Consider the following 142,147-nt stretch of genomic DNA (forward strand, 5'->3'; position numbering starts at 1 on the left):
TCTGGGGATTGGAACCCAGGGGCATTCAACCTTCGAGCTACACCCCCTGCCTTATTTTTTATTCTTTATTTTGAAACTGGGTCTCACTGAGTTGCAGAGGGCCTCACTAAGTAGCCGAGGCTGTCCGCAAACCGGGATCCTCAGCCTCCCGAATGCTGGCATTACAAGCGTGCACCACCACGCCCGGCTCAAATCTGCTTTTATTTGGGGGGGGGGGGTTGCTTCCTTTTGGCCAGCTCGCTAAGTCTTGCATAACAGAGCAAGGGAACCCAGAGTTTGGGAGTTAGAGAGGTCTGCTTCCCGGGGGACGGAGGTGGGGGAGCCGTTCCCTCCTGCCCCCCCCCCAGCCCCCACGCGCTTACCTGGATGAAGACCTGGAGCGTGGTGCGGCTCACCAGCGCGGTGCACACGCGCGAGGCGGGCTCCGGCTCCCCGCCCGCCGCGTCCAGCTCCTGCTTCTGCCCCATGATGACCGCCATGGGCAGGGCGAGGCCGAGCGAGGCGGCCCAGACCAGGGCGAGCAGGCGGCGGGTGCGGCGCGGCGTGAGCAGGCGGCGGGCGCGCAGGGGCTGGCACACGGCCAGGCAGCGCTCGGCGCTCAGGCTGGCCACGCTCAGCACGGCGGCGTAGGCGCCCAGCTCGCGCACCAGGTAGTAGCCGCGGCAGCCCAGGTCGCCGAAGACCCAGGGGCAGCGGGACCACACGGAGCTGTAGAGCTCCACCGGGACGCCCACCAGCAGCAGCAGCAGCGCCGAGAGCGCCAGGCTGAGCACGTGGTAGCGCAGGCGGCCCGGCCGGCCGGCCCGCGCCTTCAGCACCACGTGCACGGACAGCGCATTGCCCGCCGTGCCCAGCGCGAAGACCAGCGAGTAGAGCGCCGTGAACAGCACCTTGGCCCAGAGGCGCGTGTCCACGCCCGGCCGGGCGTCCAGGCTCAGCCCGGGGCCGGCGCCGGGCCTCGGGGGCCGCGGGCTGCCGGTCTCCATGCCGCGGCCTGCTCGCCCTCCCGCGCTGCCCCGAGCCCGGGCGAGCTGCCCGCGGCCGGCTCCTCCTCCCTGGGCACCTCCAGAACGGGGCGGACACGCCTCCCAAGGGTGTTCCCGAGAACATGCGGGTTCAGCCTGGGGGGGTGCGGGGAGTGCCGGCTGGTGAACCCGGGCTCCTTCTGGAGCCGCTGGTAGCATGCGCGGGGCTGGGCTGCAGCCCTTCCCAGCTGTGTATCCTTGGGCAAATGTTTTAACTTATTGGAACCTCTTCTTTGCAACTTTAAAACAGTCTTCAGACTGCAGGATTGCTGCAAAAGTTAACTGAGCAGATCTGAGTGCAAGTCCCCGAAAGGCTGCGCACTTATGTCACGGGGCTCGCGAGGGCCCTGGGCTACCTCCTGCTCCCCTGCGCGGCGGAGGTCGCCTGGGGCAGGCTTGCCGAGTTGTTCTCGCTGCTTCAGCGCGGCACTTGCAGCCCCCAGGAACTCTCCTGCGGATGAGATTTATCCTCCTGATTTTAGACTTTCCCAGTCCTTTGAGAGCGTCATGTGTGCAGAGTAATGGCAGGAAGTAAAAAAAAGAAGCTTTTATCCTGTTTTAAAACTTTTCGCAGCGCTGTTTTCTAAGCTCAGACGGAACATCCCGGCGCTGGAGCTGAAAAGGCCCTCTAGCGGCCATCTGTCCTCACTGCAAGGACCCCTGGAATTTACGGAATCACAGTCAGGTCTCCTGATTTTTTTTTTTTTTTTTGGTCTGTAGAAAAATTGTTAGGACGCGCTTCATCTGGATACAGAACCATAACCATAGTAAAGCTGAGATGATGTAACCTTAACTCTGTTTCTATACTGAATGTTTTCTGAGGCTGGGTAAATAAAACTCAGTAACTTTATAGACTAGTGTTTTAATCCGCTTTTCCAGCACCGCGATCAAAATACATTACATAAGTGTCTTAGCTACCCAACTTATGACATTTTTTTACTTGTCATAGAAGCCAAAACTGACTTAAATCCTGCGATTTATTTATATGCCCACATCTAGTTTGATCAAATTCAATGATAGTAAGTAAGCAGAAACTCGTGTGTGTGTGTGTGTGTGTGTGTGTGTGTGTGTGTGTGTGTGTTATTTCCAGACAAAAAGACCCACAAGCAAAAACCTGCTTGGGAACCAGGGCCAGGGCATCAAAACCTAATGAATCTGATAAGTGACGGGTTGTTGGCAGCTCAGTGTGGACACACAAGGTAACAAGACCTGGTCATGAGGGTGGACTTGACCAAGTCCTCACAGTGAATATCACAAACAAACAAACAAACAAACAAATTCCTCCCTCTACAGGCAGGGGAGGTGGAAAAGGGAAAGGAACCATCCTGAATTTTCCAGAACATTCTGTTCTTCTTCACAAGGTCTGCCTTCAAGAGAACCTCGTTTGCCTGAAGCTAACCTGCTGGGGTTTTATTAGAGCCTCAGTGGCCAAAGAGAATGAAATAAACGAGCCCAGCCCACGCCAGCCATCCTGTCCCATGTGACAGTGCGGCTGAGACGCAGGAGGCAGTTCACAGTCCAGGGAACTACTTGCAGGGCCTCCCCACCCCACCCCTCACCGCTGCATCACCCCTCTCTCCTACCTAGCACTAGATGTCCTCCTTCCAACCCCACATCACAAGGTGCTAGAACAACTGGGTATTCCCAGAAACGAGAAAAAACAAAACAAAACAAAAAACAAATGAAGACACGCTCCTTATGCCCTTCACAAAAGTGTACACTGAATGGACCAGACAACTAAATGTAAAATGCAAAGCTGCTGAGAAAGGAGAAAGGTGGCCTCCTGTGGGTTCTTGACAGCCGGGGCTACCAGGACCTGCAGCCTGGTCCCTGCCAGGACATCGAGGGAGCAGTAGAGTACTTGGGAGAGCTATTGTAGAAACATTGCAGACCCCACAGCCGATGGCCGCTCGTGACGAAACAGAGGTTCTGCATCTGTACCTGTGAAGTGGCGCCACCCGTGCCCGCCCCAAAGTGACTGTGAGACAGAGTCGCTGCCCTGTGCACAGGTTAACGTGTGCCGGGCGGCATCAGGGACTTGCCGTGGCGGTCTCAAGTCTCCCCACAGCCTCACGGAGGGCAGATTCTATTTCTATCCTTGTTTTTCCCAGATAAGGAAACCAAGGCTCTTAGAGGTGGAGAGAATTGTTCTGAGTCATAACAGTGTCTGAGGGGCAGAAGCAGTTGAGACCCTGGGCCTGTCTGACTCTGACTGGGAGAGTGAGCCCCCCCCCCCACTCTGGGCCTGAGGTGAGCCTAGAAACAGGTTAGGAGCCCTCCAGGGGTCATGTCTCCATTTCTTGGTGCAGCCCTCAAACCACGCAGCCTGATACCACTGCAGAACTGTGTCACCCCGACAGCCCCCTCTTCCAACACATCCTGCCAATGGGGTGTGAAATGACCCTGAGGGGCTTGGAGCTCCAAGGACCAGGGCCAAGGTGCCACCTGCTGCCACCGTCCCCCGTCCCCGAAGGTGCGGAGGCTCTGGGCTGCTGCCCACTGCAGCTGTTGCCTATAGGTTAGCAGATCTTGCGGCCAAATGCTGAGCTCCATCAGGTAGAATTCCTCACAGTCTTATCACCGATGGTCATACGGTTCTAAAAATATCTTGACAGGATGGATTAAAAATAGTGAGAGTGGCGGCGGTGACCTGGTCGTCAGAAGTGTCCCAAAGCGCTGGCATTTTCTCCCTTACCCTTAAGGGCCTTTCAGGACATTCAGATTGAGGCAGCCTTCAGACAGACTCAGATCCCAGTGAGGGTCAAGAGGAAGGAGGAGGTGCCCGGCTCGGAGGCTGTGCTTATTGGTCCTCCCTGGGCACCAGACAGGCGGGGGCACCAGCGCAGAGTCCTAGTGCCATGGCTGGGCGTGGTAGGGATGGTGGTGGGCTGGGGTGAGCACCGGGCTGTCCTCACGAGGTTTACCCCCTGGGGAAGCCACTGACCAGAAGCCAGTTCAGGGAGGGCAATTATGCCCCATGCGTTAGGCAGAAAGCAGCATCTTTTATTGATTTTCTTTCTTTCTCTCTTTCTCTCTCTCTTTCTTTCTTTCTTTCTTTCTTTCTTTCTTTCTTTCTTTCTTTCTTTTTCTTTTTGGTGGTACTGGGGTTCCTGGAAGTCCTTCTACCTCCGGCTACACTCCCAGACCCATTTTTACATTTTTATTTGGAAACAGGGTCTCCTAAACCAGCGCGCGGCTGGCTTCGAACCTGCGCGATCCTCCTGTCTCCGCCTCCCAAGCGCGGGGATTACAAGTGTGCGCCACCACGCCCGGCTTGATTTTCTATTTCATTCCCTCAACTATCCCAGATGAGTCTTGTCAGAGAAGAAGGAGGTGGAGCCTGATAAAGAAAATGCGGCCAGCTGGGAGGAGGAGGAGGAGGAAGAGGAGAGGAAGAGGAGGAGGAGGAGGAGGGAGAGGAGAGGAAGAGGAGGCCAAAAAGGGGGAGAAAGAGGAGGAGGAGGAGGAGGAGGAGGAGGAGGAGGAGGAGGAGGAGGAGGAGGAGGACAAGCTGGTTTTGTGCAGAGCCAGGGAGCAGACTGAAGCCCTGGGGAGGCGCCGTAGCCTGAGGGGCTGCAGGGACGAGGACCCGCACAGGGAGTCAAGTCAGGGAACCCAACTCTTCATTCTGCCGCCTCCTGCCCTCGCACTACGAGGCTCCTTCTGTGGCTCCTCTCCCCTCAACGTGCCCAGCGGCCTAGCCCAAAGTCCCTCTTCTCAACCCCGCCATGCGGGTACCCCCTTTTCTCGAGTCCCAGTTTGGTGCCTCCCAGCTAGGTGCCTCCCCCTCTCTACAACAGGCCACCTGTGCCCAGCAGAATCCGAGACTCGTGGGAGGGTTAGAATTAGCTCAATGGCACGGTCTCTGAAGCCACCTGGCTTGCTTGGCCACTTTGGGGTTTGGGACCCAAGGCCCGCTCCTTAGACTTCTGCTTTCCGTCTGTAACGTTATAGGGGTGCTGGGGAGATCGTACGCAGCCAGGCAGCTTCAGTTCTTAGCACAGTTGCGCATGTGTGAAGTACTGCAACCCCAGAGCTACCAGGATGGATGGATGGGCGCCGGCTTGGAGAAGCCCCTGAGCCGCGGCTGGGGAAGGGAGCGCCGGGCTCCGCTCGGTACTGCGCTCAGGGCCGCATGGGCATTGTGTGGTGAGCCCAGCTCTCCTGACTCCAGGCCAAGGCCATGGAGAAGGATGGAGAAAGGTCTTGCTGAGGCTCGTAAGCTGCAGCAGTGCACAAAGGGCCCGGGACTATCTAGAAAGTTCCACAACCTGCACTCAGCACTGGATGGTCTCTCCGTCAAATTCCCCTCTCGTCTTCTACCCTCTGGGCATACTGAGTGGAGCTGAGTCCCGATTCTGTGTAGAACTTGATGACTTTGGAAGTTACTCCATTTTCTAATCTTACTCCTTAGATCAGAGAGCAGGAGCAGGACTCTGTGAACATGAAGTGCCCACGCTGGCTCTCTTCTCATTGCCCTCCCCAAGTGGACAGAAACTGGATCTTCAGGATCTGCATCCCTGGCTGCTGTTTCTCGGCAGTCTCCAGGTGGGAGAGGATTTGCAATTCAACACTCTGCTCTTTTGCTGAGCCCTGTGACTTGGCCCGGTGTACCAGGAAGCACCGCCTGCCCTGGGCTCCGGTGTCACGGCCCAGCCTCCCAGCCCCTGAGCGGTGTCACGGGGGACAGTCCTCTCTCAGCGCTGGGTGAGAAGGTAGCCTGCATCTCGCGGCCCTGCCATGGCGGAGCCCCGGGACATCTGCAGCTCCAGCTGGGGGGCCCCGCAGGGCAAGAACCCTCTGGATTCGGCGTGGTCCTGGGTAAGAGCCAGTGTGTGGCCATCTGTGAACTGGCCTCTGCTGTCCCTTGTCCTCCGTCAGTTCCCGGGTGCTGATGGGACTTGGGGCTACGTGTCCAGAAGGTCACACTCTGGAGGTTCTGGCACTCACATTTTCCAGATCAGTAACACCCCTTTGCTTCTCGGGGCTCCTGTTGTGGAGGCTGTGTCGATGGAGGAGAGGGAGGTCGCATCTATTCAAGAGCTATTTTCTTTGCCTTGGATGGAAAATGAACAGCTGCTTGCCTTGACCCGGGGGGTTCCGGGAGCTTCTGCCTCCCGGGCAGGGGAAGGGGTGCGGGAGTGACTGGTCAGGCTGGTCCCTCACCCGTGCTGAGCGCCACAGTGCACATGCTCTGTGATGGGCTTGCTGTTCCACTCTGCCTTAGACCTTGTCTCAGACACCAGGGAAGGGGGTGGGGGCTGTTAAAAAGTAGTTATTTCCACTGAAAACCCCCAAACTGACTCCTGAGGGTGCTCAGGTTGCTCTTGGGGGCGTGAGGATGGAAGGCAGGACCCAGGGTGGAATTCAGGACCTGGTTGTTTCTCCTGAGACCAGAAAGTTTGGCTGCAGAGAGGTTGACTTGTCAAGCTCCTGCCTCCCATGGTGCATCTGGGACGCCGCTGTGCCCCTCCAGAGCCCTCCGCTCTGGTCTCGGCAACTAGAGGCTGGGCTGGCGGGGAGGGAGGGTTGGACATGGGTGCTGGGGAGCAGCGAGCACGAGCACCGGCGTCCTGCAGGAGAGGAGAGCGAGACCCATTGCTGCCGGGGCTCCAAAACACCTGTCGCCTGTCACTTTGCTCCGCCTTCCTGGGGCAGCACCTTTCCCTCAGGGGCAGGCAGCCTCACTGGGGGTTGCGCAGAGAGGGGGCGCAGCTGAAATACATGGAGTGCTGGGGGAAGGAGGGAGGACTGAGCTCTGCCCCGCCTCTGCCCTGCCGGGCCGCTTGGCCCCACGGGCAGGTATTTCTTGGATAGATTGGATGCTTGCAGAGCAGTTACCATGGGCTCATTGCTAGCCTCCCTCCGCATGCAGATGGTTGATGTCCACACTCTGGTTAAATTGGCATTCAATGGCTCCGTCTTCTTCCCATCCTGAAATGCCCCTTGAATGTGGAGCACTGCCATGCCTGGGTGCCTGGGGCCGCCCTGCACTCCTGCCTGCCTCTCCCCACAGGCTGGACCCGCGGAGCACACTTAGCCACTGTGTTGTTTCACCTCCCTGCAGGTTGCCCGAAAAGCAGGCCTCCTTGTCATGGCGCCTGTGTTATCCAACACAGGCAGGTGGGCAGCCAGCCCCTCACTGCTTCTCCAGCCCACAATGGGGGCTCGCCTACAGGGACTGGGTGGGGAAGATGTGTGAGGAGCCCAGGTCCCCCTGTTGCCCAGCTCAGTCTCTTCCTATCCTCCTATCCTTCCTATCCTCCTGGCCATCCCTACAGGAGCTCTGGCTGAATGTCTGTGTTCTACTTGTGTTTTGATTATTATTTCTCATGGTTATAAAAGGGCAACCAATACCAAGCATCGAGCCCACACATATAGGAAGGTGTAAATAACATGATAAAACATGTGTCGCTCCTGCCGGGCGTGGTGGCGCACGCTTGTAATCCCCGCGCTTGGGAGGCGGAGACAGGAGGATCGCGCAGGTTCGAAGCCAGCCGCGCTGGCGTAAGAGACCCTGTTTCAAAAAAAATATAAAATAGGTCTGGGAGTGGAGCCCGGAGGTAGAAGGGCTTTCAGGAACCCCAGTATCACCAAAAAAAAAAAAAAAAAAAAAAAAAACAACAAAAAACAAACAAACAAACAAAAAAAACATGTGTCGCTCCCCTGTGCGGAGCCAGGAGTTCTGTAAACAGGTGTGTTTCATGCCTTGAAGGCACCTTATAAATAAGCCCTAGGAAGGATCTGAAACCTGCCTCTTCCCCCGCCCCCAACTCCCCACCCTGAGTGTTTAATGAACGCTCATTGATGAGGGAACTCTGGGAGCCCGGGCACACCCTCAGCAGAATGCTCAGCTGTGCCACTGTGGTCTGGGTACCTCTGCGGACTGTGCCTGTGCAGAGGGCCCTGGGTAGGCGGCTTCAGCCACAGAGTCAGGCCTGCTTCTTCTGAAGCCATAGCACTAGCTCCCTGGTAAGGTGCCAGCCCCTGGGTGCAGGGTCTGAAGTGTCCTGGGACACTGGGCTTGGCTTAGGCTTCTGGCGGCATCTGGAAGATTCTGAGCTCTGTGCCAAAGGGGCCCGCTTTACTGAGAACAGTGCCTTCCCTCCACTGTGGACCCCTGAGTCGGGGACAGGCCCTTGCATGACAAGAGATGGACAGGCCCAGAGTCAGGGCCCCAGCAAATCAGGAAGTGAAGGCAGAGGCTGAGATGGAGGGCCCACAGAGCAAGCAGCTCTGGGGAGGACACAGGGGCTGGATCAGGGCTGGAAAGGCAGGAGCCTCCTTGGCCAGGGGCCCGGTGAGGCTGGCTGGCTTCTGGGAAGGGTAAAAGTAGCTCTGCCACCTTGGGGCTGAGAAAGGACAGCTGGCAGCAGCGCCAGCACTCAGAGGCACCTGCTAAGTTGGCACCGCCTGCCCCCAGCATTGGCCAGATCTGTTCTCAGAGACGCTGCGTGTGGTCTCTGGGCCACAGGCATTTCTGAGCCCTGTGGGCTGGGGAGACGGGTAGGTCTGGTGCCTCGGGAGGAGGTTGGGCAGGATGTGAGTGGGTGGCTGCAGCCAGACAGACACCAAGTTCCCTGGGCACAGCTCAGGAGTGATCCTGCCTGGCAGGGCCAGAGAAAGTGTCTCTGAGAATGTGGTGTGTGAGCCAGGCCACCGAGGGGTAGGGTTTCAACGAACGGAGCGAAGGGGGCTGGGGCCTTCTAGGCTGAAGGATGGGCTTGCGTGGAAGCTGGTAAGAAAGTACAGGGCGTTCCTCTGAAGCTATGTCTGTCCTCAGGCCTTTGGGGATTTTGTTTTTCCTTCGTTGGGGCCTGCACAGTGACATTTGTCTTGGGCAGGCACTGGGCTGTGAGAGACAGCAGGTAGCCATGGACCAAATATGAGATTCAGAGGAGCCAGAGGTGTGGGTGTGTTCGCACCTTGACTGTGCCAGTCACTGGGATCTTGGTTTTCTCATCTGTAAAACGAGGCTTATAACACCCGATAATGCAATACTCCCAGGTCTTCCTAAATAGAGCACATCATTAATACTAACACTCAACTGGGGCAGCGGTGGCCTATGGTTACAGGTTGGGGTGTAAATATGATGAGGGTAAGAAATCAAATCCATTACATTTAGACACTGTGACCTGGAATGAAGAGCGTGGAGTTGAGTCTTCATCCAGATGTTTCGCTTGGCATTCAAGGCCTCTCACGCACTGGTCCCACCACTCCTCTGGGCTCGGTTCTCTCCTACTATGTCTATACCCTGCCTCAGCAATGTGGCTTTCTTCAGAGACACCGCTGAGCCTCTCATGTTAGCTGGGTCTCCAGGGAGATGGCCGCTCAGGACCCCAGGTCCCTCCTACCAGTACGCTTCACTGGTAGAATTTGGCAGTGGTCAGAGTATATGTCTGCTACCTGGACTTCTTTGACTCCAGTCTCCAGAGGCCTAGCCGGATGCTGGGGGATGCCTGCTTGGGACCTCTGAGGTCCACGTCCCAGATGGTGGCTCTGGTTGGTGTCCAGATGTGGAAAGACATATGGAGGGAAAGAGTTCACCCCTGCCCAGAGCTGGAAGGCCCGAAGCACCTGTGTTGGTTGCCTACTGGTCCTGGGAGGGCCTTGGTGCAGCCAGTGAGTACCTGTTCCCCAGAAAGGTGGAGGAGGAGTTTTTTCTCCCAGCACCCTGGCCCACCTTAACCAGCATCCAGGGGAGGGGGAGACCTCGAGCTCCCTCTGGAGGTGGTACTGTGCCACTACACACGGGAGAACCAACTTCTGCTAGCACAATCAACAGCCCAAGTGTGATTCTTACTAGTGACAAGGAGCGAAGATGAACACGGTGACTCTGTGGTGTATGAGCCAAGTTGGGCATCCTTGGGTGAGCGGCCAGGACAGTCCTGCTTGACAGCTAAACCTTCTCTTTCCACATCTTGTGAGGACATAGATCTTGGGTCTCTTCTCTCTGGTCCACCCCACTGTAGCCCTACCAATCCTCCTTGGCCCAGTTCAGATGCTGCCATCTCCACAAACATTCAAAGAGTGCTTGAGGCTGGGGGCCCACCTTCTGGTCAAGTAACTTACCTAAATTTTCTTTTTGGAGTGCAGGCTACAAGTCCCTGGACACTGCCCATAACTGACTCTGCATCTCCCTCCATCTCAGCCTGGGATGTCCTAGGACTTCTTTGTTGCTCTCCCTCTTCCATCAATTGTGAGCTCTGAGGGCAGAGAGGGTGTCTCCATCTTGGTGGTCCTGCAGCACTTGGTGGTCCTGGTCACCCAGATGCCTGGGCCACAGGTGACCCTTGTTGGCACCTGTGTCCTGGTTTGCATCAGTCAAGTTTCTGTACATAATCCTTATATGATTAAGTACAGGAGAAAACATTTATTTACTTGGAGGACCTTTTCTTCTCCGGGGTGTCTGCAATGGGATCCCTCTCCTTGACACACATACCTGTCAGCCAAAGAGCCTCTTCCTCACCCACAGCTTGTTCCCAGAGGTCCTTTTTCAGCAGCTACTTGAAAGGGGGTGTCCTTGTAGATTCTCCTATCTTCTGCAAAGAGCTAGAGTGGGTAAGCCTCTAAGGCCTTCTGCAAGAGACTCGGTTTCCCTGCCTGTGACTGTGAGTCTCAAATTTGTCATTGAATCGATGTACTTTGCATCAGGCACTCTAAGGGTGCTGGTCTGAACTTTGAGGGAGAAGGGAGGCTGCAGGGGGGGCCTGGGTGAGCATCACTGGCTGGCAGGCCTTGGGGCTCAGCCCCCCGGGGCTCTGGGCTGGCAGGGCAGAGTGGGGACCTACAGCCAGGCTGCTCTAGACACCTAAGCAGAGCAAGGGTGGTTTGGATGGGGCAGCAGAGGAAGGGTGACATGTGTTGGTGTCTGGAGGTATCCTGTAGGTGTCTACCAGCACATGATGGGTCGGAGGAGAGGGATGAGAAGAGAGGAGACAGGGGTGCTGCGAGAGCTTGGCTGAGCAGCTGGAACTGTGCAATTATCCCCAGGAGTTCACCCAGGCATGGCGGGGCTGGGGGGTGAGGAGGGCAGCGGCTCAGGTTGGACAGGTAGCCACTGAGCGCGCGCTGAGATGTAGCAGTTAGGTATTTGAGGATGGGGTTGTTAGAACAAATTAACATCAAGTCCAGGCCTGAAAAACTCTGAGCAGACAAAGCCAGATGGGTTTCATAAGTGATTGTGTGTGTGTGCTCAGAGCAGTTCTGCTGGATGGTTCCCGTGTGGTATCTTAAGGGTGGGTTGCCTGGTTTAAAGACACCAGAATGAGTGGACAGCCGTGGCCCAGGCATCATGCCCAGTACCACAAATAATAATAATAATAATAATAATAATAATAATAATAATAATAATACAGGAGATTCCTGCAGATGTAGGGTCCTCTCTCTTTCTCTCTCTGGTCATCCCCGGGCTCCATGGAATATACTTTGAAACCCCTAGAGGAGGCAACTCCATGGGGGCCACACATCTTTACCACCCTGGAGTCAGAGGCTGTCATTCTTTTTTTTTTCTTTTATTTTGTCATACTGGGGTTGGAACCCAGGGGCATTTTACCTGTGACACCCCCAGCCCCATTTTCTAGTCTTTATTTTGAAATAGGGTCTCACTGAGTTGCAAAGGGTCTCACTAAGTAGCTGAGGCTGTCTGCGAACCATGATCCTCCTATCTCAGCCTCCCGAATGCTAGGATTACAAGCGTGCGCCACCAGGCCCAGCGAGACTATAATTCTTTTTGGAGCCACGTGGAGTGACAATCTTCAGGTTTCAGATTGGAGGACTGAGAATGCCTGGTGAGAGCTGCAGGGCTCTGTTGCCTGGTCTTGTTATATTCTCCAGGTCCTACCTGAAGGGTCCTTTGGTTACTTCTAAAAACCGTGGCCCTTCGTAGACATAATCCCAGAGTGCCGGTGTCCTGGCCCAGAGATACCTTCTAAAGGGTGCTGTTATACCACTGCTCAGGACGGGGCCCCACGTGGGTTACCGATCACATCCTGGTCCCCATGCGAGGGGTAGAGAGTTTTCACATGTGGAAAGTGAGTTAATACATAAAACATTTTCCAGCATCAATAAGAGGGTTTTGTTGAAATTCTTAAGTGAATTATTTTTATCTGAGGACAAGGCGATCTGAATATCAAAGCAGTTCAAAATAAAGGAGAAAGAAAGAAAGGCAAAGGGAACAGAGATACAATGAAGACAGAAATGCCGAGCCCTTATTCTTTTTTTTAGTTACCCCTTACGCATCAACAGAGGCTGTGCTTTTAGCAAAAGCAGCTTTTGTTTCTCTCTTAAATGACCACCCTACCTCACCTTCGGGAGGCCCCAAGGACCCTTTTCCTCTGTTTCTCTGACTCTCTAGCGCCACCTACTGTATACAAGTTGTCGGTCACCACAACCTGGAGGCTTCCTTCCAATCCAGAGAAAGCCTCTGGGGTAAATTTGACTTGTATGGGGAAGGCTGGTCCCTGCCCCCAAACAACCTCTCTCCCCACTTCAGCTGGTTGGTGTCTTCACCTGATTTGACCTAGGCAGAAATTGAGTTTATTAATAGCCACGAGATAGACACTTTGCAGTCAGCAGCAAAGCAAGATGGGATCGAGTTTCTAGTTTTTACCCAATTAGAAATGTCCAAGGGGTGAGAGGTCACCAGGTGGAAAGAGAACAGTCAGTCTCTTGTGCGGAACATTGGCTCCGAGGAGCCAATTGGTGAAATAGTGTTTTGCAAAAATTAGAGTCCCAATTTTTCAATAATTCAAAGGCTTTCAAATTGATAAGTGTCCAGGTTTATTATTGCTCTTTTTTTTTTTTTACTGAGTAATCTCTATAGATGCCAGGGACCCTGAATGTCCCTATGTGACGTTTTCTGTATCTTGCCTGTAAGTTCTCATAAGAACCATGCAGGTGGATTAACCTCTGTTGATACATGGAGGAGCTGGGAGAGGTTGGTTAACTTGCCAGACGTCTCACATCTGGCAGCAAAGCTCTAATCCAGCAAAAGCCTCCTGCTTCAAGGGACCCTGGTCTTGATGCTGAGAATTCTGCCTTTCTGTTTTTCTTTGGGCTGCACTTGTAGGATTGAACTTGAACTTTCGCGGAAGCTGGTTCTTCCAGCATTGATTAGAGATCTGATTCTCCAGCAGAGACCATCTCACTGAAATGATGGCCATTTTCCAAGGCGCCCTAGCATTCAATGTCTCTTCTTGGGGGTGATGGCTGTGGGGACGGCTGAGAGGAACAGCAGGAGAGATACTGTTTCTGCAAGAGTGACATATTTGGAAACCTTCTGGATGAAAGAAGACTTGATCCTCAGGTGTTGACACTGGAAGGGACCTAACTGACTGGTCATCTCATCCAACCTCATACTCAAAGGTCAGATGCTCTCTTCTCCAGCCATCTGGGAATCTCCTGTTCACTGTCTATCCTGGACATCAGAGTCACTTACAGAGCTTCCACACAATGCATGCCCTATAAAGTCTCCAGCTTGATTTCCTGCCCCCATATCTCTTCTTCTTCCCTCTAAGGTACGCCGAGCCCCAGCTTGGGACACAGAGATAATCCTTAGGGCAGAACTCATTTAAAGTGCTCTTCAGTGAATGGTTTCCCTTGATTGAAGTAGTCAGAAGAAAAGGGCGATGCTTAACTCAAAGTTTCCATTCAAATTCCACCTCATTTATTGTGCCTATAATGTATGCCCTTTTCCCCATTGATACGGCTATAAATAGGATCCTGGCCCTGCCCCCAAGATCACGGAAATATATTGAAGCCTGAGAACTGTCAGGCACGGAGACCAGCTGAAGTGGGGAGAGAGGTTGTTTGGGGGCAGGGACCAGCCTTCCCCATACAAGTCAAAGTTACCCCAGAGGCTTTCTCTGGATTGGAAGGAAGCCTCCAGCTTGTGGTGACCGACAACTTGTATACAGTAGGTGGCGCTAGAGAGTCAGAGAAACAGAGGAAAAGGGTCCTTGGGGCCTCCAGAAGGTGAGGTAGGGTGGTCATTTAACAGAGAAACAAAAGCTGCTTTTGCTAAAAGCACAGCCTCTGTTGATGCGTAAGGGGTAACTAAAAAAAAGAATAAGGGCTCGGCATTTCTGTCTTCATTGTATCTCTGTTCCCTTTGCCTTACACTTTGGGTCAGATTCTTGTTAACTCTACACACAAGCATGTCAATCATTTCAGGGGAATTCATCTAAAAACTGGCAGTACAAAGTGTTTTAGCCCTAAATTTACCCGATCTATCTTGTTTCCCTTTAAGACCGAGGACAGGAAGATAAAAAGGAATTGTGTTTTCAAGATTTGCAGGGACAGTTAACTGCCAGCTTTTATAATCTCCTGTTCCAGATCCCTGGGGGTGGCGCCTGGAATCTGCAGCTATTGCTGGACGCCTTTCAGGTCACTTGGGGTGAGATTGCTCTGCCCCTAAGCAGGAACAGTTTTTCTGGGGACCCAACCCCCTACCAGGATTACAGGTCTGAGACAAGCGTCCTGAATAGCAAGTGGAGATGGCCCCCGCAAGCTGGAAGGACCGTAACAGAACGGAGATACTGAGGAATCAGCGTGACCACGGCTGTTTAATTATGTATCCTGCTTACTCCCTGCCCCCGTTGTCTCCATTTAATCCTCAAGCTCACGTGGGTCTGAGATGCCAGCTCTCCCTTTGACTTCTCAAGTGGCCATGTTCATTAAAGTTCCTTAAGTTTCCCTTCCCAAGTGACCATGTCAGTTAAAGCTCCTCTTCTGATCTTCATCATTATTTTCTTTGCTAGGTTTTTTGGGGTGAGTGGCCAGACCTGATTTTCCGGGATCCCCAGGGTTGGGCCTCTGGCCTAGGACTCTGGTAGCAGTCATCGTTCAAAGGATCTGGTTATTGGAATCACTTGAGCAGCTCAGATTTTGTTTTGTCTTGGTTGATTTTGTTGTTCTTTTTAAAAAGACTCTGAATCCCAACTCCAGTTTCTATGGAATCAAAATTTCTGGCATTGGGCCTTGTGCATGTTTGAACTAATTTGCCCATGCAATTCTGATGTGTTAGCAGGCGTGGGAGCACTGATACAGAGATTCTAGAAGGATCGATGTGCTCACACCACTCTGCTGAATGGCCTGGCCAGCAGCCTCTGCTGGTCAGAGTCTAGAGCCCTGTGCTATTCAAAGTGTGGTCCTCAGGCCCACGACCACATAGCATCCTGGGGAGGTAACAAGAAATACAGACTCCAGACCCTGCCCCAGACCTACTGAATCAGAATACGCATCCTAACAAGAGACCCTGGTGGTTCCCAGGTTGATTAAAGCAGGAGAGGTCACTAGCACAGAGCGTCTGTCTACATCTGAATCACCCCAGAGTGGGAACTTCCTGACATGGGGATTGTGTTCCCCAAGCCTGGCTCCTTATTCATTAACCGTGGCCAAGGTCCAACACTGGCGATTTTGATTCCAGAGGGATTGGATCTGGGATTCGGTCTTGCTCTGCGGATAAGACCTTCTCCTTCCCTTGTCTTGTCAAAGCTTAGCGAAGCTCCCCCAGCCCCTCTGTCCACGGCCATCTCGGAGCCTCAGGGATGCACGGCTGCCCTCATCTGCTGTGCGTCCTCGGCCGGCCTCCTCTGTCTCCAGCCTCCTCGTTCTGGAGTTTGCAGTGACATCTTGCACAGCACATACCAAACTCCTAGAAGACAGGACCACGGCTCTGTGTGTCCTTAGCCCTTTCCAGCCAGACTAACTCCTTGCACAGGACTGAGCACAAAATAGGCAAGGATAACTTTTTAAATATCTTCTATTTTAAAAAGATAACAGGACAATTTTTTCACACACGCAAAGTATGGAGAACAGTAAGATGAACATGTGAGTCCTCTCTCCTACCTTAAGAAGTAAAGAATGTCATTATTTGTGTGTGTGTGTGTGGGGGGGTACTGGGGGTGGAATCCAGGGGCTTTTCTACCTTCGGGTTATACTCCCAGACCTATTTTATATTGTATTTGGAAACAGGGCCTCACTAAGTTTCTGAGAGCCTCACTCAGTAGCTGAGGCTGGCTTCGAACCCGCGGGATCCTCCTGTCTCAGCCTCCCAAGCGCGGGGATCACAAGCGTGCGCCACCACGGCCGGCCAAGAATGTCATGGTTATAGCAGTGCTTTGTGCGCCAGTCTCCAATCATGTTCTCATCACTTACTGGTCTTGATATTATCTATTATCATGGGACTTATTCATTTAGTATTTTCCCACATCAGATAAGGACCTTAAAACCAAGATCCACGGTGACCCTGAGGCTACAGTCTATGGGTGCCCCAGGAATGTTTCTCAAGAGCTAATATATGCCAACTCTTGCTGGAAACTTGAGATACGCTGGTGAACAGATCTGACCGAGACAAAACAAATAAAAACTAAAGTCCAGCGGAGAGTGGTGGCATTAATTTCTGGGCTATTGACAAAAACCAAAATTTGACATTATCTTTCATGGTTGGTTCATGATCTAGGCAGCACCCCTCATGAGCTGGATGGAGGCTGGGCTGGGCGTGGTAGAGCTGTGGGTTTTATAAGGTATCTCAGGCAGGAACCAGGAAATAGCACGGTGCGAGAACAGACTGGTTAACGTCAGACTGTGGTCGTAGTCCTCGTCGGGTTAAAGCACAGGGGACTTTTTATCTTGCTGGCTCAGGTTGACTTAGCCACTTTTGACTGGTTGCTATGAATCTTTTATTTTTTTAATCCTTCTTGGGGATTTGGCTATCATTTCTGTCCTGAGTTCTTGGAAAGTCAAGTCCAATAGGTAAACAGCTTTGGTTCTGGGATGGTGGCGTGGAAGCTTAGCATAAGTGATTCCAGTTTGGATTGGTCCATGGGCCTAACGTGAGAACTCAGTCCAAATCAGCGACTTTCATAGGTTGCAGCTATCACTATAAATGTGATCTGGGTTTTTAAGTTTCAACTCAAGCTTGTCCCCTGTCTCAGCGGGCAGGCCCGTCCCTTTGCTCTGGGGTCTGCAGAGGCCTCGGTCATCTATGCCCTGATACCTGCTGATTCTCCAAGGAGCTCCCAAGGGAAGATGGGGTGTAACTCAAATCTGAATTCCCAGCTTCCCGTGCAGGCTTGGGGTCATGGGTGCTCATGAAATTATAGCAAGCTGAATTTCATGTGAGATATATCTATACTGCTACACATCACTTTCTGGTGAAGATCTGTTCTAAGAAATGTTGTCTTTTGGTGATTTTGTTGTGCAAACATTCTATAGTGCAATTCTACAAACTAAAATGGCCATGCTGTCACCAGGCAATATAATCTTACTGGACCATGTTTGTAGATGCGGTCTGTCATTGACATGAAACATGGTTGTGGGGTGAGTGACACTATCTCCATCTATAGGTATATGGAGCCCATAGTACATTAAAAATACTCTGGGGCTCTACCTAATTAGATGCTTTGATCGTCAGACTTGAGACCCCATCAGAACTCACTGGGGTCCCCTGGGCAGCAAGGGGGACCAGGAAGCAGGCCTCACGCCACTGACTTTGGGGCTCTACCAGGAGAGACCATGGCTCCAGCTTCTGTCTGTGTTGGACTGACAGCTGGAAACCTGCCCCAGCTGCTATCAGGCTTGGGAAGTGGCCCCTGCCTCACAGCACAGGATGCTCAGTATCTGCTGGGCCTGGTGACCTACCCATCCCTTCCCTGCTGCTGTTGGTACTGAGCTGGCCCCAGGCCAGGGGAAGGTCGCCACTCATGGGCAAAGTGAGTGGAAATGGAGAAGCGAGTAGGTGGTAGGCTGTCTCCACAGCCACGGAGAAATAAGTCACACCGAATTAGCCTGATGGCCTCATCAGAGTGCGGGCTCCAGGCTCTCCCTTCCTGGTGACCCTTTTTTGTTTTTTCTTTTCTTTTTCTTTTTCTTTTTTTTTTTTTTTTTTTTTTTTGCGGGTCTGGGGATGAAACCCAGGGGCATTCGACCTTTCCGAGCTACCCACCCTATTTTTTTTCTTTATTTTTGAAACAGGGTCTCACTGAGTTGCAGCGGGCCTCACTAAGTAGCTGAGGCTGTCCTTAAACCACAAATCCTTCTGTCTACAAGCGTGTGCCACCACACCTGGCTATGACCCTTTTTTTTTATAATACCTTCCCCTTCCCCTTCTTCCCAGGCCCCATCTCACACTGCACAGAGACAGATGTGTTTAGAAGTGGGCTTTCCAGGGGGCAGCCCTCAGGGAGGAGAAGATGGGCCCAGCTTGCCACCACCCAGGCTTTGGGTGACTTCTCAGGCAGGGGCACCCAGACTCTGCTCCAAGAGGGTGGAGCCCGGGTGCCCTGGAGTCTACTCTGTGGCCCTGTGTGGCTATTTTTCCCATGTTACCATGGGAAACCTCCTTTCTGTCCAGAGCTCTCCCTTTGGGTCCTGATTCTGCTGGGACTTGGTGTCCAGGGCTCACTCAGCTCAGCTCTGTGACCTGTGACCTTCCTTCCATCCTGTCCCAGCCACGTGGCTCGTGCTTGCTGCGGGCCTCCCCTGGCCGGGGCCCAGCTCCCCACAGGCAGCCTCAGGCCCAACAGTGTCACCGCGGCTCTTGTAGGGGGGGCTGGATGTACCTCAAGACTAAGGCCTCTTTTGCAGTTCTTTATTCAAAAACCCTGGCCAGGGTTAGGCGGCCGTGATTGGCTCCCGCTCCACCTGCCTCTTCTGAGAAACGCAGAGACAAGGATGACATCCTACAGGTTCCTGCCAGAAACAGGATGAGCGATTTCCTCATGGGCAGGGCTGTTGCTTTTACAGAGAGAACTGGCCTCTCGCGCTGATGGATCGGGGCCAGGCTGTTGAAGGCCCGGCTCCCGGTGGCCTGATGTTGTGCTGCCACGCGGTGACCATCGACCCAGTACGTGGTGTTCTTCAGCACGAGGGCTCCGCTGGGCAAACAGAGTAAACCCATGTTCCAGGGTCTTTCTCAGCTGGGATTGGTGGTGTTTGGGATGAGGTCAGAGCTTTGCATGTTTTGGGAACATAAGGTTTGTGTTGAAACTGGAGTATAAATGACATATGTCCGCTGCCACGTGAGGTGGTTGGTGCGGTGCCAGGGGCTGTTACTCAGCTCTCGCTCCAGTTCACACTCTCCCAGTGTTCTTCCCACCTCTTTTAAAGTATTCTCCATGCCGGGCGTGGTGGCGCACGCTTGTAATCCCCGCGCTTGGGAGGCTGAGACAGGAGGATTGCACAGGTTCGAAGCCAGCCTCAGCTACTTAGTGAGGCTCTCGGCAACTTAGTGAGACCCTGTTTCCAAATAAAAAAATATAAAAATAGGTCTGGGAGTATAGCCTGGAGGTAGAAAGCCTCTGGGTTCCACTCCAAGTACCACCAAAAAAAAAAAAAAAAAAAAAAAATTAAAAAAAAAAGTATTCTCCACTGTGGGCCACATATATATCGGCTGCAAATCCATAACAGATGCTCAGGTACTTTTGAACCCTCACTTACATGCAAAAAAGTGTGTTATCTGTATCTCCTTATTAAAAGAAATCTACATAGCCAGGTACCGTGATGCATGCCTGTGATTCTAGTACTTGGGAGGCTGACACAGGAGAACTGGAGTTTGGAGGCCAGCCCAAGCACCTTCGGGAGACGCTCAACAACCCAGCGAGACCCTGTTTCAAAACAAAAAGGGGGCTGGGGTGTAGCTCAGAGAGAGAATGTCCCTGGGTTCAATCCCCAGTAACACACACACACACACACACACACACACACACACACACACACACACCTATTTAGAAAATCCTTTCTGTAGTTGAAAAGAATAGTTATAAGTTGACTTCAGCTCTGTGGGGTGCCCTGACTTCAGCTCTGTGGGGTGCCCAGGTTTGACTAGGTGATCAAGTGGTTTCTGAGCCTTCTGGGAAATCCTGCTGGTGGGCCCACACCTCAGGCTGGACCAGTGCTATGGCCCAACGGCTCTAGTGTCCAGGGGAGAGACAAGACCAGAATGAGGGCCAGATCTTCCCATGCTAACCAGCGTCCTGGCAAAGCCCCGAGAGCTTCTTTTCTTCTCTCGGAACTTTTTTTTTTTTTTTTTTTCTGGTAGTACTGGGGTTCTTGGAAGCCCGTCTATCTCCGGGCTACACTCCCAGACCTATTTTATTTTTGGAAACAGGGTCTCCTAAGCCAGCGTGCGTGGCTGGCTTCAAACCTGCGCGATCCTCCTGTCTCCACCTCCCAAGCGTGGGGATTACAAGCGTGCGCCACCACGCCCGGCTCTTCTCTTGGAACTTTGACACCTTCAAAAATGTAGCTCCTTGGGTGAACTCGACCTTAGACACTGAAAAACTATATTTAAAAAAAAGGCCTTGGATACCTGCTGACCACCTGCAGTCATGTCTCAGGCTCATTTTGTCTCTGGGTAAGTGCCCCATCCAATGCTCAGCACTCAACACGGGCCCGGGGTGACCGCGGTGTGCACGCCACTTTAAAGAATAAGACTGAGACCGGCGTGCGGGTGGGGAGCCTTTGATTAATGGGGCCAGATGGGCACTGTGGACAAGGGGCTGCGGGGATAATCGGGTCCACCCGCAGGAGTTGGGCTAGACGTCGTGGGCATGGGGGCCAAGTACTAGACCAGCTGGACACGGGGGGGAGGACAGCGTGTCCGCTGTGTGGCCTTGGGAAAACGACTCTATCTTTCTGAAACTCAGTTTCTCCAATAAAAAACATGATGGCGATACAATGCTTGTAGGACTCTATGAGTTGAATTGGAAAACGCCTGGCACTGGGACTGCCAGCGCCTGTCATTGTGATTCTAGGAGCCACGTGGTGGTCCCTCTGTCTGCCTAGCTGACAGCTGAAGTCCCCGTAGGTGCAGCCCGATGGCCTCCAGTGGCCACCCAGGTGACAGTTTTGACCTGGATGCTGGGAGCACTGAGTTCGTTATCTGCAGTCACCTGCAGTTTTCCATCCAGCCTTGGAAGAAGCAGAAATAGCTCTTCTTCTTCCTGGGGGGACTTTGAGGCTTGAACAATCTCAGGCCGGGGAACAGTGGCCATCGGGCAGCGCCCAGAACCCCAGCTTGCGTGGCAAGACAAGCTCTCTCATCCTGACCGCTGTATAAAACTGATAAACCATGCAAGTCTTTGAATGCAAATTATGCACCAGTTTCTGTGCTAAGCTCCAGAACTGCTTTCTCATAAGAAAAACATCCCGTCACCCTTGTGTTTTTGTTAAGTGACCATCGAGTTTCCAGGGTGAGCAGCGATGGGTCTAGACTTTGAGCTCAGGTGTTCAGATGCCGAGTCTGTTTTAGACTACAGCGAGCGGCTTGTGTCTGTTATTGGTACCTCCAGGACCAATGTGTTTCTTCCGCCTGACGGATGTCAGTGTGGTTTGCTCAGTGCACATGACAAAGCTCTTCTTGAGCTGTTTTGCACACGGTCCCGAGTTATCGACACGCGGATGCTATCCGGGTTGTCTCTGCTGCGTCCTGCCTGCTGGCCTTGGGGCTCCGGCCGCCTAGTTTTTTAGGGAGACTCAGGATTTGTTTTCGTCGGGTGTGGCAAGACTGGCAGACATAGAAATGATGGTCACGAAGCAGAAAGTTTGTGAAGCCCTAGAAAGAGGAGGCATGGCACGTCACCCGGGACACACAGGGAGGTAGCTACTTGGTCAGGAGGCAGAGAGAGTGGGGGGGAACACGTGGACATTGTGTGTGTGCGTGCGTGCGTGTGTGTGCATGTGTGTGTGTTACTGAGGCTTGAACTCAGGGGAGTTCCATCTTTGAGCTATGCCCCTAACCTTTATTATTATTATTATTATTATTATTATTATTATTATCATCATCATCATCATCATCATCATTATTGTTGCTGTTATTATTTTGATGAAAGGTCTTGTTAGGTTCTCACTCATTTTTAGAGGCTGGCCTTGGACCTGTGATCCTCTTGTCTCAGCCTCCCAAGTACTGGGATTACAGGCGTGTGCCACCATGCCCACCTGAACAACGGTTGTTTTTTTTTGTGGGAAAGCACAGACGGGGCAGGGTACCAAGCTTAGAAATGGCTAGCTAGAGTAATTTCAGCAGGCTCTGGAGCACAGGGACTCCCTAGGGCAAAGTCTGTCCAGGGTTAGCAAGGCCTGGACCAACACATCAAAGCACAGAAAATAAGGAGCCATGCGTAACATACCAAGTAACTTGGAAGCTTGGGAAACCTTCACTTACTTGGCAGGGTCTGGTGAAGAAAGAAAGCGTGTGTGCTCAGAGCAGTTCTGCAAGAAGGACTGCTCAAGAAGCTTGAGGAGCTGGGCGGGTCATGCACACCTGTAATCCCAGTACTTGGGAGGCTGAGACAGGAGGATTGCAGGTTCGAGGCCAGCCTCAGCAACTTAGCAGAACCCTCTGCAATTTAGTGAGACCCTGTTTCAAAATAAAAAAAAGTAAGGCCGGGCGTGGTGGCGCACGCTTGTAATCCCCACGCTTGGGAGGCTGAGACAGGAGGATCACACGGGTTTGAAGCCAGCCTCAGCTACTTAGGCTCTCAGCAACTTAGTGAGACCCTGTTTCAAAAAAAAAGAAAAAAAAAAAAAAAAGATCTGGGAATATAGCCCGGAGGTAGAAAGCCTCTGGGTTCCACCCCCAGTACCACCAAACAAAACAAAAAAAAAAAATAAAAATAAAAACCATGCATGGTGGTACACACTTGTAATCCCAGTGGGAGGCTGAGACGGGAAGATTGCAGTTTGAGGACAGCCTTTGCTACTACTTAGTGAGGCCCTTTGCAACTCAGTGAGACCTTGCTTTTAAATAATGAATAAAAAAATAGGGCTGGGGATGTAGCTTGGAGGCAGAATGCCCCTGGGTTCCATCCCCAGAACCACAAAAATAAATAAATACAAATAAAATAAATAAAGATAAAATAGGCCTGGTGGTATAGCTTAGAGGCAGAATGCCACTGAATTCAATCCCCAGTAAAACACACACACACACACACACACACACACACACACACACACACACACACACACAGTCTCTTTTTATCTCTGCCTCTGTTTCTCTCTCCTTCTCTGGCTGTCTGTCTGGCTGTCCCTCTCCCTCTCCCTATGTCTATCTTGCTTTTCCTCTGCCCTCTCCGTCTCCTATCACTGTTTACCCTGCTCTAGTTTACCCTGTGTTCGTCCTGGCCCTCTTCCCTCTTGGCCGTCATGTAGTCCTTCTGAGCCTCTTCCCACACAGACCTGAATTCCTTGAAACTTCCGTTCCTGGGGCCGGCTGGAGATGGGGTGCGGATGGCCAGCCTCTGGGTTCGGATGTGGCACCTGTGGTTTCTGCCCCTGTGTGAGTCGCCCGGCACCCAACGGCCACCACTTGCTTGGTGAGGAGAGCTTTCAAGACGGTGGTTTGAGGGATGCTGCGTCCTCTACTCCCTCTTGGAGACTGACAACACCGAGCGATGGAGTAAACTGAGACGCTACGCAGGGGGGAAGGAACCCTGTATCTTTATCTTGGCTAATGTTTCCGCATGTCCTTGGCCCAGGATGGGATAGTTCCCGCTATCCTATGAGGAGTCCTGTGGGAACGTTTCTGCGGGGGGAACTGGACCGAAGGTGGCCCTGAGCATGTCTCATGGGCTGCAGTGACCAGCCTTCAGGTGTGGAGGCCGGAGCTTCCAGAAGCCCAGGGAGCTGTGCAGCTGCCTCAAGAGCCCTGGGTCTACTGCTGGTCTCTCTTCCAATCAGAACTTATCCTCGGACAGACACACATGTGTGTGCTTACATGTAAGGTCTGCCGGGGTGTTTTCACACACAGGCGAAGGAGGTGCATAGACAGGGAATTCGATTTACCTAGGAGAGACTGTGTCACTTTACCATAAATACACAAACGTCAAATACAGGGTGGCACCAACAGTCCACACAGGCAAACACAGACATCCTAGCATCGATGGCCGTCACTCCCCATCACAGCAGGGCAGATAGCTCTGCACAGAAATCCCAATCCAGACCTGCCTCCCCGCCGCACCACACGTGCCCTGTTCAGGCCAGTCACCCCTCTGGAGGTAACTGCTTCAAAACTTGGTGCCGCAAGACACTTTGTGACCAGAGCTGGTGATTCCGTGGGTCAGGAGGTTGGGCGGGGCTGGGCTGCGGGCTCTTCTGCACCTCGTGGCATTGGCCGGGGTGACTGAGTGGGACCGGCCTGGTGGGCGAGCTGGTTGGGAGAGACAGATGGTTTTCCTCACGTGTGTTGCTAAGGACAGGTGACGGGAAGGCCCGGCTCAGCGGAGACTGTGAGAGGCATTTGCTTTGGAACTCTCAGGGCTGGAATCTCACGGGAGCCAGGCCCTTCACATGGGGGCCGGTGTCCCCCAGAAAGAGTGCCAGAGGAGGCGGAGGGGGTGCTGTGAGTTTTCACAAAATGGCCTCGGAGGATGTAGGTGCCACTGGTCCTGAATGTTATTTATTTGTTTAGGTACTTGGAATTGAACCCAGGGGCTTCTACCTCTGAGCTACATCCCTAGTCCTATTTTATTATGATTTTTAAAATTTCAAAACAGGGTCTCATTAAGTTACTGAGGATCTTACTACATTGCTGAGGCCGGCCTCGAACCTATAACCCTCCTGTCTCAGCCTCCCAAATACTGGGATTACAGGCACGTGCCACCACGCCCGGCTGTCCTGAATGTTATTGATAAAATGAGCAACTCAGACTTGGCTCAGGTTTCAGGGGAGGGTTGTCAGATCCTACCTCCCAGTGGAAGGAACCACAGAGAACTGGAGGCCATCTTTAACACACACACACACACACACACACACACACACACACACACACACACACACACACACCTTGAATGGCTCACGTGCAGCTTGAGCCTTCTCTGTCCAGCACACTTTTGGGGGTGTAACTAGGCCTGAAGCATCACCCGAGGTTGCTTGAAGGCCACACCAGGGAAGAGCCGGGGGCCCCCACTCCCTGAATGTGCCTTTCCAGTGGCTGCCTATGGAGTGTCCGGCTGGGTAGGACCCTGATCTCCTTTATAAACAGGATTTATATCCTGCAACTTCAACCCCAGGTCCCCCACTCACACTAAATTTAGTTAATGAAGGTCCCTGCTATCTAGGGCGTGCACAAAGTCTGGAGTCACGGGTCATGTTGTAGACCCCTTAGAGAGTCGAGAACGCCTGAGCAGAAAGCGCCAGTCTAGCTCTTTGTTGTACACTTGGGGGACTCTGAGGCCAAGTCCTTGGGGCCCCACACTGGGACTCACAGTCCAGGCCTCTGCTGCCCAGGCTGCCCCTGCAGGGCCTGGCCTGTGGGGTTTCCTTGGGGGTGAGCTCTCCCTGGCTGGGAGCCCTCCAGAGGCTGGGCACGCTCAGGTGGCTGAGGTCTGCGTGAGCACTGGGCACTGGGCACAGGGCGCGTTGCTGTTTAACACAGAGGCCTGAGAGCTCAGCCCCACCCACTGGCCATGAGGAAGCCGCCAGGCGTGGGCAACCTTCCCCTGTCTGGTGACTGGCCACTCAGTTGGTCAGACAAACTCCTGTGACAGGAGGCCACGAGAGAGATGCAGGGACCACTGTTTCCTTCCTCTTTCCCATTAGGAAAAGTTTAAAAATAATGCCCCTGAGCCGGGCGTGGTGGCTCACGCTTATAATCCCAGCATTTGGGACCCCGAGACAGGAGGACCGTGGTTCACAGCCAGCCTCAGCTACTTAGTGAGGCCCTTTGCAACTCAGTGAGACCCTGTTTCAAAATAAAGAAGAAAAAATAGGGCTGGGGTGTAGCTCAGGGGTAGAATGCCCATGGTTCCATCCCCAGACCTGCAGGGGGGAAAAAAATACTGACCACTGCGGGATGTAGTGATGAGGCCAGGCCCTGCGTCTATGGAGGAGACAAGCATTATCAGAGTAGCTGTGCTGATTGCACCATGAAGGAATCATAATGGTGTCGCGAAGGGGTCCAGTTTGGAGTGATGAAGCCATGCAGGCCAGAGCCAGCCCTCCTGAGCAACGACGCCGGGCCAGGGCCGGGATGAGTAGCGGCTAGCCCTCTGAAACATGTTCTGGCAGCAGTAGCAGCAATTGCAAAGGCCCTGTGGCGATGGAGTAAGTTGGATAGGAGGGGTGGGAGCCAGAGGGACCGAAGGGAGCAGGTGGGAGGAGATGAAGTGGGAAAAGTGCGTGGGGGCTTTGATCCCCAGGTAAGGAGGATTTAAAAAAATGGTATAAATTTTATATGTTTATTTCCAAAAGCAGTGGAAAATTAGTGAATAGTTTTAATCATGGGAGTGACCCAACCAGGATGATGGCTCTGGCTACTGGGCGGAAGTGTGGCCAGCGGGGAGTGCACTCCAAATGTATTCTTTTAATTCTTGGAATCTGAGTAGGCTACAGTGTACGGCAAAAAAAGAACCAGGGGTGTGGATGGAATTAAGGCTACTCATCACTGGCCTTAAAATAGCGAGCTTATCCTGGATTATCCACTGGGACCCGGGCATGGGCTCGGGGAGCGGGTCAGCGCAGGGGCGGTCAGAGCCCTCCAACTGCTCCCGCCAGCTTCGAAGGGAGTAGCGCCAACCTCGTGTTAGAACTAAAGAAATGGATATTCTAGGTCATGAAGCCACCTACACAGACCAAGCCTTATTAAGTAGGATGAAGATTCCAGGGCTGGGAGAGGGCATCAGATAAAGGAAGGCCCTGCATTTTAGAAGGAGAAACAAAAAACAAAACATTGATAAATCCACTTTATAAAATCTGCTAAAGCACTGAAAAGAAAAATATAGCAAGGAGAGGAGATAGGCCTTGAACAGACAGCCAAACAAGGCTCCTCATAGGAGGAGGCTTTTGAGCTGACGTGGAGCAGGGGTGTGAGTCCTGGGCAGCAAGAGCCGCACATGCAAAGGTCCTGAGGTGGGAGCCACGGTGGATGATGAGGAGGTGGCAGGAGATGTCTAGAATGGTAGACAAAGACTAAGCCCTCTGAGGTCATCGTGGGGCCTGGGAGTTTCCTGGGCTGGCTGAGGGGCTCTGCAGGCTTTGAGTAGAGGGGCGGCAGGACCTGATGCTCTGGAAGGTTTGCTCCAGCTGCTGGAGGAGAAGGTCAAATAGCAAAGTAGAGACTAGTTTTGAGCCTGTAGATGTGGCCTCGTAAGGAAACTGGGTAAGGACTTGGTGGCAGGGCCCAAACAGTGAGATGTGGCTGGGCTCCAGCGAAGGGAGAGAAGCAGGACGGGCTGCTTGTGATTGGACACGAGATGAAAAGTAGCGTTGCCCAGGACCCTTCGCAACAACCACGAATAATCTCCCCTCGGTATCCGTGGGAATTGGTTCCAGGATTCCTCTCAGATACCAACGTCTAAAGATGCGCGCATCCCCGTATCAATTAGCAGGGTATACTATATACGTGTAACCTACACACACCCTTCTGTATTTTTAAATCAACTCTGGATTACTTATAATTCAATGCAAATGCCATGTCAACCATTGTTACACCGTGTTATTCAGGGAATAGTAACAAGACAACGTCTGTTTATGTTGGGTACCGTGCCATACACGGGGCTGGGGCTGGGCCCCAGGGCCTTGTGCCGGCTATGCAAGCGCTCTGCCGCTGGGCTGCATCCCCAGCCCAGAGTGTGGATGTACTTGACCCGTGGCTGGTTGAATCTGTGAGTACAAACTGTACTGCTTGGCCCTGAAGGCATCTCCGAGGCAAGTCAGCCTGCAGGGGTCGTAGCCTTTGTCCAGGCACTTAGGCCTGAAAATCTATGTTTGTCTCTAGAATCTCAAAATGGGAGCTTTGGGGTTCCACACACCTGAATTTTATTTATTTATTTACTTATTTATTTATTTATTTTATGGTACTAGGGATTGAACCCAGGGGCATTTTACCTCTGAGCTATACCTCCAGCCCGATTTTATTTTTTATTTTGAAACAGGGTCTCACTAGGTTGATGAGTCTCAGTACTTGCTGAAGCTGTTCTTGAACCTGCAATTCTCCTGTCTTAGCCTCCTAAGTACTGAGATTACAGGCGTGAACCACCAGGTCTAACTCACTCCTGGATCTGAGTCTGGACTTAAGTCCTGTGCAACCTCTAGCAGATCTCAGCATGACGTGTAGCCGTGAGCAGAGCCCCACAAGAAGCAGAGAGACAGCAGCTGGGTGCCGGGCTTCTTGAGGCTGCAAATGAGACTTGAGCTCAGCTTCTTTGAGCCAGATAATCCCAGCCCTTGGGAGGCTGTTTCAGTCAGTATTCTCACTGCTGTGAGCCTGACCTCATGCCTTAGAGGAAGGAAGGTTTATATGCTCATAGTTCTGGAGATTTCAGGGGGCTCAGTTCATGTTAGGCCAGGTTATATCTATGGAGCTCAGAGTCATTACAGTGGGAGGCAGGCAGAGAGAGGGAGAGATGGGCTCTGCTCTCACATCAGGAAGGAGAGAGAGAGAGAGAGAGAGAGAGAGAGAGAGAGAGAGAGAGAGAGAGAGAGAGAGAGAGAGACACGAGAACACAAGGGATTCAAAGACAAGAGCACAGTTCCCAAGGCCACACCCCCGGTGTCCCACCTCTTCCAACCACATCCCACCTGCCTAGTAAACCCATTATAATAGATTTATGCACTCATGACATTATAACCTTAGTTATATAAACTCTTAACATTAATACATGAACTCTTCAGGGGACATTCTATATCCAGGCCATGACAGAAGCTGAGATAGGAGGATCAGAGATTCGAGGCCAGCCTTAGTGACTTAGGGAGACTCTGGTTCAACAGCAACAACAACAACGGGAGTGGAGGAGAGAACGGAGGTGTAGCTCAGCGGTAGAATGCCCTTGAGTGGTAGAGTCCAGAATGAGACAAAGAGAAGATCATATTTCTCAGAGTCCAACTCACAAAGAGGCCAGAAACGTGGCCCATACACCGATTCCTAAAGAAGGAATGACACAAGCAATGACGCAGCTCATGGTGTCGTCGGGGTAAGAGCTACCAGCTGCTCAGAGGTCACTGGCCTCTGCCTGACCTCGGGTCTCCCAGGTCAGGATCATGGTCCAGCAGGGGCGGCCCGCATCTGTACAGCGCGTTGATATATTGCTGTTTTACACAGCAGTGTCTCTTCATTTTTACCTCAACCCCGCGGGCTAGTTTACTGTGCTCCTCTCTTTACAAAGGAGAAAGTCAAGGCTCAGGAGGTTGAGTTTCTGCACAGCTCTTAATCAGGACTGGGGTTCCAACCCTGTATCCTTCCTGCCTCCCGCCATGACTGCTAACTGCTTGGTGCCCCAAGTCCAAAGACTGCACTTCCCATTTTGTGTGAGGACTTCCAATCACAACAGACAATAATTGTGGGATGGAATGACCTTGTTTTCTTCTTAGCTTTGAAAGAAATTCTTGTGGAAGTATAATGTTTTGGTGTATTTGGCGTTCTTGTGTTTAGACTTAATCTCTGAGATCGACCCAAGCCCATGGGGGTTCGGAGACATTACTCTACCTGGCTGTAAAATAATATAGTTGGTGTTTGACTTGAATGTTCATTCTGAGTCAGAGCCAGCTCCAAACACTGTGAGTTTGAATTGCTGGCGGTCTTCCTAGCCTAGCTCGTGAGTGCAGGCTCAATCCCGCTATTGTGCCCACAGAACGCTGCTGCGTGTGACCGTGTCTGTGGCCCCTGAAGAATTTGAGTTGGACGGTCCAGAACATCTGTGTCCAGTGGCACGCCTTCCTTCAGCAGGCTAGAATATTCCACAGGAGCTGAAAGGGATGTAGCAGCTGGATTCCAAGAAGTGTTTCCAACGCATTGTCTAGTAGAACTTAGTTGCCTGCCATGCTAAGTGATTTACGGATGAAGAAACCAGTTGCTTTTCTCTGCTCCCAGTGACAATCCAGATGAGGTGACAGCCCAGGACACATTTATCTTCTTCCTCAGGATCAGCCTTATTCAGGAAAAGCCATTCTTCTTATTTTCAGATGTGATTCCTGTAGTGGAGACTCTTCCTCCCCGAATGCACCGCTTCTGTTTTCCTAACTTAGTCAAGATACTGTCCTCTAGCTGGCCGCCCTGGTCATCTTGAAAACCGCCCTGTTCCTCACCGACCCAACCCAAGTCACTCCCAGGTGCAGAGGATTCCCCAGGTGTCTGTTCAGAGCTGCCCTCCCTCACCCCAGCCCACAGCCTGGCCATCTTTTGCTGCAATAACCTTTAAACTCCCTTCTTGACCTCCAAAGAGAGGTCTACACCATCCTTGGGAGATGCACATCTGGCCACCCCCTCCCCACTCCTCTGCACCCTACCGTGCTCAGCCATTGTTCTCAGACCCTGTTCTATAAGCCCCAGTGTTTCTAGAACTGGAATGGGGAACTCCAGGCCCCTTCCCAAAGCCACCACAGCAGCGCCCCTTTTGCCTGTTTATATAATGGACCCCTGCAAAAGGTTTTGTTTGGGGAGGGCATCCTTAAAAGAATGGAAATATGCCGGGCATGGTGGCGGACGCTTCTAATCCCTGCGCTTGGGAGGCTGAGATAGGAGGATTGTGCAGTTTCGAAGCCAGCCTCTGCTGGCTTAAGAGACCCTGTTTCCAAATAAAAAGTATCAAATAGGTCTGGGAGTGTAGCCTGGAGGTAGAAGGCCCCTGGGTTCCATCCCCAGTACCACACACACACACACAAAAACAAAAAACCAGAAATAGGTCTGAGCTCCTCTCAGAGCATGCAGGCCCTGCCCTCCCTGTTCCTCCTGTCCCCTGGCACATCCCCTTCATGCCCACCTACACATGCTGTAGCTTTTTCCAGACATGGGCCCCCCTCACTGTTCTGGGCTGCATGGGAGGTTCCGTTTCTTTGAGCAGCTCTCTTTCTCACAAAGTTGCTGAGGCTGGTTGTGAACCTGCGATCCTCCCGTCTCAGCCTCCCAAGTTCTGGGATTACAAGTGCATGCCATCACGCCTGGCTCCCTGGGCATATCTTGAGGGCAGCTCTGGCCATACAAGTTTTCTCTCTTGTCTTCCTGCCCTTGATTAGATTATGAGCGGCTCACAGAGGAGACTCCATCTCATTTATCTGCTTTCTCAGTGCTTAGTAAAGCACAAGGCCGATACATGATAATGTAAAACACCATTACTCAACCAATAAACAGAGGCTGGAGAAGCCAGATGGGTCAGGGGGCTGCAAGTTGGGCGGGTAAGGGGAAGTGGGGTTGTTTATCCTGAGCTGCTTTAGTTGAGCTCAAAGCCCAGGACAATTGGCACAACCAGTCCCTTAGAAAGGCTGCTGGCCAAGTCGTCTGGGCAGTGCTGAGTCCTTTGTAGGAGAGGGACACCACAGGTTTTCCTTGCTAGAAGATTGGCACACCATGTATCCTTAGAGCTGGCTCCTGAGCGAGGCCTTGCCCCTCTACCTGAGTGGACTCAGCTCCGGCTCACAATAATGCCCGTTGGCTTGGTGGGTGTTCTGCTCAGTATTCTTGTAGCTATAATCTAAAAAAGGTGGTCCTATGTCTTAGAGGAAAGACTGAAATTTACAGTTTCAGGTTCAGTTCATGGGAGGCCGGGGACTGGGGATCTTAAGATATGGCTGCAAGAAGCAGAGAAAAGCGTCGTGCATAGCTGGGCTTCTCACATCATGGAGGCCGGAAGCAAGGGGCCAGTGGGAGGGGAACAATCTGTATAATCCTAAGGCCACACCCTCAGGGGCCATCTTACCAAGCCACAGCCTACCGGCCTACTGTGTACTACCCAAGTAAGCCCATCACAATGGGTTTACCCACTGATGGGATGACAAGTCATGATTCCACTATGTCAACCCTGAATATTAATAAATGAGTTCCTTAGGGGACATTTTATATCTATGACAGTGGGGCAGGGTTACTATTGTCCCATTTTATAGATGAATAAACGGGCTGGGTGTAGTGACAGCACTGAGCAACAGGAGGGGCAGTACTAGGGTCCAGCCCAGCATTTTCTGACTGCCTGGCCTCCTGTGCCTCTGTGGGCCGGTTGTGTGTCGTCTGGGAAGGATGAGAAGGTAGAGAAAGAGGGAAAGGATGAGCCTTTACAACCTCACACCTGCCCCATGCTTCCAGGGCTTCAGGCTCTGAATGGTCCATATTATTGACTTCTTTGTAAAAACTGAGATATAAGTCACATACCATAAAACTCACTATATTAATGTGCACAGCTAAGTGGGTTTTTACATTTTTATTTATTTTTTTATTTGGTGGTATTGGGGGTGGGACCCAGGGGCTTTCTACCTCTGGGCTATACTCCCAGACCTATTTTATATTTTATTTGGAAACAGGGTCTCACTAAGTTGCCGAGAGCCCCACTAAGTAGCTGAGGCTGGCTTCGAACCCGTGCGATCTTCCTGTATCAGCCTCCCAAGCGCGGGGATTACAAGCATGCGCCACCATGCCTGGTACAGTGGCTTTTTACTATATCCACAAGATTGCAAAACCACTACCACTAATTCCAGAACATTCCCATTGATTAACTTTTTAAAAGTCTTTTTATTACTAAGGTTTTTATTTTTTTCTTTCTTTCTTTTTTTTTTTTTTTGGTACTGGGGATTGAACCTAGAGGCATTCTACCTCCAAGCGACGGCCTCAGCTCTTTTTACATTTTTATTAGGAAACAGGGTCTCATTAGGTTTCTGAGAGCCTCCCTACGTTGCTGAGGCTGTCTTTGAACCTGCAATCCTCCTGTCTCAGCCTCCCAAGTACTGGGTTTAAAAGCGTGTGCCACCATGCCCAGATTAAAGTCTTTCTTTTAAAAATCTGAAACCTAGTCAAGCGTGGTGGCACACGCTTGTAATCCCAGTACTCGGGAGGCTGAGACAGGAGAATTGCAGGTTCAAGTCCAACCTCGGTTACTTAGTGAGGCTCTCTGCAACTTAATGAGACCCGGTTTCAAAATAAAGAATAAAAAAAAATAGAGCTGGGGGTGTAGCTCGGAGGCAGAATGTCCCTGGGTTTCATCCCCGGTACCGAAACAAAACAAAACAAAACCTGAAACCTTAACACATAAACACCGTACACACGAGCAGGGTACCGCCTGAGGATTCGGTGCCTGTTCCTCACTGACTGACTTGCACTATTTTTGTTTTCCAGATTCCTATAATGAGAGACCCGGGGTGGATTCGGAACGTGTGGTCTTCCAACATAAACGTGAGTGCGCTGTCATGAAAGGTCCTCCTTGTACTTGGGCCTTTCTGGATCAGCCCTCTTTGACCCAGTGCACTTTCCTGAGTGAATCTGTGGAGTTCCAAAGCAGGGCTGGGCCCCTCAGCCAATGCTTTGGTGTTTCTGGCGAGCACATTCTCCACGTTTCACAAGCTCCCCTTGCAGCTAAAATCCTTTGTCTGGTTTCCTTTTTTTTTTTTTTTTTTTTTTTTTTGCGGTACTAGGGGTGGAACCCAGGGCCATTCTACCTCTAAGCTCTTCCCCCAGCCCTATTTTTTATCCTTTATTTTGATACAGGGTCTCACTGAGTTGCAGAGGGCCTCACTAAGTAGCTGAGGCTGTCCGCAAACCGTGATCCTCCTGTCTCAGCCTCCCAATGCTGGGATGACAAGCTTGCGCCACCACGCTGGTTTCTAATCCCTCTCTCTGTGATCCACCCCCTCTACACAGATGTCACCTCCCTGATTAAAATGCACTTGATGGCTCCCTAGGGCCAACAGGAGAAGGCACATCTCAGTACCTGGACCCTTGGTTGACCTTGACAAATATCCTTGGGCCTGGTTACATGTCTGCAGTAAGAGTCCTGGCAATGACAAGGAGCCCATCAAGGCCCTCCTTCAAGTCCTCCTCCTCCTTCCCCTTGAGCCTCTTGATTCCCCCATCCTTGGAGCTGGGTCTCTGCCTTAGGTCCAGCCCTGCAGGTGGCTTCTGAAGCTGCACTTGATGCTGTGCTTTCTGTCATTTTGGATCTTCATAGACCCACCCTGTCCAGCAGTCTGAGGCCCAGACCCTGCCCCATACCTCATGCCCACCTCAGGGTCTCATCGATCTGTTCTCCAGCCCCTGGGGCATGGAAGGTGGTTCTCTGGCCGCAGAGTTCTTTCTTCTGAGCTCCCTGTCCTGGAGCGTGACTGGGAGCTTCAGCAACGTCCCACAAGATGCTGCAGCCCATGGGTCTCATACCTCACATATCAGACCTGAGGGAGGCTGCCGGAATGGTCCAGACTGGAATCCATAAAACCCAAGAGCCTATTTATCGATTTGCAGGCCTGGTGGGGGGTGTTCTACAAGGAGCAGAGGTTCTATTTCCAGATGATTGGCAGGGACAGGGCCCAATGGGAGTCTAGAAGTCCTGGCCAACGGGGCGGTTAGTGGCAGTTGAGCCTGGAGCGGGGAGCCTCCTCTGGAAGGAGCAGGCGCAGGAAGTCCCGGTAAGTGACCTTCGTCCTGTGGTGGACAGGGAGGCCTGGCAGTAGTATGGTTCTGGGGATTGATACTGAGAAATGGTTTCAAAATATATTTGAAAATAGCTTTGGTATTAATGTGTCAATATTAGAAAATGGCTTCAAAATGTATTTGAAAATAGCTTTGGTATTAATGTGTCAATATTGGAAAATGGCTTCAAAATGTATTTGAAAATAGCTTTGGTATTAATGTGCCGGTATTGGAAAATGACTTTGGTATTAATGTATTGGAAAATGAATTTGGTATTAATGTATCGAAAATTGGTTTCAAAATGTAAAAAGCAGTCAGGGCCTGGTTACTGCCAGGCACTCAGGCAGCTGTTATAATGCAGAGTTCCCTCCTGAAAGTAGTTACCAAGTAGACAGAAGAGTTGAGACCTAGGACCTTCATATTCTAAAAACAGGTTTACATAATAAACCATATAGCAGGTAGGCTAGCATCCCCCAAGAATGTGGGAGGAGGGTGCAAGCCTCTATCAAGAGGGGGCAGGTACCACGTGACCCTGACTTTGGTAATCATTGTGGTCTTAACAGAGACCTAGGCTTATACCTGCATAGAAGCAGGAAGCCTTCTGGGCTGAGCAAGAAACCCCCATAATAATAATCCCCATAATCATTAAAAAAGGGCCTGCACGGAGCTAGTGGGTGGGCTCACACCTAGGTCAGATTATTGGTTAAGCAAGATGAAGGATAATGTATCTTTATAAAAACTGTTCTGTATCCCCAAACTTCAGTAACTTATTTTCAACTTACTCCCCTCCACTCTCCCCTTTGGGTGTAGGGCTATATTAATCTGTCCCCTCTTTCTGTCTTTGTAATAATAAAATTGTTTAAGCTTACAGCAAAAAAGAGTTTGGGCTATTCTTTTCTAAAATAGCTCAGAATAAGAATCCGCGGTTACATCTCATACAGGTACAGTTTTGGAGCCCAACAGGGGCACCATGACAGTTTTCACCGTAACACCCCAGGCCTATTTTATTTTGCTAGTTTGAAACAGGATCCCTATGTTATCCAGGCTGTTCTCGAACCTGTGATCCTCCTGTCTCAGCCTTCCAAGTACTGGGATTACAAGCATGTGCCACCACGCCCAGCTTAGATTTTACTTACCATTCTCTATGTAGTACTTACCATGTGACACACTTTCAAAGGAGTATTTAAGTATGAACTAACTCAATTCCTCACCACAGTCTTACAAGTTAGCCCTGTTATCACTTATGTTTGGGAGGCATGAGACTGAGCCCAGAGTGGCTTAGTCACTTGTATAACACCACACCATCGGTAAGAGACAGGGTTCAGATTCAAACCAATGCCTCGGGCTCCAGAGGCCTGCTTCTTGCTTCTGAGCACTTAATAGGTTGCATCTAGAAGGTTCTCTCTTTCAGTAGTTCCTGATTCTTTCTTTTCTTTTCTTTTTTCAATCTTGCCTTCAGTACAGTTCTCGTATTCTCTAGTTCTTCTGACTCTTAGCTCTCTGGGTAGCCCTCTGCCTTCAGTCCTCTCTCAGGAGCAGCCCCTGCCTGCTTCTTCACACACCCTCACATTCTCAGGTCCATCCCAAGAAAAGGGAGAGAGGAGATATATATGTTTCTGAATCTCTGCGAATCCGAGTCTCTAAAATGGCTTTACATTTGATATTTGGTTGGATTTTAAATATGAGGCTAGTTTTTGTTTCTACAGAATTCTATGCCACTAATGTTCCTTATAACCATTCTCTCTCTCCCTCTCTCTCTCTCTCTCTCTCTCTCTCTCTCTCTCTCTCTCTCTCTCTCTCTCTCTCCCCCTTTTTCTCTATCTGGAAGCCTGTAGACTCTTCTGTCGTTCCTTTGTGTCCTGACCCCTTCTGTGCCCAGCAGCAGTGGGTCATTCCATCTGCTCCTGGTTTGGCCTTCTAGAGGCCAATTCAGTTCTACTTTAAGAGATGCCAGCAGTTAGGTTACCTCAGCAGGTTATCTTAAGGAAAACACTGGAAAATGGAAGATACAGAAAAGCGTGTGGCTGACGGGGTGGAGTGCCCTCTGTCTCACTCACCTCCTGTTGTCTAGCTTTTGGAACCCTGATTTGGCAGATATCATTAATTTCAACTTCTATTTTTGGCACAGTAAGTTCTAACACCCTTTTATTTTATATTTTCTAATTATTTCTCTTTTGCAGTAATATTCTGTATTGTCCCTAAAAATGAAACATCTTTCCATATCTCTCTGAGATACTAATTTGGGAAATTTTTCTTATTATTTTCTTGTCTGTTCATATATATATATATATATATTTGTTCTCATATATTTGTTCTCATATATCATTCTATCTTCTAGCCTTTTTTATTTTGAAACAGTCAGTCTGTGAAGTTGCTGAGGGTGTCACTAAATGGTTTCTGGTTTTCTCAACACCTCTTGGCTGTATTTATTTAGATGGATGGGACAGGAAGGTTGCCTGGGGCTCTAGCTGGCAGAGGTCACTTGAGAATAAAAGGTCACGGGGTGGCTGATGTGCAGAGGACAGTTCAGTTCCGCAAGCACCACCTGCCCAAGGTCAGAGTGTCATGGGTCAGCGGGATAACCTCTGTGGGTTCTTGGCTTCCATGGAGAAAGGAATTTCAACACAAGCCAGTCAGAGATGAAGGCAGAGATTTTAATTCAGGTAAAGTAAAGACACACGTTCAGGGGAAACCCAGGCCATCTCAAGGAGGGGAGAGCTGCCGTGGGGAGAGAGACCAAGCGCTGCCAACGCTGCCCGGAGTGTCCATGAGCTGTCCAAAATGGCCAAGAGCTCCTCAGAGCTACGCTGAGAGTATAGCTAGAGAGGGCTGGCCAGGGGCGCACGGGATGGCAGGCTCCTTTTTGAAGATATATGGTGACAAAGGTTGGAATTCCTTTTAGATAAGAATCCCAGGGAGCAGAGACACATGAAGCTGGGGTGCAGGGCTCTTGAACAAAAGCCATGATTTTCTGGGGATCTCCTTGGAGGTGAGACTAGAACTTTGACGAAAAGTGAAGTTTTCTCAGGTTTAATCACCTCAGGAATTTAATGAGCCAGCCCATTATAGTTTAAAAGTACGGGTCAGGCTTTTTAAGAATAACCGAGCTCTGTTAAGGAAATCAAGGGTTGTAGATTTTAAAATCATGTTATCTTTTCTTTCCCACGGTGCCGCCTTTCTACCTAAAATGTATTTCTTCTATTCTGCTTCATCAAGGGGTCGCCACAGGGCAGGCCCCTCCCTCTGCCGCAGCCCCTCTCAGGAATTCCGGGTACCTCTGGCTTCGGGTTATTATTTTGCTCGCACCTTCTCTTGGCTTTTATCTTCTGAGTTTGATTAAGTATCTTTCCCAGAGAAGACACCCCTCCTGTCCACTCAGTTGTGCCTTTTAAAGTTCTAGTGCGTCCTTGAAATGTAATGAGCTATCTGAAGTCAGCGCCTCTCCATCCCTTCTGCTGTCTGCCGTCCTGCCCCGAGTTCCCTCCTTTCTCTTCCCTGCTGAACACTGTTAGCGGAGCTATAGCACCCAGGAGTCTGGTGACAGTCATGTGTCCTTTATGTAGAAATGGACTGTGAGGGCTCTTAGAGCCAACTGCTTTTAAGAAAAGAGAGAGAGGGGGGGGCAGCCATTAATCACTGTAGTGTGGATTAGCAACAGGCACCAGCCCTGTCAGATACAATAATGCATTTAATGGGACCCTTATATTGTACAGAATGATGACTTTCTGCTCGCTGACTTCTTGGGTTCTATGGAGATGCCCCAAGGCACTGACTCATTTGTGAATAGAAACGCTATGTTCAGGTCTCAGATTATCACAGAGAGAGAGAGAGGGGAGAGGAGGAGAAACTGTTGGTAGGCTGCTACTTATTCTAAACTTACAGTGAATTCACGTTTGTTCCCTCTTTTAACATGATTTCAATATCCTTTGAGATGATTTGAGATGCCCTGGCATGCCACTGACCTGAGATCAACAGTTGTTGGTGCTGCTGGTGTGTGTGTGCGTGTGTGTGTGTGTGTGTGTGTGTGCGTGTGTGTGTGCGTGTGTGTGTGTGTGTGTGTGTGTGCGCGTGCGCATGTGTGTGTAGGATGCAAGATGCTCTGAGCCCGGGAAGACCTGTAGATCATAGACCTACAGATCATAGGTCACAGCTAGGAGGTCACCCGGCGGTTCCTATACCCCAGTTTGTCACTCTGATGTGGGAACTCGCAGAAGCGTCATATACGTTGAAATCTGTGCCTCGCTGAAGCTTGAGTAATACCCCTCCGCTCTCAATAGACGATTGCGCACTTTTGAGGATAAGAATCACGATTTTAGAAGCAAGGGAATATTTTTTATCCCCCAGGTTTTGGTACAGCAGGGCTGACGTGATCTGGATACAGAAGGGGCCAGGGCTTAGAAGGAACGAGGTGTCAATGTTTTAGGGCCAGTCACATTCTGCTTCACGAGATCACGGAATGTGCTCGATTTGCACAGGACTTGCCAGAAAGCACGGCTGCACAGTGGCGGGTCAACAAAGCAATGACAAATGCCGCCGTTGCTAGAACCTGCTGCCTGGCCTGGGAACGCCGGACGGGCTTCGTAGGACTCTGCCATGACCACCCCGCCATACAAAGTACCAGGAACTAGACACAAAGGAAGGAACTCCTTCCTATGAGAACTCGTCTCCCAGATGTAATTGTTTCATTATGGTTCAAAAGTGCCACGCAGAGCCGGCCTGGGAAGAGGCAGGCGGGTTTTGTGCACGGGGAACGCCAAGACAGCTGGCTCCACCCAGACTTTCCCAGAGGATGGACAGGCCCAAGGCTCGCGGACTGACCTCTCATCTCCAAGTGTCCCCTCTGCTCTGATGTGGAGCATCTGATAGGCATTCTGATCACGCCCAGGAAAACTAACTGCTTGTGAGAAGCAAACTCCCTCCTATCCTGAGCATCTGCAGAAGGAAGAGGAAGAAGGGTCCAGAAGGGAGCCGCAGGAGTCAGCAAGATGTCTGGGATTCTAGTGCCAAACCTGAGCTCACTTCTTTGTGTGTGTGTGTGTGTGTGTGTGTGTGTGTGTGTGTGTGTGTATGTGTGTGCACGGTACTGAGGATAGCACCCAGAAGCATTTTACCTCTGAGCTACACCCCATCCCTATTTTCTCCTTTATTTTGAAACACGGTCTCACTAAGTTGCAGAGGGCCTTACAAGTTGCTGAGGCTGGCCGTGAACCTGCGATCCTCCTGTCTCCGCCTCCCAAGTACCGGGATGACAAGCGTGAGCACCACGTCCGGCTCTGAGCTCACTTCTAATGCTTGTTCAGCAGAACTGTCCCTTTCCAAAGGATGCCACTCGATTGAATACCTTTCTGTTTTTGCAGCTATTTAAAAACTTCTACCTGTTGTTGGTTGGACAATAACTCAATCCCTGTATCCTGTAACTCTGCGGCATTCCCCTGATTTAGGGATCTTAAAAGGCTGATATATAGCTTTGCTTTCTCGGGACTGATGCCTCTTCTACTCAACAACAGCAACTACATGAATCTCAATATGAAACTTAGTGGGTAGCACCAAGCGTCTGTGTTCTGTAAGAAGACAACAATGAACTGGTCACTCCCTCCCTCAACGCCTCCTCCGTTTGTTGCGGTGTGGTTTTCTGGGCGCGTCCTGCCTAGCCAGTGTGCGATCACTTCAGAACCCGCTGACAAGTCTGCTTTATGGAGAGGGCTTGGTCCCCTGCGCCCCCAGCTTCCCTCGGGTCCGGTGCCGGCCGGGCGCCACGTGAACCCAGCGCCGCGCCTTACAGGCTTGCGCCCTCGTCCCTCTCTCCGTTCTCTCTTCCTCTGGGTGCCAAAGGCTGACGTCATAATCCCAGCGAAGCATCACAATCCTGACACCCAACAATGAGCTTTTCCTGGAGCCTCTGCAGAGGGTCCCGGACAGAAGGAAGGTGGGGAAGTAAAGACAATGGGTGGGCAGAGGGTGGCCTGAGGGGCAAGAGCAGGAGAAGAAGATGGGGACCAAACCTGAGGGAGCCAGCCATGCACATCCTCACCAAGGCCATAGAGGGGTGGCCTAACCTGCCCAGGACCAGAAAACCAGGAGGACGAGGGACCTCCCAGGAGCAGAGACCTCCACACCAAGTCAACGTGAGCCCCGCAGGATCCTTACAACATGGACTCCAAGCGCAGGAGGCAAGGCTTGCTTCTGGCAACTAAGGTAGGGTGCAGCAGGAAGAGTGGTAGGTAAGATGCTTCAGTAGATCCCTGGCGACAGGTCACAACGTCCCTGCGCTGGCTTCTCAAGGGCAGAGTCCAAGGACGATCAGTGGCCGAAGTCTGGGGGACACCAGAGTCCTATGACAAGACTCTTGGGGGTGTTGCTGCTACCCTCTGCTCCTTGGTTGGCTCCAGACTCTCAAACAGGTATCTCCATCTTTTACATATAACTGGATGCCTTCTTAAGGAATTCTCTTAAGGATGATAAGCTGTGGTCTCTGCTTGGAAAATTCCAGTTTACACAGCATGTTTTTCTAATATGTTACTGTGTGAACACGGGAACACAGAGGAAATGTTCTTTTAGGGGGATGGATGAGCCTGTAATACTGAGTATATTTTCAGGGAGTTCTCCAAGTTGGAGCCTAACAAGACCCTCCAGAGTCTAATTCCAGTTAGGACGACCAGAGTTAGGGACCGGAGCATCGATTTCCAAGCCAGGACCCGTGGAGAGGCCACCGCAGCTCTGGGAAACAGGTGAAGTCTGTCTGGGCCTCCTCTCCTGCCTGGCTCCCTCCTCTTCCCCTTCCGTGTTCTATAGAGCCCAAGTCCCTGTAATGCTCAGAGCCATGGGTCACGCAACCATCACCAGCAGCTGAGTGTTTAGAACGATTTGGGAGGTTGAGACAGGAGGATCTCAAGTTTGAGGCCAGCCTGGCCAACTTAGAGAGAAACTGCCTCACAATAACTTAAGATTTAAAAAGGGCTAGAGATGTGGCACGGCAGTAGAATGATTGTGTAATCACGCATGGGACCCTGGGTACTGGGTCTTTTCCCCCATACTGGGGGAAAAGTATTTAGAGGAAGCACAGTTTCACTGAGATTTTAAGATAATGGCCTTTTGTTTCTCTTGTTTTTTTCCCCTGAGTTGAGAAGGGGTGGCTGTCTGAGGTCTCCCATGGGGCCGACAGCCACACTGTTCCTTCCGGGAAGCTCAGGTGCTTGGACTTTTTTTTTTTTTATGGATGACTATGGGAAGAAATGACATTTTCCTGAGTCTGGGAAGGGCGCTTAGGAGAAGAGCTGTAAGGGCTCAGTCTGCTTGTGGGCCAGGGCTCAGTGCTGGCCCGACCCCCTTGGCCTGTGTGGGGACAGGGGCGCTGCCCAGGCGCTGCCCTTTCTCATCCACTCGGACACTGACGTGTTTGCCAGTGTGCTGGCCCTTGTCAGTTCTCTATAGCAATAGTTCAGGATGGAAGCGTGACCCTACACCTGCACATCTGGACCCTGGAGGAGCTCTCGACCTCAGCCCCACCGGGGGCACTGATTTCCCGCCATCCTCCATAGCTCGCCCTTCATGGCCAGACTTATTTTCATAAAGCAGAGGCTGCTGCATATACTTTCACTTCTTGCGTGAACTCCATGGTTCCACAAGACCTTCAGGGTGAAAACATGGAATCCTAGGTCATCAGGTCATTGGACGCCATCAGGGTTGCTCTCCACTTGTGTTCCCATGGCAACCAACCAACAGACACAGGGGTGGTCCTGCACCTGCCCAGTGAACCCAGGACGCACCGAGAACATCCCCATTGCCCACAGCCTGGTGAACATGTGCTCGGCCTCTATGCAGGTCTACATGTTGTCAAACACTGTCCCTCAAGGTCTGGGTCCCCCCACCGGCTGCCCTGAGTCAGGAGCCCCTCCCGGCACCTCTCCCCAAGCCCGCCTGCCCTCAGCTCTGTCACTGAACCTTAGATGTGAAGCTGATGTGCCCATGCCTAGACAGCATCTCTTGTTTCCTTATAAATTAAGCAGTAGAACTTATTAACATTTTGTCAGTTCTCCTGCTAATGTACTTTTTTTTAGTTTCCTAGAACTAAGCCAGGACCCACCACGCATTTCTTGTCCTACAGCCTTGCGTGTCTTCTGTGACGGAGTCTTGCGCTCTCCTTGTCTCTTGATCTTCACATTTCCTTTTCTTTCTTCCTCCTCCTCTCCCTCTTCCTCCTCCTCTCCCTCTTCCTCCTCCTCTGCCTCTTCAGTATTGAGAATGGAACCCAGGGACTCACGTGATGCTCTGGCCCTGAGTTACACGTCCAGCTTCCTTTCTGATTTTATTTAAGACAGGCTCTCTTGTTCAGTTGCCCAGGCTGGGCTCGAGCCGTCCACCTCCAGCCGCCCGCCCTATTTCCTGTGTGATGTTGAGCAATTCTTCTTACTCTGAGCATGCGTCTCCTCGTTAGTAAACACAAGTCATGATAATGCTTATCTAATGAGCTCGCCCATGAGGAACAGAAAGCATGAGATCATGTCTGCAAAGCGTTTGGAAATACCAATTCCACAGCAGCGTCCAATGAATGAGTGCACGCTCTCTCTCACAGTCGATTTGAGGCCAGGGTCCACCTGATAAACAGCAGTGTTAAAATCTTCTGGTGTGAGCCGGGTGTGGTGGCACACGCTTGTAATCCCCATGCTTGGGAGGTGGAGACAGGAAGATCGCTCAGGTTCTAAGCCAGCTGCACTGGCTTAAGAGACCCTGTTTCCAAAAATAAAATAGGTCTGGGAGTGTAGCCTGGAGGTAGAAGGGCTTCCAGGAACCCCAGTACCACCAAAAAAAAAAAAAAAAAAATCTTCTGGTGTGGTTTCCCATGGCTTAGATATGGTGTGAGTGGGTTCCCCAAAGTTTGTGTACTGAAAACTTGGTTCCTGGTATCAAAGTGCTGGGAGGGTAGAGCCTTTTAAGAGGTGGGGCTAGTGGGAAGTGAGTAGATGATTGTGGGTATCACCCTTGGGGGAGATTAATGCTGGTATCTTGGAGAGAGCTAGTTCTTGCAAGAATGGGTGACTGTAAGCAAGACTGCCGTGTCTGCACAGGGCCATTTTCCTTCCTGGTTCTCTGCCATGATGTGGCACAGCCAAGGGGCCGAACAGATGGAGCTGCCTGGTCTTGGGCTTTTGGCCTCCAAAATTGGGAGCGAAACAAATCTATTTTCTTTATAAAGTTCCGAGCCCCGGGTATTTTGTTATAGCAACTGGAAATTGGTTAGCACGGGGTCTAGGATAAATGCGTCTGGTGCTAAATTACACCCTGTGGAGAAATGCCTTATAACCAATAAGTAAATAAGGACCTTTAGTTGACACTACAAAAGAGTAATTGCTTTCCTTATTCAGAACTTGGATTTTGAAATACTTTCCCAAAGATCATAACCAGAATTACAAATCTACATTTATACAACTCTGTGTGTGTGTGTGTGTGTGTGTGTGTGTGAACATGTGTTTGAAATGACGGCAGAGGGTCACATGGGGGACGTCAGGAAGGAGTGTGGCTGGTGGCGGTGCTCAGCGCTTCTTAGACCTTAGCCGTTTCCCTCCCCCGCCCCCATTCAGCACAACACACACCCACTTCCTCTGAGTTCCGCAAGACTGTTATCTGAGCATGCTCCCTGTGCATGCTCCTCCTCGCAGCTTCTCAAAGTAGTCCTTCTAACTCTACAGAGTATTAAGGCTGAGCAGGATTGTGGGAAATGGGCTTTCTCTATCTCTTTATGTTTCAAAGGACGTTGAAAACCTCATACAGATTGGAGCCTGGGTAGCTGCTCAGAGGATGTGGTTTTAATGTATGTGTATTTATGAGCACAGACACACACACACACACAGACACACACATTGGTCAGCCTACACAAACACACATCAGGATTCTTTGTACACATGCTGTGGTTGTGCTTTCTTTCTGAGGACTGGAGGTACACAGCCTGTTTGGCACTCCTTGGGGAGAAGTGTGAGCACCCCAAGGTCCATTTTATGAAGTGGCAGTGGGGAGACCCTAAGGGATCCTCTAAAGACATGATCAAACTGACGTTCGGAGTGGTTATGGGCTTGATGAGTCTAGCTGCTCTGTGGTAGGGCCGGGCATAAAGCCAGTTTGTGTGTGTGTGTGTGTGTGTGTGTTTGTGGTACTGGGGATGCAACTCAGGGGCTTTTCTACCTCCGGGCTATACTCCCAGACCTATTTTATACTTTATTTGGAAACAGGGTCTCACTGAGTTGCCGAGAGCCTCACTAAATAGATAAGGCTGGCTTTGAACCTGTGCGATTCTCCTGTCTCTGCCTCCCAAGCACTGGGATTATAAGCGTGCGTTACCACGCCCGGCTATAAAGCCAGTTTTTAAGATTTCAAATCCCTTGCTTTCTACTCTACCATACTTAATGATTCTAAACAGAAAAAATTTGATTGTGTATTTATCCATGAATCAAAAGAAACCAATTTGTATTATATTAGATACATAAAAATTATATGGTGTTTCATCATGACATTTCAAAGCTCTTAGTAGAGTCTGAGGGGGCCCAAACAATGCCCACCTTTCCCCCCATCCCAACAGCACCCTTTTGAGAGAGATCTCACAGGGGGAGGGCAGGAGAGAGTAGTACAGACCCCACAGGCGGAGGCCTCACCTTTTTATAGATGAGCAGAGGCAACCTATGTGTGCCTGTCCTCCAGGTGAACAAGACCTGAGCTCAGCTAAGAGGACCGGAGGGCGCCACCTCCTCCACTCAGCTGGTGATTGTGATTGGGGTGGCCACCGATGTCAGCTGTCTAGGAAAAAAGAAAAGAGAAAGAAAAAGAAAGAGGAAACTGGAATCTTCCTGGTGGGAAGAAGGCACCCGCCAAAGCCAGACTCTTACCCTCCCGTGGAGACTGGCTCTGGGCCTTGATGTTTACATTTCAAAGAGATGGCTTCCAGATCTTTCTGGAAACATTCCTGAGTTACACAGGTGGCCAGGGGCTTGTTCAGCTTTTTAATTGGCTTTACAAACATCTCAAAGGGGGCATGGGAGAATTTGCCAAGACACAAAAATTGCAGCAAATGCTCTAAGGAAGGGAAGAGAGCGTTCTGTCTGTCTGTCTGTCTGTCTGTGTCTGTCTGTCTCTCTGTCTCTCTCTGTCTGTCTGTCTCTGTCTGTCTCTCTGTCTGTCTGTCTGTCTCTGTCTCTCCTTCTCCTCCTCCTCCTCCTCTTCCTCTTCCTCCTTCTCCTTCTTCTCTCTCCTCTCTTCTCTCTTCTTCTTCTTCTTCTTCTTCTTCTTCTTCTTCTTCTTCTTCTTCTTCTTCTTCTCCTCCTCCTCCTCCTCCTCCTCCTCCCCCTCCTTCTCCTCCTCCTCCTCCTCCTCCCCCTCCTCCTCCTCCTCCTCCTTTCTCTCTCTCTCTCTCTCTCTCTCTCTCTCTCTCTCTCTCTCTCTCTCTCTCTCCTCTCCTCTCCTCTCCTCTCCTCTCCTCTCCCTCTCATTGCACCAGGGAAAAATCACAGTTTCCTTGGTGTGTATTTATGCTGTCACCCGGCGGAGCGCAACTGCACAGCTCCTTTCTCAGGGCAGAGAGAGGCCAGAGGCGGAGGATGGCGGGGGTGATGTTCCTCTAGCATCTACCGGGCTTCTTGCAGATGTTTGCTGTTTTGCTTATATATGATATTAGTGGTATGCTCTGGCTTAATCAAAAGTTTAATGTAGCTTTCCTAAGTGCAAAGGAGTGTGTGTTTGGGCCTGGGAAGTCACCTTTAACTCATGGAAGGGGCCAGCCCTTTCCCTTAGCTTCCTCAGCTTAGCCAATCAGCTCTTCAGTCTTTCAAACATCTCTGGAGCCCTGGCTTTGGGCCTGACACTCACCAGACCCCGCCAGATGGAGAGGGAATGCGAGAGACAGATGACGTGAAATCCATCCAGTGGAGTGACTTCCCCACCAACCCTAAGTTCTAGGTTGACAGGGAAAGAGGTCCAGGCAGCAAGTGGACGCCATGGGGATGGGTATAAACCAGCAGCATTTAAATTCTTCATGTTAAAAGAGGCTACGATTTTTAGGCAAACTCAGACCCTTTGTGCTTTCCTGTTTCTGTGGAGCTGATACATGACCACATCCTTTGGCATTCTAGATTTGATCTTACCTGGGGCAAAGATCATGGCTGAACAGTCATTCTGGGGCTGGCCCATGGCCTGATTGCCTCCTAACCGGCTATGTAGCGTCTCCTTTGCAGAGGCCTCATTTTATTTGGATGCCAGCCTCCCTCTCTCCCCTCAGGCTGACACCAGTGTTTTGTGGCTCGGGTTTTGCAGCTTGTTGGCAAGCCCGGGGGAAGAGCTGGGCGCCAGCCTGCCTTCAATGCAGGTGGATGCCGTTGACGTGGACCTGCCTGGACATCCTGGATGGCGCCAGCTTCTCTCCTCTCCAGGTCTGTTTAGGAAGCCGTCATAGATGGCCCAGGTGGCTAGTAGCGTAGGCCGGGTGGCTTAACAACAGAAACCAGCTCTCACACCTGGAGGCTGAAGCCCCAGGCCAGGGTGCCCGCATGGGAATTCTGGCGTGTCTCTCTTCCTGATGTGCTCTACAGCCTTTTTGCTGTACTTTTACATGGCAGAGAGTTCTGCTTTGATAAGATTGTTCATGCCTGGCCCATGGGTTCCTTTGCAACCTCATCAAATCAAATCAACAAAATCATACCCTGTAGGCCTCACCTCCCAATACTGTTATGGGCAGAACTGTCACCTCGAGGGGCAACAGGTTGGGCTCTATTGCTCTCCTGCTCCCAAAAAGCTTCGAGTCACAGCAGCAGGCAGAGAGGTTTTATTCAAAGCCAGCTTTGAAGGAAGATAGGGGAAACTTTCTTGTTTTTGTTTTTTGCGGTACTGGGGATGGAATCCAGGTGCATTCTACCTCTGAGCTACACCCACAGTCCTAATTTTTATACTTTATTTTGAAACAGGGTCTCACTAAGTTGCAGAGGGCCTCACTAAGTAGCTGAGGCTGAACACAAACCTGTGATCCCCCTGTCTCGGCCTCTCACGTACCAGGATTACAAGTGTGCGCCACCACTGCGTCTGGCTAACTTTCTTGTTTCAAGTCTCAATCTTTGAAGACTTGGGGGGGCAAGGGAAGCTTTTAAAAGAGGTGACAGATGGACAAAAAAAGACAATATGGTGATGCAGATTCATATAGCCAGAGAGGCTGGCTGTCTAGGGAGGTCTCAGTTTCAGGCACCTGAAACTGGGGGGACAGGGGAGCCCCTCGGCCTCTCCTCTCACCTTGAAGAAATAAAACCCAAGTTGTCGGGAAGCTGAGAATACTAGAGGGAACCTGTCAAGTGTAGGGTGAGTCTGTTTCACACCCATCGCACTGGGGACCAGGGCTTCAACATATGAATTTTGGGGCGACACAGGCATTCATTTAGTCCATAGCAGATACAGTGGAAGCTAAAAAGCAATTCTGAGTGTGTTTTCCTCAGAGGTGGATTCATCTGATACACAGACGTGGCCTTGCCAATGACTGAGCTTCAGGAATACCAGTGGTGGTCGCTATCCCAGGGCCCCTAAGGGGCCTCTTCCCTGCCATTTCCTCTCTTCTCTGGGATTTACCTCTTCTCTCTGCAAACGTTTCCATAATCCAGCTGGTCCCTGCTCTGCTGTGGCTACAGTGCATTCTGATTGGCGGATGCTTATGTCACTCAAGGAGTTTGAACCTGCTGCCTGGGGCGGGCAAAGGAGACGCTGCTCGTGATAAGGCTGAGGAGAAAGGAGGGTGAGGTCTGTAGAGCTACACGACATCCTCATCCAAAGCGAATTTGCAAGGACATACTTCCCAGGGCGACAATATGGGCGCTTCATAGTCACCAGTGTCCCGAGGGGCCTGAAAGCAGGCCAAGAAGAGGGAGGAAGTGAGAGTATGAGATTTCCCACCATTGCCACATTTCTAAGGGATTCCGTGTGCTTGCTGGGGACCCCTGCTTCTGGCTCTGATGGATTAAAGGTGACCAGATTGACCATTTTGCCTTAAGTAGCCAGAGAACTGGACAGATACCTGAAACAAGTAAGTGTGTGTGGATACTGGATGGTGTGGGCTAAGGAGCCCCTGGAGAAGGGAAGCATGGGAGAGGAGACCTCCGAGTTCAGCAGCTCCCTAGGGGAGAGGCACCCCCAAACAGTGCCCCCGGGGCTCTTGGAGTTCAGGAGTCAGTTTGGGGTTCGAGGAGGCAAAGGGAGCTTGGATCTGCAGAGCAGGGTGCTGACCAGGATTCTTGAGATCTGCAGAAGGCGGTGAAATTTGTAGTTGGGAGCTGGTCTGTACATGTTTAGGAGAAAACCCCCAGGGAGTGGGCCAGGAGGTGGGAAGGAGGTACTATTTGATCAAAGGCACGCGTAGGAGTCTCCCCTCCCGGGCACAGCCACTGTTTCCTCTCCTGAGCTCTGTGCAGCTTTCTGTAGGCAGAACAATCTCCAGAAGCCACAAAGGCCTGGGAATAGTGTGATTGTGGTGGTTTTAAAATAGGTCCACCGCTGGGCATGGTGGGGCACGCTTTGAATCCCAGCATTTGGGAAACAGACAGGAGGATTGCAGTTCATGAACAGCCTCAGCTACTTAGGGAAGCCCTCTGCAACTCAGTGAGAGTCTGTTTCGAATAAAGAATAAAAAAAAAAATTAGAGCTGGGGGTAGAGCTCAAATAAAATAAAATAGGTCCATGAATTCTTTGTTTTCAGTTTTTAAATAAATAGCCCAAGCCAAGTTCCCTGGAATGCGGCTGGACTTACTGAGTTGCTTCTAAAGAACAGGATGTGGTTTCAGGGTGGTGAGGGTGAGTGACCTCAGAGACTTAGCTGCAAAAGGGGCTATGGTCCCCACCTTGCCCTGTCTCAGCTCTTCCTCTTTCACCCTGGGGGAAACAGGAGCCATGATACTCGTCACTCAAGTGGTCCTATGGAGAGGTCCCCGTAGGATGGAGCCAAGGCCCCGTTGAGGAAGCTGTGTTGGAAGCGGGTCTTCTAGCCCTGGTCTCATGACTTATCTCTGGCCACCACCTTTTCTGCAACCTCAGAAGAGACCCTAAGTGGGAAGCAGCCAGCAGGGATGTCCCTGGATTCCTGACCTGAAACTGCAAAAGGCCACTAAAACTATGTTTCTACCAGCTAGCGTGGGAAGACCTCCCTTGAGTGCGGAGGTTGGAGCACAGGACTGGGGAGGGAACTGCCACGGGAGAAGTGACAAATCAGGCTTCATAAGGAGGCTGCTTTTGGCCTGCCAGAATCAGGCTCCAAGGCACAGAAGGATCAGAGAGATTTCCAGTAGCTTAACTGCATCTCAGGACAAATCCCAAGGATGCCTAAGGGAATAGCGAGGTGCAGCCTCCCCCGGCGCCAACCTGAGTGTGTCTGGTATTTGAGCCAAAATACCACACAAGCAAAGCAGCAGGAGGATGTTAACAATAATTGGAGAAGAATCAGTATGAAAAGACCCAGAGATGTCAGCTATGAGGGAATTAGCAAATAAGGATATTAAGATAGCGGTCATGTAAGCAGCCATGCCGCTAACGGCTGGAGAGGCGAGAGTCCTCCTGAGAAACAGGACTGATCGATCCTACATGGCTAAAGATGGCAAAAGATGCATTCTGGAAATTGGCTCATACGATTATGGGGGCTGAGAAGTCCCAGGACACACCGTTGACAAGCTGGAGCAGGCTGGAGCAGCAGGGGTGCCGGTGGCTGAGCTCAGAGAAGCGAGGGTTCCAAGCCCCAAGGCAGGAGCAGAAGGTGCCCCAGCCCCAGGGGAGAGAGAATTCAGTCAGGGAGCCCCCAGCCGATTGGAGGGTGCCTGTCCACATTGATGAGGGTGGATCTTTCTTACTCAGTTCTCTGATTCAATGCCAATCTCTCCCAGAAATACCGTCACGGGCACACCCAGAAATGATGCCCCTTACCACCCAGCTGGGTGACTCTTGACCCAGTCAAGTTGACTCCTGAAATCAATTGCCCGTCAGTTACCTTGAAAATGGAAACTCAGGAATTGTCAGAGTGGATAAACAAAAACATAACAACCCCCCCCCCCAGCCCCACACACTCTATGACACTCACTTTAAATATAGGTACAGGCTAGAAGTAAGCAGAATGGAAAGGGGCTTACTGTGCTAACGTTGATGGAAAGGAAGGTGGAGTCGCATCCTAACATCAGACAAAAGTTCCAGAGCAAGCGATGTTGGTGAGGATGCAGGGAAGTTCTCCGAGTGAATGGAAGGGTCCTAGATGTGCGTGGCTTTAATGACAGGGCCACAGAGTTTGAGGGGCAGAGCCATGTGGGAAGGGAGAGGGTTTCTGTCTAGGAGCAGCCTCCCCCCTCAGCAAAGATGACTGCCGGGTGCCAATTTATTTCATGTGGCTGTACAAACGTCCTTGTCAGTGGACACTGGGTTAAATTTGGAGCACAAACATTTTGAAGCCATCTTGCCAGAGATGCCAGCAATCCAAACTACCAAGTGGAAAAACCTCACCCAGCAGGATCCGTGGCTGTAATTGGGGAGCAGAGACAGGCAGATCACAGGTTCCAGGCCAGCCTCAGCAACTTAGCGAGACCCTCTTTCAAAATAAAAATAGCCTTCCCTCACTTTAAAACGAAGGTTTAAAACTTCTTCAGCCAGAAGTCAGGGGCACCCAGTTTGCTTATTCTCAATTTGAGGCCAAAATAGATGTTCCCCAAGGCAGGAAGGAGGCAGGCCTGAGCCCTGTGAAATCCTCTTGAACTGAGAGACACCGCCAGCCCCAGGCGTGACAGGTCAATCGGTGTGACTGACCAGGGACCCTGGAGTCCTTCCCTGGCTGTACCACCCATGGGCCCAGTGGACCACTGTAGACCATGAGGCGGGGTGCCTCCACTTTCAACTTGCATGGACATTGGAAAGAATGAGAAGATTCTAGGAACCGTGTCACATGTCCACAGGTAACTTGGTGGGGGAAGTGCGAGCTGCCAGAACTCAAGATCTCCTGCCTCACAGAAGACAACTGGTAACCTCCTGCATGGACGGGGCAGACATCATGGCGCCAGGGTTCTGCCACCTGCTAAGGTGCCGTGACCCTTGGCATATACAATATGGCTGGGCAAGACTGGCAAAAAGACCAGTGGAAACTGGTTCTCAAAACACTTCCGTCCCATTTGTCAGGGCCAAGTGTGTGCCGACACTGGGAGCTATGGAGGTTTTCTTTTCCCCTGTGGTATTAATGCACGCCATCCCCCCAGCCTGTGGAGATGGAAGCAGCTACCTCCATCTGACAGCGGAGGTCGCTGGGCCTCGGGGGCACAGCCTCTGGGCTGGACCTCAGGACTGGCATGTTGAGCCCTAGACTCCCCTCTCTGCTATTGTTTTTGAGAGGATGAGCTGGAACAGGGTCACGTGCGCACAGGAGACTCCTTGCAGCTTCAGGCAGAGGAGCCGATGCATTTCACCCCTGGTCCAGGTGGCCTTGTTGGGGTCAACCTCACAGGGCAAGGGGACATCAAGAAAGTGATTGTCAAGTGTCACCGCGCTGGCGTCGCCTCCTGTTTGAGGTCCACCACAGGCAAGCGGCCTGCACAGTCCCGTCTTGAAAAGTAACACAAAGTGCTGATCTCAACTTGCCATGTTAGAATTCAAGCTTGAGGGGACCTCTGGAGAAGCACGAGGTGTCATGACCCCCTCTTTTATAAAGCTCAGGGTGGCGGGGGAGTGGTGGACAAGGCGTGTGCCTCGTGTGCTGGTTTCTGCCATGTGACTTAAGTCACCTTTCTGTGCCTTACTTTCCTCCTCCTCCTCCTCTTCCTCCTCCTCTTCCTCCTCCTCTTCCTCCTCCTCCTCCTCCTCCTCCTCCTCCTCCTCCTCCTCCTCCTCCTCCTCCTCCTCCTCCTTCTTCTTCTTTTGGTGGTACTGGGGTTCCTGGAAGCCCTTCTACTTCTGGGCTACACTCCCAGACCTATTTTTACATTTTTATTTAGAAACAGGGTCTCCTAAGCCAGTGCGCGCGGCTGGCTCCGAACCTGCGCCATCCTCCTGTCTCCGCCTCCCAAGGGCGGGGATGACAAGCGTGCCCACCACGCCTGGCATCTGCCTTAGTTTCTTAATCAATAATATGGGAGTTAGAGCAGTAGGCATAGTTTGTGAAGAATACGGCACTTAGAATGGCGTCTGGCTTATAGTAAATAGTGTCTGAATGTTAGCGATTACTGTCATAACTCTATTACTACGGGTCCCCTCTCTGGGCCCCAGTGTCCTATCTCTAAACAGGAGGTCTCTCTAGGTCCCTCCACCTCCATGCTCTTGTTGGCCTCCCATCTGCGAAGCTGTCTTCCTAGCACAGGAGACCTGCTGCTCAGGGCTGGTGACCCTCACACCTGTTTAACAGGTCACGGTGACTTGGAGGACTGACTCAGGGGGATGGAGGCGGGCTTTGTTCCTCCTGGGCCTGGAGCCCAGAGGAAGAGTCTATATTTCCCAGCACAACAGCCACTATTCCTAAGTGACGACACTCTTCTCTGCCACCCCCCCACCCCCGTCATGTTGAGTTTCTCTTCTGCACCCCACGTCCCTTCTGCCGTGGTCCTTCTCCTTCCCAACTCCCCCTGGCTTGGCCTGGCTCACTGGGAACCTTTCTCAACTTATCAAAGGAGAAAGGGTGCACTGGCTTCTCTGGCCTGCTCACCGGGAGAGACAGCCTCGTGACTGGGTGACTTCCTCCGCCCAGAGGCCACCTGCAGCCCTTCCTTAAGTCCTTGCACGCCCAGACTGTCCCGTGTGGGCTGCTGGCTGGCCCTTGGTTCCTGCTGCCTTGGTACACCTGGCCTAAGTTAATACCTGCTCAGGCCACTAACTTTTGCTCTTTTGCTGAATCCTCTTGCTTGGGGACTGGGCAGGCCAAACCCCACAGCTGTGAGCATGCGCCCCTTGGGTTCTCAGCAGCTCTGAGCATGTGACGGGTTTTGTTGTATGGTTGCTACCCCATACCAGGGACCCACTGAGGACACTCACAGGGGCTATCTGTCCCACACAGCCCCCAGTGCTCAGCCTGTGGTGTTGGGTGAGCCAGGCAGGGGGCAGCGGCAGCTCCTCCAAGGGCGGTGCCACCTGGGGGCCACTGGGCACTGGTTATACTGGGGATGCCAGGGTGACCCCGCATGTGCCTCTACCCTGAGTGGCCCAGCATCCTGGTTCGCTGGGAGCGCTGCTTCAGGGGCCTGTGAATACCGACCCTGCCCAGCGAGTGAGACCAAGGCGGGCACAGCTACTTAATCCATACATACCTCTGCTGGGATTGATGCGGGGCGCTGGGAACCTGGCCCTGGTGACAATGGAAATGTAATCAGGTCGCATGAGTATGATCCGGCAACTTCTTTAGTGGGGTTTCCGCCTAGGAAGGGAGGTGCGGCTCCATCAAGAAAGTGCCAGGCTGGCAGGCGGGGCTGCTCTCAGGGTAGAGTTCAGGAACCCTGTTCTGAGGATTTTGGTGAGTGTCCCCACTCCAAGGACACACCTGGTACTGTCTGAGGGGGGTCAGAGGGGCTCCCGTGGTATCTGAGGTAAGGTAGGCCCTGCTAATGGCTGTTGGTTATGAGCGCAGGCCCAGGTGTGAGTTTCGCATTCACCCTTTGTCCAGGCTGGACAGGGCTGCCCTGGCTTTCTGGTGGGCTGCTGTCAGCCCCTCCCCTGTATCTTCCTGCAACTCCTTTGGTCATCCTGGATACCTGAGCCTTAATCTAGGAGCCCCGCCTAGTTAGAAGGTGGGCCTTTACACAGCCTTGGGGTGATTATCCAAAGCCTGACACCCTGTCCTTGGATCACCTCCTCCTCCTCTCCCTCTGGAACCCCAGGGCCTTCCATTCCTGCCTCCTTCCCAGGGATTTCGCCCTGGTCAGCCAGTCACTGCAGCAGAGGCCCCGTTCTGTGCTGGGTGGATTTCCAGGCTGCTCTGTTCCATTCCCTAACTCTGCTGTGGTGAAATGGCCCCTGGTACACACTGGCTCCCACCCTGTCCCTGAGGCCCCCCAGCAAGGGAGTGCCCGTGTTGAAGTCTCCTTACTGAGGGTCCGCAACCAGGGACGGGCCCATAAAGGGCAGTGCTCCTGCGGAACAAATTTAGACTCCTTTCTTTTGGAACCTTTCTGATACCCTGATGCTAGAGTCCTGGGGATATCAGCCAGCTGCTTGTCTACCCACAGTAACTTCTGGGGTCCCCGTGAGAAAGGATCCTCACCCTCCTGTCCAGGCATTTTGGGTCAGGGGGTGTGGAGTCCTTTGTTGTGCAGGGGTTGACTTAGAAAACTTCAAAATTCCCAGAATACTACAATGATTGCCATTGGTTAAAAGAGAAGAGGCCTGGATTTCCTGCTGCAGCCCAGGGAGCATGGCTCTCAGCAAGACGGAGCCTTTTGTCCCTGCAGGATGGATGCGGGCTGCTGGTACTCTCTGGGCGCCCCTCTTGGTAGAGGCAGCTGCCCCCTAGGTTAGATCTCTGTGTCACAGCTGGGCTAGGCAGCAACCAGATGTTTCTGGGAGCAGATACTTCACAATGTACTGGATTTTTAAAATTTATTTATTTATTTATTTATTTATTTATTTATTTATTTCTTATTTGCATACTGGGGATGGAACCCAGGGGCATTCTACCTCTGAGCTACACCCCCAGCTCTATTTTTTATTCTTTTTATTTATTTATTTATTTTGGTGGTACTGGGCTTCCTGGAAGTCCTTCTACCTCCGGACTACACTCCCAGACCTATTTTATATATTTTTTTAAATTTGGAAACAGGGTCTCTTAAGCCAGCGAGGCTGCCTTCGAACCTGCGTGACCTCCCATCTCTGCCTCCCAAGCGAGGGGATTACAAGTGTGTGCCACCACGCCCGGCTTATTATTCTTTGTTTTTGAAATAGGGTCTCACTGGGTTGCAAAGGGCCTAAGTAGCTGAGGCTGTCTGTCAACCGCGATCCTCCTGTCTCAGCCTCCCAAATGCGGAGATTACAAGCGTGCTGTGCCACCACCCTGGGTTTGGATTTTAGAATTTAAAAGTCAGAGCCAGGTGTGCTGACATGTGCTTGTAATCCCAGCACTTGGGAGGCTGAGACTGGAGGATCACACAGGTTTGAAGCTAGTTAGTGAGGTTCTCAGCAATTTAGTGAGACCCTGTTTCCAAATAAACTATAAAATAGGTCTGGGAGTGTAGCCCGGAGGTAGAAAAGCCCCTGGGTTCCACCCTCAGTACCACCAAAAAAAAAAAAAAAAAAAAAAAAAAAAAATTAAAAGTCAAGTGAGCACCTGCGGCAGGGGTTCTCACTATGGCCTTTGAGTCCTCAAAGTGGACCTGGGTTAAGAGCACCTGTGCCCCATTCCCCCAGCTGTGAAACCGAGCCTCTAGAACCCAGGATGTTAGTTGCAGTCTCCAAAGGGACACCAGGCATCCCCTGCTACTCCTCCTCCCTCCTCCCCCACTAGCTTATTGGCTGTAGTTCTTTCCCACTGTCTTCCGAGTTGGGCTGAAGACAGCAGGTCCTGGGATTGGCCCCAGGGATCACCTCAGCCCAGGGGCTGAGTCACAGCTCTGTCACCAGCCAGGTTGCTGACAACACAGCCAGGGCCCTCCCCGGGGGACTCCATACGGGGCGGGGTCAGAAGCACCCGTCCCATTCAGTTTCTGGTCTGGGTGTGAAATTCTAAATGCAACCTCCTGAGTGTTCTCTCCTTGCATGTTTGAGAACCCCGCCCCCTCCACTGTACCTGGCTCGCCCGGAAGCTGTAGGCAAAGCTGGGCAGCGCAGGACCTAACCTGCTCTGAATCCAGTGTGGGCAGCAAAGAAGTTGCCCCAAGCCCGGCTAGAGCAGGTGCTCACATGGCCAGACAGAAGCCTCCACACCTGGCAAAGCGCTGCACGCAGCTGCCCCCAAACTCCTCCCAGAGCTGGCCAGCCCTACACCCGCAAGTCCAAGCATTTTACTTGGAGCAGGCCACCCTGCATCTACAGTCTGAGGACCATCCTCTCTCTCCACCCCAGTGTTTTGCAGTAGCTGCCTCTCTTCTGACACCTGCTCCTGAGTCCACTTTTTTCTTTCCTTTCTTTCTTTCTTTCTTTCTTTCTTTCTTTCTTTCTTTCTTTCTTTCTTTTTTTTTTTTTACAAATCCCAGGCTTATAATCTGATGTTTAAATAATATCAGAACACCATGCCTTGTCCTACAAGACCCTCAAATATGCAGCCTCACCATCCCTTGGGGCCTCTGCACCTGCGATTTCTGGGTGTGCCTTGGAGTTTGTGGTCCTTCAGGATCTCAGTCTCAACCCGATATCCTCCAATGGTCTGACCTTAACTGCTTCACCATCAGACCTGGTGTTTCTCACTCATTATTTATGCACCCGTGGAGAATGTGCCCTGGCCACTGGCCGGAGCCAGGGTGGCTTCCCCGATTTTTAGGACATTGGTGGACCAAGCTGGTGAAACTAAAGGACAGGGAGCTATGGCCAACGGAGCTGACACTTGAAGGCTGAAGAAAGTCAATCAAGGGTCAGGGAGGTCAAAGGCGGTGTCAGGGGTTTGAGGAAGCCAGGGCCAGGCGCTGGGAGGTGTCCCTGTCATCAATTCCCAGTCTGCCCCTTACGGACAGTCCCCCCAATCGACCCCCTCCCCACCAATTTTCTTGCTATTAAGGTAGTCTAGGTTGTTGAAAGAGAACACTTTGGCTTTGGGAAGAAAAACAAGAGACCTGGCATAAATAAAGGTTGCCATCCACAGGAAGGCTAAGGCAGGCCTGCGCGCAGGATGGGCCTTTCTCCAACAGAGATTCCCAGCTCTGTCCAGGTGGGCCTTGAAAGCGGCAAAGTCGCTGGCCTCCCGAGGAACCCTCAGGCCACCCTTGGCCCCGCCCCACCCTACGATGGCCCCGCCCCTCACTGGCCCCGCCCCGCCCGCGCGGAGCTGACAGCGGGCTGCGAGCTGTGAGCTGGGTGTTTGCATACAAAGGCGGCGGCGCGCGCCTTGCGGACGGTGAGTAGCGGGAGCTCGGCCTGGATCTTGGGGACCCTGCACCCAGCTCGGTCCCCTAGGCCCTTTGCAGGGACGAGGTTGGGGGATGGGGGGAGGAACAGGCCTGTGAGGCCGGGCGGGCGCGCGTGCATCCCCGCGGCCTTCCCTTCCTTCCGAGCGCGCCCTTCCGCGCTGCGGGCCGGGCCTGATGGCCTCCGGCGCCGCGGACCCGGGGTGCACGCGGGGCCGGGGTCTGACACCCAGCCCCCTTCCCGGGATGCCGCCCTCAGCCTGGCCGGGCGCCAGCGGGTGGGTGCAGCTCTTCCCTAGGGAGAGTTAGGAAACTGAGGCCCAGAGAGATGAGCCCTGGGACCAAGGTCACGCAGCAGCTGGCAGCCCGGCGGGCGAGTCCCCGTTCTCCGATTACAGACTGGCTCTGGCAGGTCTCTGCACCTTCCCTGCAGCCCAGGACGCTGGGTTTGTTGTCCATCCGGTGCCCTGGGGTATTGGGGGGTGATGTTTTGGAAGTGCCACGGAGCGGGCATCCAAGTAACTGGCTGATAATCTGTGCGGTCAGTAGTTGCTGGAGCAAGCAGATGGCAGCCCTAGCGTTGACCACGAAGCAAGAAACTTGAACCCAAACAAGACAGGTAGTATAGATTTGGAGTCTTCAGAACCAGCAGTTTCCCACTGGGTGGTAGAAGTGTTTTGGGGGAAAACACAGTTTCTAACCATGCGATGTTTTTCAGTTGGGGCTCCTTTGGTGATGATAAGGCTTGTGAAGTTTACCATATCGTCTCTTGTTTCCTAATTTGGGTTTTACGGTTGGAAGTGGTTGAGGAGTGTAGTCATTGAGGAACGATCCTTCCGCACTCCAGCACCTTTTTTCGATTCCCCAGAAATGCTTGAAAGAGCTACGAGCTTGCTTTGCGGTTCTGTATTTTGAGACTTCTCCCTGTTGGCTCACATTATAGATTTATTATCATCCTCTTGTGTGTGGGTGTTTGTTTTGGCTGGGGCTCTGGAGCTGGGCCTGCTCAGTGGGTCCGGAGGCCTGCTCAGTGGGTCGGGCTTGGCTCCTGTAACCCCCCAGGCAAGTTTTATCATCTCTGGTGGAAGTCACCCACAGTCTTGCGGCTTGAGGAAGGAGCAAACCCGCCGGGTCTTGTTGCTTGGGAGAGAACTTGGGGGTTCAGGTGAGACCCGAGGAATTCCTGGTTGTGGGGGAGTCAGCCTTGGAAGGGTTGGGGATGGACTCTGGCCTGGCCAGAAAGAATCCCCAAGTCCTGCTCATTGCCAGCTGGGTGGCCCTCAGGGTCCTGGGCAGAGGGAAGCTGGGGGTCAGGAGATGGGGAGATGCTTGCAAAGGCCGCCCTGGCCTGAGAAATGTGGGGCCCCATTTGAGCCCTGGGGCTTTGTAGTTTCACTGACCAACTAGAGCTGCTTGACTCTGGCCAGAGACTCCCCTTCTCTGAGCTTCAGGATTCTCTTCTGTGACATTAAGAGCCCACTCCCAAGATGGTTGTCAAAGTTGGGATAGAGGTACAGGAGCAAACAGGACGTAGGATGGGGTTAGCCAATCAGTAGGATTGTTACTACTGTAAGGGAGGTTCTCAGGGTACCAGTGAGGAGGTAGGGTTGGGGCAGTCTTGCCTAGCGCTGGCCTCTGGTCTATAAGTCATCACTGTGGGACGGCCCCTCCCCTCCCTCCTGTCACCCCCTCCCCTTACTCTGTGAGTTGGGTTTTTCGGTGTCTTCCTTCTGGACTCAAGGTGTAAACGGTACCTAGGTGAGATTGCTTTGGGCAGGTGTGTGGTAGGATGGTTAGGGGTTCAGGCTCTTGTTGCAGGGAGGTCCTTGAGGGGCTTGTGCGCACCCATAGACTTTGGGAGCCTTTGGCGGCGCTGCAGCCCGAACCCTGGGGCTGGTGGTGTGACTTGGTGGCTCTTGGGCTTCCTTGGCCATCACCGGCTCGAGCTTGGAGCCGTTGACAGATACGGGCAAAGAAGACCCCATCACCGCCCGCTGTCAGCGCTCAAGTGAGTTCCTTAGAAAGGGAAAAGTTGGGCTTTTTCCACCCCAGGCAGTTTATTATAAAATAAACCCGCTCAGTTGAACTCAGGATGGGCTTCGTAGGGAGGAGTGGGGAGAAGTTCAGGCAAAGCCCAAACAAGCCTTTCAGTGATTTTATAAGTTCTTAATTTCTAGAAAGCCCAGGTACCATTGGCTGGCTGTTTCTGAAATGTTGGTGCTCTGTGCTTAGGGCCAGGGCTGGGGAGAGAGGCCTCCCACTGAGCTGAGTGGGGCTGGACCAGAGACCAGCTGGCCCTGGGGCGGAGGGCCAGCTCTGGCCCTCCTCCTGGTCCGGTGGGGCAGGCTGGAATAGTTTTTTTTTTTTTTTTTTTGCCTGTAGAGAGCACTGGCTTAGGTACAGGTCAAGGAGTGTGATCCACCAGTAGACACTCAGCTTAGTGGGTGGGCCTGTAGGCGTTGTTTTAGAAAATTGGAGAAGTATTGGGTTGGGACATCCTGACCTTTAGTTAGGTATGGATTTATTTATTTATTTATTTATTTATTTATTTATTTATTTATTTATTGTGGTACTGGGGTTGGAACCCCAGAGGCATTCTACCTCGGAGCTACACCCCCAGCCCATTTTTTATTCTGTATTTTGAAACAAGGCCTCACTAAGTTGTGGAGGACCTCACTAAGTGGCTGAGGCTGGCGGTGAACCTGCAATCCTCCTGTCTCAGCCTCCCAAGTACTGGAATTGCAGGGGTGTGTCACCACGCCTGGCGTTAGATATGGTTTTGTGCAGCTTGTTTTATTTGTGAGTGTGTGTGTGTGTGTGTGTGTGTGTGTGTGTGCCTGCTAGTGTGCACAGGACCCAGAGCCATGGTCTGAGCAGGCTGAGTTCCTGGGGGCTTGGCTGGGGAAAGGAAGGAAAGGTCTCTAGCTGTGCTGGCCACTTGTATCACCCCGTGCTGGGGGGCGTCTTTGTAAAAGCCCTCTTCTCCCTCTGCACAGTGGTGGGATTTATATATGGCTATTTTGTGTGTATGTGTGTGTGTGTGTGTGTGTGTGTGTGTGTGTGTGCGTGTGTGTGAGATGTGTATGGTGTGTGTGTGTGTGTGGTGCTGGGGATTGATCTCAGGGGCATTTTACCTCCAAACCATACCTCCAGCCCAGTTTTTTATTCTTTATTTTGAAACAGGGTCTAACTAAGTTACAGAGGGCCTCGCTAGGTAGCTGAGGCTGGCCACGAACCGTGATCCTCCTGTCTCAGCCTCCCAGGTACTGGGATTACAAGCTTGTGCCACCACGCCCGGCTCTACCTGTGGCTGTTTTTCTTGTTGTGGGCCCTAGGTACAAAATGTTTCGACATACTATTGATCGAGACAAACCAGCTAGCCATTTGTTCGTGTAGAGGAGGAGAGTAGAGCTGTCTTTTTTTGTTTGTTTGTTTTGGTGGTACTGGGGTTCCTGGAAACCCTTCTATCTCTGGGCTACACTCCCAGACCTATTTTCATATTTTATTTGGAAACAGGGTCTCTTAAGCCAGTGAGGCTGGCTTCGAACCTGCGCGATCCTCCTGTCTCTGCCTCCCAAGTGTGGGGATTACAAGCGTGCGTCACCACGCCCAGCTGTAGAGCTGTCTTTTTAATACGATGTTCTGTATTGTCCCATCTCTAAAGCTGGACTGCCTCATGCGATACCATACCCAAAAGTGGCATGTAAGCATGCCCTTCCTGCACTTCTGGATTTGTCTTGACCAGTCATGTTCTTCACCTTCACAATTTAAGCACCTTAAATCGAAATATTGCAGAACACCTCTCAGGCAAGACCCTGAGTCTGGTTTATAGCTGGGGCTATTTGTGACAGAGGGACCAGCCCTGGGCTTATATGGGCACGACTTTAAAAAATTCCCTACCTGGACATCGACTGCTCGGCAATCCCCCAGGGTGGGTACAGTTGCTGTCACCCACTTCATTCATGTGGACAGGTACAGGCAGGTTAGTAACCTGCCCAGGGCCCCAGGGTCCACGGGAGGAAGACCTGGGATTTGAACCTGAGCCCATGCTCCTTCCTGCCAGGCGGTGTTGGCCCTCTCTTTACTGCTGCGGTAGGACGGTGTCATTCAGAGGAGACTGTCAAGGGCAGCACATTCCTTCTGACCAAGACACACGTCTGGACAGGGGGCTCTTGTGGATGCTGGAAGAGAGCACACAGTTGGGTTGTCCAAGGAGAAACAGTGCTCTGTGCTCAATAGCCAAGTTAAGTCATGAAGCAAAGGGTCAGGGTCGGAACCTTGGGCCATTTCACCAAGCATGGCTCCATCCCTGTTGTTCAGGCCCTTCGTGTTCCTTGGCAGGAACCCCAGGACACGCGTCTCCTGGGATCATAAGAGCCGGGTGTTGCCACATCTCAACACTGGAGGAGCAGAGGGGTCACCCGGCCGACCTTCCGGCCAGAGCGGGAGCCCCCTTGTGCCCTTTCTGTCTGTGCCCCAAAGGACAGCTGTCGCTGCAGTGCTGACCCACTGATGACCCCGCAGCAGCGCACATGAGCCTCTGGGGCGTCACCAGCCCCGGGGTCCTATGGTTTTGGGTCTTCCGGAAGGCCTCCTTTGACAGCTTTATGAATATTTTTGTGGATATCTTTATGAATGGGGCTCATTATCTCCACATTTATCACTGACCACATGTCCTTCTTTCTCTGTGAACTTTTTTTGGTGGGAGGTTCCCTGGGGAGGGAACCCAGGGGGCATTCTACCTCCGATCTATACCCCCAGACCTATTTTTTTATTCTTTATTTTTTTATTCTTTATTTTGAAACAGGGTCTCACTGAGTTGCAACAGGCCTCACTAAATAGGCTGTCTGCGAATCGCGATCCTCCTGTCTCAGGCTCCCAAATGCTGGGATTACATGTGTGCACCACCATGCCCAGCTTCTGCGAACTCTGTATTTATTTATTTATTTATTTATTTATTTTTGGTGGTGCTGGGAATTGAACCTAGGAACATTCTACCTCTGAGGTATACTCCCAGCCTACCCCCCCTATTTTTTAATTCCTAATTTTTTTTTTGTGGTAATGGGGGTGGAACCCAGAGGCTTTCTACCTCCGGGCTATACTCCCAGACCTATTTTATATTTTATTTGGAAACAGGGTCTCACTAAGTTGCGGAGAGCCTCACTAAGTAGCTGAGGCTGGCTTCGAACCTGTGTGATCCTCCTGTCTCAGTCTCCCAAGCGCTGGGATTACAAGTGTGCGCCATCACTCCTGGCTTTTTTTATTCTTGATTTTGAAACAGGGTCTCGCTAAGTTGTGGAGGGCCTCACTAAGTAGCTGAGGCTGGCCATGAACCTGTGATTCTCTTGTCTCAGCCTCCCAAGTACTGAGATTGCAAGTGTGCGCTACCACGCCTGGCTTCTGTGAACTCTTTATATAATATTCTGTCCATTTTTCCATGGGGTTGGCCCGAGGCCCTCTTAAACAAACAGACCTTACTCTTTAGAGGTGGATGGTGTTAGCAAAACTTGTGGGGTTAAGAAAGCTGTGGCAGGGCTTTGGAAATTGGGCAGAAGTTCCAAGTGAGGCCCTCTGCAACTCAGTGAGACCCTGTTTCAAAATAAAGAATAAAAAATAGGGCTGAGGTTGTAGCTTGGAGGTAGAATGGCTCTGGGTTCCATCCCCAGTACTGGGAAAAAAAAAAAAAAAAAAAAAAAGAAGTGTGGTGGTGCACGCCTGTAATGCCTGTAATCCCAGTACTTGGGGAGTCTGAGACAGGAAGATCTCAGCTTTAGGTCAGCCTCAGCAACTTAGCAAGACCTTGTTTTAAAATAAAAGTAAAAAGGGCTGGGGGTGTAGCTTGGAGATAGAATGGTCCTGTGTTCGATCCCCAGAATGCTCCCCACCACCAAAAAAAAAAAAAAAGAGAAAAAAATTTCAGATGATCCCATGAAGGGTGCCCTGTGCGCTTTTCTTTGTAGGCGTCGTTCATTATTTCTAGGTCTCTGTCCTGCTCTAATGCAGAATCCAATCAGGTGTTGTTCTTTGCCCCCTGTAGCCACACTGAGCCTCCAGGCATCCAAGTAGCCACACTGAGCCTCAGTTTCCTCCTCTGTAATCGGGCAGGCTGCCCTCACCTCTGCTCAGTTCATTGGCGATGAGGTGAGACTTAACGACAAAAGTGTTTTTTGCTTTAATAACTTGGAGGTCAAGGCTTGACCCTCGGGCCGGGCGTGGTGGCGCACACTTGTAATCTCAGCATCTGGGAGGCTGAGACAGGAGGATTGGGGTTTGCGAACAGCCTCAGCTACTTAGTGAGGTCCTTCGCAACTCAGTGAGACCCTGTTTCAAAAAAAAAAATGTAAAGGCTAAAAAATAGGACCAGGGGTGTAGTTCGGAGGCAGAATGCCCCTGGGTTCCATCCCCAGTACTGCCAAAAAAAAAAAAAAAAAAAGCTTATAAAAGAATAAAGAGAAAATGGTTCTCCTCACAGTTCTGATAGCAAATGCATTGGTTGTTTACCAGTTCTCTGCAGATACAGCCGGGTCCCTGACCCCCTCTGGTTCTGACACGCGCTACCTGGAGTCAGCAGCACATCCTGTGGGAAGGGCTCAGAATCAACCTGTCAGATTCCACTGACAGATTGGGGGCCTCCCGTACTTCTGCCCAGCCAGCTATAAATTGGGGGTTCCTGGGACCCTCTCCTTGGGTTCAGTCATTCACTGGAGTGACTCCCAGAGCCCAGGGAAGCACTTTACTTAGGTTTTCTGGCTTCCCCTAAAGGATACAGCTCGGGAGCGATGCCTGGGGTTAGGTGCTCCCGGGTACACCTCTCCCGGCACCAGGCTCTCCATGCATGGTTGACTGAGTTACTGGTGTTTGGTGACAACCCAGTCCCAGCCCTTCTCTTCTTCCAGAGCTTGGGTGGGGCTGAAAGATGCACCTGCTAATCACATGGTTGGTTCTTGGGAACCACATCCATCCTCTGGGAGCCGCCTCGCTAGCGTAACTCAGGTGTGTTTGGAAGGGACCTGTTATGAAGGACAAAATATACCCTTTTGACATTTATCACTGAAGGGCTGTTTCAAGAGCCAGGAAAACATTGAATATTGTAATAAAATACGCTTCTGTTATTCTTAAGCTTGATCACGTAGGAAATAATGTATAGGAAATGACAAGGGTTTTAGGAGTTCTGGCCAGGAGCTAAGAGACAAAGAACAAGATGTATATTTCTTATTCTATGATCATAGCATGGTTTTATGGAGTGATAGAAAAACCATACAGGCCGGCAGCAGGGTCAGAAAGATCCCAGCATCAACTGCACGGTAGGCCAGTCGCAAAGTGTGAGTGCGCCTCGAAATGCCTGGAGTTGCAGGGAGTGTCCCCAGGTGGGGCGCCAGGCTAATTCCCAGCAAGAATCAGAGTGGTGTGCACCTTTGTGTGTGTGTGTGTGTGTGTGTGTGTGTGTGTGTGTGTAAGGCAGATGTCTTGGAATTGCTGAGAAGAGAACACCATGTGTGGGTGGTATTTGAAGCTGTGCGGCTAATGTGTTTTTTGCTTTGATAACTTGGAAGGCCGAGGCTTGTAAAAGCATATAAAAGAATAAGGAGCCGGGTGTGGTGGGCACGCTTGTAATCCCCACACTTGGGAGGCAGAGACAGGAGGATCGCGCAGGTTCGAAGCCAGCTGTGCTGGCTTAAGAGACCCTGTTTCCAAATAAAAAGTATTAAAAAAAAAAAAAACAGGTATGGGAGTGTAGCCTGGAGGTAGAAGGGTTTCCAGGAATTTTAGTACCACCAAAAAAAAAAAAAAAAAAAAAAAAAAAAAAAAAAAAAAGAGAGAGAGAGAGAGGGGGGGGGGGGGAGAAAACGAGTCTCCTCTTCCTCCAGATAGCCAAAGTGTCTGGAGAGGGCCTGGGACTCAGCCGCAGAATATGAGTCAGGGCTGGAGAAGAAGAGGACCCAGGAAAGGGCCCTGGGCTGGCATGGCCAGGTGTGGGGCACGGCAGGACGATATCGAGGGGAGGGCTGGCTCTGCCCAGGCGGGCCGTGGCAGGCTCGGGGGTCCAGGAGCCGCAAGGGATGAGTACCCCGAGAGCTCAGGCTCCTGTCCTCTGAGCCTACCCATCTCTTGGGCTGTCCCTTCCTCCATTTCTTCTGCCCCCATCACTGTGCAGGAGGGCACCTCAGCAGTGGCAGCAGCCACCAGCACCCCTGTTCTTCTGCTTCCTTGTGGCCTGTCTCCCTCTCTTCCCCCGGGACACTTTCTCAGGACCGTGGGTCAGCGAGTCCTGCTGCTGCTCTAGAATCTGTGGCTTCACACGGCTGCTTCAAAAGCCCCGCGAGGCTCCCTCTTTGTCCGACCTCCCTTCCTGCCTGTGCTCTGTGCTGGGCACAGCTCCTCCCGGTGCCTGGTGTCTGGGCCCCATGGCTTTGCAGGGACCTCTTGCTGGCTGTGGCGTCTGTCTGCCGCCCTTTTCTTTTTTCTTTTCTTTTTTTTTTGGTGGTACTAGGGATGGAACCCAGGGGCCTTCTATCTCCGGGCTACACTCCCAGACCTATTTTATAATTTATTTGGAAACAGGGTCTCTTAAGCCAGCTGAGTCTGGCTTCAAACCTGTGAGATCCTCCTTGTCGCAGCCTCCCAAGCGCGGGGATTACAAGCGTGTGCCACCACGCCCGGCTTGCCGCCCTTTTCTTGAGAGAACCTTTCTAACGCCTGCTCCGGGCAATGTGTTCTCTTTCCGCACTCGTATCTCCCTTAGCATTTGCTTAAACACAGCAGCACTGATTTATACTTTATTTACTTGTGTATTCTCTGTCCATCATTGACTCATCAGATCCCTTCACGGGGACTAAGCATATTTAAAAAATATGCTTTTATTTTTATTTTTTGGTGGTACTGGGATGGAACCCAGGGGCTTTCTACCTCTGGTATATACTCCCAGTCCTATTTTATACTTTATTTGGAAACAGGGTCTCACTAAGTTGCTGAGAGCCTCACTAAGTAGCCGAGGCTGGCCTCGAACCTGTGCGATCCTCCTGTCTCAGCCTCCCAAGTGCGGGGATTACAAGCGTGCGCCACCATGCCCGGCTATGCTTTTATTTTTAATTGACACTTAGAACATTGTGACATTTTAGTACCTGTATATGCTGTATAATATCAAATCAGGGTTACTGGAATATCTGTCACCTCACACGCATATCATTTCTTTATATGGAGAACATCGAACAATCCTCTTTGCTGACTATTTTGAAATATTCAATTAATTAGTCAACATAGCTGTCCTACTATGCTGTAGAATATTAAATGTTCTTGCGGCCCACTTGCACCTCTGCGCCCATTAGCCATTCCTGAGTCGAGTCTTTTCTCTCCGAGTAGATGTCCTGAATGTTTGCAGAGTGGCTGGCTGGGCAGGTCACCCGCAGCGTGGCCGCCTGTCCCTCTGCTGGTAGGAGAGAAGCCAGGCTGGAAGGTGTTACACAGGACAAGCCATTTGTTCCTCTTCTCCAGTAAAAGCAGTCCTGTTTTTTCAAATATTATTTCAGTATTATTCTGAAGAACTTATTCTTGCCTGGCACCGTGGGGGCTACTAAGCTGTCTAAAATCCAGCTTCATTTCTCAGGAGCCTTAAGATTTAGCACGTGAGATCCGTGCACAGTGACAGAGCGAGGCACAGGTGGCTGTGGCCATGTGGACCAGGCAGGCAGGGTCCTGGGATGCCTGCGGTCAGCCTCCCCGCAGCCTGCCAGGGCCGAGATCGCCAGGCTTGCTGATTGCTGATTGGGGTTGGGGAGATGGGCCCTGGTGGTGGGTGTTTCAGAGAGCATTCCAGAAACCACATGATCTGAGCCCAGCGAGAACGGGTGTGTGACCCGCTATGGAGGGAGGGGGAGGACCCTTCTGCCCAGCTCCAGGCCGGAGCTCATTGTTTTCCTGTGTTTTTTCTGCTTCCTAGGCTCAGACCATGAATTACGTGGGGCAGCTGGCCGGCCAGGTGTTCGTAACAGTGAAGGAGCTCTACAAGGGGCTGAACCCCGCCACACTCTCGGGGTGCATTGACATCATTGTCGTCCGCCAGCCCAATGGGAACCTTCAGTGTTCCCCTTTCCACGTCCGCTTTGGGAAGATGGGGGTCCTGCGCTCCCGGGAGAAAGTGGTGAGTCCCGGGACCTGGGTGCGCTCTGCTCAGGGAACAGGGCCGTGTCTCCTGTGTCCCGAGCGCTTAGACTCGGGGTTTCGGCTTCCCATTGGGAATGTCTGCTCACTGAACCCGCAGTTGCCAGTTCCTGTTGTCCTGGTTGCTATGGCTATATCCCTTAGTCTACACTGTAATGGCAGACACCGGACTGCTTATCCAAAAATTCGGGCCTGAGTAGATGCCCTGAATGTTTGCAGCGTGGTTGGCAGGGCAGGGATTCCTGAACCCTGGCTCCTTGCCGTGGTGTCTAGTGGTTAATTCTGGCTCTTTGGGGGGCTCTTTGTTGAGACTTTGGCCTCAAACTTCCACGTGGCCTCTCCCTTTGGCCTCGAGTCCCCTATAACTTGGCCCATGAGGACGAGCGTCTCGAGAGAGGAAGCAGGTGGGCTCTGTTCTATGACCTAGCCTTGGAGGCCACGTGGCGTCATTTCTGTTGTGCCCTCTTGGTTGGGGACCATCAGTCTTTCCCACCTCCAGGGGAGGAGAAATGGGGACTGGCAGGGCTCTGGAAGAGCCCGGGGACCAGAAATACTGATGTGGCCATTTTTGCAAAAGCCAATCTGTCATACCCATGGAAAAAAAATCCTTAAAAATTGATTAAACATTTCATTCCACTACTTAATGTGGAGTTGGAATGATGCATCTTGATTGGTTCTTTGAGTTAAGTTCAAGCGCTCGGTGGAGAGGATTTCAGAGATCCCAGCCCGCAGCAGACGGAAGGTCCAGGCTGTTATTTCTGAAGACGGGGCTGAGTTTGAACTTGAACTCTATTAACCAGTTCTGTGAGACGGGCCAGGTGATCTCAGGGGAGCTTCTCCATTTTGAGGTCCCTTCTCCATCCTCAGAGGCCTGAGCCCAGAACAGCCCCCCCACCAGTACTCAGGGAAATTGTGTGCATCCTGGATGGACTGCCCGAGATGTGGGGCTGCAAGGTGCCTTCTGGGTGGGACTAGAGTGTTTATGGCGAGGTGTGTCTGTGCCTCGAGAGTTCCCGGGGAGGCGATGGCGGAAGTGGCTCTTCTGCTTCTTAACGGTGGTTTTCCCTTCAGGTCGACATAGAAATCAACGGGGAATCCGTGGATTTGCACATGAAGTTGGGAGATAATGGAGAAGCATTTTTTGTTCAGGAGACTGATAACGACCAGGTGAGGAAGGCGGGGGTTGAGCTTTGAGCAGGGCTGTGTGGAGCCGTAGAGGGATCTCAGCTCCCCATGGTAGGAGCCACCGGCTTAATCATCGATAGTGACCCTACTTTGTTATAATTGTTAAAGTGCAGGGTTCAATCCCCAAAGGCCTTTGATGAACTGCTGGCTTCTGATCCTCTGTCAGATGGGCAGCCATGCCTCCAGGCGGCTGGTGGTGCTCTGCCGTCAGCCTGCCCCACTATGGCCCTTTCCAGGGAGCGCTGGGCTCTTGCGTTAACCCTAGGGGACCCCTGGCTCTGTCCTGAGCCTTTTTTTGGGAGTGGAGTACTGTGGATGGAACCCAGGGGCATTCTACCTCTGAGTTACACACCCAGCCCTATTTTTTATTCTTTATTTTGAAACCGGGTCTCACTGGGTTGCAAAGGGCCTCACTGAGTAGCTGAGGCTGGCCGCGAACCGTGATCCTCCTATCTCAGCCTCTCCAATGCTGGGACTACAAGGGTGCACCACCACGCCCGGCTCTGTCCTGCTCCTTAAGCTCAAAGTAACAAGACTCTTTGGAAAACTTGTCCTCTCTCTAGGAAGTGATCCCCATGTACCTGGCCACCTCCCCCATCCTGTCAGAGGGAGCTGCGCGGATGGAATGCCAGCTGAAAAGGAACCCAGCGGACAGGATCCGGGGTCTGGACCCCAGCATGGCCGCCCAGGTCTCCCCTCCCACCGAGAGCCTCTCCAGCGGCTCCCTAGTGAAGAAGAGAAGGAAGAGGAGGCGGAAGTCGCAGCTGGACAGCCTGAAGAGGGAGGACAGCAGCAACACCTCAGAGGACGAAGACATGTTCCCCATAGAGATGAGCTCGGATGAGGACGCGGGCCGGCCGGACGGCAGCAGGTGAGCCGGAGACGTGCTGGCAGCCTCCAGGTGGCCTCGAGAGCGCCTCTCGTGTGTTCCTCAGAACTTCTTATTCTTCTGTTGGGCATTTTAGATGGAATTTTGGGATTAGGAGTCTTCAGAGTGGAGCCTGAAAGACTGAGAGTGTTGGCGACACTGTGCCTCCCTGGCTGGTCGTGCCAGCTCCAGAACACAGCCCCGAGGTGGGGACCGAGAGAGGCATGGGGACTGAATGCAGGAGTGGGTTGGAAACGAAACCTGGGTTCCCTCAGACCCGCCCGGTGCTGGGATGGAACCCTGGGCTCACGTGCTGAGAAGGGGCTCTACCCAGCTCCACCGCAGCCCGGAACCTGGCATTCTTTTTATTTTTTATTTTTTATTTTTTGAGGATTGGATCTGGAGTTCTCTACACTCTGAGCTATACACTAGTCTTTTTTATTTATTATTATTATTTTCTTTTTTGTGTGTGGTACTGGGGATGGAACTCGGGACTTCTACCTCTGGGCTACATTCCCAGACCTATTTTATATTTGATTTGGAAACAGGGTCTAAGTTGCTGAGGGTTTCATTAAGTAGTTGAGGCAGGCTTCGAACTTGCGTGGTCCTCCTGTCTCAGCCTCCCAAGTATTAGGATTACAAGTGTGTGCTACCCAGCTTATTTATTGTTTATTATTAATTATTATTATTATTATTTATTATTATTTGTGGTGCTGGGGATTGGACCCAGGAACATTTTATCTCTCAGTTATATTGCCAGCTCTGTTTTATTTTTATATATTTTATTTGGAAACGGGTCTTGCTAAATTGCTGAGGCTGGCTTCAAACCTGAGACCTTCCTATCTCAGCCTCCCAAATACTAAGGTTACATTTGTGCACCACCATGCCCAGTCCTTTTTATTTATTTTGAAATAGGGTCTCACTAAGTACACAATCTCCTTGAACCCACGATCCTCCTGTCAAAGCCTCCCAAGTACTGGGATTACAGAAGTACGTTCCTGTCCTGGGATCAGAACCTATTTATTCTTATTTGAGCACCAACTACACACGTTGGGCTGGGTTTAGATTGGGGCTGAGGTGTGATGGATTTAGGATTAAAAATGGCTGTAGCACATGCTCGGTTTTATATATGAGCAAATGCTTTTCATTTTAGTAAATTATTATTATTATTATTATTATTATTATTATTAATTATTATTTTGCAGTACTGGGGATGGTACCCATGGACATTCTACCTCTGAGCTACACCCCCTGCCCTATTTTTTATTCTTTATTTTGAAACAGGGTCTCACTGAGTTGCAAAGGGTCTCACTATGTAGCTGAGGCTGTCCGCCAACCATAATCCTCCGGTCTCAGCCTCCCTCATGCTGGGATTACAAGTGTGCACCACCATACCTGGTTCAACTTTTTTCATTTTTAATTTGGACCTGCCCCAAAGTTTAATGGACATTTTCCTTCCTTCTTTTTCTTTGCTTCTAGGAGTGCAGTGAAGTTTTCTTTATCTGTATTACTGTTTTGGTGACAAAGGCCAGTTTTGAAGTGCAGAACTCATTTTTAAGGAATATTTATGGTTTCTGACTTTTAGGCAATTTAGTATAGTTTTTGATAATTATTTTTATATCTCATTAGCATAAAGAAGGGATAAAAAAACATTGGAATGGTCCTCCTGCTTCATTATGCAGATTAGGATCTATTTTCTTTTTCTGGCTAAAAATAAAGGTAGATTGGCGTGTTGCTTTCCCTAAGCATAGCTTCTAATCTGCTGTCAGCGCGGGAGCGGGGGCGGGGCCTGGTGTGATTGACTTCCCTGCATGGCGGTTGGTTCTAGAACTTCGCAGTAGGTATTTCAGGCGACGTTGACAGTGCAGACAGATGGCCTCCGCAGGATAGGAAGATGGTGCCGTCTTCTGTGACGAGCTGCTGGTATCTGACGCTGGGCAGTTCTGCGATCCCTTTGTAATCCAAAGATACACTGGGCCGATGTCATTTCTTGGTTTTGCCAGACGAAACGTGATCTGTGTGTGGCCACGCGGTATTTCGGCAGCGCCACCTGTACACGACAAGGGTTTGCACACCCTGGGTCTGGTTTTGGGCTGACCCACCTCTTATGACTCTTGTGGGGTGAAATGTAAAAGGCCACCGTGAGGTTCCTCGGCGGGCCCGGGGAGCAGTGTGATCAACTGGCGTGTGTCTAAGTCCAGACGCTCAGAATGTCATTTTAAATTTGCAATTCAGTCAAAGCACAAGCACACGTTTATTTCTGCTTCTATCACTTTTTTCCCCCTGCACTGCCTGGAATATACGTGAGTGTTTGAAAGGGATTATGTTAAAAGACAACACACACAAACACACAATAAGTGGCAATTGAACTAGATAGTTCACAAAAGAAGAAGAAATACAAATGGCCCATGTATAAAAAAGTTTTCAACATCATTCACGATCAGGGAGATGCAAATCAAAACTGCACTGAGATTCCATCTAATCCCAGTCAGAATGGCGGTCATCAAGAAGTCAACCAACAATAAACGCCGGTGGGGATGTGGAGAAATAGGAACCCTGATGCCTGTGGTTGGACTGCAAATTAGCGCAGCTGCTACGGGGATCCGTGTGGAGGTTTCTCAGAAGATTACGGATGGGTCCACCGTATGGCCCAGCAGTCGCGCTCCTGGGCATCTTTCAAAAGGAGCTGAAGTCACCAGAGTCTAGTGATCTGTGCACACCCGTGTTTAGAGCAGCGCCGTTCACAACGGCCAAATTATGGAAGAGCCTCAGTGTCCACCAACAGGCGAATGGTTAATAACTGTACATGCATGCCATGGAATTTCCTCAGTTATAAAGAAGAACAAAATTATATCGTTTGCATAAAGATGGATGGAGCTAGAGGACATTATGTTGAGAGAGATGAGCTAGTCACAGAAAGTGAAGGGTCAGATGTTTTCTCTTTTCTGTAGAAGCTAGGAAGTACTGGGTTACAGGAGGGACATTGATAAAGGAGGAGAAATCCCAGGGGGGCGGTGGAGAGGGCCCAGGGGACGGCAGTGGGAAGGTTAGTGAAGGAAGCACTTCTGTTGACATCATGTACACATGCGGAATTATCAGTGGCAATCTCGATGTCAAGTACAGGGAAGGGCGGAGAGTTGAGGGAGCCTCGGGGAAGCCCACCAAGTGCTGCGCGCATGGAGGCCCCAGCACTCTGAACCGCAGTATGCTGTGAGACCACAGTGCACCGATTAAAGTATAAAGAAATAGAAAACAAAAAAGGGACCATGTTAGTCAACAAGACTCTTAGAGATAATCAAGAAAAAAACGGGACCTTGATTTTTTTTATGAATCTGCCACTGGCACCTGTTTGACTTTGTTTTTGTTTTCTTCCACCAGAACTCTTCCGGATGACCTACCACCATTCCCAGATGAGCTTCCTAAGGAAACCCTCCCCTCCATCTTGCCTTATTCCCAGTCAGCATCGTACCCCAATTCCGACCGAGAGTGGTCTCCCAACCCCAGGTGAGAGGCGCGCGCGTGTGTGTGTGTGTGGTGTGTGTGTGTGTGTGTATGTGTGTGTGATGGTTCATCTGCCCCTGCCCGAGTGTGTGTGTGTGTGTGTGTGTGTGTGTGTGTGTGTGTCATGGTTCACCTGCCCCTGCCTGAGGGTTAGACGTCAGCTAGAGGAAGCACGTCTAAGGAACTAGTGATGTAGAAATAAAAGACGAGAGCAATTAGGAGCAGAAAAACTGTGACAGAAGCCGGGCGTGGTGGCGCACGCTTGTAATCCCAGCATTCGGGAGGCTGAGACCTGGAGGATCGCGGTTCGCGGACAGCCTCAGCTACTTGGTGAGGCCCTCTGCAACTCAGTGAGACCTGGTTTCAAAATAAAGAATAAAAAATAGGGCAGGGGGTGTAGCTCGGAGGTAGAATGCCCCTGGGTTCCATCCCCAGACCCGCAAAAAAAAAAAAGAAAAACTGTGACAGGAAGTAGAAGGGATGAGATTGGGGTTAAGCCAGCAGGTGTGCAGGTCACCAGCTTTCACCAGACATCAGAGATCATCGCACATGTGGCTCTTGGCTTCCTGGGCATGATCCTGAAAAGGAAAAAGCCTTGTCCAGTTATGCCATGCTGATCACCAGAGCAGGAGATGGGGTGGCAGAGGCTGTCTTGGTTCTTGGCCTTAAAGTAAGGTTCAGGAGTAGAGGTGATGGTCCCGGGGTGGGGTGTCACCTTTCCTTAACGTAACACATGGTACCCATGCTGCTGACCTCAAGAGCACGCATTCCCCTGAAATGAACTTGCAAGGAGCCCTGGAGCCCCAGGGCTGCTCGGTGTGCAGATAGCCTTCCTGAAGACTCCAGGGACTTTTAAACCTGTGAAACCTATGAGAATATGGGAACCCTTGAGTGTGTTGTTCCCAAGGACTGGGGATGGAGCTAAATCATGTGTTCTCAAAAGGGACAGTGTCAGCCCTGTTGTGGTGAAAACTGTTTCTTGGTTGGCAAGCAAACCCATAAAATGTCATGGTGGCCGGGGGAAGGGCTGTTAGTTTCTCAAAAAGCTTGGGAGTGGGGCATTAATGAAAAGAAAAAAAAAAAAAAAAAGGGCTTGAGAAACCCTGATCCACGAGAAGTGACATCCTTGGGTTTTTCTTCTCCTGATGTCTCAGGTTAACCTGTGGTTTAAAATGGGCATATAGGAGCCCCAGGAGGCTCTGGCCGGGGCTGCTGTGGGTTTTGACCATGAGCCAGTCTCATCAACACACCCTGCTGGTTCCGGTTTGCTCAGGGCAATCTCCAGCAACAGCCAACAGTGTAGGTTAAAGCGGAGGTTGGGGAAAAAAACAGGTGTGTCTTATGCCTGGTGTCTAGCCAGGACTGGGTAGATGTTGGGCCACCAGGTGACCCTGGGCTGGTGGCGAACAGGGGCCCCCGCTCAAGTTCTGCCTGCTTCAGAGAACAGCCCTGTCCTGTAGAAATACAGTGCTCAGCTATCTATGGAATTTAAAATGTGCTGGTATTTAAAAAATATTTAAAAAATAAAAGAAGGTGAAATTAATTTCCAAGATATTTTATTTGGCCCAGTTGATCATTTCAAGAAGTAGTCAGTTAAAAATGTGAATGTGATGTCTCAGATTCTTGTTTTCACACTGAGTCTTTCAAATCCATTATAAATCCTGTGCATATGACTGTATCTCTGGACTGGCCACATTTAAGTGCTCAGGAGCTACGTGTGAACAGTGATCATTATTACTGGACAGTGCAGATAGGAGACTGTTCCAGAGCCTCATATGTTTTTTTCTCTGGGTCTGTGGAGATAACCCCGAAGAAGAGAAAACATTGCCATTTAGGAAGAAAACAATGCAGGATATTTAGGAACTGCCAATGGGTTGAAAAATCCATACATTAGCCTTAAGAATTTAAAACAAAAATTTTAAACACAGCTCTGCATAGAAGTCTTTGTTTTTTTTTTAATATTTTGCTTTATGAATTGAGAATAATGATCCCACCAGAAGATGTCGATGTGACCACTATTAACTAGAATTACAAATTAGGAGAAGTAGATAATTTCCCACTTGGAATGATGTCTTTAAAGAGACCTTTGACAGCACAGGATGGCGTAGTCTGACGGTGCCTTACCTGCCATGAGACGACGATCTCTTCTGGCCCAGGGAGGGAATGGACAGTGAAACGGTTCTCCTGGCCATTTCCTGCTTCTGTGGTTCAGAGGGTTCACGTTGGATTCTCAGGCGATTTCAGTGGAGAACCCTCTGCTGTCAGGCACCCGAGTGCTTATATTTTCGTACAAATATTGTCTTTGAGAGTAGCCAAGGAATTTATAGGAAGTTCCGTTGAAGTGACCTGCGATCTTTTCTCTCCCTCTCAACGTCCATCCTGTGGTGTGACCGGCAGCCCGGTAGATTGCAGAAGGACGCCCCCGCCTCACGTTGTCATGGCAGCCGAGGGTGGCCTGTCTAGCTCTTGCCCTCCACAGTCCGCCCACTTCCATGCTTCGGAAAGGTAGACCAGTTACTTTCCCTGTTTAGATGTACGTGATAATGGAAAGTTTGATCTAACTCCTATAAGTTGATTTTTACCACTAACCAAATGACTCATGAAGTGATATGAAGTGGAAATTTTGACCTAACACTCAGGAATCTGTCTCACAAACTAACCAACTGACTTATAGATCACAATATAATCTTATATATAGATGATTATTTCCCTTTCATTTAAAGCACGTATAGATCGGTATATGTATTTTTTAGTCCTAAATTCGACTCTCTGGAAATTATGTTTAAGCAGTTTCTATTGATCAGTAATCATGTGTATGTCTGTATAGAAGCACATTTCATATATCAGCAAGAATATATATGTACACACATATGCACATATCATTCTAACTCTGTGCAGTATTAGAAAGCTCGAATAATGGAGTAAAGTTGAGAAGTATGATCTTTGTGCCTGGGGCTGTCTGACAGATAAGCTACAAGATATTTTTGGGATGACACTTTAGTATCAGTCATCATTTATTCTAAGTGTTTCAGTAGCCTATTAGGCCATCCGAATAATGGATTCAGACGTGTTCCATAGCATCTCCAGAGTAGAAGTTAGGAGAGTGCCGTGGGACGGAGATCAGGACGCAAATTTCTATTTTCATTTGACACAGTTGCTAAGATTTCTGCTCCATCTCCTCTGTTCTGTCTACACTTTGACCTTCCTATGGGGTGGACTTACATGGCTCACTTTATGAACTTCAGCAACTAAGGCTATGTTTCCTTTCTACGTGGAAAACCTATTTTCTTTTTTATTAAAGAACCAACCTCCAGCAGGCACTTGATTCAGAGGTTACTTGTGCAGAAGGAAGACCATTCTAAAACGACACGAACAAAGTTATGAGTGGTTACAACTAATTGGTCCATTTGGACTGGCAAAAATTTTGCGAGCTTTTACGAGGCCCTTGTTTATGAAATTCAGTGGCCTTCTAAACTTACTCCTTTGAACCACCCTTGATCTTTAAAGTCCACTATCTACCAATGGGCTGTTTTGGAATCACATTTCTGACAGTGGCTCTCCACATCAGCAGGTCTTTTTCCCAGCCCATCCTCAGTGGGTTGAGTTCTCTCGGCCTCGAGTCATAGAATGTGTCTGTGTGCCTGTGCAGAACGTTGGGGCAGCAGCTGAGGCCCAAGGGGGCAGCACTTGCGGTAAAGGCCTATTTAGTGTGCAAGGAGGGGCCTCCAGGTTGTGACCCCCACACAGGGCTTGCTTCTATCTGATCATGAGCTTGCAAACTTGATGCAGTGGAATCCCCTGACTTGTGGCTTGCCTGGAAGACCAGCGTGTGAGGGGGCCATGTTGCCGGGAGGTGCCTATAGAGAGGCGCGCTGAGCATTTGATCCTTCTGGAGAGCAGAGGGCAGCAGGGCACAGCCCGGGGCCTGGTCCCATCCACCATCCGCTCCTGTGAAGTTGCCCTGGAGTGCTGCCAGTCCCTTTATGTTCGGGCCAGGGCTGCTTTTATGCAGCCACAGCCGAATCGGGCAGTGGTGGCAGAGACCACGTGACCTTGAGCCCTTGACAAGACAGGTTATCTGAGCCTGGATTCAGATCCAGACCATCCTGATGGGCACATTTACCATTGTGGTAGGGGAAAACCAGCTTATTTTCCCCAAGAATTGAGAACACAACATAAGTAGGCTTTATATGCTAACATAACTTGGACGAGATTTTTTTTTTCCGGTACTGGGGATGGAACCCGGGGGCGTCCTACCTCTGAGCTACACCCCCAGCCCTTTAGTTTGAAACAGGGTCTCACTAAGTTGCCTAGGGCCTCACTAAGTAGCTGAGGCTGGCCACGAACCTGTGATCCTCCTGGCTCAGCCTCCCCAGTACTGGGATTACAAGCTTGCGCCTGGCTTAGGAGAGATTTTAAACAGATGTTTCCAAGCCCGGGCACCATGGAGGGTAGGAAGCGGTTAGGGAGGACTCCTGGGATGTCCTTGGAGGCTACCGGGCTCGGGTTCCCAGGGGCGGGTCCCAAGGGCCCTCGCTGGAGGCCACACCACTCCTTTTTCCGTTCCATGGCTGTGGATGTGCGCTTGTGGATGCACCCCACCTTTGGAGAGAGCATAGTTGTAGAAGTAGAGGAAGCAGGTAGGCTCAAAGACAGGTGGAGGGCCCAGAATTCCTCCTGTGGGGCTGCTTCCTGGAGAGCAGAAAAGTGCCCGTGTGTGCCTGTGTGTGGAGGTGTGCGTGCATAAGCCCTCACACCGTGCTGTCTCTGGAGCCCCCTCTCCATGGGCAGGTGAGATAGAACCTGGGGGCTGCCCCGGGAGAGAACCGTAGCCGTGTGACACTCAGGAGGATCGGCAGTCAGCGGGCACCAAGGGAAGGGGCCAGCCTGTGGGTGCGCACCGCCGTGGGAAATGAGGGAGAGCGTGTTGAATTTGATGCTGCAAACGGCTTAAGGAGAGTCAGGGCCAGTTCAGCCACGAGGGAACCTCCTTGTTGGCCACAAGCTCAGCATCGCCGTGAGCTCTCCTCGGACCGTCAGGGAAGCATTTGTCTCCAGTTAGAGTCAAAATCTAACCCGAACAGGGAAATGGAGCCCAAGTGCGCTACTGAGAGGTTGCTTACGAGAATAGTCAAAGGCTGTGAGAGAGGAGGTGAAGGGAAATTGTGGTCTCTTGGTTTACGGCTTTACTTAAAAACTCTGCCCTCTTCCTCTGTCTAGAGAAAATGCTGCAGAAGAATTCAAGAAGGAATTAGTGTTTTTTTTCCTTCTCCCCCATGTGCGGTTTAGCGCACCGTGGGAATCCTGCACATCGGTTCTTTTGGCCAGTTTCTTGGGCTGGACAGATTTAACATTTTTGCTCAGGTCTTAGGAGTAAACATGGAGACTAGGAGGTGTTGCGGCCACTGTGAGGCTGGCCTGAGAGGACACAGTGCAGGGGGTTGGGACGGAAGGGCCTCGGCCGTTGAAGCGTTCCTTGAAGATCGCATACGGAGGCTCAACTTGGGACGCTCTTGCCGCGTTATCGGGTTGATTTGTGGTGAAGTCAGTACATGATACAGTCCCCCTGTCTTCAAAGCTAGTGCAGATTTGTAAGTATTTCAAATATGAAAAATAACATCAGAGGTGGCCGGGACCTTTGATTTGGAAATTGAGAGCCCAGGACAGACCAGCTTCGGGTGAGGCGTGTAAAGATAGTTTTGATCTAACAGCAAGCTCTTTTCTCCATTTCTCTGAGTCTCTCACCCTCTCTCTTTCTCATTGTTTCTTTTTCTAGCTACTTATTTTCCTTATTTTGTTTATTTTGAATTTGGCAGCAGCTGTGGCAGGCTGCCCACCTTGGGAACAATTTTCACTTGAGCTGGGTGTGTGGCCCCCTGGTGGCCAGAGGAGGGATCGCCCTGAGCCCTTGCTCAGAAGGGGCTGGCCTCTTGGGTGCATTCAAACAATAGTTTCTCTTCTCACCCCAGTTATTGTGTGTTTTCTTAAGCCCTTCAGGTTCCCGACCTGCGACACCTAAGAGCGATTCGGAGTTGGTCAGTAAGTGCATGGACAGGTCGACACCCAAGAACAACCTCGAAATGCTGTGGCTCTGGGGAGAGCTGCCCCACGCTGCCAAGGTGGGTCTCCCCTCCATTCGGCCCCACGTGGAAAGTTCCTAACTAAGCTTGATTACGAGGAATCAGTGTCACATCGTAGCCAAGGGCATAACTGCCAGGCGCTGTCAGTGAACGGCGGCCCGTTGAACACCAGAATTGTTTTGTAGTGCAACATTATAAGAAGGTCTTGGTGTATTTTTGTATTTTAAACATACAGAACTAGTTTAGGATCTACATTTTCTTTCTTTATTTTTTGTGGTACTGGGGATGGAACCCAGGGGCATTCTACCTCCGAGCGGCACCCCCAGACCTTTTTCTTTTAAATTCTTTATTTTGAAACAGGGTCTCACTGCATTGCAAAGGGCCTCACTAAGAAGCTGAGGCTGTCTGCGAACCTCGATCTTTCTCTCTCAGCCTCCCAAATGCTGAGATTACAAGTGTGTGCCACCACCCCTGGCAGGATCTACATTTTCCATCACTAAATGCAAATGGAATTTCAAGAATGCATGGATACACAAACCCTAGTGTCTGGAGGTCGGAAACACAGATGTACAGATGTCTCAGCATTACCTTTGTGAGGTCAGAGGTGCCCAATTCTTGGAAGCTGAGCCCATGCAGAGAAAGGCTGAGAGAGGTGTGGGGGGGCCGGCTCCGTGTCTCCTGTGTCCCTCCAGCAGAGCCAGGTGGGACCAGGACGCGGGGCTAAAAGAGCAGAAGTGAAAGGTGTGGACTCATAAACCAGCCATCTTCAGGCTTTGACCCTTCCAGTGGGGAGGATTTGTGGAGTCTTTCCAGAAGGCCCTGAATCTGATCCTGTGTGCCTCTCCAGAAGAAACAGAGGAGCGGCTGTGTATAGTGCAAGGGAGGGAGGGGTGGGAAACAGTCTTCCCCGAGTTCGAGTCCCCACTCCACCAGTTACAAACACGATGACAGTAGGTAAGTCAGTGGACCTCCCGGAACCTCAGAGTCTTTATCTATAAAATGTAAGAAAATGATAGATGCCGCTCTGGCTTGTTGGGAGGTTAAAAGAGGTCACGTGTGTAAAGTGTCCAGCACACGCACGCCCTCCGCATTCTTGCTTTTTTCCCCTTGGTTGTGCTACGTGTCTGACGAGCCTCGGTTTCCCTGCAAAATGCAACGAGTGTACCTTTAGTCATGGAGGCACAGCAGATTGGTTTCTAAAACCATGGAGAGCACACAACCTTTTCTTTCAAGAAATTTTACCTGCTATTTCAATGCATTTTAAACATCTTGAATTCTATTATATTGCCGGCCTAAAAATTATCTTAAGATCCTTGGAAGAGCCTCCTGCACCCCCAGGAGACGTTTGTAATGTGAGTGAATGAATGGACAGGGAGTGAATGAGGATTGAAAGGATTTCTGTTAAGAGCCAGTTGGGCAGCTTTTTGGGGAGTAGATTAAGGCCAAACTTGTGGGTCCACTTCCTGTTTGTGTTTAACTTTGGCAGAAAATGCTGCTTCCTCTGCCCACAGGCTATAGTGCTGACCCCTTGAGAATGGTTTTTATCAATTTGTGTCATTAGCAGCTAAAGAGACAGCAAGAAATTGCAAGGTTGACCAGGTGTGTGCTTGTAATCTCAGTACTTGGGAGGCTGAGACAGGAGGATCACTGGTTCGCTGGTTCGAAGCCAGCCTCCGCTACTTAGTGAGGCCCTCCACAACTCAGTGAGATCCTGTTTCAAAATAAAGAATAAAGCCGGGCGTGGTGGCGCACGCTTGTAATCCCAGCGTTTGGGAGGCAGAGACAGGAGAATCGTGCAGGTTCAAAGCCAGCCACACTGGCTTAAGAGACCCTGTTTCCAAATAAAAAAATATAAAATAGGTCTGGGAGTGTAGCCCGGAGGTAGAAGGGCTTCCAGGAACCCCAGTACCACCCAACTAAAGAAAGAAAGAAAAAGAAAGAAAGAAAGAAAGAAAGAAAGAAAGAAAGAATAAAAAATAAGCTGGGCGTGGTGGCACATGTTTCTAATCTCGGCATTCGTGAGGCTGACACAGGAGGATCGCAGTTCACGGACAGCCTCAGCTACTTAGCGAGGCCCTTTGCAACTTAGAGAGACCCTTTTCAAAATAAAGAATAAAAAATAAGCTGGGTGTGTGGTGGTGCACGCTTGTAACCTCAGCATTCGGGAGGCTGAGACAGGAGGATCGCAGTTCGCGGACAGCCTCAGCTACTTAGTGAGGCCCTCTGCAACTCAGTGAGACCCTTTTCAAAATAAAGAATAAAAAAAAGGGCTAGGTGTGTCACTCAGAGGTAGAATGCCCTGGTTTTAATCCCTAGTACTGCAAAAAAAAAAAAAAAAAAAAAGAAAGAAAGAATAAAAAATAGGGCTGAGGGTATAACTTGGAGGCAGAATGCCTCTGAGTTCAATCCCCAGTACTGAAAAAAAAAAAAAAAAAAGAAATTGCAAACCTGTCACTTCTTTTAGCAAGGCAGTGCTGACCACAGGCCACCTGCAGCATTGCTTCCATTTGTAACAGACACGATGAGCTCAGACACAGAAGTGAAAACCTTCCCCCTTCCCAGCTTTATAAATGGCTTTTTTTTTGTTTGTTTGAATTCTATTTTTTTCATAACTGGAAGTCCCTATGTGCAGTAGAAAATCAGAAATGTGAATTTCCAGCCAGGCATGCTGGTGTACACCTATAATCCCAATACTTGGGAGACTGAGACAGGAGGATCACAGGTTCGAGAACAGCCTCAGCAAGTAGTGAGACTCTCATCAACCTGTTGATGAGACCGTTTCCAAATGAGAAGTAAAAATTGGGCTGAGGGTGTAGCTTGAAGGTAGAATGCCTCTGGGTTCAATCCCCAGTACCAAATACACACACACACACACACACACACACACACACACACGTATAAAATAAAATAAATGTGCATTTTCCTCTCGTGTGAGCCAGTTGCCACCGTATCTTATGCACTCATGTTTGGGGACTGAGCTGTATGGAATGTAACACATATGTAGAGAAATAGGCGGATGACACGTGGCAGGTGCAGGGAGTTTTCACGCATGAGCATCTCTGCACCTGGCTCCCAGAGTTGGAGGCAGGATGTGGCCGGCAACATGGTGGTACCCACGTTTTCCTGTCGCTGCCCCCACACACCGGCCCTCACCCCAAGGCTGGACATGGTCTGGCCTTGTCGTATGATGGTGGTGAGTTTTGCAAGATCTACCCCCGTGATTGTGGGCCACTGTAATGCCTCGATTCTTGTTAAAATATATCCTACATTGTGAGCCGGGCGCGGTGGCGCACGCTTGTAATCCCCGTGCTTGGGAGGCTGAGACAGGAGGATCGCACGGGTTCGAAGCCAGCCTCAGCTACTGAGTGAGGCTCTCAGAAACTTAGTGAGACCCTGTTTCCAAATAAAAGAAAAATAAAAATAAAAGCCCAGAGGTAGAAAGCTTCTGGGTTCTACCGCCAGTACCACCAAAAATCAGTCAATCATTCAATCAATCAGTCAATCAATCAATCCATCCCACAGTGTGACTCTATTTCCCACTGGACCGAGGAACATTTGGAAAACATCTGCTTATTAACCACAACTCATCTGTCTTCTGTTTGGCAGCTGATGTTTTATACAAAGGTTCATTTACTTTGGAACCACTGCTGGTTTCTGGAGCCCTGGGCAGGCGTGCAAATCACCAGGTGATCTCCGAGGTTTCCAGGCGTCTGCCGCAGACCATCGATTGATGGCCGGAGCTCTTTGGAAACTCCCTGTGTGTTGGCCTGGCTTCCGTCTTCTCATCTCTCTCTCTCTCCTCTCTCTCTCTTTCTCCTTTGGTCTAGTCATCTTCTCCACACAAGATGAAAGAGTCCAGCCCACTGACCAATAGGAAAATCTGTGACAAAACTCACTTTCAGACCATTCACAGCGAATCATCAGACACTTTTAGTGACCAGTCACCAACACTGCCCAGGCAGCCACTTTTAGACCAGAGCAAGCATCAGACCGAAGTGCAGTTTGTGAATGAGGATGAGCTGGAGGCCCTCGGCGCGGCCGCCCCGCCTTTACCCATGGCCGAAGAGCTCAAGCCCCCCGCTGCCAGTGCAGCACAGGCGGTGAACAAGATGGACTCTCCTTCCAGGAAAAAAGGTAGGAGGCCGGTCCCCCCTGTTCTGGAACACTGCGGCTCCTTCCTTCCAAAGTTCCAGCTCCATCAGCGAGACGCTGGGCTGTGGTATTTGCCGGGTTTGTCCTCTTTTGCTGAGCATACGGGTTAGTCCTTATTCCCCAAACTTGGGATTTCTGGGGACCAGGCTTCAGAGGTTTTTATTTTTATTTCTTTTTATTTTTTTGGATTTTGGAGCATTGACATAGACTCTAGCAGCTTAGAATCCCTAATCTGAAAATCTGAGGTCTGAAATGCACCCCGGTGGCTCGTCGGTAGCGATGACGTCAAGCCATCTGTGTTAGCCCGGCAGCTCTGTGCAGCCTTGAGATTTGTGCATCTCAGTTTGGGACCAGTTACCCAGTTCTCTCTCTGCCAGAAGAGAGGAAGCCAGAAGCCTCAGTGAACAAGTGATGCTGTGCCTTCAACTGTTAATGGGAGTACTAATGTGAATGTTTATCATTTAATGACAACATGGATTATCCCCCCCGCCCCACTCGTACTGGGGATGGAACCCAGGGGCATTCTACCTCCGAGCTACATCCCCAGCCCTATTTTGTATTCTTTATTTGGAAACAGAGTCTCACTAAGTTGCAGAGGGCCTCACTAAGTAGCTGAGATTGGCCGCGAACCTGCAATCCTCCTGCCTCAGCCTCCCAAGTACTGGGATTATAAGTGCCACGTGCTGGCTAATAATAATATCAATGATGGTGGTGGTCCTAGCCTCACTACATGGAGGGCTCAGTATACCTCAGGCCCTTCAGGGATCAGGCACTGAGGCTGCAGTTGGTGATGAGCTGGATCCAGGTCACTCTGGTCAGAGCTGGAGCCCTTGGCTGACCTGGGCAGCCAGGCTCTCCCGGCGGCTGCACCACATTTGCCTCTCCCTTGTGGTTCTTGGACCCTTCCGGGTGTGCGGGAGCCAAGCTGCATGCTCCGCCCAGATTCTGTTGCTGGAGGGCCAAGTCCCCGAGGTTGTTCCTGACCGGGTCCCTTGCTCTTTCAGATAAACGAAGCAGACACCTGGGTGCCGACGGGGTCTACTTGGATGACCTCACAGACATGGATCCCGAAGTGGCCGCCCTGTATTTCCCCAAAAAGTAATATTTCTTTCTTTCAATGGCTCCTTTCATTTCTATAATCTGAGCTTTAGGCTGCGTGAAGTTTGATTAGGAAGCAAGTGAGGCGCAGCAGGCAGCGGGGGCTGGTGAGTGGCTGTGGGAAGTGCCCAGCCATGGCTTGGCCTCCATAGTAAAGGTGTGCGTCTCCCCTCAGCCTCGCCTTCTGTTGGTACAGGGCTTGGCTGCACCCCCCCCCCCCCCCCCGCCACCGAAGCCTGAGGCTGGACTTCAGCGGTCTGTGTCCACAAGCCAAATAAATGTGGCTTCACGACCCTTCTCCTCCTCGGGAGACACTCTGGTCTTGGGGACCCCGCGTCGGCTCCCCTGGGTAGAGGGAGGGCCAGCACCTTGAAGGAAGGGCTTGGGCTTTCTTGGGGCTCATTTCCTGGGACTTGGGGGGGGTATGAGGAGAAGGCCGCAGGCTCTACCTCTTGAGATAATTCACTGTGCACACTTGTCCCGAGACAAGCCGCGCACCCTCCTCGCAGGGGTCGTAGGATGTCATGCCGGGCTTGGAGGAGAGCCCTCAGCAGCCTCTGGTTTTCCTCTTGCAGCGGAGATCCTTCTGGACTCCCCAAGCATACCAGCGACAACGGGCCCCGGTCAGCCAACCAGTCCCCCCAGTCCGTGGGCAGTTCGGGCGTTGACAGTGGCGTGGAGAGCACCTCGGATGGCCTGAGGGACCTGCCAGCCATCGCCATCTCCCTTTGCGGGGGCCTCAGCGACCACCGGGAGATCACGAAAGGTACCACAAGTGCCGGGCCGCCAGCGCCCTCTAGTGGCCCCCGGCCAGACGGCGGGAGCTGAGGAGGTGTGGGGGGGCTTGGTCAGGCCCCTGGCTGGCCCGCAGTGACCGCGGGTTCTCTTGGTTACACGTGGCCTCCAGTGACAGCAGGCCTTGTTGACACTGTCCAGTGTCCTGGGCCCGGCCAGCCCGCAGAGGTGTCCTCCCGGAGCCTGCCGTGTAGGGTGGGTGTGCAGTCCTAGAAGAGTGTGTGTTGGAGAGTGTTGTGGGGTTCTGGAGGTCTGGGCTTATCTGAGGAGGTATGGGAATGCTTCCCTGCTGGATCCCAAGGGTGCCATTAGCCTAGGCTTGGGCAGTCAATTCAGAGCATCAGCCATCCTGGAAACAGCAATTTCTCAGCGTCTCCTGATGGCTGCCTGCAGAGGCATGTTTAGGATGCCCATTTGGGGAGCGGGGGGCAGCCAGCACTAGTGAGCTGCCCCCACCCAGCCTTGGCCCCCCGCCCTCCGTGGCCTGTATTTCTAGCAGGAGACGGGGCTGGGGTCACCCCCTCTGTGCCCTGCTACACAGGAGCCACGCCAATTTTCCCTTCCTGCCCTGGCATGCCATCCCGCACCTGTCTCCATCCTGAAGTCCTTTTGGGCCTTAGCAAATGTCTTCTTGTGGAAAGATGGGGTCCCCTGTTCCAGCAGGCCCTCATGGCTGATGTCATTCCTCCCATGCCCGAGTGCTTCCTAAGACCATGTTCTAACAGCCAGCCCCGTCTTACTCCTGAGCTTGCGCCAGGGCACAGGTACTCTGGCCAGTTGGAGGCACAGGGAGGCTGTGACCCCCGGGCCCTGTCCTCGGTTCACATGTTGCTCACTGGTGGGCTGGCATACCCATCTGAGTGCCATCTCCTGGGGCAGGCCTGTGTGTCCTGTTGAACAGATGAGGTCAGGGCCCTGAGGGGGTGAGTACCTCGTGCTCTCAATAAGAATTTTGAGGGTACGTGTTGAGGTCAGCCTCGGTTGACATCAAGACCAAGGGACAGTTTTTCTCCGGATGGGGTGATTCTCAGTGTCTGGGGTCTTCTGGGTCTTGGTGCCTATCAGGGTTAATGGGACCTTCCAGAGAGGGAGTGGGTACTGACTGGGGCCAAGGAGACGGCCAGAGCCCCGTCAAGGCCAAGGCAAGGCCCTGCTGAACAGGGAAGTCAAGAGGAAGCCCGGCCATGAGGCAGGGGCCCCTTGGGAATGGAGCCCCGGCCTTCTGCTCCTCCTGCCTGCTCTGAGCTGTCAGCCCTGGAGCCTCACACCACCACCCGCACTTCCCACAGTGACGGTAACCGAGCCCCAGCTGCTGAAATCCACAAAGCCCTTACTTTGGGCAGGGCACTCTGCTTTCATTCCTGAGGACCCATCCTCCTGAGCTCCTCCAGGAAGTGGGCGTGGGCACAGGAGGCGTGGGGAGAGGGTTCCCCCACTCCAGTCACCAACAAGGCCGATCTAAGCCCAGGAGCGGCTTCCTCCCTGATCCGCCATCCATTTCTGCACAGACACTGCCCCCCTCCCCCAACTGAAGCCCCTTCTACAAACACATTTGCTAGGATTGTCTGCCCAAGGTGGAGAAAGCACTTGTGTGTGTGTGAGTGAAAACCGCGCCTGCGTTTAACCACATTTCTTCTCACTGTTCCTTGGTGTCCGCTGTGCGTCCAGATGCATTTTTGGAACAAGCCGTGTCGTATCAGCAGTTTGTGGACAACCCTGCCATCATCGATGACCCCAATCTTGTGGTGAAGATTGGCAATAAGTGAGTACCTGCTGAGCTGCCCTGCCCGGCGGGGCCTCGCCTTGGCCTTGACGGGGCTCTGGCTGCCTCCCTGGCACCAGTCGGTACCCACTGCCTCTCTGGAAGGTCCTACTGACCCTGATGGGCGCCAAGACCCAAAAGACCCCAGACACCGAGAACCACCCCATCCAGGGGAAAATTGTCCCCTTTTTTGTTTCATGTACAGAGACCTGAAGTTAAGCTTTAGAAATACATCAAGTCGGCCGGGTGTGGTGGCGCACGCTTGTAATCCCCGCGCTTGGGAGGCAGAGACAGGAGGATCGCGCAGGTTCAAAGCCAGCCGCGTGCGCTGGCTTAGGAGACCCTGTTTCCAAATAAAAATGTAAAAATAGGTCTGGGAGTGTAGCCCGGAGGTAGAAGGGCTTCCAGGAACCCCAGTACCACCAAAAAAAAAAAAAAAAAAAAGAAATACATCAAGTCTACGTTAAACCTCATTATCGTCTCTTCAGTGTTGGCAAAATTTCCTGTTCCTAAGTAGGCAGCAGGTTGAGTCTTGTGGGTTTACTATTCATCTGTACTATACTTTATAGCTGAATGAATAAAGCTGTGGTACTTAGTGTAGCCAGTACTGGTCATGGTACTTACTCTATACAATACTAGCCATCATACGTAGTCCATGTAGTACTAGCAGTGGTACTTAGATCCCGTATAGTACATAGGTATAACAGAGTAGCCCACTCTTTAAAATTACCATTATGAGCCGGGCGTGGGGGCGCACGCTTGTCATCCTGGCATTCGGGAGGCCGAGACGGGAGGATCACGGTTCGCGGACAGCCTCAGCTACTTAGTGAGGCCCTCCGCAACTCAGTGAGACTCTGTTTCAAGATAAAGAATAAAAAAAATAGGGCTGGGGATGTAGCTCAGAGGTAAAATACCCCTGGTAGTACCACAAAATAAATAAATAAATAAATAAAATAAAATCAGCATTATGTGAGGTCAAGGGATGCTTAAGTGTCAGGTGTCTCTGAGAACTGTTGGACTCTTCTCCCGGAGCGGAAGCCATGGAAGTTTCCATTTTAACTTAGGCTACCTAGCTGCCCTCCCTTGCAGTTTGGCAGGCAACGCCACCAGCACACAGGTGGTATGATTTGGTCTGTCCAGCTAGCCCCGTGTCTGACTGTCCATCCCACTCCGTGGCCCCTGCTGGGCCCCTCACTGGCCGCTGGGGTTGGATGGAGGAGGGGGCCTCCGCGCGGGCCGGTCTGCTTGGAGGACTGCGGAGGGGGCCGAGTGCACTGCACTCTCTTACAACCTTGCTGGGCTTCCCAGGATGCTCTGCAGGACCCCAGAGAGGCTTTTAATCTGACCTATGTCTCATTGTTTCGCTAGGTACTATAACTGGACAACGGCAGCACCTCTGCTCCTGGCCATGCAGGCCTTCCAGAAGCCTTTGCCAAAGGTGAGCTTTAACCTGAGAAAAAAAGCATTCTCCAAAAATGAGGGCTGGGTTAGTTGGAGTGGTTGCAATATGGTGCTCATTATTATTACAGAAAAAGAAGTACACACGGCCCCACAACGTACGTTAGTCCTTGTAATTTGCATACTTAGGTCACGTCAGTAGGCTTTTTTAATATTTTAAACTCTATTTGTGGTGGTCATCTAATACAGGAATTACTTTTATATGTGGAATTTGTCAGTCCTTTAAGACAGTTGGGTTTTGTATCACGGTTGGAATGGTCTTGCTTCCCGTTTCCCAGACTCCTGTGAAAGTGTCCTGTATTTTCCTCTAGTACTTTCCTTTGCTTTAACTCTTTGAACCATCTGTATTTGAGTTTAAGAGGAAGGAGGAAGATTCTGGAACCAAGCCATTTCCGCCCCCAGGGGGTTATTGAATCGGGATCCTTTGAGTTGAAGAAAACACAGTGACTAAAAGTGGCTTAAGGCCCACGGGTTTATTATGTCACATAATGGGAGTCTTAGAGGTTGGTCGTTTTAGGCTTGATTAATGCTCCGTGATTTCCCTAGCCTTCCCTTTGTGGAAGGTGACAACCGCGCACACCAACCTCGAATGGTGTCGGTCAGGTGGGGCGCACCCTCACCTTGTATCACCCCAGACTAGCGCACATTTGAGGCGGCTGCTGGTGGAGGGATGAGAGGCTTAGGAACGGCACCCAGTGGCTGGGGTTCCTCCACTGGACCGGACCCACCTCCCTGAGCATATCACAGGCTGGTTCTTGAACAATTTTAGATTTGTTGCTGAGAAAGAAAGCGGAGGCCGGTGGACAGCTAAGAGGGTCTGACGCAGCTCCTCGGTTACCCCGACTTAAATACCCCTTTTCCTCCACCAAATGGCAATTACAGCTGCGGCATCTATTCAGCTTCTCCGTGAATTTAGACTTATTTCGAGGTCTAAATTTTAGGTTTTCTGTTCCATGTTGTGCTCATGGAACAACACTGCATTTTTTTTTTTTAATTACCATAGCTTTCCAATAGGCGTTCCCAGCCTGTAGGACCTGTGCCTATTTATATTCTGTCTGAAAGTTTTCTCGGCTATTTTTGTTTTTCATGTGGAGTTTAGAATCAATGCATTTAGGTCTGAAACACGATCCTGTTAGTTTCTTTCTTTTGCTTTCTGTATTGGAGGTTTGTTTTATTTGTGGGTAAGTTTAGGGGATAGGGCAGCCAGTATCTTTAAGCAATTTCATATTCATGCTCTGTGTGCGGATGATTTGCGTCTTAGTAGATTCAGATTTTCTTTTATGTCAGATTTTCTTTTGTGTCAGATAAGTGTCTTTTAAATCATGAAAATGAGCACCCTTCGGACTACATGTGTGAAATATTCTTCTGTTGACTTACCTGTGCCCTCTTAGATTGAGGTGACTAAATCTCTGTTTTTGTTACTAGCTGAGGTGTCAAATACTCGAAAGTTCAATGGACACAGGAAAGGAAATTCAGTGACATTTACATGGGTCCTGTAATTAGCCTTAAGACTGATACTATTCTTTGGAAACACTTAGAAATCTATTAATTTATATTTAATCTCCCCATCAAACTTTCATTTACCCAGGACATTAGTATGAATTTTCTTTTGAATGCTTGAGATATGGTTATATGCATCTAAGTTTAGTTTGTCAAAATTTGGAAATCTATATTTACTAAAAAGCCCTGCACCTTTTACTTAAAACTGTCCTATATCATATTAATCATTTTGTGTTTTATTTTACAATCACTGTATGGAGTGTAATAACATCTTAATCAGTTAGCTACTGTAATTTTGAAAACTCCTGGTCTTACTAATCACTAATGGTTTTTTAACGATTTCTTTTTTGTCGTTTGTGTTATATTTTCTTTGTTGTTTGTTTATCCTTTTAATATCTTCTTAAGTCTTCATGCCTAAGTTACCTTAATGTGATTTTGGACACCATTAGGTTTTGCTTCTCTAAATTTTTAAATTCACAAATAGTATGTTCTGTTTCTCTCTCTCTCTCTCTCTCTCTCTCTCTCTCTCTCTCTCTCTCTCTCTTTTTTTAATGTTTCTTTAATTTGCATGCATGTTTCTTTTGGTTCGAACGTGCTAAGTTGATCTTTTTTTTTTTTTTTTTTTGTTCCATTATTTATGTTACCATCCATTTAAAACAGACCACTGTGGAAACTATCGTGAGGGATAAGATGCCCAAAAAGGGAGGAAGATGGTGGTTCTCCTGGCGGGGAAGAAACACCACGATCAAAGAGGTAAGCGCGAGGCCACCATGTGCGGACTTAGCGGGTGGTTTGGGCCAGTAGATTTTGTCTCTGTGCACATTATCAGAGAATAAACACAGGCTGTAGTAACCGAGTTTTCATAAACCAGCTCTGCCCCAGGGAGAGAGGGAGGAAGGAGGAAGGAGCCGAGCTGGGATCTCTGCTGCCTGTTAGCCTGGAGACGGGGGTTAAGACCTCTACCCTGGGAGGTTTCTTCACCTGTAAAAAAGGATTTTGACATGATCATTTAATTAAAAAAATTAGCTCTCTCTTCTTTTTGTAAATTTTTCGGTAATGGGGATGGAACCCAGGGGCATTCTACCTCTGCCCTATTTTTTTATTCTTTATTTTGAAACAGGGTCTCACTAAGTAGCGTAGGCTATCCATGAACCGGGATCCTCTAGTCTCAGCCTCCCGAATGCTGGGATTACAAGTGTGCGCCGCAGTGGCCGGCTAAATTAGCTTTTTTTGTGCAGTTTGTGAGGAGAATTCCGATGGGCCCTCCCACAGTGGTAGATCCCTGGCCAGCTCCTGACATGGGCCGTCTCGGTGCCTGTGGCTTTGGTTTCCGTCTTTGCTAAGGTCTGACTTTTCCAGGTGTCTGTCCAGGCCTCGGCCTGCGTCCAGAGCGCTCGTGGCTCTGGGCTGGGCGCTGGCCTGGCTCGCCTGGCTGGGCACTGGGGGCAGTCCGTGGACCTCCTCTCCTGCTTGCTGACCTTGCCCTGTGTGGTTGGCTTCGATTTTATTTCCAAACGGGACACACCTTTGTGCTCCAGGGCCATTTATCAACTAGCCAACTGGGCTGGCATCTCCATGTGGGCGCTTTGAGCCATTTCAAACTCATAATTCCTGAAACAGAACTGACAGTGTGCTCGGGAGGCCCTTGGCAGGAGCCTTGATGAAGAATGGTAGCACTGTCTGTCCTCAGACTGGACGCTTGCTTCTTCCTTCCCGCCCCACCGAGCCCCGTGGGTTTACCAGCTTAAATATTCCCAATTTTGTCTCTTTCTCTCCAGCTCCACTCCCACAGACCGAGGCTACTGCTGTCTCTCCCAGGGTCTGCGAGCAGCCATTTCTGCGCTCCCTGAAGTCTCTATGCTTAGTTGTTTAACACTCTCAGTGGCTTCCAGGATGCTCATAATGAAGACCAATATCCCTGATCGGTTGCGCAGGACATGTGTTCTGCCCTGCCCTCCTGTTAGCCTGGACTTTGCTGTTCTCCCCCTGTCTCTGTTGTCTTAGCTTCACTGCTAAAAGTACAGCCCACCCCAGGGCCTCTGCACACACCACCTTCTCTGCCTAGTGTTCTTAGGACCTCTCTTCTTCTCCTTCACCAAAGGAACAGCTCAGCTCACCATTTTCTGGCAGATTAATCTGGTCTGTTGTTTTCTGCGGACACAGCCTTGCCTATGAGCTTTTCCTTTATACATTATGTAGGGTTTATAATTATACCTTTATTAGTGCGACTGTTTGACTAGCATGTCTTTTTCCTTCCAGACCCTAAACTCCACAGAGGCAGGGACCACGTATGGCTTTGACACTGGGGCATTTCTGTCTCCCACGGTGGTCTTAGGATCGGGGCTCAGCACTGATTAGTCGAGGCGAGGACGATCACTTTTGGAATGTCTATAGCGAGACTGCAGGATTATTAACTAGTAAGGAAACCCCACTGGACTCAATTTGTTCTGTTAGTTCAAAGGAAGAAGCTCTGCCAAAGACTTTTACCCAGGTCTAGTTGTTCTTGACGCTTTCTGTTAGCGCATCCGAGTTTCCTTGAATGTCCGGTGATCTCTAAGGGGTGTACATGAGTTGGAACAAGCATACATGCTTTCCTGTACAGACTGAAGTATAAAGCACTTTCTAGTTTTTTTATTGGAGGGTGGAATGTTCTAGAGTTTGAGGTAGAAGTATATCTCAACACCCTCTGTGTTGTACAATAGCCAAATGATCACTGGTTGGAGTTGAAGGAATGGCCAGTATGAAATAAGAAGCATTTATGAAATTAGATATTTCTTTAAAAGCTGAAACACTTATTTCAGATAGATATATTTCTGAACTAACTGGATAATAGTTGTTAATTGAGGTGGCCAAGTTACATACCTCAATGAATAAGTAAAAATAAGTGGGTATGTTATATTAAGTATTTATATTAAAAAAAAAAGAAACTAAAGGAGCCAGTCATCGTGGCACACACCTGTAATCTGAGTGCTTGGAAGGCTGAGACAGGAGGATTTCAGGTGTGAGGCCAGCCTCAGCAACTTAATGAGGCCTTATTTCAAAATAAAAAAAATAAAAAGGGCCGGGGATGTAGCTCGGAGGTAGAATGTCCTTGGGTTTAGTCCCCAGTATCAAAGAAAGTAAAAAAAAACCCAAAAAACAGAAAACAAAAAGCTAAAGGATATTTGAAACTAGTTCTTAGTAATCCTATGTTAAGATGGGCCTGGTGTTCTGTTGTTTATGTTGTTCATTTTATTAAAGTCCTACGGTGGAAGCCAAAGGACCGCAGGCGAAGAGATCTCCTTGTGTACCCTTCATCCCGTAGCACATCCTTCTGGTCTCTTCTGACTCAGAATTCCGGGGGCCAGTGCCCATGGCCCTCCTCCCTTTCCCACTGTGCACAGGCTTTGAGAGGGTTTTTTGGCACAGGGGGATTGAATGCACTCCGAGGTACACTCCTAGTTCTTTTTACTTTTTGTTTTTGAAACAGGATCTCACTAGGTTGCCGAGAGTCTCACTACTTGCTGAAGCTGTCCTTGAACCTTCAGTCCTCGTGTCTTAGCCTCCCGAGTACTGGGATTACAGGGACTTCCCATCACACCTGGCTAAGGCTTTGAGTTTTATAAGCAGCTCCTCCTTCAGCCCTCAGAGCAGTGCCAGGGGATGGATAATCTCACCCCTGTTTCACAGGTGAGGAAGCGAGGCTCTGAACAGTTAAGTGGTTGCCCATGTTCTAAGGGCCCCGGCGATTTCCTAGACCCACGGCTCTCTCCAGTATATCCAGGGAGTATTCCTTATTAAAACTATGCAGTATCAAAAGAGAGAAAACTGCTTCCATATTTTTCCCAAGCAAAATATGGTGTGAAAATATTTTCAAGCACTTCTATCAGCAATTATAAGAAAATATTTTGAAAGCCCTCAGGAATCCAAGCAGCCCTCGATAAAGCATTTGCATACGCCGCGGCGATGACGGGGTTTGATTCTGTGCCATGAACACTTATGGATAACAGACTCATTTCTGTCAAAAATAATTCTCAGCTTAATTGTATATTTCTAAGCAAAGGAGTCACCAGGACCTGCCAGAATAAACACTTAGAGCCTCCAGGGGCCATCCTTGGGGGAAGTGCCGCTGGGGAAGGGTCGCCCTTGGGGGTCCCGCCTGGGGCTGCAGGCAGCCCTTTGCAGCCCTCTCTCTTTGGCATTTTGCTGATTCTTTCTTTTCTTCTTCTCCAGGAATCTAAGCCAGAGCAGTGCTTGGAGGGAAAGGGCCTCAGCCCCGGAGAGCAGCCGACGCAGCTCAGCATGGCGACCAGGTACAGACAGCAGGAGGCCTTGCGGGAGGGGCCGTGCCCTTGGATGCTCAAGAACACATGTGCACACACACACTCACACACACACACACAGGCACCAAAGGGCGCAGGCCCGGCTCTGTGATTCTCCCATTGATTACTTACTGAGATTGGTTTTCTGCTAAGACAGTATGGCCCGTTGGTTTCTTAGGGGGTCTAATTGGCCAGGAAACGTCAGCCTGAAAGGAGGGCACACGCTGGAGCTCTTCTCAGAGCCCTGGCATGCGGTGGGCCTCCAGGTTACCATGGTGATGGTGGCGGCGGTGCTGATGACAGGAGTAACATTCAAAGGACATGAGAATAAGTTCCCTTCCGAGGGGACTCGCCTTTCCCCACAGCTTAAGTCCTTCCTGAGGCTCAGGTGGATGCCTTTTTGGAATTCACAGTGACCGGGCATAGGAGAGGTCAGATGGAAATCACGCCGATCAGTATGAGCAGCGCTTGGCTTGAGGTCAGTCCCTCTGTGTGGACTTGAGATGACTCAGTGCTGAGGACGCACTGTGCCCACTGTTACGCCGTCCACACTGGCGCCGACGCTGCAGTCCACGCTAGTCTCTGAACGCGCACCAACCACCTCACCGCCTACCGCCTCGGCTCGTGTTCCTCATTCAGCCAATGGGAGGCTGACTGGGAGCACGGTCCCTGCTGCGGTCCTCTCTACCATCGGCCCGGCCGATGCCCGCTGGGGAGCAGGCGTATCATAATGTCGCTCACCTGTTTCTGACCTGGTGCGAGTTCCCGTGTGTGGGTCGATTCAGGAGCAGCAGGCTGGCGTCTCAAGGTCTCTGACTTCAGGCTATCGCTGTACACCAGAAACCATTTCATTTCTAGAATTCTTTGTTGAAAGCAGAAATGCACGCTGGCGGCACGTAGGGAACATTCTCATTGGCTGTTGTTCTCTGTGGAGAAGGAGAGAGGGGAGAGCAAGCTCAGAGACAAGTTGTTTTGAATGTGGCTCTACAGGAACTGGCCCGCTCTCAGCCTGGGTGTCCCCCAGAGGAAACCCATTCCGGTGGCTCCCCTGGCCCGCGCGCCCCTGCGGCCCAGCTGGGCTTATGGGGGAAGGCGCCAGGGTCGGGGGCTGGTCTTCTGTTCCCCTCCTTGTCCTCTGGCTTCGGCCTTGGAGACAGGGTCTCGAGCATTATTTGGCTGGATCACCACCCAGGAGTTTGGGAACTGGCTCTGAGGGCTCTTGGAAGGGAGAAGGCAGGTGTGCTCGGGGTGGGGTCCAGGCCGAGAACGTGCTGTATCCAGCAGCCAGGAGAGAGGCCAGTTGATTTTCAGTAACGTAGTGTTCACTCCGATTAGCGGAAGACCATTGTAGAAGCAGTGGCGTTGGAGCTGGGCAGATCTGGTGAGGAATCCTGGCTTTTCCACTTGGGGGCCGCTTGACCTCAGTCTGACTGTGTCAGGCATCTGAGCAAAGGTGCCAGCGGGGCGGGTGCCCAGGCGGGCGGGGAGGAGGCGGTGCAGGAGGTGGTAGCCCCTAAAGAGGGGACAAAGCAAAGATGCTCACGTGCAGGTTCTAAGCAGTGAGCCAGAGATCTGCACCAGGAAGACCCTGCTTTCCTGGAGATCGTTCCCAGAGCCCTCTCTGTCCCTGAAATAGTCTTTGAATACCAGAGGCACCACAGATCCGGGATGTTGTCAGATTGCTTCTCTGGGATCTTTGGCAAATTAACTCACCTCGCTGTGTCTCCATCTGTAACGAGGCAGCAATAACCCCCGGCACCTCTCTTCCCCTTTGTACCTCCCCCAATGTTCACAGCCACGTCATAATAAAGGGGTCCAGAATGCACTCCGGTGCCCAGGGCACGCCGGTGCCCAGGGCACGCTGCGGTCACCTGGCGGACACATGTTCAATCCTGAACCAAACCAGTCAGTTTCAGCTACCTTAAGATGTGCTCCTTGGGCCAGGCACTGGATTCAGCCATGCCCATCCCGCAGTCACCTGCCGAGACCCCGGGCTCAGCGAGCTCAGTGGGCCACTGGCGGAGGCTCCACACACGGGAGCCAAGTCTGTCATCAGAGTTGTCAGCAGGATGACTCCTACCCTTCTGGCTGTGGCGCGGAGGACCCCAGGAGGACGCTGGCCAGGCCGAGGGCAGAGGGACACAGGACACTGGTAGCTCTTCCCAGCTGTGAACTCAGCTCACTGGAACGGTGATAGGTGTGTTTCCCATTACACAGATGGTCACAGATCTACGACGATTCGCTATTCCGCATCAGGGACCCTGCACTTCTCTGGAACCTGAAAAATGAAGAATTGCCTCTTTTGCAATGGAATCGAAGCTTTGAAAAATATCAACGTAAAGTTCTCTTGAGAAATTTGAATCTTTTAATTCATACTAGCATATTAAGACTAAAAGTCTCCTTATTAGAATCATGCAGATGACTAAGGAAAAAAAAAAGGCATTGGAATGTTTTCTTAATTGACAGACTTGATTGACAGAACAGTCCCCGAAGTCCCATAATTGAGCAAACAGCTTGTCACCGTACAAATAATTAAAATACCATTTGAAAAATGTGCGTAGCGACGAGCGCTAACTTAGCTGCTGTTCACAGCTACTTGTCTGAGCACAGGTTTTCGAGCGATAGGAGCCCTTTTGTTCAAGCTCGGGGGCTGCTTGCGGCTCCGGCTCCATAAAGCCAGCCACATTTAAGAGCCATCTCAGCGGGCCGCGAGCTCCGCCCGTGGGCCGCGGTTCAGTCCATGCAGGGTGGCGGGAGCACTGGTGGGGAGAGGGCAGGAGCACCGTCTCTCACCCTCAGCCGAGAGCCGGCAGCCAACTGTGCCCCTCTTGTTTTAGTTCTTGTATCTGTGTTTTCCTTGCCATGTTCCTTCAAACATGGTAAGCGGCATGAGTTTAGTGGTTATTTTTTTCTTTTAAGCAGCAGATGGAAGCCACAGCTCTCCCGTTTTGCTGCCTCATCCTCCCGGCAGGGGCACACATCAATCTGTTGTCACCAAGAGCTTCAGTCCACATTCGGATCTCATTTCCCTCCAAACTGTTGGGCTGGAACATAAACATTTCCCTAGTCAGTGAGGGGCCCGTAGCCTCGTCGTCTCCTTGATGAGGACATCTTCAAATCGGGCGTCTGTCAGGCCGGACAGACTCTAGGACCAAACATCACATTGGAAAACCTCTAGGTCACTGGTTCTGAAGCACCGCTGCGGCGTCCGTGGATGGCTGTCGGAATGGGAAGGGACCTGGGCGAGTCATGCATGTTCCAGAGGCCCAGCGAGGAGGCCTCACATCGTGAGGTCTTTCCGGGGACTTGGGTCTCACAGTCTGGCCATGGCTGCATCCTCAAGTTTTTGGTCCGTGAGGTGCAGCATGTTCTTGTGTCAAGATAAGAAGCGCTTTGCCCAACGTAACGCACCCGCAGTTGCTATGGGTTTGAAACCTGGGTTTCTCAGATTCTAACCACTGTGCCATCTCCACTCTGCCCCCCACGCGTAGCTCAGCCGTGGACCGACCAGGTGCCACGGGTTCTCCTCTCCATCTCCTTCCACACAGCAGTCACCTATTCCCGGGACTCATTCTGCCTGAAGGGCTGTGTCCCAGGATCGCCAAATCTGCATCTCCAGAATTTCAGGGAGCTGGGGTTGACTGTCTAGACGGAAGGCCCAGAGAGCAGGGGCCAGGCTGCCTGCTGTTTTATCAATGCCTGCCACAGAGTGAATAACCGCCGGCCTCTCCCAGGGTGGAGAGGCCTTACTCTCCAGGTGGCTTACTCCAGACTGCAGGGCCAGATCCGCACACAGAAGGGGGCGTGCTGTGCGGCGGTGTCTTCCCTCACGCCTCCCCGGCATTGGGCACCACTGAACTGTGGGGGCTGCTGCTTGGATGAGCGCACACAGGGTGGGAAGGCAGGAGGCTGCGTGGGAGAGCTTCAGGTGGGTGGGGGGGGCAGGAAGCCCTGGGCCCCCAGATCATTAGCACTGAGAAGTAGGTGCTCATTGAAATAAAAGGTTAGGATGGGGCCTTGCATGTCCTGGGGTGCTGCTAGAGAGATGTGAGGGGCTAGGGTGTGCCTGTTGTGGGGGCGCTCAGCCTCTTCCATTCAGCCTAAGGCATCTATTAAGGATTTCGTGTGGCACTGAGACATTCTTTTAAAGACCATGGCCCTGGGAGGCAGAGCTAATACCACTGGGATGGAGATGATGTCATAACAGGGTTTTAATCCAGGGAACAGCTAATTATTAATCTGCTTTCTGTGAACTATCTAAGGAAAATGAGCTTGATTCCCACCTGCCGCTCCTTCACCCTCACTCCCTTCCGCTACCCCACCCGGAACATCTAGAACAGTTGGGGCACTGGCTGGGGATCCTGTGCAGGCAGAGAGGCCGTCTCCCTTGCCCGGGTGTCAGCCTGGTGGGTTCTTCAGGGGGAGAATTGGCATGTTTTCTTGTTTTTTTTGGCACTTGTTCATAGGTCTGGAAGAATCACGGTTATTTGAAATCGTATGTTCGGAGAGGTAGATACAGGGAACTGACGAGTTTGGACTTGTGGTAATGGGCCTGGCCTGCAGCCCCAGATGGGAAGAGAAGAAAGGCAGAGAGAGAGAGAGAGAGAGAGAGAGAGAGAGAGAGAGAGAGAGAGAGAAAGAGGGAGGGAAGAAGGGAGGGAGAGAGGGGGTGTGTGTGTGTGTGTGTGCGTGCGCGCGTGTGCGTGTTAGCATCCTCCTAGGCCAGGAGGGATTTCACCTGCTCATCAGCTAGGAATAGAAATGTATCGGGTAAAAGAGAGCGATTAGCTAGTCGGCAGGCAAGTGAATGAGGGAATGCAGCCCCACATGAATAATGCAGGCGGCGTATGAATGGGGATGCAGCGAGAATTCATTGATAAATTTAATGCCATATGGTAAATGACCACCCAAGAGACAGAACTCAGGAGAGACCCAGTTGACTAAGTCATCGATTCAGGGCTAATGCATTTTTAATGGCTACCCAGATGCATTTTCTAATTGGCGATTACATCACTGTGTGTTCCAGAATAAAGCATGAATCATCCTCCAGCGATGAAGAGCACGCGGCCGCCAAGCCGTCCAGTGCAGGCCACCTCCCTCTTTTGTCTAACGTCGGCTACAAAAAGACTCTGCGGCTCACATCGGAGCAGCTGGTGAGCCTCTTGTCTCTGAGCCCGCGCACAGGCCTGTGTGTGAAGGTCCAGACTTCTGCTCACTTCTGGGCTCCCACTCCTCCTTCCTGGATGCGCCTGCTACCCTCCAAGAGCTTCACACCCCTCGTTTCAGCACCCCACATTTCCCCCAGACTTCAGCACCTGTCTGGGCGGGCCCTTCAGTGTGACTTCCCTTTCCCAGTTCCCTGTTTCTGACCCAGCAGAAGGCAGCCCTACTGAGCATACTCACCCCCGTTATCAGTGACCCATAGACTTTTAAAGATCTCTCAGTGTTTTACATTTTTTTTTAGACGTTTGTTAAATCAAGAAAGCAGGACAGGATTGAGAGAATTTTGGTGTAAGACCTGTTTTAAGTAGGCACCTATTTCTTTCTTTCTTTTTTTTTTTTTTGGTGGTACTGGGGGTGGAACCCAGAGGTTTTCTACCTCCGGGCTATACTCCCAGACCTATTTTGTATTTTATTTGGAAACAGGGTCTCACTAAGTTGCTGAGAGCCTCACTAAGTAGCTGAGGCTGGCTTCGAACCCATGCGATCCTCCTGTCTCAGCCTCCCAAGCGCAGGAATTACAAGCGTGTGCCACCACGCCTGGCTCAAGTAGGCTCCTATTTCAAACCATGTCCAAGGGAGCAAACCTACCCACTTTTTCACTCTTCTCTGTGCAAAGTGTTTTGCATTATAAGTTGGTGGGGAGCAGGTGTAGCTGTGATGGTGTTTAATGGGAGGAGATAGGAAACAGGGCTCGACTCCCACTTCAGCCCCACATGGGGCCACGCAGCCTTCGAGTGACCATTGCGCAGGTCCCCGCGGCATCCCTGGGGACCCCTGGAGTCAGCCTGTGGGTCTGTGGTTGGCTGGCCTGCCCCCGAGCATCCCGGCACAGGGACTCAGAACTGCAGGGTAATTTTGCTTTCAGATGTGGTGTGACTTCCTTGGGTCTAGACTATACTCTTAATGGACATAAGGTTTTCCCCATTTGTGTTAGTATGATAATCATTAAAAACATGATTATTTAGGGAAACAGCTGGCTTCAGTTTGTGTCCCCACATCAAGACCCTTCCCATTTTGTCCCGGGGTGGCATGTTCTTGCTGAAATTGAGACTTGCTTTGCCAAGCCTTGTAGCCTAATAGCTCATATTCTGTTTTCAGAATATATTCTTCTGAAAACACAGGGTCAAGTTAGTACTGTCCTTGGAGGCAGCATGCTTTGCAGACAGTGGGCCAGCTGCTTTACTCGAGGGCCACACAGAGCTGAGATGTGCACTGCTTCCCCAACCCCAGAAACAATGACCACCTGAAGTGGGCAAGAGAATTCCACAATGGCCCAGGCGATGATTTCCCATGAAAGCCTAAACTTCCTTCTCATGGGCCAGAAGCTAACTCTCTCCCAAACCGGGCCTTCCCCCCAGTGGACAAACCATTTATGTTTTTCAGAAAAGCTTGAAGTTGAAGAACGGCCCCAATGATGTGGTGTTCAGCGTCACCACGCAGTATCAAGGCACCTGCCGCTGCGAAGGCACCATCTACCTGTGGAACTGGGATGATAAGGTCGTCATTTCTGACATCGACGGGACCATCACCAGGTAGGTCCTATCTGGCCCGAGACCCTGGTCAGCAGCGGGGCTTCGTGCTGTTCCTTGGGTAGGGTCGTGGGACTCACACGGCCCATGGCGTGGCGGGTCCTTGGCTTCAGTGGCTCTCTAGGGCCCGGTGGTTATTCTGACTTGGAGTATCATCTCCCTGACTTGGTTGCTGACGTGTGTTTCTGGAGAGCATCCTTCGGGACCGGCTAGTACCTCTTCACTTTGATTTAGCAAGCCCAGTCCTTGGCACATAGTCAGAGTGACGGTGGGACTTGCCAAATCCCTCCCTGAACCTTCTCATCCATGAATTGAGTCTTAAGCTTTGTTTCCAGAAAGCCTTGGGTCTCCTTTGTATTTTTTATGACGCATGAATGGTGGATTGAATTCAAGTGGGATTTATTTTTGCTTCTCTCTTGCAATTCTCTTCTTATTTTATTTTTCTCATCTTATCTTTATTTAGATCAGATACTCTTGGCCATATCTTGCCCACGCTCGGGAAGGATTGGACCCACCAGGGCATCGCTAAGCTGTACCATAAAGTGAGCCAGTAAGTACAGAGTGCTTGTGCCCCATCTCCATGCGCGGCTGGTGTGTGCGCCCTGAACCCTTCCTGCCAGGCACGGGGACACCTAAACCAAGATGGGGTAGCGGGGTGCAGCGATGGTGGTGAACGCCGAGTGCACAGTGAATTCTGGAAATTCCAAACTTGAATTCAGTACCAAGAGCAAGAAAGGACGAATAGGAGATTCAGAGTTTGCTAGGAGGAGGGAGGAGGAGATGGCAGCGTTAGCGGTAGGCCTGAGGTTGGGCTCACACCAGGGAATGCAGAGAGAACCGCACCAAGCATCAATAAGCCTCTCTGTGCCCAGCAGTCTCCTCCAAGACAGAACAGTGCAGACGCCAAGCCGGTTTTAGCTGTGGTCCCCGGCAGGGGACACACCTTGTTCACCTGGTCTGAGTTGCTCCAGTGAACCCGCTAAACATAGAACAGCGCTCGCCGCAGGGGCCCACCTCTGGAGATTAGTTTCCAAACTGCTGTGGTGTGGTGCACACGTGCATTACTTCACATAATCTAACAGGAATTCTGGCACGCCTGCAGTATCATTTCTGTGTTTAGACGAGGGAAATTAACTCAGAGGGTTAGAATGATTGGTCAAGACATTGGGCAAATCATTGTCTAATGGATGGCGCTCGTGCAAACCCTGGCCAGCCTGGCTTCAAGGCTGCAGCTTCTGGGGCCAGAGCCCTTCGGGGGATTCTCCACCTTCCACACTGGCTTGCTGGGTCCCAGCCTCTGCCCGCGTTGTTAAATGTGCTGGAACTTTCTGTGAACGAGAATCCACCTGAGTGAAACTGCGGCCAAGGTGTTGTGTTCTTACTCGGTCAGAACTGGAGATGCTTCTGTCTGAATCAGGATGAGGAAGGGGTGGGGTGATTACAGGCCCAGTGGGGCTCAGCGTGGGCCCGAGGCCTGGCATTCCCAGCCTGGTGTGCTGCTCTCTTCTGGCCCACATCGGTGGTCCTGAGGCGTGAGGATTGGGTGTCCAGCATGTAGTGTGTGTGTGTGTGTGTGTGTGTGTGTGTGTGTGTGTGTGTGCGCGCGCGCGTGCGTGCACCCGAGTGTATACAGTGCTGCCGTAAAGCAGATTCCCAGAAGCGGAGCTTCCTGGTCAAGGGCTGAGCACGTTGGGGGTGGATTGGTGCTGCGGTTGCCCTCTTCAGAGGCCCTCCCAGTCCGCGCTCGTCGACGGGGCGTGCACAGCCCCCCGCCCACGGCCGCTCCAGGGCTGACGCTTGTGTAGAAGGATGAATCTCCTGAGCTGCCTCATCTTGTGTGATAGGGTTCGATGTGAGAATTGCTTCTATTTTTAACTTAAGAAAAGAAACCTCCATGGGTCAGGATATTGAGTGGTTCACAGCCAGTTTTTTTTTTTCTCATGCTTTTGGAGCATGAATCTATTTCTGTCCTTACCATAATATTAAAACACACACACAGACACACTCACACACAGACACACACACACACACTCACACACAGACACACACACTCACTTATACACACACACAGACACACACACTCAACACACAGACACACACACTCACTCACACACACAGACACACACACACTCACTCATACACACACAGACACAGACACAACACACTCACACACAGACACACACACTCACTCATACACACACTCACACAGACACACACTCACACACACACTCACACACAGACACACACTCATACACTCACACTCACACACAGGCTCACTCACTCACTCACTCACTCACTCACTCACTCACTCACATATTCCCCCCGTCTTTTTTGTCTTGATTAGTCTCTTTTGGATCTCCCTGGAGGAGATACCTTGCAAGATAAAGTTGCGTGGCTTTCCTAAGAATGCGGGGTCATTCTTTTCTGCGATCGGTTTAGGCTGAATGAAATCTGCTGGGTAGGTCTGTGAGTCCTAACTAGCAGATCCCACAGAGTACCTCTTACCGCCTCAGTTGGGTGGAGAGGTTGGAGTGTCACGTGGCGCAGAGGTTGTGGACTCTGTCCTCAGCACCTGTAGGATGAAGCGTCCGTTCTTTGGGGTGGCTTTGGAAGCCAGCAGCTCCCCTGCTTTGTGGTGGCTCCTTATTTTCTGCCACTTCTTGGGCCTTTGTGCCCTGATCTAGCCGACTCTACCTCCCGACTCTGCCCAGCCTTTGCTCACCTGACAGCCTCTGGTCCGCATGCTTTTACTTCTTTTTTTTTTTTTAACCTCTTAACATTTTTCAGCCTTTAATGTCCATCTCAAATGCCACAGACCTCACGAAGTGCTTCTAGACCAGAAGCCGTGGACCTGGCCAGCTGTTACCTCCCTATCTTCCCTTCTCTTTACTGATATCTGACAGCCCCCATCCTGAAAGACCAAGCCGGGCATCATTTAAGGCCTGTGGAGTTGACCATTGGCTAAAGTGAGCTCCTGGATTGATGGTCTCACCAGCCAATCCTCTGGCAGGTCATGGACAGCCAGGAGAGGAGGCGGGACCAAGAATTATCAAGGGCTGGCAGTAGCACACTAATGACTTCAGACTATTCTTTTTTTTTTTTTTTTTTTTTTTTTTTTTGGTACTGAGGATCGAACCCAGAGCCATTCTACCTTTGAGCTATATCCTCAGTCCATTTTATTTCTTATTTGGAAACAGGGTTTGGATGGGATACTATTTGCTGAGGCTGTCCTCAAACCTGCAATTCTCCTGTCTCATCTTCCCAAATATCGGGATTATAGGCATGTGCCACCATGTCCACCTAAGTCTAGACTATTCTTTTGAGATTGAACTGTGATTACATGGAGAAATAGAGAACTGCTTTACTTGCTAGGGCCCCAGGCAAAAAAGGTGACATTTAATTTAGGATTCGGGGCTCATTATTTTTCTCTTGCTCTTGATTTTGGGTGCTATTTAAGTTTTATTCACTGCACCGTTTTTCCTAATGAAGAAGTCAGCATTGTAGTTAGCCGCTTGCCTGGAAATTACACAACTTAATTTATTTTGCAAAGTTTAATTACTTGCTTAAAAATGGCCAGCCCATGAGAAATTATCTGTAAGGCTGTCATTTTGCTCATAAAGAAGATATAAAACTTGCTTGGTTATTGTTCTGAAAGAACAATTGCAAATACAAATAGAAGGTGAATGAAGCCGCTTCATCTTCAGATAGGTTCAATCAGTAGAAGAAACAGAAGGGATGACTGTTTCTTAAAATATCTAGGTCACTGAGCTAATGGGTCTTTGGGAGCCTAAGTTTGAACAATGAGTGCTCTAATTTTCTTCCATATTTGCTTTATGTTTTTATGTTCATGAGACCCAGAATCAGTGTCTGTGACTCAGTGAGAGTGAATACTTACTGTGTTTCCCTGGATAAATGAGTTTAATTGTGGCCTGAGGATCATGCTGTCTCAAGCCGGTGGTATCCAAAGTGGGAGACAGTCACTGGCGGACTCTGTAGGTGTCCTTTTGGACTTGTTTTAATCTTCTGTTCACAGCAATTATTTCTTTGACCTCAGGTCTTCGTTTATTGGGATTATTACTCTCTGTCACTAAGAGATGGGACGATGATGTGAGGAGAAGGTCTAACTGGGAGTGAGAGAGGCTGGATTCCAAGGTGACAGCCGAGACCTCACCGCGGCCCGTGGACCAAATGCGTGCCCTGCTCTGAGCTTTGACTTCATCTCTAAAATGAGAAAGTGAGGCCAGACGATCTCATAGGCCATTGGCATCCCACAGGTGCTCTGCTGCTTCCTGAGCTGTTTTGCTGACGTGCACGAGTGTGTGTGTGTGTGTGTGTGTGTGTGTGTGTGTGTGTGTGCACGTGCGCGTGTGTGCACATATGCAAGCACTACAGCCAAGCATTGCTTTTCCAAGCCAAGCCGCAGTCAGAACCCTGAGGTACCTGCCAGTCTGATTCTACGCCTGTCAGGTGCTGAGGACTCTTCTGGCTGGGCTCGGGCTTGCACACCTGCCATGCGCTGAGGTCTGGTTCAGCCGGGCTCGGGCCTGCGTACCTGCCCTGCACAGGAGACCTCTTTAGTGCAGCAAGGATGCTCAGTATCCTCTCCCTTTGACGAGCTTGTGTAGGAGGAAACATTCAGAGCCCCCTGTAAAGAGGCAGCGAGGGGAGATGGTTTCCGTAGGGCACAGTGAAGGAGAAGGGAATTCCCACTGCCTGGCAGGGGCCCAGAAGGCTTTAGTGAGAAGGGGCTTTTGAGCTGAGTCTTCACAGATGAGCAGGGTTTTGAGGAAAAGTTCTGAGCTCCTAACAGGAGAGGCCAGCAGAGGAGGCTGTGTGTGAAACGCACCTGGCAAGGAGGGTAAAAATGAAACAGAAACTAGGGAGAACCAGACCACAGAGGAGGAGCCCGGAGGCCAGGATGGGACCGAGGCTGGGCCTGATGCAGTTTTCTTTGTGTTTTTTTTTTTTTATTCTTCTTTGCCATACTGGGGATGGGACCCAGGGACGTTCTACCTCTGAGCTACACCCCCAGCCCCGTTTTTTATTCTTTATTTTGAAACAGGGTCTCACTGAGTTACAAAGGGCCTCACTAAGTAGCTGAGATTGTCCACGAACTGCGATCTTCCTGTCTCAGCCTCCCGAATGCTGGGATGACACGCGTGCACCACCACGCCCGGCGCTGATGCAGGTTCCTTTGTGAAGGTGGCAGGTGATCGCCCTTCCTGCTAGGACTGCCCCCGAGGCACAGAATCCCTTTTCTCTTCAACAGTGGTCCTCAACTGCGGTTGACTTTCCCCCCTGCTCCAGCAGGGGGCCCAGATAACTGTGTCTGGTGACACTTTTGATCATCATGACTGGATGTGCTAGTGGGCAGAGGCCCGGGGTGCTTCTGAATGCCCACAGTGTGCATTACTGTAGGGATGGAAACCTTTACCTGGTTCAGGATGTCAGTGTTGAGAAACTCCAGTGTGGAAGCTTCCCTTAGAAGCTGCTGTCAGTGGTCCTCATTGAAAACTGTTTAAGTGTCTCCGGTTCAGTCTTTGAGGCTGGATCTAGAGATTGGGATAGAGTCGCCGAGGACGGTGGAGGGACCAGGACGACTCTCCTGTGCGTCCTGTGCCCTTTACAAAGCCCCTCCCTGCCCCCTTCCCTAGTTGCTTGCCCTGCAGGCTCTCTGCTCCTGCTGGGAAGGGCCGGGCTGCCTGAGCCACAGGGCTGCCCTGCCCTGAATGGAGTTGAAGGAGCCCCGGGTTGTGCGGGGACTTGGGGTAGTTGGCCCGGGTGCGCATCCACGCCTGGTGAGGACTTTTGCAGCAAGGGGCGCCATCGAGACTCATGCCACCCGAATGTTGGGGCCTCTGCTCCATTTCACACAGCGATGGCGGAGGCTGGGAAGACTCTGGAAGGGCCGCTCCTGCTGCCGCCAACGAGGACCCCCCATTAGGGCCTCCTGGATCTGCTTTTGCATCTAAGTTTTTAGCAAGGGCCTTGGAAGCAGAAGCTGGCACAGCAGCCGCATGCTCAACTCTGGAATGTATTTGGAAATCTAGTTTTGAATAAAATTAGCATCTCGGACACCTGCAGGTGGTGGCTCTCGGGCTCTGATAGGAAGAGCTATACACAGAAGTGGTGGTTTTTTTTTTTTTTTTTTTAAAGATAGCATGAATTAGACTGCTACAACACAGAGACGTTTAATTCAAAAGCCGGCTCCATTTTCGGATGCATTTCTCTATTCCAAATGAGTGGCTACGTCCAGGTTCTTTTGTCTACAAACTTTCCTGTCCCGTGGCTTTTAAAGCGCAGGTTATTAAGCACTTTTGCGGCCAGATCCTTTGGTCATCATAAAATAGTCACGTAGGACAGTGAGTTGGTGAGGAAGCCGGGGCCTGGAGTCACTGGTAATGCAAAGATGTACTAAGTGGCCAGTACCCACAGGGTACTGGGGTTTTAGCAAGAACTGAGATGGTCCCTGTCCCCCTGGAAGCCCGAGCATGAGTGACACACACATTCAAACCAGGGGCCATTCTGTAGCAGTGGTAAGTGCTTATCAAGCTGAAGAAGGAGGGAGGGGTCTGCAGGTTGGGAGACGCTGTGCCCTTGGGCGCAGAAAAGACCTTGTGAGGGGCAGGAATGTGTTGCCAGGACGGAGGGCTCCACCACTGGTAGCAGAGGAGCTGCAGAGAAAGGCGGTCTTGCTGGCCTAGCCAGCCAGGGCAAGCAATTCAAGTATACTTGAGAGACACAGCGAGCCTCAGGCATCCGCTGAGCAGGAGTGGGTGGAGCTGTAACTTTTCTTAGGGTGTCTGCAGAGGCTTGATAGCAGCAGCCAGGTGATTCAGGGCCTTCATAGCTGTGGGGGTCCAGGGGTGTGGTGGCCTGGACGGGGCGGGCTGGGGTGAGTGGGGGTGAAGCGGGGAGCAGCTATGGATGTGCTGGGGTTGGGGGTAGGGTGAGGAAGAGGGGACTCTAAAGGGGACCTCGAGATTTTGGTCTCATACTTAGGTTAATGAGAGTGCTGTTTTAGACTTGGGAAGGGTCACTGGGGCGTGTTGGGTTTTGGACAGACCATGTTTGATATTTTACTCTGTATCTAGAAAGTGACTCAGTACTTACATTTTTTTTTTTTTTAATCCTGGCCTGGATCTTGAGAGACGGACAATTTGGGCTAGAAATATAAGTTTGGGAGGTATCAATGCATAGCTGGTGTTTAAAAATATTTTTAAATAAATTAGAAACCATCTGTTTCTGATTAAAAATTCTCATTATATTTTATTTCATCCATTATATTCAAAGTAATGGTCATTTATACTTGTAATCAGTAGACAGCTAGACAAACCTTACACTCTTGTCTTTACAGTGCGACCTAGACACCTGGTATGTATCTTCTACTTACAGCAGGATTCACGGCAGACACTAGACTTAGAAGAGTTAGAAACAGAGAAGGGGTAGGGAGTCTGCTGAAGCAACACTGTTGTGCTCAACAGAGGACTGTTCCAGCTCACTTCAGGAGCGCTTCCATTTATACAAAGCATAGGGGGAGGGCGCTGAGAAGACCCTTAAGGCTTTGGGACCGAGCAGGTGACGTGTGCGAGGGGGCAGTCATGGAGGGCGTTGACCCAGGAGAGTGTGGGGCCTGTGCTCTGCTGCAGGGGATGGGCTGAGCGCCTGGCGGAGGCCCCTGGGGTGCCTGGACTCTGCAAGAGCCGCCACAGGTGACCTCTACCCGGCCAGCAGGGAGGGAAGAACCCGCCAGGAGCAGAGTGAGCCAGTCGGGCCTCTGCACAGCTCAGAAAAACCGAGGGGAAGAGGGGCAGGGTCCAGGCTAGAGCGCCCAGGAGGGTTTTGTCCCCGGCTGTGGGTGGTGGTTTGGGCTTGGTTTGCTGAGGGCGGGGCCGAGAGAGGTGGCAGGGTATTGATGCGCTGATGGAGTCGTGGGGTCCACAGGGGGAGTTTGAGGGTGAGCGTAGGGGAGGCTCAGTGCTGAGTTCGTGGCTGCCTGGTGTAGTGGACGGGCTGCGCAGCTGCGGGCAGGGACGCAGCGTGAAGGCCACAGGCGCGGAAGGCCGGCTGGTTTGATGCCTCTGAACCTAGCAGTAACACCAGCGGGAAAATACCCCAGAGCCCTGTTCTCTTGAAGATTAAGCCAGGTGGGGCGTGTGAAGCGCTCCGTGGATCACAGAGGCAGGTACGGCACGTCGTGGGCTTATTTCTGGGTGGGCTAGTAAGGTTTAGCGCTGTAGGCCCTTCCTTTGGGGGCACCAGCGGCAGAGCCGTTCCTCAGGAAACAGAGGGCAGGGTTTGGGGCGCCACTAAACGCAAACATTTCGTCTCTTCCAGAAACGGATACAAGTTCCTCTACTGCTCCGCACGCGCCATCGGAATGGCGGACATGACACGGGGCTACCTGCACTGGGTCAACGAGAGGGGCACGGTGCTGCCGCAGGGCCCGCTGCTACTCAGCCCCAGCAGCCTCTTCTCCGCCCTGCACAGGTACCGCCCGCCCGCCCGCCCGCCCGCCCACTCTGCCTTCTCTCCCATGCTAGGATTTTGCAAGAATAAATAGGCTTCTCCCTCCTTTTTTGCATACTGGGGATTGGACCCAGGGGCATTCTAACTCCTAGCTACACAGCCAGACCCCTTTTAAAAAAAATAATTTTGAAATAAGGTCTTGTTCACTTGTGGAGGCTGGCTTCAAATCTGTAATCCTCCTGTCTCAGCCTCCCAAGTACTGGTACTATAGGAGTGTGCTGCCACGCCTGGCCAGGTAGGTTCTGCATCAGTCAGTTTCCACACTCCATAGAACGCAGTTCTCGCCGGTCTCTCCATTCCACACGTCGGCTAATTGTGGCTCCTGGGTACTTTGGGTGCAGTAGCCTGGTTCTGAGTGGTACTTCATGGTCTGCCACACCCACCCGGCTCTGCAGGTGCAATTCCATCTTGTTTCTAAATCTCAGTTATGCTGAACTGTCTTCACAGTACTCTACCCAGGGCCCTTGCACATGCTGTTGGCCCATTTGAGTAGTTTTCCCTCTCCCTCCCTCCTTGATGGCCTGGCTGGCTGCTGCAGTGCTAGGCGAGTCGGCCTGTGCCTCTGGGGTGTAGTGGCCCCTCTGTCCTCTGCCCTGGACACGGGGCCTTGGACCCTCATACTTAGTCCGTTCTCTCTCTCTCTCTCTCTCTCCCTCCTGCCCCTCTCTCTCTGCATTCTAGTAAACTTATTTTAATTCTCCTCTGAGAGCCCACTAGCTAGTTCCTGCTTCCTCCCCTGCCCTTCTTGGCCCTGTTCAAGGCAGCTAAGCCAATCCCGGCCTTAGAGGGGTGGGGAACGTCGCACTTCTTACAGTAAGAATCCCAGCACGGCCCCATTGGTCTCCCCAACTTCCTGCTGAGCTGATCAATAGCACTTGACTGTGCTATTGGTCCTTGTTAAAAGCCGAGAGTGAGTATCATGTACTTGGTCTTTAAGACTCAGTGAAGCTTGGTGTGGTGGCAGGCATCCGTAATCTGAACACTTGGGAAGATGAGAAAAGAGGATCGCAGGTTCAAGGCCGGCCTCGGCAACTTAGTGAGACGCTCAGCTACCTTGTGAGACCCTGTTTCAAAACAAATAATAAGCTGGGTGTGGTGGCCTGTAATCCCAGTACTTGGGGGGGGGGGTGCTGAGACAGGAGGATTGAACAATTGAAGGTTCACAGCCAGCCTCAGCAACTTAGCAAGGCCCTCGGCCACTTAGACCCTGTTTCAAAGCTAAAAATTAAAAAAAAAAAAGAAAGGCCTAGAGGTGTAGCACAGAGGTAGAATGCCCCTGGGTTCAATTCACAATCTGTGTCTGTCTGTCTGTCTGTCTGTCTGTCTGACACACACACACACACACACACACACACACACACACACACACACACATCCTGCCTCAATTCAAAAAGACCAGATTACCTGCTTGCTACCACTAACCATGTGAGCAATGGGAGATGCTAGAAGGGCTAGACTCTTGCATATTTAGCTGGGTTTTGTGTGAGCAGTACATTTTTTTTTTTTCTATTGTAAATGATCTCAAATTGAAACTTGCACATTCTAGGGAGAAAATTCGGCCAGCCTGTAGTGTATTTCCGGCCGCGAGCCTTACCACGACAGCATAGATCTCAACAGAAACCCGTCCGCTGTAGTGGAGCGGTGTCCCTGAGCCACTCTGACAGTAGCTCACTGGCGTAGCGTGTCTAGTCGCCTGGGAGGCACAGGTGCTCCCGTGGTGCGCAGCCGCCAGTCCGGGCCTGCGGGTGAGCCGGGGCCATTTCATAGTCAGCTATGGGGCAGGTTTTCTAGAATCGCTGGGCCAGTTTATCACGAGTGCAGGGGACCTGTGCTGGCCTGGCATGATTTACCTAGGCCCTGTCTCACTGCGCTGCCTGGGCTTAACCTGGATGAAGGGAAAAAAAAACAGGGGAATCCTGCATGCTGCTGGCTGCAAGGACCAGCTCCCAGCGGGCTGGGCAGAGGGGGCAGCTCAGCAGAGTCCTTGGACGGGAGAGGCGCTGCCTTCCAGAGGCTGTCTCCTCCGCTGCCAGGGAAGGTTGGCCCAGGTGGACTCAAGGGCCATCCCTTTCAGCTGTCAGGTCCAGGACTCCAGGAAACACTGAGAAAGAAGTTGGGAGGATCCGTTCCACATACCTATATATTTTTTTTTAATGTTCTTTCTTTATTTTATTTAAAAAATTTTTTATTGGTGCATTGTAGTCATACATCTTAATGGGGTCCGAGATGGTGGAGGCACACATGCGCACATCACCCGGTTAGCCCTTCCCCAATTTCCACCCCCCAATTCCTCCCTCCCCCTCCTTTTCATGTTTGGCTGAGATGCAGTGATTGACATTGATATGTTTGTTCATGTACATCCTGTGCATTAAGAAATATAAATATTTTGTTACTAGGGATTGAGCCCAGGGGGTATTCTACCTCTGAGCTATACTCCCAGCCCTTTTTATTTTTTATTTTGAAACAAGGTCTCACTAAGTCACTAGGCTGGCCCTGAACCTGTGATCCTCTTGTCTCAGCCTCCCAAGTCCTGGGATTATAGGCGTGCACCCCCATGCCCGGCCACATACCCACTGTTTTGTTCCGTGGGGTAGCCGCAGGGCTGAGTCATGTGACTGTGTGACCCGCCCTGTTCTGGGGTGGGGACCTCTACCCAGGTCCCTTTCAAGAGCCCTGTATCAGCACAGCTCACATTGTTAATAAGCAGCTCCGGGCTCGAGGGCGGGTGTCCGGGTGATGGGTTGCAATGATAATCAGGATCCCACAAAGTAACCTCGGTCAGTTCCCCAGAGACTCTGGTGTCTGGTCAGAGTTGAACTTGAGTTAGCCGGGCAGCAGCGGAGGCTGGCCTGTCTCTGGGGAAGAAGTCATTTCCCCATAAGTAGCTTTCTTTTCCCTGGGGCTTTTGAGTTGTATAAGACTTGGACTAAACAAACTTGCCTGCTAGAGTGAAATTCCCTCCAGGGCGAGGTGAGTGTTCTGTGATTATTGGCAAATTCGGATCATCAAAGAGACAGGACTCAGGGGGGCGCAGTGGCGCAGGCCTGCAGGCCCAGAGCCTGGGGGCTGAGGCAGGAGCGTCTCGGGCACAAGGCCAGCCTAGGAGCTTAGGGAGGCCTTGTTTCAAAATCAGAGCTATCCCAAGGGCTGCGGTGTAGCTCGGAGGTGGAATGCCCCTGGGCTCCATCCCCTAGTACCACAGGAAAATAAGAGAGAAAGCTAGGGTATGCCAAGGGGCAATGGAGACGCCCGTGACAGCGACCGCAGCAGTTCCATATGTCGCCTCTAAGGCGTCCTCACTACCCGGTAAAGAGTGGGCCGGACCATGGAGGTGTCGTCCTACTGTGCGCCGCCTATCCCTTACCCATGGATGTGAACGTCACATCTCGCAAAGCTACAGGCATGCAGTGTGTATGAGTGTGTGTGTGTGGGGGAGGCAGAGAGAGAATTTCCTTCCAAGGAATTGAATTTGGATGGCTTTCCCTATTGTATTGAAGGCTGAGACTTATGATCATATGCCTGCTCATATATGTGTGTGTGTGTGTGTGTGTGTGTGTGTGTGTATGTGTGTGTGTGTGTGTGTGTATATATATATATATATATATATATATATATATTTTTTTTTTTTTTTTTTTTTTTTTTTTTTTGCGGGTCTGGGGATGGAACCCAGGGGCATTTGACTCCGAGCTACACCCCCTGCCCTATTTTTTATTCTTTATTTTGAAACAGGTTCTCACTAAGTTGCAGAGGGCCTCACTAAGTAGCTGAGGCTGTCCGCGAACGGCGATCCTCCGGTCTCAGCCTCCCGAATGCTGGGATTACACGCTTGTACCCACCACGCCCGGCCTGCTCATGTGTTGACCTGTAAGGGTTCTGAGATTCAGGGCACAAGACCCTCCCTTGTAGGGATCCGTAGAATTCCAAGTACCCACAGAATTTGGTGCGGAGTTGGGACCAACCCCTGGTCCTTGCACACGTGACTGATGCCCCGTTATCCTTGTTGTTAACATCTTCATCGTATCATCTAAATTACATTCTTCCTCTGGGCGCAGTGGCGCACACCTGTAATCCAGTGCTTGAGAGGCTGAGACGGGAGGATTGCAGGTTTGATCGAGGCTAGCCTCAGCACCTTAAGAACACCCTGTTTCAAAATGAAAAGTAAATTGCATTTTTCAGGAAGTAAAAAAGATGATTTCTAAAATGTATGCAGGATATAAAGTGTTAATGAAACTGTGACAACAGGGCCTCTGCCACCCACAAGCCAGCTCCTCAAGTCCCCCGGCAGCTCTCATCTCCGCCGTCGCCTTGGTAGTAACCCCTGTCTTTGAGGTTTGTGTTAACCGTGTCTTGTCATACTAGTCTCCCCACATCTATTTGGAATCCTAAGCAATACATTTGTGTCCTGTAGTGACCTTTATAGAATCCTGTATTCCTCTGGGAGACAAAATTTTCATTGTCGAGACCCTTCCACGATGGCTGAGGGACTCTGCAGCCAGTTCACAGGTTTTCCTTCTGGGTAGAGTGTAGGTCGTGGCTCTATGCCAGTTTGTCGACCCAGGCTCCTGCCTGCGAGCCGTTTCCAGCCTCCTGGTCTTGAGCGTGTGCTCTGGGCCTCCTGCGCGGCGGGATCGCTGGCCTGCGCGCTGCACACGCTCCGCTTTCTAGCTCAGTCCAGAGTGTTTTCCAAAGTGGTGGAGCCAGTCTAGGCGCCCGCCCGCACTTTACAAGAGTTCCTTCCGTTTGCTTCTTTCTTGCTAACGTGGGGCCAGACTTTCCATCCTGCTGGTCTGGTGGGCATGAAAGGTCTCTTTTCAGTAGTTTATTGGCCTTTTGGGTTTCCTTTTCTATGAAGTGCCTGCTTAGGGATTTCCCCCAATTTCTTTTGATTTGCAAGAGAGTGTTATATATGCTGTGTATATAGCCTTTGTTATGAGCCCCGCAAATCTCTTTTTCTAGTTTATGGCTTTTGACGAACATAAATTCTTAGTTTTATAGAGTTACACATATCGTGTCTTCTGTGGTTACGCTGTTTGTGTGTTAACAAAGTCTTCCCTGACTGGTGATTCTCCAGGATTTTATATGAAGATGTTGCCTTTCCTCTTGAGGTCGATAATCTACTCGGATCTCATTGATAGAGTGAAGCGGGGGCCTGAATTAATTTTGTGTTTTTCTCCTGTGGATATTCCTTCGTCCCAGTGCCGTTCACTGAAAACACACCTCATTTTTCCTACTGCTTCGAGATGTCTGCCTGGCCATACACCAGGTGTCCGTGAATGTGTGGTTGTTTCTGGGCCCTGTGCTTTGCTCCATTGGGAAAAGACAGGGCACAGACCAAGACCACAGCGTCTCAACCCTCGGAGCTCTGCAGACTCCTCCCCTGGGCTCAGTAGGTGTGTCCGAGTGATACCCACGCTTCACTGGAGAGTCGGCTTCCATAAAAGCACAGAAAACTCGACTTGGTGGGACTTGCAATGACTCTGTAGGTCAACTTAGGGAGAATTAATCATTTTAATATAATATTAAATGTTTCAGTTCAAGAATGTGATCTGTTTCTTCATTTACTTAGGTCTTCTCTGATATTTTCCATTAAAATTTTGTAATTTTAGCCAAAAAGGTCTGTCACATTTTTTGAGTATATTTCTTCTAGACATCGGATATTTCAAATTTCTGCTTAAAATATTGGTTGCACAATTACACTTTCTACCGTTTCTGATGCATAAAAAATGTATTGGTATTTTATACATCGATTCTCCTTTGAACTCATTAGTCCTACCAAATTCTTATCAATTCTGAAAATTTATCTACAGACTTAAAAAAATGTGAGTAGTTGTAGTTTGTGAATAAGAACAGTTGTCTCCCCCCAATCTCTTCTAATCCTTACAACATTTATTTATTTTTCTAACATTTTTGCTCTAGATAGGAACGGACATACAACACTGAACTGAGATGGTGACAGAGACACCATGATTTCACTATTAGTGGGATTTCTGAGTATTCTCTTCTGTTTCTGGTTGAAGAGTTTCTATCCCAGCTAGGTGCAGGGTGCACGCCTGTAACCCCAGTACGTGGGAGGTTGAGACTGGAAAATCTCAGGTTTGCAGCCAGCCTCAACAATTTAACAAGGCTCTCTGCAATGTAGTGAGATCCTTTCTTAAAAAAAAAAAAAAAAATTGGCTGGAGCCGGGTGTGGTGGTGCACGCTTGTAATCCCAGCATTCGGGAGGCTGAGACCTGAAGATCGCGGGTTGCGGACAGCCTCAGCTACTTATTGAGGCCCTCCGTAACTTAGTGGGACCCTGTTTCAAAATAAAGAATAAAAAATAGGGCAGGGGGTATAGCTCAGAGGTAGAATGGCCCTGTGTTCAATCTCTAGTAACACACACACACATGCGTGCACACACACACACACACACACACACACAGTTTTCATCCCGATTAGATACTGAATTATTATCAATTGCTCTTTTTGTGATCTTTTTTCTAATCATGTGTGATATCGATCAGTTTTAAATATTCAAATACTCTTACACGTGCGGAATGACCCTAGCTTTATTTATATATTGCAGCACTTTGTAGACTCGGGTATATTTAAAGCGGGATCGCACTTTGCTCGTGCTTCTCCTTAGGTTTTATTTTCAAGGTCATTCCTGCCATATAAAATGTGTTTGGAGAGGACCCTCTGTGTTAGGCTGTGGAATTGTCTGCTTTGCAGATGGCCGGCACGGTCTTTGGTGAAAAGATTGGGCCTTGGTGTTCTCCCTGGGGTGCCTGGACCACCCGGTGACTGTGTCCAGAGCTCTTCTGGGCAGCCTGGCTGGCGTCTCAGCTTCTCCAGAGGAAATCTTCACGTTAGTGAGTCATATCCTCCTGCCAACCAGTGACACTTTACTTGTTCCTTTAACAGAGAAGTGATCGAAAAGAAGCCAGAAAAGTTTAAAGTCCAGTGCTTGACAGACATCAAAAACCTGTTCTTCCCAAATACGGAGCCCTTTTATGCTGCTTTTGGGAACCGGCCAGCCGTAAGTACTGAGCTCTTGGTCCAGACAAGCCCTGCAAATTGCTCTTCTGACAGTAGACAGTACACACCTGAACTTCACGCAGAGCCGGCCCTGCATCCTGTAAAGGTAGCTCGGTAAATTCCGCATCTTGAGACAGGTTGAGAGTTGAGTCGTGTGTGACCTCTGTGACCTCTCGCTTTTGTTTGAAGGTTGGCTGGTGTGTTTGCACTTGAGATGTGGGACTAGACACTAGAACTTTCATGTCATTTTTTAAATTTAGTAAAACAAGGACACTTAATAGCGTTAGATCCTTTCTACCAGAAGAAAACCACAAAGCCAGTCCTGTCCACAGTGGTGAATTCAACATCTCAATTTGGAGAGCATAGCACGGTATCACAGGGTGAAGGAGAGGCTCTGAGATCTTGTGTGTAGGGCCCAAATTTAGTGGAAAGTTCAGAAGTCTGGAGAATATAGTTGGGTACTAAATGCTCAATAAAAAAATCCCCACTTTTTTGCCGGGTGCGCTGGCGCACGCTTGTAATCCCCGCACTTGGGAGGCCGAGACAGGAGGATCGCATTGGTTCGAGACCCTGTTTCCAAATAAAAAAATATGAAATAGGTCTGGGAGTGTAGCGTAGAGGTAGAAGGGTTTCCAGGAACCCCAGTACCACCAAAAAAAAAAAAAAAAAAAAAAAAATTCCCACTTTTTAAACATCAAGACAGATTTTCAGGAAACGGGAAAGTGGTTCAGAGAGCAACCCCAAGGGGTGTCGGGATTGCAGCTGTGGGAGGTTCCTAGTAGATGGGGAGACTGAGGCCCAGGGAGGAAGGCCAGTCGAATGATTTCCCACCTCGTGGAGGCGCAGGTCTGATTAGTGAACACTGGATACGCATTAAACAGGGGAGATCACGGTCTTGTTTCTACAGTGGACTCAGTTTTTGGGCCAGCACTTTAAACTGCCTTTCCCACTTACAGGACGTGTATTCCTACAAGCAAGTGGGGGTGTCTCTGAACCGGATCTTCACCGTCAACCCTAAAGGAGAGCTGGTGCAGGAACACGCCAAGACCAACATCTCCTCGTGAGTGCCGGGCGCGGGTTCCGATGTGGTCACTGGATCGGGGCCGCCCGCCCGCGACGTGCTTTACAGCCTGCAGTAGACACCTCAGTCTTTGGCTGCCTACGTTTTAATCCCTAATTACTTTGAAATATATTGTTAGCTCTTGGTATTTTGTCCAAAACTTGACTTTTAGACAATCGGAATTAGATTCCACTGTGGGTCTGAAATTTAAACTAGAACTTAGGTCCTGCTCCAGAAAGGAATCAGGTGAATGCGAAAGCCTCTCCTCAGCCAAGTTAGGTGTGGAAGCCCAGAAGGTGAATTAGAATGTGACACTTTGAAAGGCGTGAAGCTTCCCTTAAAGGCAAGGAGCCACACACCTCTGCACACACACACCGCTGCTTCTTGGTCTGTGTGATTGTGAAGAATTCCCCTCATTTTTGGGGGTCAAAGCTCAATTTCTCCAAGTCAGTGGCCTAACCTGGGTTACTGTTTTTTGTTTGTTTGTTTTGCTTTTTGGTGGTGCTGGGAATGCAACCCAGGGCCCTGGCATGCTAGTGGAACACTGAGCCACATCCCCAGCCCCTGCGTGGTTGTTTTTAATGGGGCATCCTGGTAATGTGACATAGCTGTTTACTGTTGTGTGCTGCTTGAGTTCCCGGCCTCTCAGAGTGGAGAGATTCCTAGTGTTGGTTCCCTGGGCACCGGCAGATGCCACCTTCCTGCCTTGCTCACTGCAGAGGATGCACAGCAGGTGTCTGTTGACCGGACCTGCAAAATAGCCTCTGGCCTGAGTGAACCCAGAGGTCTGGCAGAGCATCTTTTCTGGAGGGGTTGGACCGGGACGGTTTGGCTCCAGCAGAGTCTCATTGGCCTCCACCAGGCATCTGCATTTAGATGGATTTGTGATCTAAGTTCCTGCCGGGGCAGGTGCTCATGGTCACAGTAATCCTTACTCTAGCTGCACTGTAATCCAGCCGAAAGAGAGCAGTTCCAAGCCAGAGGGGAGCCTGGGGCTGGCTCTCAAGCCTCTGTTCCCTCCGGCAGGATGGGGGGAGGGAGGAAGGAGCAGGACCCTCTCCAGTGGCTTTCTATGTAGGGCTTCTCTGCCGGGTGTGGTGGCGCACGCTTGTAATCCCAGGACTTGGGAAGCTGAGACAGGAGGGAGGATCCAGGTTCGTTGACAGACTTAGCTAACTCAGCTACTTAGGCCCTTTGCAACTCAGTGAGACCCTGTTTTAAAATAAAGAATAAAAAATTGGGATGGTGGTGTAGCACAGGGTAGACAGCCCCTGGGTTTCATCCACAGCACCAAAAAAAAAAAAAAAAAAAAAAAAAGCGCTTCCTTGCAGTGGCACCTGGCTGTGCAGGGCAGTGCAGATCTCAGGGTGAGGGGCGTGGACAGGGAGCCCAGCTTCCTCGAGGCCTGGCCTAGAGCCCCCGGGTTGCTCCGTGTGCCCGCTGAGACTTGCCGTGGATTGCTTTAGCCTCGTGCTTTGCCTGTGCCTGGACTCTGCATGGAGTAGCCTTCGCCTCTTGGCAGAGGGCTGTCCCAACACTTGGCCTGGGCAGGGCGAGGCTGTTGCCTTGAGAGGGCTCTCCATCTCCGGACACAGTGTTCTCTGGCATTGAACTTGGCACACCTGTTTCTAAGCCAAACACGCGTCTGTCTCTGGGAACCTGGATGGCCATCTGAGATGGCTTCAGATGGAGGGGCCCTGGGACTGACAGCTCAGCGCCTTCTCCTCCCGGTGCGTTGGTGAGCCCCAGGGTGCGCCATGTGCCCGCCTGCCGCGGGAGCCCTCAGCGTAGAGGGCCCAGGTTGCCTGGTGGAGCAGCCTACCCCAGAGCCCGGGAGGTTCTGGTGCCCGCCCTAGCTGCCATGAACAGCTCCCTGCAGGGACAGGCCCTCCCAGAGCCACAACCCTCAGACAATTAGGCCTCAGAGCCAGGAGGTATTGAGAAAATTTGTTTGTTTTAACCCCCAGGAAAAACATAATTCTTAGTTTAATATTAAGAGAAATTTTTCCCTTTTGTGCAAGCACGTGGTTTCTCATGAATCCTTTGGAGGCCCCTTATTAAACACACGCACGGGCCCTTATTTAATAAGTTTTTTTATGCCTCAGAACACGCTAATTCCTGGAGTTTGGGTTTCGAAAGCCTCTTTAAGTTTTTAGCAAATTGGGACTGGAGAGGGGCCCGGGACCATCCGGGAGGAGTCGGGCTGTTTGGAGAGGCCTGGGCATGTCTGAATTTTCAGAGAGAGGTTCCTGGAGGTCTGAAAAGGCAGATTGAATATAGCAACTTCCTTTTTGTAGCGCAGGCCAAAGAAATGAGCACGCAGCATTTTGGTGTGCATTTGGAAACCCTGTTCTAGTCCAGCTCCACACACCACGAAGAGCCCGAGATTCAGAGAGGGCAGGATGCTTGCCCAAGGTTACACAACAAGGCAGAGGTGGACTCACACCTCTGAGGTGCATGCCAGCCAGGGCTTTCTTCCACCTAAGACATGCTAACGATTTGTTGAATAAATATCGGGTACCCTGAACACATTATTTTATTGTGCATACGTCCTTCGATTTAATGATGTAATTCTGACCATTATCCTGTGGCACTCCCCTGACAATGGAGGAGGTTGTGGCTTAGAGCAACTAATCCTTTTTTTTAAGACCACATAAGTAGAAAGCAGCAGACAGGTGACGAAATCCGCGTCCCTTTTCCCGGACCCTGTTTTTCACCGTCACACAACGGAGCCATCTCTGTTTTGTCCTTCTGAGATGAGCTGTGTATGAGCCCCATACACGGCCTCCAGGGCTGGCAGGCAGCCTCCCTGGCCTGCCCATTCCCCCGCTGTCCTTGGTGTCTGCTGTGTGCCCCCGGGGCCTTCTCTGACGCCTCTGTGACCTCCTCCTCACCTGTCACTTCCAGCCCGCTCTGTCGGGGCATCGATTCTGGCCACTCTACCCCCCACCCGGCTGGCGGTGCCCGGTGGCGCTGACCTTGTCCATTTTCCTCGCAGGTACGTGCGGCTGTGTGAAGTGGTTGACCACGTCTTCCCATTGCTGAAAAGAAGCCATTCTTCTGACTTTCCCTGCTCGGATACTTTTAGCAACTTCACCTTTTGGAGAGAGCCACTGCCACCTTTCGAAAACCAGGACGTCCACTCTGCCTCAGCATAGCACGGTCCTCTTGCAGCAACGCGGGAGCCTGGGTGTCACCCATTAAAGGATAGATTGTGGGGACCCTGGAGCCAGCGGCGGGGGCCTGATGTGCGCTCGGTTTTGCTTAGAAAGAATCGAGAAGCCTTTCTCCCTGCCCGCCCTGCCCGGGGTGACATTTCTAAGTGCAATATGGAGGGTGTACCCACAGTGTGCAGAGCGCACGTCTGTGGTGGCTCAAGGCCCATGACATGGCTGTGCTCCCAGCCTGCTCCACGGTTAGCTCTCGGTTAATGTGCAATATGGCTATGAGGCCGAGTGGACGGGGGCTGCGCGAGGGTCAGTCGAGGGGCAGCAGGCGCGTGTGGGCTTGGGAGGCGTAGAGGACCCTCTCACTTGCATGCAGTGAGGTCTCTGCTCCCTCTGCACCTGGCAGGGAGGGCCGCGAAGGGTCGGGGGACCTGAGCCCAGGTCTCCTAAGGGAGCCTGCACTTCACTGGGTCTGAGCCTTGGTCTTGGCCTTGGGGATGTTCCCGTGCAGTATTTGCTGCCCAGCATCATTTTCAAATGGAAGCTCTTTAATTCTTTTGGGTAAAGATAGCCTGTGCAGTTGGTATACTCCCCTCCCCATCCCCATTCTCTGTGGCTCCGGGCTGGAATATTTATGCCTTAATGTACCCGTGGCAGGCATTTTCCTGAGAATGCGCTGTGTCTAGCTCTCAGTACCTTTGCAATGCCTTATATCCAGATGCTAGTGACTGTTCCTAGGGCAGTGTTTTGAATGAGTTCCTGGGGCGCCCATTTGCCCCACCGAGGTGGTGCCGAGGCTGTGGAACGGCACTTAGCCAAATGATAGCCACGCCAATTTGCCTTGGGAGCGCCCCAAAGAAACGGGTTGATCTTAAGAAAATAATTTCGAGAAGTTAAATTATATTCTTTGTAGATAGTATTTATTACTTTCCTCTGGGCCACTGTTATAAGCATTCTAGCCATATTCTTTTGATTATAGCTGTCATCAATTAATACATTAAAAAATAAGTGTGCTAGACCATCCAAAGAGTATTCCGTATATCTCACACACTGACCTTCTTTTGAAACTTAGGGATAATTTATTTTTCTTAGCTTTTTTCCCTATTCCAACTAAAGGGCAAGGAAAAAAGTAATAATCTGAGTGAGATTTTTATGCCAAGTGGTTCTTTTACTTGTGTATTAAACTGGCTTCTGGAGACAACAATGTGAAAAATGAAATAATTATTTTGGTAAAATATTTTTGCTTTACTTTTTGAAGTATTTTTTTAAGGAGAGTTACTCTGATGACTGAAATGCGTTTCTATTTAAATTTCATTGTTTAGAGTCATAGGAGGCAAAAGAAAAAAAAATAAAAAAGGAGCAGTTGAACATGAACCATTACTCTTTCTGTGAAAGAAAACCCAGAGCTGTCGTCTTGTTGTAGGGGGTGGGCTGTGCTAGGGACGGCCGGTGTGGACGTACAGAGAAAGGCAACATTATCATGGTCCTGGAGGACATATTTACCTAGAAACATGGACAGACATGAGCAGATGCCCTTTTGAAGCTATTAAAACTAATTAAAACGCCGGGCGTGGTGGCGCACACTTGTAATCCCCGTGCTTGGGAGGCGGAGACAGGAGGATCGCACAGGTTTGAAGCCAGCCGCGCTGGCTTGAGAGATCCTGTTTCCAAATTAAAAAAAAATTATATATATATATATATATATATATTGTCTGGGAGTGTAGCCCGGAGGTAGAAGGGTTAGAAGGGTTTCCAGGAACCCCAGTACCACCCCCCAAAAAAAAATTAAAAATAGTTCTGTCTTAACCAACTCCTCTGGGTTTGTTCTCTACTGATCTTTAGAGTGTACACGATTTTTTTTCCCACCAGGGTATTTTTTGTGCGCATTTTAACTCCTGTGAACTAATTGTAAGCTCATGGGCCAGCAGAGTTCCATTTAATTTCTTCTTTGCAGCCAGGAGGAGCCTCGCTTTTGCAGTTCACTCTCATCGCCTCTGCAGTCCACTCTCCCAAGTGCAGCTTTGAGGGCAGGCAGCTCAGGACCCTTGATTTCCATATACCTTAAACTTCCATGTCACTGCCCTGACCCAGGGCACACCTTCTGCGAAGTCACATTGAGATCACCGTCCCGCCGAGCCCTGCCTGGCCTGGCGTCCTGTTAGCGCCTTCGTATGTGGGCTACACCTGGGCACAAGCGAGTCAGTTTACCTGTGTGTACACTGTTACCTGGTGAGCCCCGGGTCACAGGCAAGAAGGCCACCTTTGGGCCATGCATTTCAAATGAGCCACTTCTCAGTGACAGGTCTTCGCGGATCTATTACACATAACAAAGAAAGTATATCTATGCCTGGTCCTCTGGAAAAAATGGTTACACCCTCAAAAAGAACTCCCCTTCCAGTTCAAGGTTTGGAGCACCACTCTAAATACATTTTATCGGCAACATGTGGTCTATGTTTGAATACCGGGTGCAATGATGAAGATCACTGTGGTGCTTTGTTATATTGTATGGGATACGGAGCTAGAAAACATTGTAATAAATGAGATGGATGGAAGACGTCTCTGAAAATCAGACGTGTGGATTTTAAGTAGTTTTTGGTAAGTCATCAAGTTGCTGTTTTTTTCCTGATGTGTTGTCAAGTGCATTATTTCATTCTCTACTTGGAAATAATTCCTTACGGCTACAGACTGTTCACCATTTAGAGTACACATCTTCCCTCATGTTTTAGATTCAAGTGGGTAGGGTACCAGCCTGCTCTGTTTGGTGGGAGGAACAAGAGACATGAAAAAAGAAAAGGGAAGGGTTGCTCCGGGGGCTCTCCCCTGTCCTGGTGGGTGATTCAGGAGGAGGGAGCGTGTGCACGGTCGATCACAGAGTGCCCCTTTAGGCCGGCCCTGGTTCATGTTTAAACCTGGGGGGCCCTTGCCCCACCCCGCTGCCCTCTTTGGGATTTTGACTTTTGACTTCTCTGTGGTGTGTCTCAACTTTGTTATTGATCTTGAATGAATCAGTCAAAATTTTGACCAGAAAGCTGGGCGTGGTGGCGCACGCTTGTCACCCCAGCATTCGGGAGGCTGAGAGACGAGGGTCGTGGTTCGCGGACAGCCTCAGCTACTTAGTGAGGCCCTCTGCAACTCAGACCCTGTTTCAAAATAAAGAATAAAAAATAAGGCTGGGGGTGTAGCTCAGAGGTAGAATGCCCCGGGTTCCATCCCAGGTACTAAAAAAAAATTTTTTTGACCAGTTTAATCAGTTTAATCAGAGGTAAGGGGTGTCATAATTCCTAGTGATGATGGTAGAGACCTGTTGATTTACCTGTGTTGGGTCAGCCTTATTTTTTTTAAAATAAGCATATTTGTGCCTAAATATGAACACATCATCACATAAGAACCTAGGCTGGACTTGCTGGGATGCCCAGATCTGAACAGCTCATCCCTGGGTGTCTGTAGAATTAACTGTGCATCTTACGAAGCAAAGCAAACCTCTTGTCTTACCGAACATCACGGATTTATCCCAACTCGAATTGGAAGCTTTGCTCTGTAAGGTAACAATTGGTATAAGCCATTGTCTGTGGCCTGTCGGTTCCCACGTGGGGATCTGCCCTGTAGTGCCCTTCGGTCAGCCACACCCTAGGTTCCGCAATGTCCCTGCAGCTCTGCGGCTGCTCACACACATACAGGGGAAACTAGTTGGCAGCTTGGATCTCCCCAGTGTCTCAGCTGCAATCTCACACTTATTCGAGATGTTTCATAGCTTGGTTTTCAAGCACAGTCCTCCCTCCCCTACACCAGAGTCCACAGAACTTGTTAGTGGAATCAGAACCATTAGCTTTGGGGCACGGAGTGCCCTTTCCAAGGAAGGTAATATGGAAGAAAAGGGGGTTGCATATGATAAAGACTGAAAAGCCAGCTCCTAGAACTCCAGTAGCCCTGTTCTAAGCAGGAGTGCTATGCTAGCCACCTGTCCTAGCACCTTTGCCCCCGGTTCTGGTCAGCATTCCTACTATAATCCTAAAGACTGACCATGTAACTCAGAGGAAAGATTTATTTTTTTATAGTTTCAGGTTCAGTCCATGTGAGGCCGGGGACCTCAGATCTCAGGGCATGGCAGCGGGAGGCAGATGGAGAGCATAATGGGCTGTGTTCTTCACATCATGGAGGCCGGGAGCAAGAGAGAGCAGGGAGAGGCAGAACCACATATGATCCCCAAGGCTGCACCCCAGGGCCCACCTCCAGCTACACCCAGATAAACCCACAATGGATTTACCACTGCTGGAATTACAAGCCTGAGGACTCAATTGCATCAGCTCCAAACATTAATCAATGAGCTCTCTGTGGACATTTTATATATCTAACATCCCCCTTCCCCATCTCGCCCACCTGCCTCCCTTTGTACATTGGTATCTGGTCCTCAGATCACAAGGGAGCAGCACTGAGCCCATCTCTGCCTTAAACTAAGAGGAGGTGGCTGTGAGGCCCGTAGGGTGTCTGGCTCTCCACTTCAAACCCCCTTTCAACTTGAGCATCAAAGGTGGAGATCACTTCAGTTGCAGGCCAGAAGGGCTTAGTGCTGAAGGGAGCCAGAAAAGGGCAACAGAAGCCGACCCTGGAAGTCAGTGGGCCCAAATGGCCACCTGGGGGCACAATCGCTTTGGGTTTGGCAGCATGGTCTTTAAAAACTGTGCTTTGTCAAAGGCTCCCTCCCTATTGCACTGGGCGTGGAGACCAGCCAAGGGCAGACCGGCTTTGGGGTGGGAGGGGTTCCTTCTGGGGACTGTTTTGGTACCAAAGCCCCTCCAATGTGCACAACCTGAGGTTCAAAAGCACTAACTGGCTTTGAAGGAGAGCAGTTCGTGGCTGTTTTGGTCTCATATCTAAGTTTGTGGTTTTCCAAGTGTCTAACCTGCAGCTCTGGCCTCAGCCCATTAGAAATACAAATTCTTGGACCCTCACCCTAGACCCACTGAATCAAGCCCTGGCCGTGGGGTTCTTACTGATCGTTCAAATACGTACTTCAGGTGATTTGGATGCACGCTGCTTTGAATGAGGCCACGGAGACCCCGGACTATGCTTTTCTATTGCTGTGGTTTCTGTTCCTATCTGACTTTCATCTAGCCAGCCCAGGGGACCTGCCTGCCAGACAGCCACCTTCCCTTGTGCTGCATCTAATCACCGTCTTGAAAAGGAGCCCGGAAACCCAGTACAGGTGTTCGCTGAAGTCGCAAGATGTCGTTGTGACCTTGCTGATGGAGCAGCCAGCCTGTGCCCCCTTCCCAGGGATCTCAGACTCGAACCTTCAGGGAGGGGGTCGAAGCCAGGCACCCGGGGCAGGGTGGGGACCACCAGAAGGCTGTGCCCAGATTTCTAATGGTCCCTTCCTCCCCCAAGTGGCCTGTCTCGATGCCAGGGGTCTTTTCATTGGTGCGAGAAGTCCATTCAGCTTGCATTCCTTTTAATGAGTTTTGCAAGCAAGTGGCCCCTTCCTGTGACTCACTCTGCCTTTTGTGCACCGGAGATGGTGGTTTTAAGTTTCACTTTGGGAAGTAACCACCGCTTCTTGTAGCTTTCTCTGCTGCTGTTGGAACCCTGAACCAAGTCACATGCCTTTTGCAACAAAGAAATGTAAATGGAGAAGCAGCCAGTCAGATTTCTGCCCTGATTGTAAAAACATCCTTTCCCGAGCTGGGTGACAGAGCCAAGTTGAGAAGAAATGGTTTATGTCTTTCAAGGCGCACATTCATTTGGGAACTTTGTATTTTCTTCCTTCTGGAGTGGCTCGGTTTTGCTTTTGTTCGTTGTCTTTTTGATTCATGTTTCGGAGGAATCCTAAAAATTACGCAGTGCTGAGACTTCCGGGAAGATGGCGACCGAGAAAAGCGGGGCTTAAGAGTCCCGCTAACAACCAATCTCCATTACCACAAAAAGAGCGCCTTTCATAGCCAGAAAACACCATCACCAGAAAAACAAAAAAACCACCAGGCTCCAGAGAGAAAGCGGACTGAGAACAGAGCTCAGGGCCACAGAGGAGACACACGCGCCCGAGGACGCGGCAGCAGCGCCATACTGCCGGCGGCAGCGGCGAACTCAGCGGACGGCTACAGCAAGCCAGGTGAGCCGCTGCGGAACAGCCAGGCGGGAACTTTCGGCGCAGACAGCATTTAAAGCTCCCAGTGGCTGAGCTCAGCACACGCTGCAGGGATTCAGAGTGGAAATCAAAACCAGAGAAGAAAAAATACGCCAGCCTCATGGCCGAGGGCGTGGCAGAGGCGCCATATTGCCACTGGCGGCGGCAGCAGCAGTGAATTCACCGAGTCCAGTACAACTACATCTACGTACTCAAGAACAGTGAGTCAAATTGCGGGCCACAGAGGAGAAATCCCAGTATTGTGCCTCCTGGGACTTGACCCAGTGAGGGAGTGGTGGTGGCAGAGATATCACACCATAGGAGAGCGTGCAACCTGGCACCCCCCATAGTTTAAAGCAGCCTCTATCGACTCCCTGGGTCGGAGACTCTGTGATACAACCCAGTAAAGGAGTAGTAGGGTCTGAGATAATACAGACTCGAGATCCAGAGCACCTTAAGTGAAGCCATAGTGACCCAAGGGAAGAACCCAGAGAAGGCACAAACTTCCTAAATCATGGGAAAGAGGAATAACACTGGAGTAATGAATGTGCACAACCCCACAACATCAGAACCTGATAAAACAGAAAATCAGAGATTTCTAGAAGATCAAATCAGGAAAATAACTGTAGAAATAATAGAGGTGCTTCGAAAAGAACTCAGAGAGAGCCAAAAAGAGATAAAGGATGCAATTAATGAAGTAAAGGCCTCAATTCAAAGCACAAACAACCGATTAGACCACATGGAGAACAGAATCTCGCTCTTAGAAGATGAGCAATCCAAAAATGAATGCATAGTTTCTAATCTAGAAAAAGATATCCAACAGCAGGAATCTGACATTGAAGAAATATGGGCCCATCTTAAGAGAGCTAACCTAAGAATAATTGGAATAGAGGAGGGAAAAGAAAGTGATACCAAAGGGATCAACAATCTCTTCAAGGAAGTAATAGCAGAAAATTTTCCAAATATAGAGCAAGAGGTTGATACACAGATCCAGGAAACTTATAGAACTCCCTTTAGACAGGATCCGAGAAGAGGATCCCCACGCCATATAATTGTCAAAATGACCAATGTGGAAGCCAAGCAGAGAATCTTAAAGGCAACAAAAACAAAGGGCCAAGTGGCATTCAGAGGCAAACCAATTAGAATCACTCCAGACTTCCCAAACCAAGTCATGAGAGCCAGAAGGGCTTGGAGTAACATATTCCAAACTCTGAAAGAAAACAACTTCTAGCCAAAAATTTCCTATCCAGCAAAACTTTCTATCAAATTAGATGGAGAAATAAGAAGCTTCCATGACAAACAGAAACTGAAGGAATTTATGTCTTCAAAACCAGCGCTAGAGAAAATACTCAAAGAGATTAACTACAAAGAAGAAAGAGGTAACACTCACCAGAACCAGAGAAACAAGAGTTTCCATCCAACAGACAACTAAGATTGGTTATCTGTGGAGATTCATTATTTATGTTAGTCTTTTACCTATCTCTAAATTGTATTGTTTGCCTTTATTGTTGTTAATTTTTAGGATTTCTAGTTGGGATATTAATATACCTTCAGATATAGCATTTGGAAATATTTTATCCAATTCTATTAGTAACTTTTAACTCTGTTTACATTGTCTTTGGATATACAATATTTTCTTTTATTTTTTAGGGAGTTTGTATATTCTTCTGTTGCCTGTGCCATTGAAATCATATCCAAGAAATCACTGCCAATTTCAATGTTGTGAGGTTTTATGACCCAGATTTTCTCCTAAAAGTTTATAGTCTTAAGATTTATATTTAGGTCTTTTATCTAGTTTGAGTTAATACTTGTATGTGGGATTAGGTAAGGGTCCAATTTTATTCTTTTCGATGTAATTATTATTTTTCAACAATATTTAGTTAAAAGATTATTATTTCCACCACCAAATCTTCGTGGAAACCTTGTCAAAAATAACTTGACAATATAGGGAAGAAGTTAGCTCTAGGCTTGTATTTAACTCCAATGGTCTATATATCTGCCTTTAGAACAGTACTACACTGTTTCAATTATTGTAGCTTTATATGGTTTGAAATCAGAAAATATACATCTTCTAGCTTTGTTTTTGCTTCGAGATTGTTTTGGGTATCTAGAGTCCATATTCCATATCAGGATAGATTTTTTTCTGAAAAATAAATATATGATAGTTTCACCTAAAAAAAAGAAAAAAATATTCTCTGGTAAGAAAGAAAGCAAAAAGAAATATTGAAATGTTATCTTTAAGTCATCAAAAGCTTGGTATCAGACAAATGAAACTGTTATGTGAGATTATCATTTTTAATTTTGGATAAATTGCTATAATACTAGATGTCAACCACTAAGCCAAGCATGGGAGGGAGGGATGGGGAGAGAATGGGGTGGGGATTGGGTGGGGGCTGACTGGGCGATGTGTGCATGTATGTCTACAAAAGTTTGTATCCCACTATGATGTATGAATACAGTGCACCAATAAAATAAAATTAAAAAAAAATAAAAAAAAAAAAAAAAAAAAAAAGAAAGTAACATTTAATCTTAGAAAAATCTGTAGTTCTGAATTGTTATCTCAGACAAATTACTTTTGTCTGAAATAATATTTAAATTAACATTTCTGCTTTTTTTTTTTTGGTGGTGGCACTAGAGATGGAACATAGTGGCATTCTATCTTTGAGGTATACCCCCAGCCGTATTTTATTCTTACTTTGAAACAGGGCCTCACTAAGTCGTGAGGTTGGCCATGAACTTGCAATCCTCCTGTCTCTGCATCTCAAGGACTGGGATTACAAGCGTGTTCTACCAACTCGGTTAACATTTTTACTTTCTGAAAGTTTTAAGTACTTCCTTTTTTTTTTTTACCTGCAATCCTGAATATAAGCTAAAACGTTCAATTCTGTTAGATTTCTTAGTTAAGCAAAATATACTTTTAAAAAATTAAGCTTTATATCTAGTATTGCCAACTTTGTGTCGCCCTGGCACCTTGAATCTGACATATTTGCTATCTTCCTCCAGCACTGCTTGACCTCTGTGCTTTCTGTCTTAGCTTAAGTAGCAAGACATCAGCCTCCCTGACTCATCCTCACGGCCTGCCTCACGCTCCCTTTCTATATTCAGAGGTCCAGTCCCAGCAAGCTGACCATAGCAATATCACTAGAATATGCCACTTCTGCTCACACTCCATTTCCATAGTCCAGGTTTAAGTTCTCATACTTTCTTTCACCCCACCTTAGACTACTTCAAAAACCACTAAACATTTGTTGCCAGTTTCCATGTTGATATGTTATATTCCTGAAAAGCTATTTATGATGTCACTGTTTAGAAATGTACATGATCCCCAACCCTTAAGTCCCCACTCCTTTCCCAGCTCTCTGCTTGCCTCTTTACAAACAGAAAAATGCTATGCTCCAACCTACCCAACCCTTAAGTCCCCACTCCTTTCCCAGCTCTCTGCTTGCCTCTTTACAAACAGAAAAATGCTATGCTCCAACCTCACGAAGGTACTTGCCTTTCCCAAAACACATCCTGGACTTTTTAAAAAAAAAAAACACCTATAAGTGTCTGCTGGTAGTGTCTCTGGTACATGAATGTTCTTACTGCCAAGATTTCCTTTACTCATTCTCCACATAGAATATCACCTCCCTTAAGAAATGTCTGACTCCCAAAAAAAATTTCTAGAAAAAGCCAATGTCCTCTGTGTTGGCTGGTGCTCTGCTAACACCTTAATCATACCTTACTGTATTGTAACTGTCTATTTCCTGTTGCCTTTTGAAATAAATTGTAGATTCCCTAAAGAAAAGAAAAAAAAAAAAAAAAAAAAATTACGCAGTGCTTTTAGATTGAGTGAGATAGTTAACCTCCAAGTTACTGAAGGAGATGTTGTTCTGGACGAAAGTTTGGTTTCTTGATTTCAGGCAACAAACAAAGGATAATAATAATAATAATAATAATAATAATAATAATAATAATAAAGGATTTCTTGTGCACAAAAATGTTTTTCATCTGAACCTTGCCCGAAAATCAGGTTGTGATAACCAGATAGATAAATTTCTTAGGCTTATCAAGTATGTGTTAAGTGGATAGATACTATACGGCATTTTCTCATCTCAAATATATTTTATGCCATTTCCCCCCTTACATAGTCACCTTCAAAATGTTGCAGCATTAAACTATTTCTATATAATTCTTTTAAAATATACACAAACATAAAACAATAGCCATAATTATAAGGCCCCAAATGCACTTAAAATAAAGTGCAGATAAAACTAGAGCACAAATAGAGTTCCAATTAGCAAAGATGTTATGTGGCAGGAAACACTGATGTGTTGAAGCTAGTGACAGGATGCAGGATTTGGGTTTCTGTTAGACACTCAGTGTTTTATGTTTGGTTTTTCGGCTGGAGTCTTTCAATTTCTTGAGCACGAGGCACTGTCACCAAAGTCATCATCATTGACAGACTTCTGCAAGATGTGGTAATGAGAAGTTCTCACTCGCTACTTACATCAACAGTGACTTGGAGATTTGTCCACCAAGCATCCCTCCTCCTGCTCCCAATCCCTCATCTCAGAACGAATGTGGTGCTGACTTGGACATGGGGACTTTGAGTTTGGCCAGAGATGATGCTACCCAGACATCATCCCGACTGTCTGTTCTAAATGCCACAGAAACTTGGTTTGTACTTCGTGGTCCTTGAGCTACTTAAACCATCAACATGCTTAGGGGTTGGGTTTGGATGCCTGCCTCCTTCCTCTCTAGAACTGACAGATGGATGGGGTGTCAGCTGAGCCAGACAGGACCCACATGTCAGCTTAGTACCCGATGTCCTGGCTTCCTGGCAAATTGAACTAGAGGTAGCTTAGGCCTAAAACCAAACTGGGCCTTTTAAATCTCTCCTTTAACTTTTAAATTTGGAGAATTCCTCCTCTGACTCCATACAAGTGAAGGACTTCCCCGATAGTCTTAAAACACATGTCAAAGAAGCCAGTGGGACGTGGAATGGAGAGGAATTTCGTACCCAGCTAATCTGCACTCTGATCCCGTGGGCAAAGGCTTGGTGCCTTGATTTGAAAGGAGGCCCTCCTTTCAATCATGCGGGGAGCAAGCAAGGAGACGGGGTGTCTCCAGGCAGCCACTCACACACTTGCATGACTGCGATGCTTGTCAGTTAGGTGGAGGCCCAATTGGCTAAGGGAGTGGGTGGGCAGTTCTCCTTGTAGAGAGCCAAGGATATTTGAATTTCTCCTTATGGCTTTGCTCGCTTTGAGATCCAGCTGGTGGATGGTCAGGTGAGACCCTTTGCATAGATTTGGGGGCCCCAGGGTGGGAGGCGGCTTTCTCTGGGGACTGGAAAACCTGGCTTGGTTGACTTATTCCCCTGGGTACCTCCTGTTCTGAGGATGGGGGTAGAATAGCTGAGCAGGTTCAGAATGCTTAAGACCTGCCCTGGCTCACTAAGTCCCTGGAAAACAGATGGGGGAAGGGGCCTTAGCATGCATGATACCTTGTGATGAGAGGGCCTTGGGTAGCCTCTGTCTCATCTACAAGCCCTGCAACTCCAGGCTGACCAGAGAGCCCCAGACTCTGAGGAGTCCTGAGATACCCTTGACATCCCCTGGGAAGAGGAAAATAAGAAAATGGCTTGAAGTTGGCCTCTGGGTAGGCCTGATTTGTCTCTCAGCAGCAGCACCTGCTGTCAACATGGTTTTAGAACAGTGTGAAACCATTGGCTCATGTCTAGTGGCCGAAATCCAGACTTGGGGTGATTGAGGGGCATCCATGTATGTTGCATGACAGTGTGAACATTGAGAAGGAAAACACAAAAACCGAGGCTGTCCTCTGTGCAGGGGAGGAGCCTACCCGTCTTCTGGGCAGAGCTTGGCTTTTTGAGACTTTCTGCTTACAACTACTTGATGCGTTTATCACTGTGAGCCCGCTGGGGCTTGTCCCAGCAGACAAAAGTTGCCACAGTGCGTCTGGGTTTCCTATTGTCCTGGTCTCCAAATTGCTCTCTATTTTTTTTTTTTTTGTACTAAGGATAGAACCCAGGGCATTCTACTTCTGAGCTACACCCCCAGCCCTATTTTTTATTCTTTTATTTTTATTTTTGGTGGTACCGGGGTTCCTGGAAACCCTTCTACCTCAGGGCTACACTCCCAGACCTATTTTTATATATTTTTAAAATTTGGATACAGGGTCTCTTAAGCCAGCGTGGCTGGCTTCGAACCTTTGCGATCCTCCTGTCTCTGCCTCCCAAGCACGGGGATTATAAGCTTGCACCACCATGCCCGGCAATTCTTTTATTTTGAAACAGGGTCTCACTGAGTTGCAAGGACCTCACTAAGTAGCTGAGGCTGTCCTCGAACCACAATCCTCCTGTCTCAGCCTCCCGAATGCTGGGATGACAAGCGTGCGCCACCACGCCCAGCTCCAAATCACTACTCACAGTCACCCATTTTATTTTATTGAGGAGTCTTCTGAAAGTCGACATTCAGGGAGTTTTGTCTCAGATCAGAGTAAAAGGCAGAGCGCTAGAAGGCAGGTCCCCATGTCCAACGTGATGTCGGGGTCATTCAGCCACACCCCACGGTTTCCAGCCAATGAGTGCCACACCCACCAACGGGGACAGCCAGGTGAGAGGCCACCTGGATGACGAGGCAGAAGCGGGAAGTGTCACGTGTGGGAGTGCTGGCCACGTGGTGTGCCCGCTGCGTGAGCCAGGCTCAGGGCTGTGCACGCGAGGGCCACCAACACCCGTCCTCTAGGCTGCTGAGAAGAGAGCCCAGAGTGGAACCGCCTGAAGCTGCTTCACAGATTCCTCGGGGAAAAGCCAGCATGTGCACCCACCACAGTGCATCGGCTTTGTGGAAACAAACAAACAAACAAACAAACAAAAAGAGCTGTTTGGAATATTTGCTTTTGGAGGAACGGGCGAAACACTTCCTGTTTTGATCGGGAACAAATGCAAACCAGACCCCACTCCTCTCAGTCAGCAGAACTTGCCTTTGGTCCTTTCAGCAATCTCTGCAGGGACCCAGTGATGCATGGGTGGGGAAGCAACGGAGCACATGGGGTTTCAGGCACATCTCTTCGCTGAGATGGAAGCTTTCACTGGGACTGGCATCCGACACACCAGTGTGAGCTGGGAACAGCATCCAGGGAAAGAACTGGCACACGATGCTTCCTTCTGCCTGCTGATCTTTGCCACCGATGTGCCACAATAGAGCCCTGGTACAAAGCGTAAGAGTACAAAGGAATTCATTGAGTTGCCCAACTCCGGTGTTTAACATCCTGGTAGCAACGTGATTGGTTGGGGGCTTCCTGTGTATGTGGGGGGAGGGATGAGGGACCCTAGGCCTGGGAGGTGTGGCTGAGGCAGTTGGTCGTCCTCTAAAGAGCTTGCTTTCCTCCACATAGTTGTTGAGAAGCTGCTACCTGCCAGGGACTCAATTTCCCAGCCCCGCTTCTGGGTTAGATGGGGCTCTTTATATTTTGTAAATGGGAACACGAGCAGTCGTGACCCGCTTTACTTGTGGGCCAGAGTGAACCTCATTCACATTCCCTGTCTCCATCCATGAAGGAGAGGCGGAGGTCTCTAATCACAGAGCCACAAGACAGAAGGAAGATGGGTCCTTGAATGACTATACGGAAGGCGCCCGCCGGATGTCTCAATGGATTTTGTGTGGGCAAAAAAGAAACATCCAGGGTGGTAAAGCTCTGGGATCAGGAGTTTATATGTGAGAGTGGCTGGCATTGCCTGACTTTTATAAGAGTTAAGGGAAGAGATGGATCAGAGAGGAGCTGAAGAGGTCCAGGGCCGAGAAGCGATGGTGGCCACAGCCAGCGCACTGTACAAGTGGGGTTTCATCCTGAAATTTGTGTTCCTTTTTCCTCTTTTTTACACATTCTTAATGATGTCTCCAAATCTCTTTCTTAGGAGGAGGGTACTGGAGATTGGACCCAGGGGCATTCTACCTCTAAGCTATACTCCTAGTTCTTTTTATTATTTTTATTTTGAAATAGGGTCTCACTAAGTTGCTGAGACTAGTCTCAAACCTGTGATCTTCCTGTCTCACCTCCCAGGCACTGGGATAACAGGTGTGTGCCGCCACCTCTGTCTTCACATCTTTAGCAACAACCGTGTCCTGTATTCTATCTGTGATCGAGTTTTGGGGACACAAGAGTGGTGGCTATGCCCATGGTGAGGAGTAGAACAGTTTTTAAAGGCAGGGAAGAGGTGGCTGGAAATGCCCAACAGAACTGACCCTGGACAAGCCCTGGCGAGCCAGAGCTGGTGGGGATACATCCACGGGACCGTGTCACCCCACTGAGGACACTTTAATGATGGAGCAGAAGCAGGCACTCCTGACATCTCACGACAGGGATTTGAGACAGCACGTTTTATATTCAGGGGAAGGTGGTCCCAGCAGGCTGGAGACTTAGAACATACAGATTGTACACAGGCGGCCACTTTCCCCATGGTCTATATTTATGCAAAAGAACACTCAGAGTTTGTATTTCCTTTAGTCAGAAATCATATGGACATTCAACATACTCTAAGGGCTCCCAGAAATCATCTCTTAATTGGATTTGTTTGTTGTTTGGGTTTTGAGACACTTTTTAATTGCTTACCTCGAATCTGTCATTTCCAGATGCCCAGGAAAGGAGATCGACTGCACACCTGGTATGGACGGGGCAGGTCCAGGCCTTCCCCCACTTTCTTCCTCTTGGGCTACAGGCTGTGTTTTCTGTGTGTGACACCTGTCTCACTGTGGCGTTCAGAGGAGCCTGCGTTTCACAGCTGGTGGAGTTCTGTGCACCGGTGCACAGTCATTTCCTAACACGTGTTGGACATCTCTGTGCTGGCTCAGGGCAAAGCTCTTGAGACAGGGGAGCAAATCTGAGAGGCTGGTGCTGGGGTGAATTCAGGCAGATTGCTGCACCCTGAGGTTGACAGAAGCAAGTGCCAGGAGAGGCACCATCGTGATGAGATGAGAGACCAAGGATTCCCTCGGAATGCATTTAGTTAATCTGAGGCCACTCTGCCATCAGCAGATATTGAATAGTGACTGTATGTGAGTGCATGTGTGTGTGCATGCGTGTATGTGTGTGTGTGTATGTGCACACATACACTAGGAAAATGTGGGGCATAATTCCTGTCTCATGGAACTCTTGGCGTATACCAGGCAAGCCCAACCTTAGGTGGGAAGTGTCCTGAATTTCATAAATGTATCATATGAGTCTCACTCACTTATTCAATGGGTATTTTCAAGAACTTTCTGTATACTAGGAACAGTCTTGAGTTGGGTGTGTGCACGTACGCCTCTACCATCTTATACCCCAGTAAGATGTAGACAACAACGCACTGATAAAAATAAATAAGAAATAAAAAGGGCTGGGGGTGTAGCTTGGAGGTAGAATGCCCCTGGTTCAATCCCCAATGCCCGAAACAAACAAAAAACAAATCCAAAAAGTGAGGGTTAGTCAGGAAGACAGTCGATAAAGCAAATGCTTATATTCTGTGTCGAGGACAAAGAAAAGAAACATATAACATGCCATGGGGTCGTAGGGGCTACGAGTGTGGAGGAAGCGGTGGAAGGGGAGGTGGCCTGATGAAAGGATCCTAATTCCCATAAAGGGCTGGGGTCAGCCTGTCTGGTGACAGCTGGGCTGAGAGGAAGGGGAAGACATGGCCAGGCCTCAGGTCGTGGAGGTAGCAGGCCCTGTAGACCACTGGGAGGAGAAAACTGAGGAGCAGGGCTCCGGGGAGGGAATGTGAAGAATTCTCTATAAACATACTAACTCAAAGAAACCATTAGGCATCTGAGAAGATGCTGTGGGGACGATGGGTACGCAGGTTTGGACTTCAGAGGAGAAGTTAGAGCCGAGGGTAGATAACTAGGACTCATCGGTATACGTGGGTGAGTCAGGGAGAGAGGCAATGGGGATAGAGAGGGCACAGGGCCTGCAAGCTTTGGGGTAGCAGAAACCATGCTGAGGAGGGCCCAGGGAGGAGAGTAGGAGGCTCCAAGGAGGGTGAAGTGGTCATTTGGAAAAGAGGGAGGGTCCACTGTGGCCAGCTAAGTCCCTCCCGACTGCAGGGCCAAATGAGGAAGACTGAGCTCCGTGGCCCTGTCACTCGGAGCCCGTGGAGACACTGAGGGGTGAGTGGTGGCCCTGGAGCGAGGGCTGAAGTTCCCCGGGGTGGGTGCAGGAGAGGAGCAGGGAAGGCAGGCATGGGCAGGCACCCCTTGAAAGAGTTGGCTCGTAAGGGGAGCAGAGGAATGGGTGGCGGAAGACGGCGATGGGACATCTACGGCACACCTGTCTGACGATGGAGCCCTGTGGTTGAGGGGGAACTCCGGAGAGGCAATGGTGTGCCTGAGCCCAGGAGGGGGAGACTGTGTTTGCCGCGGGCAGGGGGAGGTGCAGACTCAGAGCTGGGCCCTGGACAGATGCGTATTGAGCAGTGAGGCCTCCTCGCCTGGTCCAAGTGCAGGAGGCAGCACTCAGGCTCATCGCCACCCACCAGGCCCTCCTCAGGCTCAGGCATGCTTCCCCATAGATACCAAGCTAGAGATAGCTGCAGGTGCAATGCCTGGGGCCCATGCAGGGCCACAACGAAGCCCACCAGGCAGCAGGCCCTGCACACATACACATGATGCATCCCCCAGCCACACCACATGCACATACACAGGTGCAGACCCACACCCATGTACCCCCAGCTCCCCCCATCCCAATATACATACACAGAGCGTACACAGATAAAGATGGAGACACAGACCTAGATACCCTCTCCAAGTCCCCATCCCAATATACACACACAAAGACAAATCCACACCGCACACACACATACAGATGCAGGCATACACCCTATAGTGTAACCCTCTCCCCATCTCAAGATACACATACAGACACCCCCCCACACATACATACAGGTGCAGAAACACACTCATATACCCCATTCCCTATTCCATCCCAAGATAACACCCCCCACACCCTTTACATAAATACTCAGACACAGACACATACCTATGTACTCCATCCTCCTCCCCATCTCAAGATACGCATCCTATGCACACACAAACACACCCACACCATGAACATACATATAGATGTAAACACACTCATCTACTTCTATTCCTTACACCTCTCTAAGACACCTACACAGACATGCATCCATGTATCTCCATCCACCCTCTACATGCCCCTGAAATACACAGATACATCTGCACACACACACACACACACACACACACACACATAAACCCACATCCTCCCTATACCCCCCAGGTACACACAGACACCCACCCACCCACACAGACCCACGAACACACAGATACACACATATGCACATACCACACACACACAGATGTAACAGCAACACATACACACCCCATCTGCCCTCTCTGTACTCCCAATACACACCCACAGACAGCACACACACACACACACACACACACACACACACACACACACACACACACACACAATGCTCTAGTGCCTCCCTCTCATGTATAAACAGGCACGAAGCATTCCCAGATGTTTTAAGGATGTCTCCAATAAAAATCAAAGTAAACAAGCAAGATTTATGGGATTATCATTACTATGATGATGATGATGATTGAGATAGGAAACAAGAAAATTTCACAGATGCTCTAACTCGTCTTCAGAAGGGTAGAATACTGTGCTCATGAAATGAGAAATGGATACCATTAAAAAAAAATCAGAGAACAAGAAGGAGCAGTCCATTTGAGGCCTGGGAAACAGAGCCCCCAGCCAAGGAGAAAGGCAGAGATGACTTCCAGAAGTGTGGCTGCCAGAGTCCAAGCTGGCTCTTCACCGAGAAGAGTTCCAAAAGAAAGGAGAGATAAAATATACTTACCAATGTACAAAATACTATTAAGAAGACTTTTCTCCCATATTCTTTTTGGGGGAGTAGAGGAGGAGTTAGTAATAATTTGAAAAAATAATGAGCAATAAAGAAAATATTTTAACACTGGGAAATGCCAGAATCATATAAACAAAAAGTAGTATACTGTTATTCTAGGAGGCCTGAGGATAGAAAAAGAGTATATTGAAATATGAAATTTAATTTTTGTAACAAGTTAATAAGGAATGTCTAAACGTGGCTGATAAAAAGATTGTAGAACACCTATACTATTTACAAACATAAAGAAATAGAAGAATGAATGCCTAAAAGGTCTGCACAGGTAGTGTTGGGAGTCAAGGGGAGTGTGTGTGTGAGGGTAGATGGGGCTGACTGCGTGGACTTCATCTGTGTGCCTGCTCGTAATACTCTGACTTCAGAACTCTGTGGGAGGGAGGAAGAGGGAAATGCCCTAGTGTCCATGATGTACATTCACAAACATTTCAAAGTCAGTCACTAAGCCAAACATGAGAAGGAGGGAGGGGGAGGGAATGGGATGGGGCTTGGGGAAGGGCTAAATGCGTGATGTGTGTGTGTGTGTGTGTGTGTATGCCTCTACCATCTTGCGCCCCATTAAGATATATGACTACAATACACCAATAAAATATTAAAAAAGAACTATATTAATATATTATTTTGCTTCAGAAAATAGAGACCAGCAACCATAAGAAGCAATCCAACAGAATAAAGGGATAAAGGAAGAAAACAATAACAAGGAGGAGGGCAGGGAGGGATAGAGGAAGGAGAACAGTGAGTGAATGGGAAATGGACAGATGGCATTCGTGTCCCTGTCTTTATCCTAATGTGCGTGCTTCCAGGATCCTTCACTGGTCGAGTCCTCTAAGTATATATCCCATTTATTCAACCTGGTGGCCAGCTTTTGCAGTACTGGAGATTGAACCCAGAGGCATTCTACCTCTGAGCTACACCCCAAGACCTATTTTTTATTCTTTCCTTTCCCTCCCTCCCTTCTTTCCTTCCTTCCTTCCTTCCTTCCTTCCTTCCTTCCTTCCTTCCTTCCTTCCTTCCTTCCTTCCTCTTTCTTTCCTTCTTTCTTTTTTCTTTTTTCTTTCTCCTCTTTCTTCTTTCTTTTTTCTTTCTCTTTCCTCTCTCTCTCTCTCCCTCCATCCCTCCTTTCTTCTTTCCTTCCTTCCTTCTTTCCTTCCTTTCATTTTTGCAGTACTGGGGATGGAACGCAGGAACAGACTACCTCTGAGCTACACTCCCATTCCTGTTTTTTTAGTCTTTATTTTGAAACAGGTTCTCATTGAGTTGCAAAGTGCCTCACTAAGTAGCTGAGGCTGTCTGTGAACCACCATCCTCCTGTCTCAGCCTCCCAAATGCTGGGATTACAAACATGTGCCACCATACCCGGCTTATTCTTTATTTTGAAACAGGGTCTCACTAAGTTGTGAAGGGCCTCATTAAGTAGCTGAGTGTGGCTTAAACCTGCAATTCTCCCGTCTCAAACTCCCAAAGTACTGGGATTAGAAGTATGCACCACCATGCCCAGCTTTAATTTACTTTTAACTGACAAAAATTGTATACATTTAGGCATATAGCACAATGCTTCAATATACATATACATTGGGAAGTATAATGCATTGTATGCTTGATAATTCCTGAAAGAGTAGATTTTTGACAATGTGCAACAAGAGTTTTATTTTTTAACTTTTATTGGTGTATTGTAGTCATACATCTTAATGGAGTAGAAGATGGTGGAGGCATATATGCACACATCACCCAATTAGCCCTTACCCAATTCCCTCCCTCTCCCTTCTTCTCATGTTTGGCTTAGTGATTGACTTTGATATGTTAATGTACATCATGAACAATAGAGAATTTCCCTTTTCCCCCCTTGCATCCCCTCAGGTTGCCTTATTTGCCCATCTATAGTATCTCCTTTGTCTAGAGTTCCTCCTATGGCCCATTTTCTCCCTAGTTTTGCATATTAGGGAGAGCATCCATTGCCATGGATTAGCTTGCTCCAGCTCTATATCTTTAGTTTGTGACTATCTTTACTTGTAAGGTAGTCTTGCATGCGGCAGATAGATGGATTCTGGTTTTTAATCCATATTACCACCTTATGTCTTTTTATTGGGGAGTTGAGGCCATTTACATTCAGTGTGATTATTGAGAGATGATTTTTAATTCCTAAAATATTGAGACTTAACTTCTCTTTGAGGTACTGTTTGTTCTTTTTTGCTTAGTTGTGTGCTGGGTGGAAATTCTTGTTTCTCTGGTTCTGATGTTTATTACTTATTTCTTTTATGCAGTTAATCTCCAAGTATTTTTTTCTAATACTGGTTTGGAAGACATAAATTCCTTCAGCTTCTGTTTGTCATGGAGAACTTTTATTTCCCTAATTTGAGAGATAGTTTTTCTGGGTAGGTAATTTTTGGCTGCAAGTTGTTTTCTTTCAGAGTTTGGAATATGTTACTCCAAGCCCTTCTGGCTTTCATGACTTGGTTTGGGAAGTCTGGAGTGATTCTAATTGGTTTGCCTCTGAATGACACTTGGTCATTGTTTTTATTGCTCTTAAGATTCTCTCTGCCGGGCGTGGTGGCGCATGCTTGTAATCCCTGTGCTTGGGAGGTGGAGACAGGAGGATCATGCTGGTTTGAAGCTAGCCTCGCTGGCTTAAGAGACCCTGTTTCCAAATAAAAATATAAAAAAATAGGTCTGGGAGTGTAGCCCAGAGGTAGAGGGGTTTCCAGAAATCCCAGTACCACCAAAAAAAAAAATAAATAAATAAACAAATAAAAAAAATAAAAAGATTCTTTCCTTCACTTCTATGTTGGTCAGGTTGACTATTATGTGGTGTGGCGAACCTTTTCTCTGATCTTGTCTAAAGGGGGTTCTCTAAGTTTCCTGTACTTGTGTATCCAACTCTTGTTCTATGTTTGGAAAAATTTTCTGATATTACTTCTTTGAAAAGATTGTTGATTTTTTTGGCTTCACCTTCCATTCTCTCTTCTATGCCAGTTATTCTTAGGTTAGCTTTTTTTAAAAAATGGGACATATTTCCTCAATGTCCAATTCATCCTGTTGAATTGTACTTTTTAAAAGTTATATATTATGCGTTCATTTTTGAAGGGATCATCTTCTAGGAGCAAGTTTCGATTCTCCACGTGGTCTAATCAATTGTTTATAGTTTGAATTGATGTTTTTAATTCAATGATTGCATCCTTTATTTCTTTCAGACTCTCTAAATTCTTTTCAGAAGTCCTGTATTATTTCTACAGTTACATTCCTGGCTGACCTTCTGGACATCTCTGCAATTCTGTGTTGATAGGTTCTGTTATTGTGGTGTTGCAGGAGCTCAGTGCTTCCTTGTTATTTTTCCTTCTCATGATTTCAGAAGCTTGCATCTGTTGCT

General features: G+C 50.1%; 2 protein-coding genes across 6 annotated transcripts in view; one reads left to right on the forward strand and one right to left on the reverse strand.

Moving 5' to 3' along the window:
- Positions 1 to 986, reverse strand: part of NTSR2 (neurotensin receptor 2) — a gene marked incomplete at both ends in the record, with an annotated part of 5,084 nt that extends 4,098 nt beyond the window's left edge. For all 3 annotated transcript variants that reach the window (XM_080711912.1, XM_080711911.1, XM_080711910.1), the window contains one exon: positions 363 to 986. In XM_080711912.1, coding sequence (XP_080568038.1) covers positions 363 to 986 — 624 coding nt within the window. The remainder of the gene's footprint in view (positions 1 to 362) is intronic.
- A 4,848-nt stretch (positions 987 to 5,834) lies between these two features.
- Positions 5,835 to 120,724, forward strand: LPIN1 (lipin 1; the record flags this gene model as incomplete). 3 transcript variants are annotated; one of them, XM_080711471.1, is made up of 22 exons in its annotated part: positions 5,835 to 5,846; positions 33,058 to 33,114; positions 67,288 to 67,488; positions 68,580 to 68,675; positions 69,257 to 69,564; positions 72,940 to 73,065; positions 75,460 to 75,567; positions 79,052 to 79,181; positions 82,970 to 83,276; positions 84,299 to 84,392; positions 84,968 to 85,158; positions 86,856 to 86,949; positions 88,318 to 88,387; positions 90,568 to 90,660; positions 94,120 to 94,199; positions 99,235 to 99,361; positions 100,815 to 100,963; positions 101,424 to 101,510; positions 109,298 to 109,450; positions 116,393 to 116,507; positions 117,463 to 117,566; positions 120,565 to 120,724. In XM_080711471.1, the coding sequence occupies 21 exons, from the start codon at positions 33,067 to 33,069 to the stop codon at positions 120,722 to 120,724; spliced, it is 2,841 nt and encodes a 946-aa protein (XP_080567597.1). The 3 variants fall into 3 exon arrangements, with proteins under 3 accessions (XP_080567597.1, XP_080567598.1, XP_080567596.1); XM_080711472.1 differs by lacking the exon at positions 75,460 to 75,567; XM_080711470.1 differs by lacking the exons at positions 5,835 to 5,846; positions 33,058 to 33,114; positions 75,460 to 75,567 and adding an exon at positions 90,313 to 90,390 and having other exon boundaries at positions 67,297 to 67,488.
- Positions 120,725 to 142,147: the final 21,423 nt, after the last annotated feature.

Source organism: Muscardinus avellanarius (genome assembly GCF_963383645.1).
Source record: "Muscardinus avellanarius genome assembly, chromosome: 15".
In the NCBI taxonomy this organism is placed as follows: Eukaryota; Metazoa; Chordata; class Mammalia; order Rodentia; family Gliridae; genus Muscardinus; species Muscardinus avellanarius.